The 140683-nt window shown below is 49.0% G+C and overlaps 9 protein-coding genes, 1 long non-coding RNA gene and 1 pseudogene across 15 annotated transcripts; 5 read left to right on the top strand and 6 right to left on the bottom strand.

Annotated features, from left to right (window-relative positions):
• Positions 1–14782: 14782 nt before the first annotated feature.
• On the bottom strand, positions 14783–17349 carry LOC120647801 (alpha-galactosidase 1-like). Its single transcript, XM_039924639.1, has 11 exons — positions 17044–17349; positions 16865–16918; positions 16685–16788; positions 16503–16599; positions 16379–16437; positions 15992–16075; positions 15836–15900; positions 15641–15723; positions 15439–15529; positions 15160–15353; positions 14783–15054 (listed from the first exon to the last, which is right to left on the bottom strand). Exons 1-11 carry the CDS (start codon positions 17347–17349, stop codon positions 14950–14952), a joined length of 1242 nt encoding a protein of 413 aa, XP_039780573.1. The 3' UTR covers positions 14783–14949.
• A 13132-nt stretch (positions 17350–30481) lies between these two features.
• Positions 30482–33325, bottom strand: LOC120650670 (alpha-galactosidase-like). 6 transcript variants are annotated; one of them, XR_005665768.1, is made up of 8 exons: positions 32712–33325; positions 32504–32565; positions 31570–31712; positions 31391–31472; positions 31234–31300; positions 30973–31157; positions 30828–30888; positions 30482–30750 (listed from the first exon to the last, which is right to left on the bottom strand). XR_005665768.1 is itself a non-coding variant. In XM_039927870.1 (3 exons), exons 1-3 carry the CDS (start codon positions 32897–32899, stop codon positions 32226–32228), a joined length of 384 nt encoding a protein of 127 aa, XP_039783804.1. In that variant the 5' UTR covers positions 32900–33325; the 3' UTR covers positions 31952–32225. The 6 variants fall into 6 exon arrangements, 1 of the variants encoding a protein (XP_039783804.1); XR_005665770.1 differs by having other exon boundaries at positions 31417–31472; XR_005665767.1 differs by having other exon boundaries at positions 31391–31712.
• Positions 33326–51200: 17875 nt separating this feature from the next.
• Positions 51201–53345, top strand: LOC120648570 (endo-1,4-beta-xylanase 1-like). Its single transcript, XM_039925314.1, has 3 exons — positions 51201–51292; positions 51431–51973; positions 52052–53345. The coding sequence occupies exons 1-3, from the start codon at positions 51275–51277 to the stop codon at positions 53168–53170; spliced, it is 1680 nt and encodes a 559-aa protein (XP_039781248.1). The 5' UTR covers positions 51201–51274; the 3' UTR covers positions 53171–53345.
• Positions 53346–55473: 2128 nt separating this feature from the next.
• On the bottom strand, positions 55474–57197 carry LOC120650669 (SURP and G-patch domain-containing protein 1-like protein). The gene is made up of 4 exons (XM_039927869.1): positions 57026–57197; positions 56877–56930; positions 56202–56321; positions 55474–55818 (listed from the first exon to the last, which is right to left on the bottom strand). The coding sequence occupies exons 1-4, from the start codon at positions 57059–57061 to the stop codon at positions 55684–55686; spliced, it is 345 nt and encodes a 114-aa protein (XP_039783803.1). The 5' UTR covers positions 57062–57197; the 3' UTR covers positions 55474–55683.
• Positions 57198–57456: 259 nt separating this feature from the next.
• Positions 57457–58139, top strand: LOC120650668 (ubiquitin-40S ribosomal protein S27a-like). Its single transcript, XM_039927868.1, has one exon. The coding sequence runs from the start codon at positions 57533–57535 to the stop codon at positions 58025–58027; it is 495 nt and encodes a 164-aa protein (XP_039783802.1). The 5' UTR covers positions 57457–57532; the 3' UTR covers positions 58028–58139.
• A 733-nt stretch (positions 58140–58872) lies between these two features.
• Positions 58873–68238, bottom strand: LOC120650667 (protein TIC110, chloroplastic-like). The gene is made up of 15 exons (XM_039927867.1): positions 67621–68238; positions 67006–67065; positions 65678–65801; positions 65520–65588; positions 65336–65434; positions 64384–64450; positions 64123–64187; positions 63576–63664; positions 62610–62734; positions 62424–62524; positions 61961–62174; positions 61099–61253; positions 60852–60974; positions 59577–60554; positions 58873–59474 (listed from the first exon to the last, which is right to left on the bottom strand). The coding sequence occupies exons 1-15, from the start codon at positions 68109–68111 to the stop codon at positions 59220–59222; spliced, it is 3015 nt and encodes a 1004-aa protein (XP_039783801.1). The 5' UTR covers positions 68112–68238; the 3' UTR covers positions 58873–59219.
• A 5197-nt stretch (positions 68239–73435) lies between these two features.
• On the top strand, positions 73436–80316 carry LOC120650666 (annotated as a pseudogene).
• Positions 80317–81684: 1368 nt separating this feature from the next.
• On the top strand, positions 81685–82987 carry LOC120650664 (aquaporin TIP3-1). The gene is made up of 2 exons (XM_039927866.1): positions 81685–81994; positions 82076–82987. The coding sequence occupies exons 1-2, from the start codon at positions 81847–81849 to the stop codon at positions 82720–82722; spliced, it is 795 nt and encodes a 264-aa protein (XP_039783800.1). The 5' UTR covers positions 81685–81846; the 3' UTR covers positions 82723–82987.
• A 549-nt stretch (positions 82988–83536) lies between these two features.
• Positions 83537–87451, bottom strand: LOC120650663 (acyl-carrier-protein phosphodiesterase PptH-like). Its single transcript, XM_039927865.1, has 6 exons — positions 86641–87451; positions 85871–85990; positions 85704–85757; positions 85027–85190; positions 84209–84385; positions 83537–84129 (listed from the first exon to the last, which is right to left on the bottom strand). Exons 1-6 carry the CDS (start codon positions 87181–87183, stop codon positions 83913–83915), a joined length of 1275 nt encoding a protein of 424 aa, XP_039783799.1. The 5' UTR covers positions 87184–87451; the 3' UTR covers positions 83537–83912.
• A 10531-nt stretch (positions 87452–97982) lies between these two features.
• Positions 97983–101292, top strand: LOC120650662 (alpha-galactosidase-like). Its single transcript, XM_039927864.1, has 14 exons — positions 97983–98370; positions 98526–98587; positions 98730–98786; positions 98899–98933; positions 99010–99113; positions 99343–99418; positions 99493–99551; positions 99676–99741; positions 99836–99919; positions 100023–100087; positions 100199–100281; positions 100383–100473; positions 100573–100766; positions 100865–101292. The coding sequence occupies exons 1-14, from the start codon at positions 98186–98188 to the stop codon at positions 100967–100969; spliced, it is 1266 nt and encodes a 421-aa protein (XP_039783798.1). The 5' UTR covers positions 97983–98185; the 3' UTR covers positions 100970–101292.
• Positions 101293–110882: 9590 nt separating this feature from the next.
• On the bottom strand, positions 110883–111490 carry LOC120648569. The gene is made up of 3 exons (XR_005664995.1): positions 111233–111490; positions 110987–111134; positions 110883–110901 (listed from the first exon to the last, which is right to left on the bottom strand). It is a non-coding gene; the product is annotated as an uncharacterized LOC120648569 (long non-coding RNA).
• Between the last annotated feature and the right edge of the window lie 29193 nt (positions 111491–140683).

Here is a 140683-nt window from a genome sequence, read left to right as displayed (position 1 = left end):
AGTGCCTGCAGAAGAGCTCGGTCCGGCCATCACGGGTTCGTTGATGGAGATCCACTCAAAGGCGGTGACGATTGGTGCAGAGAGGTCGTTGCCGGCGCGACGGCGTCGAGGACGATGGTGGGGACGACGGGACAGAGCTGGCGGCGGTGAAGGTGATGAAGGTGAGGCTTCCCGCTGCTCCAGCGCTCCCTCTAGATCGGGTAGGGTTAGGGATGTGGGTGAGGGTGCTGGCGGCGCGGCGAACCTTATGTCGAGTGCCCCGGCCCCTCACCCCCTTTTATTTAGCGCCGTACAGCGGGGGCCCACCAACCATTAAGGGTTGGGCGCCCCCGATCAGGGCGCGGATTAAGGGCCTAATAGGCCGTTGGGCCTATTAGGAAAGAGATCATTCCAACATTCTCCCCGTTGGGCCTATTAGGAAAGAGATCATTCCAACATTCTCCCCCTTAATCTCACTTTGTACTTTGAATTTATACTTTAACCTGAAACTTTTCCTTTAGTTGTTCCATCACAGATTAATGAATAGAGCCTGCTTTATCATCACGGTTCAAAGCCGATAGACTTAACAGCTACCACACACATCACTGTTTTCGAAACAAAATCTTTATCTTTTGGGACCTTTTTATTCTCCAGAAATCACAGGATTTCCCTTAAACCCATGCCGGCTATGTGTTCCATGAACACATTGGGTGGTAAGTCTTTAGTGAGCGGATCCGCAAGCATTTTATTTGTACTTATATGCTCGAGTGTAATAGAGTGATTCTGGATTTTCTCCTTCACAACATAAAACTTTATGTCAATGTGTTTGGCAGCACCACTTGACTTATTGTTGTGAGCATAAAACACTGCTGGTTCATTATCGCAGTACATTCTGAGTGGTCTTTGAATGCTGTCTACCACTCTTAAACCGGGTATAAAAAATTTCTTTAACCATTCAACCTGCCCCGAGGCCTCATAACATGCCACAAATTCAGCGTACATCGTCGATGATGCAGTGACGCTTTGTTTGGAGCTTTTCCACGATATAGCTCCCCCTGCGAGTGTGAACACATAACCGGACGTGGACTTTCGGTCATCGATGTCCCCCGCAAAATCCGCATCTGAGTACCCTTCTATCTCTAGGGAATCGGATTTTCTGTATGTTAGCATGAGGCCTTTTGTGCCTTGCACATAACGTAATGCTTTCTTTACCATGATCCAGTGTGCCTGTCCTGGATTACTTTGATATATGCCAAGTATCCCGATAACAAATGCTAAGTCAGGGCGTGTACAAACTTGAAGCATATGGAACAGCTTTCATTTGATCGATCTCATACTGGTTCCTGGGACATTGAAATTTCCCAAATCTATCGCCCTTGACTATTGGAGCAGGTGAAGGCTTGCACATATGCATACTATATTTCTTTAGAACTTTTTCTAAGTATGCCTTTTGTGACAGTCCTAATACCCCCTTTGTTCTATCTCGGTAAATTTCAATTCCCAAAACAAATGAAGTCTCACCGAGATCTTTCATATCAAAGTTTGAGGACAAGAATTTCTTTGTCTCCAGTAGCAGACCAACATCGCTACTAGCAAGTAGAATGTCATCCACATATAGGATCAGGAAAATAAATTTTCCACTTCTGAACTTTGCATAAATGCAATTGTCCTCCTCATTTTCTTTAAACTCAAATTTCCTTATGGTTTCATCAAATTTTAAATACCACTGCCTAGAGGCTTGCTTTAATCCATAAATGGATTTCTTTAAGCGACATCCCATATGTTCTTTTCTTTTCACGACAAAACCTTTTGGTTGTGCCATGTAAATATTTTCATACAAATCCCCGTTAAGGAATGCCGTCTTTACATCCATCTGATGTAACTCTAAGTCATAATGTGCCACCAATGCCATTATAATCCTGAAGGAATCTTTACACGAAACCGGAGAAAATTTTTCGTTATAGTCTATCCCTTCTCTTTGCGTAAAACCTTTTGCCACGAGTCGTGCTTTGAACCTTTCTACATTCCCTTTGGAGTCATGTTTTATCTTGTAAACCCATTTACAGCCTACTGTTTTGGCTCCTTTAGGAATTTCCTCTAAGTCCCAAACACCATTGGAACTCATTGATTTCATCTCATCCTTCATAGCTTCCAGCCATTTAGATGAGTGAATACTTCTCATGGCTTCTTCATATGAAGCAGGATCACCCTCCATATGAACCTCTTCTGTATTATAAACTTCATAGTCGCTAGAAATAGCTGGCCTTCTTTCTCTTTGTGACCTTCTAAGGGCCACTGCTTGTGGCACATTTTGTGCCACAACTTCTGGTACATTTTCCATAGGGGGCTGTTGCTCCTCCTCCTCATGTCCAACCGCGGGTTCCGGCGGTTCCTGGATGACAGGTTCCAAACCTTCGCTCACTGTTGGTATGTGTGGAGTTGCGACAGGTGTTGACACCGAAATATCTGGAATAGTTGGTGCAGCAACAACCGAAGAAGGTACTGACATCACTATTTTAGGAACTTTTGGTGCAGCATCAACAGGTAGTGAGAAAAATGGCTCTTAAATCATAGGAGTAGGCACATACACCCGCTTCTCCTCAAGGTCAATTTCTCTAGGTACCATGCTCCCCCTGATCATTTCACTTTCTAAAAAGACAGCATGTCTCGTTTCTACAAACTTTGTATGTCTGTCTGGGCAATAGAAACGAAAACCTTTCGATTTTTCAGGATAGCCTATAAAATGGCAGCTTACAGTTTTGGGATCCAGTTTTCCAATATTTAGATTAAACACTTTAGCCTCAGCTGGGCTCCCCCAGACCCGTAGGTGAGTCAGTGAGGGTTCTCTTCCTGTCCATAGCTCATACGATGTTTTGGGCACCGATTTGCTTGGCACTCTGTTGAGAATATGGATGGCGGTTTTTAACGCCTCCATTCACAGACTCAATGGCAATTAGTATACGGTTGCGCCTTTCAGCTACTCCATTTTGCTGAGGCTCCCCCGGTGTAGAGTATTGGGCAACTATACCATTTTCCTGTAAAAACCTCGCAAAAGGTCCAGGAACTTGTCCATAAGGGGTATGTCGACCGTAGTACTCCCCTCCACGGTCTGATCTTACTATTTTAATTCTTTTGTCAAGCTGATTTTCAACCTCAGCTTTGAATATTTTAAATTTATCCAATGCCTCAGATCTTTCTTTAATTGAATAAATGTAACCATAGCGAGAGTAATCGTCTGTGAATGTTATGAACGAATCATAGCCATCCATACTTTTCACAGGAAACGGTCCACATATATCAGTGTGGATTATTTCTAATGTTCCTGCACTTCGTGTGGCACCCTTTTTGATTTGCTTTACAAATTTTCCTTTAATGCATTCAACGCATTGTTCAAGATCAGAGAACTCTAACTGTGGAAGAATTTCACTCTTCACTAATCTTTCAATTCTCCCCCTCGAAATATGGCCTAAACGACAGTGCCATAATTTCGATGAAGTATCTTGAGTTCTCTTTCTTTTCTTTGTTTCTTTCTCTGACAAGGATTCATGCACATTCACATTACATACAGAATGCACTTTATCACGCATAGATAATAAATAAAGATCATTGTAAAGGACAGCATCACCAATACAATTATTATCAAACCATAGTTCACATTTGCCATTCGCAAAATGACAACCAAAACCATCTGTGTCTAAGCGTGATACACTTATCAAGTTTCTTTGAAGCGAAGGAACAAATAAAACATCTTTTAATACAAGCATGAAACCATTAACTAGCTCGATGGAGACATCGCCAACAGCTTCAACATCTGCTTGTACTCCGTTCGCGACTTTAATGTGTCTTTCGCTTCTTTGCGTAGTCCTTGTCGAACGGAATCCCTGTAAAGAATTTGCAACATACACAGTTGCACCAGAATCAATCCACCAAGTAGATTTAGAAAACTGTAAATACAGGGATTCATTAACAAATGAAATTACATTCTCACCATGCTTTGCCATTATCATCTTTAAGTAAGCGGGACAATCTGCTTTACGATGCCCCTTATCAAAGCAGTGGAAGCACTCATCTTGTGCTGGAGGGCGCTGTTGCTGACGCTGTTGCTGATACTTCTGTGGCATAGGGGCTTTGTCTTTAGCTTTAGAGGAAGAAGTAGCATGGAAAGGCCTTTTCTTGTTATTATGCACAAAATTGACAGACCCACCATTCTGTTTCTTGAGTCTATCTTCCTCTTGTGCACACATGACAATTGCCTTTTCCATGTTCCACTTCTCTGGCTGTGAGTTATAGTTTACAACGAACGTTGCAAACTCTTTTGGCAGAGAGGCGAACACCAGGTGCACCATAAACTCTTCCTTGAGATCCAAGTTCATTGGTTTGAGCTTGGAGTTCAAGGCGCACATCCCCATGATGTGATCTCTTATAGTACTGGCATTTCCATAGTACCTCTTTGTGACCAACTGCTCTATGATCTGTGTGGCATATGTCTTTGAAGAACCAGTAAACTGGTTCTTTATCTTTTCAAGGTACTCTGCAGCTGAATCACACTCTCTAATTGAACCCAAAATGTTAGGATCAATTGTGTTCTTTATCACTGCCACACATTTCTTGTTGGCATTATTCAACTTTATCTTTTGGAGATCATAAGCCATCTTTATGGGAGCATAGTCCCTTTGCTTTTCCTGCCACTCAGCATTAGTGTCAGATTCCCCTCTCACTGGAGCCGGTGGCTCAGTGGGCTTTGGAGTGGTGATCATCTCATCCACCTCTCCACAGACGAAAGCAAGATCAACCTTCTTGATCCATTCGCCATAGTTGTCTCCTTTTAGAGTCGGGATGTGACTGATGAATCCCATCAAGTTCATCCCCGCTGAAAATTTCAAAAAATAGTGAGAACATAATAACAACAATTGTATGTAATAATTCCAACGTTGGTCAAAAATAGAACATACAAATGTTTATGCAATTAAATCTATATCACCGTTGGGCAGAAATAGAAATAAATGCACAAAAACTATGAAATTACAGTATTGTAATTAACAATGTTGGTCAGAAAATTAACAATACCATAATCCTTGAAATTAACCTTTTAACCATGCTCTTAAACTTTAATTGTCTCGTTGGTTCGAATTAAAGTAAAGAGCAACTGTAAAGACTTTTGCAGCGGAAACATGTAGGAATTTCTATTTCCAGAAGAAAAACTATAAACTTTTATCTCTAAACAATAAACACGTTGGTGCAAAATTGAATAGAGATCAAACTATAATCAAAACCATTCAAAAAAAACTATTGAAATTGCTTCTGGAAAATAGAAAAAACAATAAAATGAAACACTGATCAGGCGGCCTAGAAGCAAAAATGGCCCGCGGCCTGCTCGGCCACCTCTTCTTGGGCCCGAGGCCCGACAGCCAACGGCCGGGCCGCCGAATCGGCCCACCGCGGCGTCCCCTCCCCCGCCCGCATGGGCCGCCAGCCAGCCCAGGAGGCGAGGCGCTATCTCGGCCGCCGATTTTGATCGGACGGTCGTCCGCGCGTTTCGCCGGATCAAAACCCGACGGCGACGCGGCGTCCCCAAACCCTAGTTCATTCTTTCCCTCCCCCTTCTCTCTCCACGCTACGCAGCGGCGACGGCTACTGGCCATGGTGGCCGGGCGGAGCGGGCGGCACGGCGCCGTCGCGGCTTGCTCGCCGGCGTGCGCGTTCGCCAGAGGGTGAGCGCGCCGCCGTCGAGCCGGCCGTGGACGGAGCCACGCTCTCGAGCCCCGCACGCGCGACCCCGGCGTCCCGGAGCAGCGAGCAGGCGGCTCCACTGTGCCGCGAAGTCCGGCGAGCGGAGGCGCAAGCGCGTCACACGCACCGGTGACAGCAGTGGCGCGCGGACCAGGTAGGTCCCGCGCCCTTTGATCTCTAGGGTTAGGGTTAGGGTTTCACTGTTGAGTTCTATTTTGCCATCGATTCGCTCTGTTCTTTCTCTGATTCTATCGATTCGAGTTCGAATGATAGGGTTTGAAACTTTTCTGTCCGATCCGAGATCGAGTTGCTTTTCTTTGACTGTTGTTTCGATTCGCACTCGAAACTCTCTTTCCTGACCTCAATCTACACGTGTGTAGGTGACTGATACCAATGTTAGATTTCTAGGATCACACAGTGTACAAATCGAGTAGGATTTCTCTTATTTTCTTTACATCAAGTACAAGAGTCCCTAGATCTACACAAGAACACACACAGATAGAGAGAGAGAGATAGGACCTTCAGTGCCTGCAGAAGAGCTCGGTCCGGCCATCACGGGTTCGTTGATGGAGATCTGCTCAAAGGCGGCGACGATTGGTGCAGAGAGGTCGTTGCCGGCGCGACGGCGTCGAGGATGATGGTGGGGACGACGGGACAGAGCTGGCGGCAATGAAGGCGATGAAGGTGAGGCTTCCCATTGCTCCAACGCTCCCTCTAGATCGGGTAGGGTTAGGGATGTGGGTGAGGGTGCTGGCGGCGCGGCGAACCTTGTGTCGAGTGCCCCGGCCCCTTACCCCCTTTTATTTAGCGCTGTACAGCGGGGGCCCACCAACCATTAAGGGTTGGGCGCCCCCGATCAGGACGCGGATTAAGGGCCTAATAGGCCGTTGGGCCTATTAGAAAAGAGATCATTCCAACAAGCGGTAGCTGGCGTGCCTGCGTGGCGACCGGACGCATGAAACAATATACCCAAGAATATATCCCCTAAGGCCAGCTCCGATGCTCAATACGACCGATGAGTCCACGCGAGACGAACCAAACTTCGATTCGATAGATACAATGTATGCATCAATTTGTGGATCCTGCAGGTATATTAAAAAAATGACTGTCTTCCTGGCGTCCATCCTCTTCGCGCTACATATACATGCAGTTGGGAGCCGTTCGTGCGCTCCGGGCGATTTTTTTATTCCCTCGAGTCGAAACGAGTTTAGAGTTCGATTTTTAGTGCTGACACGAACAGTTGACTTTCATACTTTGCATGGTTTGGTATCGGAAGCTCACAAGTCGATTTTCAACAACACTGGAGCTGACCTAAGGCTTTTTCGGTAAATCTCCTCCACAAAAGGATTAAGGGGATTGATAGAGATTAAGGGAATTGTGATTTGTTGAAGATTTAAATTTTTTTCTTTTTTTTGGAAAAGGGTGTTGACGCAAAATCTGGTCACACACTCGAACGCGCTAGAACACACAGCAAAATCGTCAAAACAATCAGCACCAGCGGCCTCTCTGCGCAGACCGGTCAGACCGGTTATGCGGACCGGTCAGACCGGTACTCCAGGCAGACTGCGAAATCCTAGAACCAAGAGCTCGAGAGGGACCCCGTCGGAGCTAATGGAGCTAGGGTTGCTCTAAGATCGGCAGGCCACTCAGAATGCCATTGAACGCCGTAGAGACGAGCGAAGAACAGAAGATGGGGTTGGAAAGTAAGGTATGATTTGTTGAATTGATTGGGATTAACCACAATCGGCCGTGGCCCTTCATATATATAGGGTGGGGATGTCTGTACCCATTAAGAGTCGAAACCCTAACAAATCTCGTGTCAAAATACAACTCCTAACTCAGATTGGGCATTTCGGACCGGTCAGACTGGTCAGACCGGGGTGCAGGTCTTCCGGGAGGCATAACTTCCTTATCCGGACTCCAAATTGGACGTTCTATATATGCATTTCGATCGTCTCGACGAGATCTACGCAGCGGTGCAGTCCTATTGACAATTTGATAAACTTTTCCTTACCGGTCTGACCGATTTGTACAAGAGGTCTGACTGGTCTGTCCAGATTGTCCAGAAAACCTGAGTCGTGCCAATTTTGGTTGTCAACATATGCCCCCTGTTTCTTGGTAAAACTTACGTGCCAAGAAACATTTCTCCAAGCCAAAACTGCACTGAAACAATGAGAAGCACTTGCGCACCAGTCACATCTTGTCTCTAATGATGAAGGAATCCGATTAACCACATATCTTGATATGGCTCAAGGCGATGGTTTCACCTTGCTGCTCATACTCCTACATTTCCCGTAAGATACGAACCTGAGTACACACCACTTCGGCTATGATTGTTTGGAATTTGGTCCAAAGTCAATCTCACACTTCAAATGATCATGGATACACAAACCAACCCAATTATAATGAATAGCAATTGGTGTTTTGTCTCCTATAATCACAACTGAGAGCGTATAATGAATATATATAGCATCCACTAGCCTTATCTCCATGAATCATAAACCTCTAGCCGAAATAAAAGAATCATATTCAGCTTGCTTGTTAGTGCAAAATATTCCAATCGGCCTCATAAATGAATATGGCACAATCATGATGCAAATGGCCAAGATTAGATTATTGTCAAGAACTAATCTGTACTGAAACAATACAAAGCACCTACACACCAATCATGTCTTTTGCAAGGTCAATATTGTATATTGGCCATGTCATCTTGTATAAATGAGACAAGCCTGAGTATATATTACCTCGGCTCTAAATCATGCTCTTCAAGGGAACTGCTTCGGTTTACTTAGTAAAATAATATGTAGCAATTAACAAGCAATGCACCTTTGAGTATAGAGGATTAATCTGACCAATGAACTCCAATCCTCAATCTCGGAAAAGCCATAGTTTGACAATAGGATGCATCAACGCAGCGGGCACCAACTGTAAAATCACCAAACCGCCGATATTCTTTACACCCCTTATATTATTTGAAACAATCAGACATCATGGTAGGGTAAACAATCAGCTCTTCTAAACAATCACTTCATTTTGGGAGCCGATTGTCGTATACCACCAATGCCTTCATGATCTTTTCTCATGGCAACTCTGGCCTGATCTGAGTCTAAACACTTAAGAAACAAATATTCGACAATTCAAATATAGAGCTCACTATCGATCAAAACATATTTGAGTTCTATACATCGAATATTCCTCTCTACACCATGACTAGGATCTTTTAGATAAGAGATTATAGGATCCCTTCAAATCCTGATCTTCGGTTTTAGTGATTGCATCATCTTTCATAGCCGAATTGGTGTCTCCAGTAGTCTGGGCGGTCAGACCGGCTGTATTTACCGGTCGGACCGGTTCGTCCAGAACCTGCAACCCGGCTTTTGCTTGCACCGGCTTTCGAATGTGAAAATATTTCTTCACACTTGCGCAGCCAGATGCTTGCTGAGCCAGAGTATTAGCCTGTCCATTCTCCTTCCTCGGCATATGTTTTATAACAAATTCATGAAAGGAAGAAATAATATCGAGGCACTTGTCAAGATATGCATTTAAAGATCCATTGTAACATTAGCATACCTTGGATACTTGCTACACCACCAGAAGTAAATCATCAAAGGCTTCCACATGTTTCACGCCCATAGATTGCAAAAATTCGAAGCCAAATAAAAGGACTTCATACTCAATTTGATTATTTGTGCAATCCTCTTTAACCGGTTTGAGAACTCAAAAATAGCACCACTTGGAGAAATCAAGACAGCACTATATCCTTTACCATTATCACAACCAATCCATCGAAATATAACTTTCATGGTGTGCAAGTAATATAGCCTACATCCAAATCATGCTTATCATTAATCCGATGCTCAACAATGAAATCCGCTATAATTTGGCCTCTCACAGATTTTAAGGATTCACAAGCCAAATTGTATTCAACTAAAGCATATGCTCACTTGCCAATTCTATCACTCAAAATCGGCTTTTGCAGCATATGTTTGATTACACCGGTTTAACATACTACTATGCAAGTACTAGATAGTAGATAATGCCTCAATTTGGTATAAGCATATAATAGAGAGACAAACATAATTTCTCAATAAAAAATATACCTTGTCTCTGCATCAATAAGTCGTCGGCTTATGTAAGTGACAACATACTCCTTGCCTTCGGTTTATCGAGTCAAAACAGCCACATAACTTTGTCTTCCGCTGCCATGAAAAGCCTAAAAGGAACCCTCTCCTATGCGCCTTGAGAACCAGTGGTGAAGATAAATGTTGCTTAATCTTTTCAAATGTTTCTTGCTGTTTTGCCCCCCAAGTAAATTCGGCTCCATTCTTTAACCAAAGAATAGGAGTAAGAGCATCAATATGCTTCCTTACTATCAGTTTGCCAATCTTCTAGCTCGAATTAAAAAACTTCTAATTCGGCTTTATTTACTAATGTTAGATCTTTCAAACAACTCAAGATTTTGAAACAAAGCATAGTCAAAATCTAGCGCCCTTTGCAAACTGATCTATTGAATAAAAGCTTCATGAGATAACTTATCACTTGCCAATATTTTGCCCCCCGAGCATTTAAATGTCGTTGAGCTGCATATTGCTGCATTTTTGGTGCAACCTCATGTCCCACTAGCTCCTCATCGTTCTGTATTGAAAATGCTAATGGTGTTTCTCCATCGCAAGGAACCGAAACGGGTATTGCCGATTCGGCTTTCTACTGAACTGATGGGTCAACCGGTCTCACCGGTTGTTCGGGGCGGTCAGATCGGTCGCATGTACCGGTCAGACCGGTCGCCTGAGGCGGCTTGACCGGTCATGCTGGCTGGTCAGCTGCTTTGACCCTCCATACTTTGCCCTGAGGGACCATGGGTCTGCACTGATTGAATTGTTTGTCCCTCGGCTTCTTGATCTCCTGCTCCTTCTCTTGAAAGCATAGGCGCTGCAACTTCCTCTTTTGAGTACGAATCAACCCTGGAGGACACCACCTTGGTCGAAAGTGCTTCGACGCTGAACTACTGCTGCCGGCCTGATGATCATTAGCCCTGGTCGGCCTCTGAATAGGAGAATTAACCGATTTACCAAACACTATCGATTTTTTACCCACATTATCAACAGCCACTTTAGTATCACCGATCTGAACAACAGCATCGGTTTTAATATTCTCTGGATCAACAGTAGGCTGCACTTCTACTTTTCTTCCCTTGACATGGTACTCTTTGCCCGGCCTCTGATGACCGGTGCAGGCTGTCACCTTTGACCTGATTGCTGGGGTCCCAATCGGTCGTGCATTGGTCGTGTCATCCTGTCGAACACAGGTCTTATGTGATCCTCCTCCCTTCGGTCAGATGGTGGGTGCAGCATCGGATAATAATACTTCCAAAATCCTTCATGCTCCCATGCAGGATAAGAAAAATCCGATGCCGGTGGTGCCCACGGCATAGTAGAATACACCTTATGAGGAGGGAACACTGTAGTGCTATCACTCCTATGCTTGCTGGATTCTCTCCTAGGAGAAGAATGCTTGCCTTGACACGGAGATGAACTTGATTCTTTTTTTAGTGGCCGATCTTTTGGAACGGCCTTCATGTACTTGTTCAGTAATTGATCAAAGGTAAGTTTCTGCTTCTCAACCTTTCTCCGCACCTTTGATTCATTAACCTTCCAAGTACCAACTTCCGGGCTCTTAGGCTTGAAAGTTTTACGTCGGCTTTTTGGCTGACAGGTCTGACCGGTAGAGGCGACCGGTCTAACCGGTTGTGCCTGCACAGCAGGCCGACTCGAGTATTGCGAGAAACTCTCTTGCCCCCCCGGGTCTTTAAGCGTTGACAGTAATTTTTAATGACTCCTTACCATCAGGAGTCTTCTCCAATTTTACTTTCCTAGCCAGAATCTTGTCATTGACATTCTTCGGCCTTGGCTCACCAATGATAACATTTTTTTTCTTTAGCTCCTTTGACTTGTTCTGGACGAATGAGCACCTTGGCATTATCTAGATCAATGGAATGAACCAGGGATGACCCCTTGTCAACTTGCATCTCATGCATTGCCAATCGTCCTTCATTAACGACCGATTGGACTTTTCGACGAAAGACATTGCAGTCATTAGTTGCATGAGAAAAAGAATTATGCCACTTGCAATATGCACATCGCTTTAACTCTTCAAGTGGTGGTACACTTGATGTTTCCGTTCTTAAGTAATTCATCAAATATGCGATCACACTTAGAAATATCAAACGTAAAACAAACTTGTTCTTGCCGATTCTTTGGAATCGGCTTAAGCGATGAACAAGAGTATGGCTTAGCTTCTGATGGCCATATGAACTCAGCAACTTCTTTTCTCTCATCATCCGAATCAGATTTACAATCGACATGTATGGATTGATTAGTCTCGAAAGTTTCTTTTGCATTCTTAAATTTAAATTCTAAACCAATGGCTCTCATTTGCAAATGATTAACAGTAATAAAATCAAAACCATCGAGTTTTTCTTTCAAGTAAGAACGCAAACCATTGCAAGCCAAGTTCGCCAAATCTTTTTAAAAAATTGTCAAATTAAAGCATCGGTTTTTTATAGCTTTGAATCTTTGGAAATAATCCAAGACTGACTCATTTTGGCCTTGTCTAACCGATGATAAATCTGACAATTTAGCTTCATTGTGACCAGCCAGATCTTCTTTTAATTTAGCAAGATCGGCTTCGCATCTACCACTCGTGGATGCTTGTGATGCGGAATTAAGACGATGTGCTATGGAATCATCTTGTTCCATCATCTGAACCGAACTCACCGGTGCACGCCCCAAAGAATTTTCATATACATTATTAAAAATTGGTTCATGTGGAGAACCAGATTTCTGTGAAAGCAAAGGCGGCACAGAATTTGTCAACTCATTTATTCGGCTAGGAGCTGCCGAACAAGGAGTTGACGCAATCGGTAGGCTGACTACCAAAGCATCGGTCAGATCGGTCATCTGACCCGTCTGACCGGTCTGACCGGTCACATGGACCAGTTTGACCGATCTTGCGTGGACCGATGAAGAAGGTGGCATTTGCCCTGCAAAATAGTCTATCGGCATGCCATATTTTGGTTGTTGAGAATATGCTGGCATAACCGATAAGCAAGGAGTTTGAAAAGCACAATTATCATATACAGATTTGCCTTTTTTTCATAATTTCTACTTGACCCTTTAAATCACCAAGCAAATCATTTGTGGGTTTACATATATCGGCAATTTTCTGATTCATAATAGATGATAACTGGCTAAACAAGTCGGAAGATGAAGTGCTTACAGTGTTTATTACCTCAACTTGCTTATTCTTAAGCGTGAAGGAGAGTATCACGGAGTCTTGAACCTTCGTGACCTGGCCTTTTTCATCTTTCTTGAATCCCTTCAAGAATTGTGACATGAGGTGTTCCCTGGCCACCAAGTAATCTTGACGCTCCTCCTCACTGAGATCCTCGATAGATGCGGAGATGTTGCCTTCGTCGAGGTCGATGATGACGCCCATCTTTTTCTAGGGAGTAGATTAGATCGGTTTTGAATAACCAGATTAATCATTCCTCAGCGGAGCCGCCAAAAAGTGTGTTGACGTAAAATCTAGTCACACACTCGAACGCGCTAGAACACACAGCAAGATCGTCAAAACGATCAGCACCAGCGGCCTCTCTGCGCAGACCGGTCAGGCCGGTTATGCGGACCGGTCAGACCGGTGCTCCAGGGAGACGGCGAAATCCTGGAACCAAGAGCTCGAGAGGGACCCGTCGGAGCTAATGGAACTAGGGTTGCTCTGAGGTCGGCAGGCCACTTAGATCGTCATCGAACGCTGTAGAGACGAGCGAAAAACAGAAGATAGGGTTGGAAAAGTTAGGGTTTCGAGGATAAAAGTAAGGTATGATTTGTTTAATCGATTGGGATTAACCACAATCGGCTGTGACCCTTTATATATATAGGGTGGGGAGGTCTGTACCCATTAGGAGTTGAAATCCTAACAAATCTCGTGTCAAAATACAACTCCTAACTCGGTTTGGGCGTTTCGGACCGGTCTGACCGCCCCTGGACCGGTCCGACCGGGGTGCAGGTCTTCCGGGAGGCATAACTTCTTCATCTGGACTCCAAATTGGACGTTCCATATATGCATTTCGATCGTCTCGACGAGATGTACGCAATGGTACAGTCCAATTGACAATTTGACAAACTTTTTCTGACCGGTTTGTACAAGAGGTCTGACCGGTCTGTCCAGATTGTCCAGAAAATCTGAGTTGTGCCAATTTTGGATGTCAACAAAGGAAAACTTTGCAACCTTCTCTAATCCTCTTCAATCCCTTTGCAACCGAACAAGATAAGATTTTTTATTTGTTTAGCCTCGAAATTGAAGCAGTGTGCGAGGATGACGCCACGAAGAAATATGAAAGCAGAGCCGGGGCACTGCTCGCTGGGCGAGGGAGCAGAGCACAAACATTAAGAGCAGAGCACGGATCCCACAAAATATTTATGCTAACTTGGATCCTTCTTTTTTCTCTGAAAACAAAACTCAGAACAGGACAATGTGGCCCGATTGACTGCGTTTGGTAGGAGAGGTGTGGTTGACGGAGCGACGGTTGACGACGACGGCGTTTGGTAGGAGAGGAGCGGCCTTTGTTTTCTCACATGCACAGCAGTGGTTAGCAGGCTGGACACTTGGAGCGAGCTGCAGCCTGCAGTTGTATACTTCCATGCGGTACAATTGGTGCTGACCGCTGGGAAACTGGGTATACGTACTAGCCACTCTGCTTGCTCGCATCGCACACGACGCCGCGCGGTTTAACGATCTAACCACATGGATGCATCTCACTGCTTAATGTGAAATTTTGCAGGGAATCCATGTGAATCAGCGTAACCCCTAAAGTTTTTCTTGCGTCTGAAATGCACGCAGATCAGGTTCTAAGCTGTTGGGAGTTGGGAGGAGACCGGGTCGCCCCGGCCGCCGGCCGGGCCACACAGCGCGGAGCCGAGAGGGAGAGAGAACTCGGCTTTGCTACTACAGCCCATGGGCCGACAAATCGGGAGTTCTCGGCCTGGACTGGGCCGCGCCCTTCGCTTACCGTCGATAGCCTGTGGCAAATTCCCTTAATGGCTGTTAATGCAAAGTAGCAAGTACACACAATTCGCCCAATACCCACCACCACACCGCCGCCGCGGCGTCGCCGCCGCCCGCCGGCCACCAGCGTGCTCCGTCGTCGGTCCGTTCGCGCGGCCCCGGCGCCGCCGCGCAATGCTATGCTTTCATGGGGAGCCTGGGCCTGAGCACGAACATCCTGCACGACCGCGCCGCGACGTCGAACGCCATCCTGTCCGTGAACGCGCCGTCCAGCGTCTTGTGCTGCCATCGACAACAGACAAGCGAGGATGTCAATCCGCGGCCGGGCGGCGGTGGCGTGGCGGCGCGCGGGCGGGGCGGGGCGGGGCGGGGCGTTTTGTTACGTACCTGCCACAGGTCCCTGGCCTCGACGGCCAGGCCGGCGGGGAGGCCGACGTCGTCCCAGTGCGCGGTGATGGTGGCCCCGTCCGTCGCGTGCCGGTTCAGCAGCACCACCGCCGTCCGGTAGTCCGACAGCGGCGCCGCCCAGATCTCGTTGCTCCCCTCCATCCTCACCTTCTTCCCCTGCACGCCGAGTGGATCTGCGTGCCCGGACAGAGACAGCAGCTCCCATCTGTAAACTGAGCGCAACTACGCAACTTGCCATGACCACGGCTCAGCGCTCACCTTGGTTGACGGCGATCACCTCCTTGTTGGCCAGGATGCCGTACGTCTCCTGCGACATGTGCCTCACGTCGCAGCCGATGATGAGCGGCGCCTGCACGCATCGCCCGCGTAGCGATGAGACGAGCAGAGGGGTTCAGATTTTCAGAGAATAAAATGCCTGTTCCCTGCGGCAGAACGCGGAGAGGAAACTGCCGGCTGTCACCTTGGACATGGCCCAGAGGCTGAAGTGCACGACGTACTCGCTGTTGGTCATCGCCCCGTTGCCCACCTCCAGCATGTCCGGATCTGCACCAGCAGTAACGAAGAAGACGACTGATTCATTCATGAAAACTTGTCCTGGGCAAGGAGAAACGTGACTGAATTCTGAAAGCGTGGCTGGACAAGAAGCCGGACCGACCGTTCCAGCCGCCGGGGCGCGCGTACTCCGCCCACACCTCGTTCTGGTCCGCCGTTGCGATCATGCTGCAACGAAACGCAGGCGGCAACAGGAACAGCCTCTCAGCAAACAAAATCTCCGCGGCGGCCGGGGAGGTGAGCACGAACGCTGCCCTACCTTTCCCAGTTGCCGGCGATGTCGTTGGTGGTCCTCCAGCTGTTGCCGTAGGCCGCGCCCCACCGCGCCGGGTGTATGTCGCCCCTGAGCGACGACCGGTCACACGGTCACCGGCAGGAAACTTCAGTAAGTCACTCATCATGGAACCGGTTGCGGTGATCAGAGTTTCAGAGGCAGATTGCCGTACCATTCGTACAGCGAGAAGTAGATCGGCCGGCCCGCCTTCATCAGAGCCTTTGCTCATCTCAGGGTACCTGTTCACGTGCCACAAACCTGTCAGGTAAATTCGCCGGGAACTTTTGTTTCACAAAAAAATTTGCAGGGAAAGGCTCTAGTGGTCAGTAGGAGTCTCAGGACAGGGCGGCATTGTGTGATTGTGCCACGCACCTCTCCAACGGCTTGAGGTCGCCGTTGTTGCAGTTGTCGTACTTGAGGTAATCGACTCCCTGCGAGGAGCAGATTAGCAGAACCAATGGCACATGATCCTCCATTGAAAAGTAGGGCCAGGTACCAGATGGTGGTGTTCACTCACCCATGCCGCGAAGGTCTTGGCGTCCTGCTCCTCGTGGCCGAGGGAGCCGGACTGGGCCTTGGCGCAGGTCTGAAACCTGCGGAGGAATTGTCAGTAGCAGCACGGGAAAAGAGAACAGGGGAGGGCACTTCTCGCTTGACGACCAGAGAACAACTTCTCACCCGGCGTCGGAGTAGATCCCGAGCTTGAGCCCCTTGCTGTGGACGTAGTCCGCCAGCGCCTTGATCCCGTGCGGGAACGTCTTGGTGTTGGCCACCAGATTGCCCTGCGACGCCCGGCACCAATCTCATTCAGTTCAATAAAGCTCAGAATTCAGACATCGGTGAATCGTTTGTGCGTACCGTTGCATCACGTTTTGGCTCCGCCCAGCAGTCATCTGGCAGGGGAAGAACACATAATAATGATGATCCGGGTCAATCAAGTTTTATTTTTACTTTATTTTATTTGAATCCCTTTAGGGTGGTTGGGCATTACCTCTCTAAATTAATTGTTTTTGAGAATTTTAATCCGCCAAAGGTACCGTGGTCATTTGTCCACACCCAAAACCCCACCCCCACCACATTCCCGTGCCGCCCGTGTGTCCTCCGTGCCATAACCACCGCTCGTCTCCCTCTCCCTCGCCCTTGGCAATCGCCTGCGACGACGGGATCCATGCCCTCACCGTCAGCCTCCCCATCTGCGCGCCGCCAGCGGATGTCGCCATCAGTAGCCTGCATATCCGCAAGGCTGCCTCGCTCGCCCTCGCCCTCGCCAGCCGCCGCCAGAGGACGTCGGTAGCCTGCCTGTCCGCAGGGCTGCCTCCCAGCCGTCGCCCTCGCTCCCTCATTGTCGACAGCCCTACACAGAGGACGTCGCCCCACTTCGCCGTGGGTAGCCTGTCCGCGGGGTTGCCCTAGTCGGCGCATCCGTGCTCCGCCGCCACCACCTCCGTGCCAGTTTTGTTCCTGCTTCCCCAAAGGATCCCATTACGACCTCGTCGACCCCTTGCTGCCACCGGCACCAGATTCGTCCATCGCGCGGCAGCCGTGTTTCGTCATCTAGGCACAGGTACGGTTGGACTCCGCCTTCTCCTCATTAGTTTTTTCTTGTTACGTTAGTGTTCATCACATGATAACATAGTACTGGATGATTGGTGCGAATTGTTTTGTTTGTGAACCGCATTCTCAAGCGACCAAAGGTGTGCATTTTTTATCTAATTAGTATAACACTGTTGTAGTACTGAACAATTCGACTTGTTGCATGCTTTTGGTGCAAGTTTTATGTTAGTTCCTGATCTTTTGATGTAATCAGTTCACAGCTCACAGCACTAACATGACCCTGAGTTCATACGAGTAGCATCAATTCAAAGCATTTAGTGCATGTGACTTCGATCCTGATTGGTTACGTTCCAAATTTTGCATTGCCAAAACTCATAACATGACTCAATTTGTTGGATTCCTAAAAATATTAGCCCACCTCAGAACGTACTTTCGCAAATATTTTGCCCTACCCTAGTTTTGGCAAGTCAAAATCTGGAATCAAACCAATCACTCTGTTCGAGGATGGGACCGGTGCGCCATCGGAATAGTTCATCGGATTGATTTACTGAAACCCGATGGCCACTAGCCACACCATGGTTATCCGCATGTGTTTGACCGGTGATCAGAGGTGACTACCACCGGAGCATTATTCTTGAGCCTGTCACTAAAGCTGATGGATTTGTTGTTTGCACGCACTTGTCTGACTGGTGTACATAGGTCAGATGCACCGGTTAAACCCATTTTGTATCCGGTGATCTGAATCACGTGTTGCTCTTTATCTTCACTCACCGTGGTCGTCACCAGACATGTTTCCATGCCCTCGGCCGATTTCCTGGTGTTTCCCTCACATATTCAACCAGTGGTCACCGTTCCATATTACTGGTCAATATTTCAGTCGACCGGTCAACAAAAGGTGTGAATTTGTTATGTTGATATTTAACTGGTATAATGCTGTTGATGGATGCAGGAGGGAATGGCAGATCTTGAGTCTTTGCTGGAGTACAGTCAAATTGTTAGCCGGTTGTTTGCTAGTGAAGATGAAGGATTTCAGTTTTATAATGCATACGGTCTTAAAAGGATTTAGTATGGGGAGGAGCTATGTTGAGTGGGACGCTGGCCACAATCAGATGACCCTTCGGAAGTTTATTTGTAGTCGTGAAGGTTTTCATGAAGAGAAGCACATGAATAGGGAGAATAAGTAGCGGAGGCCACGAGGTATAACTCGTGTTGGATGCCGTGCAAAATTTGTGATTGCATGACAAAGGAACACGGGGGCAGTGGTATGTGAAGGATTTCATCGACGAACACAACCATCCTCTGGCGCCAGAAGATCTTAGTTGTCTGCCGCGTTCACACCAAAGAATCAGTGATGAACAGAAAGCTGATATACTCGAGATGGAGATTAGTGGGATCCGTAAATACCAGATTTTTGAAATTCAGGAAATGCAGTACAGTGGGTATGATAAAGTTGGATGATGCTCAAACGGTCATCAGACACCTTAGGGAACGAGAATGCAGAGACGCTGATTTCTTTTTCAGGAGCTTCACTGATGATCAAGGACATCTGCTGGGTCTATTCTGGTGTGATACTCAGTGTCTGCTTGATTATGCAGCATTTGGTGATGTCATTGTATTTGATAGCACCTACAAAACAAACCGGTACAACCTGCCCCTTGTTCCTTTTGTTGGGGTGAATCATTATAAACGTACTGTTATTTTTTGCTGTGGAATAATTTCTCATGAGAATACAAACTCATTTGAGTGGCTGCTGAGAACATTTTCCGATGCTAATATTCAGAAGCATCCTATTTCAGTGATCATTGATGGAGACCTTGCTATGCAGAGAGCAATAAGGATAGTGTGGCCGAATACATCGCATAGGCTTTGCGGATGGCATATAAAGAAGAACCTTGTGTGTAATATTCTCGATGACAAAGTGAAGGAAGCATTCAAGATCTTTATGTATGACTGTTGCTCCATAGAAGAGATTGAGAGGAAATGGCGGGCATTCCTCGCAGAGAATGAGGTTTCAAAGGAATCTTGGCTTTATCAGATGTATGAGGTGAGGAGAATCTGGTGTGCTGCGTATCATGCGGACAAGTGCTATTTAAGATTGAGGAGCAACCAACGGAGTGAGAGCATCAACGCTAGGCTTTAGATGCAACTGGATGGTAAAATGACAATGTTAGAAATGGTTGAACACTATGAGACCTGCCTTTCAAGGGTGCGCAGAAATGAGGCAGATGATGACATTAAAGCCTTACAATCTGAGCCATTCACAGCTCCAGATGCTTCAATTCTTGAGATAGATGCGAAGAAAAGGTTCACACCTAATGTTTTTGTGTTGGTGCAGTTTAGCATTAAAGCAGCCAGCAAGTGTCATCTGATTGAGATCCTAGATGGCGATGATACAGAAGAGTACATTGTTGGTGTTGACGCAAAAAACAACACACTGGAATCCGAGGGCAGGTGTTCGCCGAGTCACGAAAAAGTCAACCAAGCGTGCCAGTCAATTTGACCTATAATTGACAAGGGAGAAAACAAAATCAAATTCGAGAGCATATCGGCTGGGATTCCGAATATCTCTCAGGTGGGTGCATCGGCAAGCTTTGCCGATACTATAAATGACAAAAATATATTAAATGCGAGTGCGTAGTGGACGAGCATATCGGCAGGATCAGCCGATACACTAGGCGACAAAACCGGCTTTTTAGGCAGCCGATCGCATATGTATGGCAAGATCTAAGCTACGAATGTGTAACTTAGATGATGCGAAGCTAAAAACAGATCTAAACCAGCTTTTGAGATAACAAAAGTGTCACTCCAAAACCTAAAGCTGATATAGTATGTTTTTAGATGTGATAATGGCCAAAAAGCATAGGGAAAACCTACAAATCTAGCTGATATCGAAAATTGGTAAATAAATCTAGACGAGACGACAACGATGCGCCCGGAAGTGAAAGCCTAGATAAACTCGATAATTTTTGAATAGATTTTAACAAAGCCACAGCGATGCGCCCGGTAGCTAAAGCTCAAATATACTCGGTAAAACGAAAACTCACCAGCAAATCAAGTCGCTCGAATGTGAGGCGTCCTTGATCAACTTGAAAGAACTCGTCGAAAAAAGAAGAGAAAAGGCGAAGTCGCTGGAAAAGTGCAAAGGAATTGTAAAGTTTGTTGCATTGGATGTGTATCAAGTTTTTTTGGTCCCTTACAACTCATATTTATAGCCTAGCGCTATCAAGTCCTAGCCGATTACGGCAAACATTACTTGACTTAAAAGAAAAGACTATCTAAAGATAAACTACTTTAAATACTACAACCGAATCATCAAGATTCTCGTAGAGTCCGGATCCTCTCCTCCTCCCTTGACTTCATCGGCAACTCTCCATCGGCCGGATACCAGAGCTGACGGATCAGTATCTTCGCAGAATATTCCTCTGGTCCATCGGACGGACTCCCATCGGCCGATCCCAACCCTTTGCATCTTTTGGTTTCTTTTGAATCGGCCACATTTCCTTCACCGAAATCATCTTCCTTGACACGTGTCAGAAAACGGTGTCAACACATGCCCCACAGTTTCGGAGTAAAAATGTCCTTTTTACTTTGAAATTAGACCTTTGTCATGATTACGCTGCCGAACGGTCTTTTCACTTACTGCAGCTTCGCTTCCCGTGCGGGTGGCATGTGAAAATCTCTTCTTTGCCCTCAACTCTTCATCTTCTCGTCCGCACAATAGGAATCCGCCGATTCACCTTCCGTCTTTTTACCCCCGCATCCCTTGATTAGATCCAAGAGTAAAAACTATGCTGGGGCACGCAACCGATTCACCTTCCCTGCCTTGGGCTATAAATCACCCCATCAGCACTGTATCGGCACTGTATTCTCCTCATCGGCCAAAGCTTTCTTTGCCTTCTTCTTCTTCCAGCCCAAAAAACCCTACCCTCCTCTCCTTCCTCAAGTCAGATGGCGAACAACAAGCGCATCGGTGAGGGCTCCTCCGATGCTCCTCCGCCGCTCTGCCCCCGTCTGGGGTAAGTCATTGTTTTCCTCTTCGTCAATGCTGCATCTCTGATCTGCTTTTGACCATCTGCTCTTCTCTGTAGATACGCCGCCATGGAACTCCCCCCAAACATCCGGATCCTGGACGCAGGCACTCAGGAGTACATCCGTGACCTCCTCCGCTAGCTCAACGAGGCTCGTAGAGACCTCGATCGGGCATGGACAGACCAGGTCATCATCTGCGGCCAACTCACCAGCGCCGACACCAAGGCCGCAAGTATGTTCTAGAACCATGTCTTCTTTAATGACCTTCAGATCTTCCAATCTAATCCCTTCCTTTTTCTTAGAGCTGGAGGCACAAGTTCAGTCCCTGCTGGACGCCGCCCGAGTTGCCATTGATTCGGTGAATGTGAGAGGGGACACCGTCGCTGCGCGCCTCCAGAACATTCCAGCCCGCGTCACCGAGGTCGCCGAGTATGGGGCTCACGAGGGCGCCGCCAGAGCCATCGCCATCATCTCCACCATGTCCGGGGCGGACTACCGGCAATGGGCGCCTGCCTTCCCCGAGCCAGGGCCCCAGCGCGATGCCTTCGAGTAACTTGTTGAGGACCTCTACTACCCTGCTAATGTCATCGCCCGTGACATCAGCTCGGAGGGGGTCATTGGCAACCTCTTCGGGGAAGAGTCAGACTAGGTTGCAGCATGTAACAGCCTATTCTGGCTTTTGTAAATATAATCAATGAATGGTTCCTCTCGTTGGCTCTTGTCTCCTATCTTTACTGTATTTTGCATTAATTTCTGTCTTGCAATCATTCCAAATATACCAATACCTTCTTGCGATCACAATCAAACCAGAAAACTAAATCAAACCTAAACCATGCATCTCTGGATTAGATTTTTTGATCTAAGGGCGATACATGTCATATCGGCCACGAAAACACTTGAACGCATTACGATACGATCAAGTCCTCTCTTATCTTTCGTGCTAAAGGCGATACATTCTCTGCATCGGCTACCTTGAATTCAACCGATCTTTTTACTTAATCGGCTATGCATCTGAGCAAAACTCCATCAATCGTCTGATAATATAAATCTTCCTCCAACAATACATACTTGATTGCCTGGAATCTGATTTTTCTATTCACTTTCTTGGATGGATCTTTCAAATAATCAATAATCTCTTTCCTCCAATTATCGACTGTTAACTCCAAGGCCATTATTTCCTCCATCGGCCGATATCCTGAAGCATGCTGAGCTAGCCGATTTGCGTCACTGTTATGAAATTTGGGAACATGCTCGATGGTTATCTTCTTGAATTCTTTCAGCAGCCGGAGACATTCTTCATGATATAATTGTAAAATATCATCTTTGCATTCATACTCCCCAACCAACTGATTAATCACCAGCATAGAATCTCCAAAAATCTCAACAGCATCGGCTTTTATTTCTCGAAGTAATTGAATTCCCTTGAGAATAGCATGATACTCAGCTTGATTATTGGTTGCAGATGCTTCAATCGGAAACGAGACCTCAAAATTTGCCTCTCGAGGGGAAATCAGCACCACACCATTTCCAGAACCGTTCCCACATGAAGATCCATCAAAGAATAAAGTCCAAGGAACAAGATCTACCATGTCCAGCTCTGGTCCACAATGTTGCACAACAAAATCGGCTACGGCTTGACCCTTAACTAGTTTCAGCATCCAGCAACCTTCTACTCACAAAATAAATAGCTCTTTCTTTTCCCTCAAATTCCTGAATAAGGGCCGATCCGATAGCACGCTCATCAGCCGATAAATACAATTTAAACGGCTTGTGCTTTTGGGGAGGAACTAATACTAGAGGATTTACCAGATAATGTTTGATTTCATCCAATGCCTTCTGATGTTCCTCTCTCCATACAAATTCCTGATCGGCCTTCAACTTCAGTAAAGAACTGAACGGCTGAATTTTTCCCAACAGATTAGATATAAATCTTCGAATAAAATTAATCTTGCCGATCAATGACTAAAGTTCAACCTTCGTTGTAGGGGCTTCAACTTTGTCGATAGCTGATATAGTCTTCTGACTAATTTCAATTCCTCGTTCATGTACCATAAAACCCAAGAATTGGCCAGCTGATACACCAAAAGCACACTTGTTTGTATTCATCTTCAAACCATGTCTCCTGGTGCATTCCAGAGCTCTACGCAGATCGGCCAAATGTTCTTGGTGCCCCTTTGACTTCACAACCACGTCATCAATGTATATTTCCACAATTTTGCCGATGAGTTCATGAAAGATATAATTCATGGCTCTCTGGTATGTAGCACCGGCATTTTTTAATCCGAAGGTCATGACTACCCACTCAAATAAACCGAGATGTCCTGGACATCTGAACGCAGTCTTGTGGATGTCTTCCTCTGCCATAAAAATATGATTGTATCCAGCATTGCCATCCATAAAACTAATCACTTTGTGCCCAGCAGCAGCATCTACCAACATATCAGCTATTGGCATAGGGTAACCATCCATCGGCGTAGCTTTATTGAGATCTCTAAAATCAATGCACACTCGTAGTTTGCCATTCTTCTTGTAAACAGGAACCACATTAGAAATCCATTCGGCATAACGACACTGCCGAATAAAATTAGCTTCAATTAACCGTGTAATTTCAGCCTTTATATCTGGCAAAATCTTAGGATTACATCGCCTCGCTCCTTGTTGATATGGCCGATATCCCGGTTTTATAGGCAAACGATGTTCCACAATAGATCTATCCAAGCCAGGCATCTCATAGTATTCCCAATCAAAACAATATTTGTATTCTTTTAATAAACTCTTCAATTTTTGTTTGTATTTGGGATCCAAATTGGCACTAATAAACGTCGACCTTGGTCTATCACCATCTCCAATATCAATTTCCTCTAGTAAATCGGCCGACGTAAACCCATGCCCCAACATCCCTTCTTCCTCTAGGAACTCATCCATCAGGAACTTTTTGAAGAACCGACTGCTTGGATTGGTGTGGAACTGTTACTGGCCGACTCACCATCGGCCTTAGCCTTGACATGCCAGACTTGTGATTTGACTCTTTTCTTGCTCAGTCTATTCGTGCTCTTCTTCAATGATCTCCAGCTGGCGTAACATCTGAACACGTTGCTTCTGAGATGTGGTCAAACCCCCTGGGCACCATTGAGATTGATCTGTGCGATCAGGTTCACGTTCTGGATCTCTTCGCATCGGCTGATCATCTTGTACTCTGTCATCGGCCATCTATTCTAGCCGATCATGTACAGGCACTCTTCTCCCTGTAGGATCACGTAGCATTGTCCTGCCCCCCCAGTTGATCATACACCGATACCCTTTTTCCTAGCCAATCATGCACAGAGGTGTGCTCACGCCGATAGGGTTCATGACGTGGCCTCTCATATGATCGGCTGCCTTGACCATTGCATTCGTGACAATCATATGCCGATGGCAATGTCAACCCTTCTTCCCAGTAGTAGACAAAGAAAGGACATCTCCAATGATCTTGCTCGCATCGCTCCTCTTCTTCTCTACGCTGCCGCCTTTCACGATCACGCTGAAACTTGTTCAACAGCATACGTCTACATGGTGCCGATGAACGTTCAGCATCCCTCATCGGACCCTTTCCTTTGACCTCATCGGCCGTTATCTGCGCTTTAGGATCAACAGCTCCAGATTTCTTGGCCGATGATGACGTCTGAGAAGAACCTTCATCTCTAGCCACATCAACCATGTTTGTGGCGAAAGGATGTCCGTCGATCTTCATCGTCTTCTTGGGAGCCTCGAATTTCAACCTCCCTTGTTCGAAAGCCATCTGAATATGCTATCGGAAGACCTTGCACTCATTTGTATCATGCGATGTGGCGTTGTGCCACTTGCAGTATTTTATATTCTTGAGCTCATCCTCCGATGGAATCTTGTGATATGGCTTCAACTTGATCAAACCTTCCGACAATAATAAGTCAAAGATCTTGTCGGCTTTGGTGATATCGAACCCATACGACTCAGGCTCTTTCTTCCCAAATGGACACATCACCGGCTTTTTACTGTTCTGTATCTACTCAGCCGATGCGACCGTTTCTTGCTCCTCTTCAGACTCATCATTAGTAGAATACTCCACATAGTTTGATCTTCTTCTGAAAAGGCTTCTTGGACTCATAGGATCGAGTCTCTCCTGTCATCCGACTTGCGATCTGGCTAATACTTTCAAACTCCTGCGATGCATATTTATCTTTAATGTGTGGCAAGAGTCCATTAAATGCTGCATCGGCCAACTGCTGATCGGACAGAATCAAACTGTAACATCGATTCTTGACATCTCTAAACCTCTGGATAAAAGCAGCAACCGATTCATCATTTCTTTGTCTCAAGCCGGTCAAATCGGTCAACTTTAATTCAATAATCCCAGAGAAGAAGAACTGATGAAATTTTCTTTCTAGATCGGCCCAATATAATATGGAGTTTGCTGGCAAAGTGGTGAACCAAGCAAAGGCCGATCCAGACAAAGACAAGGAGAACAAACGGACTCTGAGTGCATCCTGGTTGCCCGCTTCTCCCAACTATAGAAGGAACCTATTAACATGTTCCATCGTAGAAACTTCTCCCTGCCCTGAGAACTTTGTGAAATCAGGCATCTTATACTTGTGTGGGAGAGGAATCTGATCATAAGCCGGAGGATAAGGAGTCTTGTATATAACAGATTGTTGTTTTGGCCTCAAACCAAACTGCTCCCTCATCACCTCAGCTATCTTTGTGCTCCAATCAACTTGTGGCTCAACTATTGGCATCTGCTGAGGAGAAACCACGTTCGCTGCATTGGTCATCATCGCAAGTTGTTGAGCTACATGGTTCATCGGCTGTCCAGCCGATTGCATCTGTTGGGCTTGCTGGGACATCTGATTAGGTATCTGTTGAGTCATCGTCGGCTGTGTAGCTGATGGGTTAGCCGATTGTTGACCAGTGATATCCATGTACGGCACATTCACACACCGTATCTGTCTAGTTGCTTGATTGTGGAATACCCAGTTGATTCCCTTCTGATGCGGAGATTGCGACAATAACACTTCTGAAGGAGACTGGGGTTGGAGCAGGATAGCAAGACGCTGTTGTGGGGTCATCGGCGGTGGCACCGATGCATTAGCTTGTGTCATCTGTTGTGGACTCCATGCGCCTTGTGCATTCAGCTGTGTTGCCAATGTATTCTGCTGTGCACCCATCGGCTGAACAGCTGATGGATCAGGCTGAGAGGCTATCGGCTGAGAAGCCGATGCATTAAACTACATCTTGGGTGGCGTAGAAAAGAAATCCGGATGCATACCATACCCAGTAGTAGGATCCCATCCTTTAGGAAATACTTACGCAGATTCACCTTGCACATTTGTAGCAATCAGCGATGTGGTTGAGTAGATAGAATCTGTTGTACCCGCCGATGTTGCAGTAGTCATCTGAGGTGGATTTTGATTGTTGCTTGTTCCTGCCTGGCTATCTTGAGCCGATAGGGCTACTGCCATAGACACCTCCAAGGGAGTATATTGCATTTGATCTGGTTGTCTATAGCAAGGACCCATGCACCCTGGTAATGTGCCTTCAGCAAAAGTCTTGACCACTGCATAGTGCACCGTGTTGCCCATGATTGTTGCACTCTTGATGAAGGCTTGTGCCACAGTTTGGCCAATTGCGTCTATCATCTTGTTTTCACGTTGAGCCTCTGTCAATGGCTAGAAGGATGGAAGATTAAACTTCTTGATTACCTCACCAGATCTGTTGGTGTTGTACGACTTGAAGCATTCACGCTTGAATTTCTCCACCAGATCATCAAATTCCTTCTTTTGTTCTTCTTTGAGCTTGTCTTCAGGAACAGGAATCTGGTTTTCTTCTCTAACTGCAGATTTATCTGTGAGTTCCTCCATGTTGAAGCTTTCGTGTCCCACCGAGCGTGCCAAAAGATGTGTTGACGCAAAAATCAACACACTGGAATCCGAGGGCAAGTGTTCGCCGAGTCACGGAAAAGTCAACCAAGCGTGCCAGTCAATTTGACCTGTAATTGACAAGGGAGAAAACAAAATCAAATTCGAGAGCGTATCGGCTAGGATTCCCAATATCTCTCAGGTGGGTGCATCGGCAAGCTTTGCCGATACTATAGACGACAAAAAGATATTAAATGCGAGCGCATAGTGGATGAGCGTATCGGCAGGATCAGCCAATACACTAGGCGACAAAACCGGCTTTTTATGCAGTCGATCGCGTATGTATGGCAAGATCTAAGCTACGAATGTGTACCTTAGATGATGCGAAGCTAAAAACAGATCTAAACTGGCTCTTGAGATAACAAAAGTGTCACTCCAAAACCTAAAGCCAATCTAGTATGTTTTTAGATGTGATAATGGTCAAAAGCATAGGGAAAACCTACAAATCTAGCCAATATCGATAATTGGTGAATAAATCTAGACGAGACGACAGCGATGCGCCCGGAAGTCAAAGCCTAGATAAACTCGATAACTTTTGAATAGATTTGAACGAAGTCACAGCGATGCGCCCGGTAGCTAAAGCTCAAATATACTCGGTAAAACGAAAACTCACCAGCAAATCAAGTCGCTCGAATGTGAGGCGTCCTTGATCAACTTGAAAGAACTCGTCGAAAAAAGAAGAGAAAAAGCAAAGTCACCGAAAAAGTGCAAAGGAATTGTAAAGTTTGTTGTATTGGATGTGTATCAAGTTTTTTCGGTCCCTTACAACTCATATTTATAGCCTAGCGCTATCAAGTCCTAGCCGATTACGGCAAACATTACTTGACTTAAAAGAAAAGACTATCTAAAGATAAACTATTTTAAATACTACAACCGAATCATCAAGATTCTCGTAGAGTCCGGATCCTCTCCTCCTCCCTTGACTTCATCGGCAACTCTCTATCGGCCGGATACCAGAGCTGACGGATCACCATCTTCGCAGAATATTCCTCTGGTCCATCGGACGGACTCCCATCGGCTGATCCCAACCCTGTGCATCTTTTGGTTTCTTTTGAATCGGCCACCTTTCCTTCACCGAAATCATCTTCCTTGACACGTGTCAGAAAACGGTGTCAACAGTTGGCAGGAAGGACAAAGGAGACATCATGATCTATGTGAAATGTGAATTTACTCTAGAGGGCAATCTGAAGGGGGTTTCTTGCTTTTGTCTTCAGTTGAAATCCGTTGGAACCCCCTGCTCACACATCTTCTTTGTATTGGGCCATCGGGGAGAACGCAAGCTACCAGACTGCTGTGTTTTGGAAAGGTGGACAAAGGGGGCCAAGAGTGCTTTTCCACCAATAAGGAAGATCACCATGTATGAGTTTTCCACAACCCTTTTGAGGTACCGTGACCTATGCAATATCAGTCGGGCTGCATCCTTCTCAGCATCTCGTTCAACTGAAGGATATGAGCGGCTCAAAGGTGCCCTTCTTCAGGAAGCAGGTATGATCCTGCCAAATGTAGGAGCGAATGAAGGCAAGATGTATGGACCAGTGCTGCCACAAGCCCCGGAGGCTAATTGTGAAGACATCAGAGATGTATTGGATCCCTTGCATGTGCCTGACAGAGGGGCTCCCAAGAAAAAGCTAAAGTCAACTTCCAGTAAATCTGTTACTAAATGTAGCCTTTGTAAGCGCGAGGGTCACAATCGGCGTACATGCTTCATGAGAGCAGAAGTATTCCTTAGTTCGTCAATACAATGCTACGTGATGATGCCTGAAGATGTTATGACTAAATGCTAGTTATGACTAATGTTCCTCTTAATTTGTAGGAAACAAAGCTCCCTGAAGATGTGCTAGATGACTGATTTGTAGGTAAGGCGATGCAGCAGAACTGTACATTTCTCATCATACAATTTTTCCTTTTCTTCGCTGAGAAAGTCCTCTTTACGATGGGCAAATGATCCTTTCTTTTCCTGCTTGAACAGAACAAAGATGTCGGTCTACATCTTCTTCGTGCGCGACTTGTGATATCATGGACTTTTAATCAAGAGTTGGTTTGATGGTACCTATGGAGATCAGTGGAGCTGGGTTTCATTGTACTATACTCATTTTACCATGGATGTATCTGTAGACGTACACCTTTCTCGCTACACTTGTAACCAAAGTATTAACTCAATATGGAAATGCCTATTTTCCATTAAGAGTTAAGTACAATCTTTGTGGTATATAGAATCCCCAAGAAATCTTGATGTTGTGGAATGTGTGGATCGGAGAAGATTGGATGTCCGCCCAATGCGAAGCGGAGGTATCGTGTCCAAATCATCACGACGGTAGGTTGTCCAATGCATTGCTGGGGTTGCGTGTCCAAACAGTCGCCGAGGTAGAGTGCCCTAACAGCCTGGACGAAGTAGCATTTCATAGTGTCCAAACCATCGCGGCGATAGGGTATCCCCATCACGGCGATGGTAGGGTGTCCAATGTGCCGCGTAGGTAGGTGTCCAGTGTGTCGCGTAGGTAGGTGTCCAATCCGTCGCATAGGTAGCATGTCCAAAACAGCATGAGTTACAAAATTCTATCTGGTAGATCTTTCCATGTACTCCACCGGTCGGACCGGTGAGTGCATAGAATGGAGAACTCATCCCACAAATGTAGGAGTTGGCTAGTTCCTCCCCTACCCCACTCACCAGTCAGACCGGTGGTACTACCGTGGTGTCACCAGTTATCACTGGATATTTTCACCGGATACAATCACCGGTTAGTATCAAGCAATACGACATTTCTGAATGGTGAGTGGAGAACCAACGGCTTTTAGTTCTTCAAAGCCGTCCGTTGATGTCCACCGGTGATCATGGGTCCGTCTTTAGGGGCGACACATGCTACTGCAACTTGGAATACTTGTGTTGTTGACACGAAATCAAATTAATTTCATCACCGATAGATGGTAACTAGATTTACATACATAATAGAATAACAAAGCATACATCTAACAAGCTCCATTCATTAATATTTGTAATCCCCCGTGCAGGGCTGGTTACAATTAAACTAGCACTCCCTGAAGATCACTATATACACGTTTAATCAGAAGTCAATGGTACGCTCCCTTAAACAACAAGTTGTGAATAGAAGTCCCAATGCGGATCACTGTCAGTAATGAAGGGCTGGCCGAATGGATTGTTGCGAACATAAGTTTGAACATCATCCGCATCAGCTAGTTTCTGCAGATAGACGCGAAGGTCTCCACCGGGCCCTGCTTGTTAGGAATAAATTTGGCTGTATTAATAAGCTAGATAATTGTAAAGAACATTAATGTTTCTTGACACCTACCCACTGAATCATCTGTCCAGTTCTGATAACTGTAGGAGTGAGGAAAAATTCCAGTGTGTGGCTGCACAAGATGAAAATAGTGTGTCATTTCATTATAGGTGATCAATTTAGAAAGATTGACATAGGGAGATGTTTCGACAAATACAGGATTGTGAAGAGCTTTGTAAGGAGAGTCATCCACAAGAAATGTATTTGAAGGCGAGTAGTCCCCCTGTTCCTATGGAAGATCAGGGTCTTCCTTCTGCCACAGTTTTCTCAACTCCTTGAGCACTAAAGGTTTTTCCCTATTATCTTGTGTATTATGCCCAGTTTCTGTGCATTTAGATGCGTCTTGCAAATAGTTAAACCATAAAATTAGTATTAATACGATCACAAATTGGAATATACATGTGTATAGATGACTAACCCAACAAAATAACAGGCACGGTTTGAAATCTTTCATGACAATATCAACCACCAATTCCACATTATTTCTGGACAAATTAGAAAGCTAAAATTAGAACAACGTAAAACAAAATTGGAAACATCGAGACTAGAAGTCCAGAAACGTTAAGATATCGTACTTGTTTCTTGAGGACCATATAGCCACCTCAAAGTTCTGGGCGCAAAAGTCGAGAAACTCATCACTGTAAGGCCTTCGAAATACTGGTAAAAGGTGCATCAATGTATATTAACATCTTTCATTACAGGCTAGATTCATGAGCATCTGTGCAAATAGTAGCAATGGGATAAATATATTTACCTAACTTCCCTTCAGCACGGCCATCAGCCATGATACCGCTTTGTTGGTCATTGTTAATATCCGCAAGCACACCATTAAGATCTAAAATAAGAAGCTTCTTCTTCTTTGACGCTCTCTAAAGGAGTGTCTCAGTGAAACGGCACCTGGCACACAATTATCCTTGTCATCAAGGTCTCATAAGCATCATTGTATCTAAATTGAGATCTTAATGATACAAAAAAAGACAACTCAAGAAAGTATCGGAAACCATTACTTGGAACCAAACCTATATGGGAAGAAGTGGACCCACTAATATAGTTCGAGCCCACTAAGGTTGATCCCTAGGTCCGCCACGAACCTTAAGGCCGACCTAGGGATCAACCTTAGTGGGCTCGAACTATATTAGATCAAACATTCAATCAAAACTATACTACCAAAACATTATCCCAGTCAATATAGATTTACTACTTTACCCCGGATACAAAAAATTAATCCCGGAATGACAATTACCCCTCTTATTATTTTTCGCATGGGCCCCACAAGAAAAGGAGGTACCTGGTGCATACTAGCCCACCATTTAGTATGCACGTGGTGCATAGTAGGTACCTCTCTTTTGGGTACCTCTAGGTACCTCCTCACTTATCAGCCGTTAGATCGAGCGACGTGAGCCATCCATTTTATCCCCAACCATTGGAAATTGATTGCATTTTATTTGCCAAAAAGAAGAGACTAGAGAGCGGGTGAGGTGGCGCATTGATGTTGATGTATTTGTAGCCGAGAGCAGCGAGCCCGGTGGACACGAGCGCGTCAGCTGATGATGGGGGACACAGGAGGCAATCAAAGCGAGAAAGAAACAGGGAGCAAGTTCATCAGCTGCTGAATTTAGCAGACAGGCTCGGGTGGCCGCTATTGAAACACACGAGCCGGGGTAGAGTGAGACTGAAGAATTACTGACCGGTCTCCCTGATGACCACCTCGCCGTTGCCGTCGCACTGGAAGTGGTTCCAGCTGTTCCACCTGAGGTTCAGGGATCATACTGCTGGGATCAACACCTTGGGGGCAAAGATGGTGCTCACACAACGCACCAAAGATCACGCGAGGAACAAAAGTGGGGAAAAATGAAAGATTGTGCTCGGTGCTTTGAATCAAAGCTCAATACCCACCCCATGGGAGGGGCGGAGTCGAGGCCATTGGCCAGCATGCTCCGCCAGTGCGGCTCCTCCACGCGCACCGCCTTGCCCTCCGCCATGATGCCAGCCATGGTGGTGGCCACCGCCGCGGCCGCCACCAGCAGCGCCAGCCTTGCCGTCGCCGGCGGCGACTCGGGACGACTTCTGCCAACACCCGCCATGGCCCGCCCTCCTATCGCTCGCTCGCTCGCTCGCGCCCCTGTCACTCCTGCCTCGGTGGATAGACACTAGCTGTTTGTTTCCGATTATAAGCCGATTCTGGATGGAAATAAGCAAAAATCTCACCCAAACGTCTAGAAAAATTTGAGCCGCCGCTTACCAGGGAATCTCGAATACAACATGAAACTGGATTCAATCTTGAATCTAAGAAACAGAAAACAAAGAAACCCTTATTCGATCTCGGATCGATCAAGAACACCACGAACTCTAACCCTAGAAGAATCAGAAACCCTAACCCCAAGAGAAACCCCGAATCGAGTCAAGCAAGAACACCCTGAGGGGGCTGGCGGCGCCGCCGCCGCTCGCTCTCCCTCCGGCCAGCCATGGCCGCCGTCTCCACTCGAGCTCAGAAAGGGGAGAGAAGATGAATGGCGCTAGGGTTTGGGGTCCTCCCGATCGCCGGCCGTTTTGATCGACTGAGAGAGCCGGGCAGCCGTCGGATCGGGTCCGACGGTCTGCGACGGCCGGCAGATGACAGGCCAGATTTGGCCCAGGCAGGGGGGTGATGCCAGGCCGCTTTCCCGGCCCAGGCCCAGGTTGCGGCCTGGGCGCGGGGGGGGGGGGGGGCGCCGCCGCGCGGGTTGGGCCGCGGGCCAAAGTTGGCTTTTGGGCCGAATAGTCAGAAAGAATTTTGGTTTTCTCTTTTAATTTTCTGAAGCATTTAGAATATGAATTTGTTTAGAATTTATTTTCTATAAATAAATACACCAACATATATTATTTTAAGAGCATAAAATTAGAAGAATTGTACTTCTGAATATTTGGAATTTTACATGTTTCCGCTGCAAGAATTATTTTTTGTCTCTATGTTAATTTGAACCAACAAGATAATTGATATAGAGGCATATAGAATTTATTTTCTCAGAATCTTTGGAATTTTATGATATTGTAATTTTTGAACAAAGTTGATATTACAATATTATAATATTGATCAGAAATTTCTATGCATTTTCTCTATCTCTGCCAAAAGGTGATTTAGACTTAATGCACAGAATATTGTATGTTTGAATTTTGACCAAAGTTAAATTTAAACATGCCATTATTGTTATCTTGAATTTGTACTCAAATTTCTGAATTTTGGGATCCAACGATATGTCATATGTGAATGCCATTCCAGAATTAAATGGCCAAAACTATGGGAAATGTGTTTCAGAAATCACAAACTGCTCTGGGGATGGCTATTATAGATTTGGCCATCATAATGCCAACACCAGAAAAACCAGAAAATCCCGTGAGGGCTCAGAACGAAGCAGATGATGCATGGGCTATTCGAGAGAAAGCCCATGACATTAGTTGGACCAAATGGGACATTCAGCAGACACGATGGAATATTTCAAGCCGCAAGTGCCTGATGATTATCAGATGTTCCATTTCAGATGGTATAAGAATGGCAATCCCAGAATGTGCCAACGCTACTGAGAAATCAGCTAGTGTTCAAGTCATTTCCCAAGGACTCTTCGACTTTTCATGTCAATTAGAACACTCAGCTAGATAATTGGAACGTTGAGAAGCTGTTGACCCTATGCATTCAATCAAGGCCGCCAATGGAGGTGAGCCCGTCTTCCATGTTCAACAGAAAAACAAGAACTATCAGAACAATAAGAAACTTTTTGTAACACCCCTTGTGTTAATCTTGTACATTAGACGCTAAGCATCGCTTAATCATGATCATTAGTTTAAGCTTTGTCATTAGTGGTAATTGTGCATGCATAATTATATTTTGAATTCATGTCATCACATGCGTTCAAGTTTAATTATGTTTGCGCAATTTCTGATAATTACAAACCAGCAGTCAAAATCCAGTCCAATCTCTGTCTGAACCCCTCTTTGCGCTGAGTCTAAAATTAGCTTTGGTCTTCTTTTGACCCAATTTTATCTCTCAAGTCGTTGATCAAAACAACTTTTATCCAATACCAATGTTGTTGATCTTTTCTTCCTCTACAACTTCTATTTTGGCCAAATTTCAAGTTGCTGTGCGAAAATTTTAGTTTTGGGCGCTCCAAAATTGAATCTGTTTTGCCCCCAAACCCGGAGTTTCCGGGTTTGGAAACCGGAAGTTCCGGGTTTGGAAACCGGTAGTTCCGGGTTTGGAAACCGGAAGCTCCGGTTTTGCTCTGTTTCACCTACTCCGTCGCCCATACCGGCGACTGTGCCGCCGGCGACGCCACGCGTCGGCCGTCGCGGCGAACTTCGCCCTCCATGCGCGTCGCCCTTATCCTTCGTGAGCACGGGAACCTTCTCCTCCCTTCTATCCCTTTCTCCTTCCTCACTCTCACGCCAAGCCCGACACGGGCAGAGCTCGTCACCGGCGCCCCTCCGGCCAAACCCCGCCGCCCTGCTTCGTTTCTTCGCGCCCCAAGCCGCGCAGCCTCACCCCGCACCTCCTCCGCCCCATCCTGAGCTCGACCGAGCCCTATCCCGGCCGAATCGGCCTCTCCTCCGTCGACCCGCCATTGCCGTCCCCATCGAAGCTCCACCCCTCACGCCGATGACCCTTGCCGTCCTCCGCCCGATTCTAGCCCGTGGTGAGCTTTTCCGCGAGACCCTCATCCTCCCCGACCCTTTTCCTCTTCGATCCGGGCGCCGTCGGCGTCCGAACGCCGCCGCGCCACCGTGGCCGCCGAGCTGTGCCGCCAGCGCACGCCGCGGGCTGCTCCTGCGCAGGCCCGGCCGCCCCCGCCGCAAGCCCCGGGACCGCAGGGCTCCCCTAGCCGTGGGCCAGCCCTGCCCGCCGCTGGCCGGCCACGCCGCCGGCGGGGAACGCAGAGCGCCGCCGCCCCTGCCCTTGCACGCCACGGGCCGGCCATGGCCTTGGCCTGGCTGTCCCCTGTTTTTGCCCCAAAACCGGAACTTCTGGTTTTGGAACCCGGAGGTTCCGGTTTCCAGTTTTGTGTACTGATCTTGTAAAATGCGTAGTAAATAGCAGAAAAATGCAAACTAAATTTTGTTGAGTTGTTTAGATCAAGATCTTCAAAGGAAAAATACTCATGCATATGAAATGTCAATTTTGCCCCAGCTAATTTTTGGTTTGTGCTTAAGCTAGTTTATTTTGTATCTGTTTTTCTGTTGGTCTAATAATCATGAAATTTTTGTAGTAGACTACTCCTTGCATGTGTAGTTCACTGAAAAAAAAAATTCATGAGCATAGCCTATGTACAAGTTTGTAGATCTAATATTGCTTGATTTTCATTCTAAGGCTAAATAAATGTTTTCGGTCATCAATAAATGTTGTTAAATTTTTTGTTGCATGTTCTTTCAATATCTTGTCTTACTGGTAACTTTTGGGTGGCTCGATTAAGTCTGTAAGCCAGGTTTTGCTTTTATTTCATTCCTAGCTGCAGCTTTTCTTTTTGTGGTTAAGTGAATCCTTTTATGCGTTGGGGCTTTCAGTATTTTGTGATCAGTAGTTTGATGCTAGTCATGTCTTCCTTTTTAGTTACCTCGCATTGCATCGTGAGTACCTTGTAGCATTTTCTTGCATTCTTTTAATTGTTGCATGGCATCTTTCTTTACGTATAGACATCACGAGCGAAGCCGTCTACGAGTTGGTCGCTGAACCGATCCAGGAGCCGCAAGCCGGGGAACCACAAACCGACGAAGCAGCTGAGCAAGCTACGGAGGAAATTGCTAACCCCACTGACCTGCAAGGCAAGCCCCAGAGCATAACCCCTACTTTAAAACTTATACAATGTATTATTTAAGTACTTGTGCATTAAGTTCTATGAGTTACTTGGAACCTTAAATGCATTATCTTTAGGAGACCCCGGTCTTTTACTAGCATGATAGGTCGATAGCACTGCCATGCTTAAGTAAGATACGGTAGAAGACGGGTGATTTCCTGTCACCCGCGAGATATAGGTTTGGTACATCAGTATGAAAGTAAGAAATAATGCTGTGAGAATGGAAATGGAGACCGGGCGGAGGGAAAGTTAGACATAACTATGGAATAAAGGAAAGTTGGGTCTTCGCCTGTGTTAATTGAGGACCGGACTGTTGCTGGCCGTGCTGACCAAGATTGAATAGTACTAACCACATGCCGGAAGTAGGAGGTAGTCGAAATCGGTAAGCTAATTACCTAAATTGCGTCGAAATCTGATTCTCAACCCGTGGTGCTGGGCAAGGGTTGACGGATGGTGAAGTCATCCACGGGATCACCGGGTGTTCGCACGTGCGGGGCTCATCATCCGGGTGTTTGCGGGCTTGACTCAGGCTTCGGGGTAATCATGGGAACAGTTGCTCGGTGTGACTCGCCGGGGTCACACTTGGCTTGTGGGTTAGGTCCACCTTGCAAGGTTAAATCGGATCGATTCGCCGTGACTCGCGGTTATGAGAACCTTGGTCACTTCGTCGCATCGTAGTAAAGAAGTGGAATGAGACTGGAGTGGAAATGTTGAGTTTTATGTTACTAAAGATTAATATGATCAACCATGTATGCTATAGAGAAATAGGCGAACATAGTTTATAGCTGTCAACTCAATTGGAGCTAAAATATTGAAAGTAAGGATCCAGTATCAGTAGCTTTTCCGCAAAACAACTCCAGAGCCAAAAAAGCCTTGCATGTCTAGATAATGGGGTAAATATTCCCATAAACGGGTAAGTCTTGCTGAGTATTAGAGTACTCAGAGTTTGGTTGTACCCCCCTTCTGAGCAGGCTGTGTTCCGGAAGACTTTGAGGAGATCTGCGCATCTTGGGTGGGTCAACCTCTTCCTCCGGGTTGGACTGTCGAGTGGGTTCCGTCTTCTCCATGAAGTACGGGCAGATTGGCCTCACATCAGTGGGAAAGATGTGAAGCTCGTCTTTTGTCGGCGATAACAGTTATCGTATTGTATTTTGGGTCTCTGTTTTAAACTCTGTTTTACTTCCGCTGTGTTGAACTCTGAGATTTGGATTGTAAACCCTGGATTGTAAAACTTTGTTGTAAATTATTTCTGAAGCTTGTGTTAAACTATGTTTGTAAATTAACTTGAACTTTGCTTGTGCTTGTAATCACCTGTGCTCGTCTTTTGTCGAGAGTTCCCGTGTAATCGATCCTGGTTACAGCAGGCAGTCTGGGTGTACTGGTTGAGTGTAGAAGCTGTGGTGTAAGCATAAGTTGTTAATTATTGCACTTGATCAGTATTATTTGGACTGTTCTGTGACACTTTTCCCACCGAGTACAAATCAGAAGAAATTTGATAAGTGTGTCCCGATTAGATGATGACTCTATTGATTGTCATTTTGGTGATGGCAAGTGTGAAATACAGTTTAATAAAGAATGTGATGGTCTTGCTTTTCGACAAGACAAGTTATATTTGCTATCACTGCCTGAGAAAGTGAATGCTGAATTCCATGAGAATAAGAATGCCTCATCATCTATGAATGTTAATAAGAAACTAGAGAATTGATGCAATCTCATCGAAATTATGGCAATGTCTTTTAGGCAATATTTCGAGGGGGAGAATAGAGTGCTCAGTGAAAGCATCAATTCTTCCACCATTAGAAATTTCAGATTTAGAACAATGTATCGATTATATTACAGGAAAATATGTTAAGAACATAAAGAAAGGTGCCAAACGAAGTGCGGAAATTTTAGAAATAATTCACATAGACATGTGTGGACCGTTCCCTGTCACTACTATGGATGGTTATGATTCTTTCATAACATTTACAGACGATTACTCGCGTTATGGCTATATTTATCCAATCAAAGAGAGATCAGAAGCGTTGGATAAATTCAAGATATTTAAAGCAGAAGTAGAAAATCAAAATGATTTAAAGATAAAGATAGTCAGATCAGACCGTGAGGGAGAGTACTGCGGTCGGCACACCCCGTATGGCCAAGTTCCTGGACTTTTTGCGAGGTTCTTACAGGAAAATAGCATAGTTGCCCAGTATTCTACACCGGGCGAGCCTCAGCAGAACGGAGTGGCTGAAAGAAGGAACCGCACCCTGATGGATATGGTAAGAAGCATGATGAGCTACTCCACGCTACCGATTAACTTGTGGATGGAGGCGTTAAAAACCGCTGTCCACACTCTAAATCGTGTGCCAAGTAAATCGGTGCCGAAAACACCGTATGAATTATGGATAGGAAGAGAACCCTCGCTTAATCATTTTTTGCGTATGGGGCTGTCCAGCTGAGGCCAAAGTGTTTAATCCAAACATTGGAAAGTTAGATCCCAAAACAGTCAGTTGCCATTTTATTGGCTATCCAGAAAAATCGAAAGGGTATCATTTCTACTGCCCTAACAGACACACGAAGTTTGTAGAAACAAGACACGCGGCCTTCTTAGGAGATCAGATGATCAGGGGGAGCATGGCAGCCAGAAAAATTGATCTTGAAGAGAAGCGGGTATTTGTTCCCACTCCGATGACTCAAGAGCCATATTTCTCATTGCATGTGGTCGCGACACTAATAGAGCAGGAAACTGCAGTGCCAATACCTGTTGTCAGTTCTCCCGACGTGGCAGAAAATGAAAATGAGGAGCCCGTTCCTCATGATCAAATAGAACCCGCTGCCATGGACGAGGGGAGCCGCAGCAGCCTGTGCAAGAAATACCAGTCCCAGCGGCCTTGGGTAGGCCACAAAGAATTAGAAAGCCAACTATTTTTGACGATTACGAAGTCTTTAATAGCGAAAAAATACAGAATGAGGATTATCCCACCTCTTTTGAAGAAGTCATGAAAAGCGCAAATTCATCCAAATGGTTTGCAGCCATGGAAGATGAATTGAAATCCATGAGTACCAATAAAGTTTGGGACTTAGAAGAAATTTCTAGAGGAGCCAAAATAGTAGGCTGCAAGTGGGTCTACAAAATGAAATATAACTCCAAAAGAAACATAGAAAGATATAAGGCGCGACTCATAGAAAGATATAAGGCGCGACTCGTGGCAAAAGGCTTCACGCAAAGAGAAGGAGTTGACTACAATGAGACCTTTTCTCCGGTCTCATGTAAAGATTTTTTCAGAATAATAATGGCCTTAGTGACACATTATGATTTAGAATTACATCAAATGGATGTAAAGACGGCATTTCTAAATGGGGATCTATATGAAAACGTCAACATGGCACAGCCGAAAGGTTTTGTCGTGGAAGGCAAAGAAAATTTAGGGTGTCGCCGGAAGAAATCAATTTATGGCTTAAAGCAAGTTTCAAGGCAGTGGTACTTGAAATTTGATGAAACAATCAGAAAGTTTGGATTTAAAGAAAATGAAGAGGACAATTGCATTTATGCGAAGTTTAAGAATGGAAAATATATTTTTCTCGTCCTGTATGTGGATGACATTCTGCTAGCTAGCAGTGATGTTAATCTACTACTAGAGACAAAGAAATTCTTGCCCTCGAATTTTGACATGAAAGATCTTGGTGAAGCTTCATTCGTTTTACGAATCGAAATTCACCGAGATAGAAGAAAAGGGGTTTTAGAATTATTGCAGAAGACATACTTAGAAATGGTATTAAAGAAATACGGTATGCATGCGAGCAAGCCCACACCTGCTCCAATAGTCAAGGGTGATAGTTTTGCAAAACATCAGTGTCCTAATAACCAGTACGAGCTCGAACAAATGAAGGCAGTGCCTTATGCTTCAGCTGTTGGAAGCTTACAGTATGCACAAGTGTGCACGCGCCCTGACTTAAGTTTTGTTACCGGGGTACTTGGTAGATACCAGAGTAATCCAGGCATAGAGAACTAAAAGATGGTAAAGAAAACTTTGCGCTATGTGAGGGGCACAACCGGCCTCATGCTAACATAAAAAAAATCAGACACTTTAGAAATAGAAGGTTATTCAGATTCAGACTTTGCAGGAGATGTAGATCATAGAAAATCCACGTCTGGATACATCTTCACTCTTGCAAAAGGAGTGATATCGTGGAAAAGCTCCAAATAGTCAGTAACAGCATCCTCCACGATGTATGCTGAATTTGTGGCATGTTATGAGGCCTCCGTGCAGGTCACATGGATAAAGAAATTTGTACCCAGATTGAGAGTGGTCAACAGCATAGAAAGACCACTGAAATTATACTGTGACAATGAGCCTGTAGTGTTTTATGCTCATAACAACAAGTCGAGTGGTACTGCCAAACACATCGACATTAAGTTTTATGGTGTTAAAGAGCAAGTCCAGGATCAAACAATTTGTCTAGAACATATTAGAACGAACCAGATGTTAGCGGATCCGCTTACAAAAGGCCTACCACCCAAAGTGTTCAGAGAACACTTAGCCAGCATGGGTTTAAGGGAAAGCCTATGATTCCTGGACAAAGAAGGCCCTAGAATAAGACTCCGTTTCAGACCAGAAAGGTGATTGTGGCTGTTAATCTAACGGTAATAACTGTCATGATGAGGCACGCCCTATACACTGATCTGCAATGAGATGGACCAAACTCAGATACAGAACAAGAATAAGAACAACGAGAGATTAAGGGGGAGAATGTTGGAGTTGATCTCCAGGGCCTGATCCAAAGATCGGGCCGTGCCTCTTGAACGCACCCTGATCGGGGGTGTCCAGCCCATATGGCTGGTGGGCCCCCGTTGCCCACGCTGTATATATGAAACAGGACGGGGGCTGGGGCACGCGACACGAGATTCACCGCCGCCACAACCCCCTCCGATAACCCTACCGATCGAGGGAGCGCGAGGCCGACGGGAAGCTCCGCCAGCGCCGTGATGTCCACCACGACGGCCAGATCCTCTACTCTCCGACCCGACTTCCTCGCCGCCATCGGAGCCATGGCGAACTAGAGCTCCAATTCGTCCGCGCCGCCACCGGCCGATGGTCTGCGCACCTCTGCTCACCTTCCTCTCATTCTTGTACTAGATTAGGGATGAACCAGTGGCGGAGCTAGCCAAAAAATTTAGGTGGGGCAGGCCGGCAGGGGGCCGCAGGCGGGTGCGGGCCAGCCGCCTGCGGGGTGCCGGCGGGCGGGGGCCGGCACCCAGCAGGGTGCGGCACTGTAGCGGCACGGCGGTCTGTGCCAGCGGGCGGAGGCCGGCAGGGAGCTGCGGTGCGCCGTGCGCGGTGGTGGGTGCCGACGGGCGGGGGGCGACGGCGCACGGCGATAGCCGGCGGGGCGGGGGTCTGCTCTGGCCTCTGGCCGTCTGGCAGCTGGGCGAGCGAGCGGCGCCCGTGGCCTCTGCCCTATGACCTAGCCGCAAAAACAGGAGCACCGCCGCCCGGGGATTGGGGACCGGGCTGCGGACTTGCCGGAGGAGGAGGAGGTGGGGGTCGGGGTTCCCGGCGGCTAGCTGGGGCATATGCCACATTGCGTGATGGGTGGCTCCGCCACTGGGATGAACAATTTGTATCTCTACTCAGAATGTTTCCCCATACCCGATTTGTATGCCTAGACTTGATCTTGTACAAAAACTAAGAGTTCATGATTCTAACAAGCGGCGGTGAGCACAGAAGCGGCGGGCGCAAGCGAGCGGTGAGCTGCAGCCTGCAGGGGAGAGAGAGAGAGAGCTCACGTGCTGCCCCAGCCGTGAATGGATACGAGTAGGAGTGGGAAAAAATAGAAAGAAAAAAGAAACATTGGGAAAAAAGCCTTTAAATATTATTATTTCGTGATTTAGTTCTACCCATCATTTATGTACTAGTAGTTTACAAATTTATACTAGTACATCTTTTGGTATGTTTGTGATATTAATTTATTTTATCTAATAGTAATATAATTATATAGTCAAGATATTAAAAAATATAAGAATTATTGAATCCTGCTCGTATTCAAGAAAAAAATGAGATATCATCAATCTTAAAGGCATTTCAAACATTTTACCATTCAACTCAGAGAATCGACTCAAAATAATCAGAATTGCCAAACATTCAGCTTATTCAGACAGCCGATTCTCCAGCCAGCTGACTTATCTCAGAATTTTGATTCTCAGGTAAGCCGAGATCCGTAAAAGCGGAAACAGGGCCAACCCCGGAACGCAGAGCACATCGCGGTAGGCAAGTAGCCCTCCACTCGCGAATTTCCCAACCGAGCTAGTGCTCGACTCAGGGCCCGAGTCAACCAAAATGGCTCACGCCACCCAACAAAATCTTGGTGACGCCTGTTATCTTTTTGCTCGCACGAACGTACCTTACTTACGATCTCCTCTACACAGAACTTGTGAGTGGGTAAAAGATACTTTTCTTTTAAAGTAATTCGTGAAGGACCATTTAGTACGAGATTAAGACACCGACCGACACTAAATGTCACCCTTTAGCACTGGGTGGTGTCATTGACCGGTATTAAATGGCCGTGTATGTTTGGTCTGGTACAAAAATAGCTTCGGGAGCTTTCAAATTTGAACCCGATACTAAAATGGCTCCCAAACTCATTTAGTATTGATTTTAAATGTGATCGGTACTAATGTCCACCAACTAAATGCTCAGATTCTAGTAGTCAACAGTGACTTGGCGGGAGACATTGATGGGCGGCGAAGCACCACAGGAGTGCTCTTCAAGCTTGGAGCTTACCTGATCACTTGGCAGTCGCAGATGTAGAAGGTTGTTGCTCTATCTACATGCGAGCCGGAGTACATTGCAGCGGCAACAGGGAGCTGTCAAGGGAGGCTACATTGGTTGTTACAGAAGATCACCAAAGAAGAACTTGGAACACTGGTACTCAAGGTGGACAACAAGTCTGCCATTGCATTGGCAAAGAATCCCGTCCTTCACGATCGCAGTAAGCATATTGGCACTCGTTTTCACTTCATTCGTGAGTGTGACGACAGAGGACATATCATCCTCGAGCACGTCCAGACCAACTGATAGCTCACGAATATTCTTACCAAGGCCCTTGGGCACAGTGGCGGAGCTCGAATAAAAATTTAGGTGGGGCACATTGCCACTGCTCCATTGCTCACCACCTCGCCAGAAGGTAGGAAGACGGAGTCTTAGTGGTGCGACTCCGGCAGTAGGTGGGGCAGCTGCCCCAGCCTGCCGTCTGGGGAGCTCCGCCATTGCTTGGGCAACTTCAGTTCCAAGAGCTGAGGACTTTAGTTGGGATGGAGGAGATCAAGCAAGAGCTTGCAAATTAGGGGAAGACTTGTTAGAATAATTAGCTAGCTCTTGCATTTTTGTATTAGTCTGATAGAAGGGTCAAAAAAGGTACAGAAGAGAGCAGTACCAATGCCAACTTGCAACCTGCAGCAGTAGCAACTTGCAGCCTGGTAGCAGTAGTAAGGGGTGTGTTTGGTTGAGCTGTGACTTTTAGAAAAGCTGCTGTGAGCTGTAGGCTGTGGAAAAGCAGCTGTGAACATGTAACTGTGGGAAAAGCAGAAGACTGTTTGGTGAATTGGCTGTGGCTTTTAGAAAACTGTTTTGCGGACCCCACGTGTCATACACATTACTGACCACTCAACAATCCCCCCTCTCTTTGAGAGGCAGACCCCACGCGTCAACCCTTCTTCTTCCTCCATCTCACCAATCTTCTTCCTCTTCCTCTCTCTCTCTCTCTCACCGAGGTTGATAGGGGCTTGCTGTAGATGCCACCCATGTCGCCCGTACCGGGCCGGCTGTGCCACCTGGGCCGGGGATGGCCGTGCCGGGGCTGCCAGGAGGAGCTCGCCCTTGGAGTGGTGGCACCGCGGGGATGGCCACGCGGAGCTTGAGCTTGCCCGCGAGCTTGCCCACCTGGGCGTCCAGGAACGCGACGAGTGCAACGGTCGCCGTGCATCACCGGATTAGGAGGGGGTGCCACAGGAGGGAAGCCAGGGAGCAGGTGAAGGGACGCCGACGAGGAAGGGTCGCGAGAGGAGAGAGCGACAGAGAAAAAAGAAGCGAACCGGTATCAACATAACCAGTGGCAAACGGATAATTTTTATGCTCAAAAGCCAGTAAAAGCAGGAGGAAGGTGCTTCTAGATTTGTATTAGGCAAAAACTGGCTTGGAGCAAATGTAGCTGTGGCTTTTGAGCCCTTTGGTTTGCTTTTAACTTTTGTAAAAGCAAAAGCATGTTGAAAACCCAACTAATGGCGCTCTAAAATTAGTAAATAGTAGAAGAGTGTAGAAGCTAGTAACAGTACAAGGCCATATCTTGGCCATACCTTTCCGGAGTCTTCTCTATTGTAGTGTATATATATAATGGAAGGGATAGAGTAGAGCAACATCAGTTCAGTTTTAGAACAGCACAACCAGTCTAGCAGCCCTCTCTGTTTTCTTCCTTCTTTCACCTCCCAACTCAAATGCAGGGGCAGAGCTAGGTAGAGTGCAGCGAGTGCGGCTGCACCCAGAAATAATTCATAATCACTTACAATTTCTAGATTTTCACCATGTTAGCGTCAAGGCATACACATACTATGAAGCGTCGCACCCCCTCTATCTTTCTGCAGCTCTACCCCTTCTCAAATGTGTGTATGTGGGTGAGATTGTGAGGGACCAGATCAATGAGTAGTGCCAACACTAGGCACCGAAGGTCCAGTCGTGCACTGTGAATAGAAATGTTTAGTTCAACAATTAAACCATGTAAACACAAAACCATAAAAGAAAGAAAATATAAAGAAAATTATTTTCGATGCACTCTAGGTTTCAGTAATTCATGTTATGCAATTTTTGAAGCACAAGTGTACATCATGTTTAATCTACCAAGCTGACTTTAATATTCTCCTAGATGCAATATAGACTATACAGGTAGCAAACTTTAATAAGTGGAAGCCAAAATATAAATGTAGGTGAAAAAAAGTGAGTAAAGTAAAAGGCAAATCCGTGCATATTGTGCAGTTTTACACAATATGCAAAGTCACAAAAAAGTAACTGAAGAATTAATGGACCTACTCTCAATTGGAATGCCGTGGATCCATTTTCTATCAAATGACTAAATCAAAGATATATATATCTATTGGTTCAAACTTATCATCTAGCTCCAAAAGGAAGTAGCAGGAAATCTTTTTTGAGCAAACATACACATAAAAACTTAGAAGTGCTAAAATGTGACCCAAAGGCCGAATCTACAACAAAGGGGTAGTCCCAAACTAAGCACAACAAAACTGTTTGTAGGTAAGCTGAATTCGATAGCAGCAAACACCTTAAAAGCCATCTAATTGCAAACAAGTAGGAGAATATGCACAACTAGCTAAGGAAAAGCTATTATATGGCAAAGACATGTCAATCTTGAACAAGCATGAGAGATAATGGGAGAATATGTACAATTAAATAAACTTATGATGACCGGTTCAGCTAGATCACGCTTCACACAAATCAGTATGCATGCAACCACAAACGCATCTGATGCAAAAGCAAAATTGAAAGGAAGGGAGGAACAAAGATCAGGAACAACTTCTATTCCATTTCCATTATAACATGATCAAATTGAGAGAACTGGAACATATTTGTTTTTATTGCTATTGATGCTCAATAATAATCATTTCGAAGCGTCAACTTGATTAGAAAATCATGCGAGTTTATATTTCTTACACGCATCTGTCTGCAAATGATGGCTAAAACCCACTTTACCCCTAGAAAATATGCAAGACTTGTTTTTGAGCTAGAATGCAGGTTGCAAGCACACTTTGATCCAATGTAGAAATCTTCGATCAATCAAAGCGCAAGTATCAGGCTCAAATGGATTGAAAGAGGCCCACCTGTAGGACGAACACGTTAAGACAAGAGGCCTAGCACGTTGTTTGGACATGAGGGACATCAAGACAGCCCACAGGAGAAAGTTGGGGCAGTTGGCGCCAATGGGTCATCGGTCGACTGGCCTAGTCGGCCAACCAGCACAAGGCAAACCGACCTACATCCCTTGACGTGGTGCCTCCTAATTGGTTCCCCATGGCGGTTTGGCAAGGCTTTGCTGCTGAAGGTCGTCGTGCTACCCATAACTCCCGCCTATATATATGAGAGGGGGGGTTGAGATTATGAACACATCTCAAGTTGAAACTCGAGCTCATTCTCTTGTTTAGCTTTATAGGTTAGTGAAGTTTAGGCTGAAGTAGTAGTCATCGGGTCCCCGGAGTTCTCAGGAGTTCCGGTATGAGTTCGTCTCTAGCTCTCCTTTGTAATTATCGGTCATTTGTAATAGACTTATCTTATAGTTACCGATATCTTCATGAGTTATGTTCCGAGATGTCAGACATATACTTCATGATCTGTGTGCATTATTGCCCAATGCCTGAGACAATTAGCATATTAGCTTTAGAACTCTAGTGCCTGTTCCAGTATTCTTATGGGGGCGGCGCGCGGAGGCGAGGAGGAGGAGCAACGGCGGCGGCGGTGGGAGGGGGTGGAGGATGGATGAGGAGCAGTGACGGCGGGGGCGATGAGGAGGAGCGGTAGCGGGCGGGGCGAGGAGGAGGAGCGGCGGAGGTTCGAGCTCACAAAAAATTTTGGCAGCAACCTTTCGGCGTCTCTCTCGGGCGCACCTCGAATGAAATTTTTTTAAGTCCCGAGCCTCCATATATACTAGCATCGATTTGTAGGGGCGGGGCGGCGCCTCACGCTCCCCTACAAATAGATTTGTAGGGGCGGGCAACCCGCCCCTAAAAATTCATTTGTAGGGGCAGGTGAGGCCCCGGCCTGCCTCTAAAAATCATTTTTCAAATTCCATCAAAAATTTGTTTAATGCAAAAAAGTAAAACACATCAAAAAAATTGTGAAATTTTTACCATAGGAATATTGTGATATGTATAACATAAAAAAATATCAAAATCACATTTCAGTGTATATAATGAATAAAAGTGTTGAAACCACAATGTATATCTATGTCACACTACTATCTCATACCACTTATGCTAACCTTTTGTTTTGCACAATCTTAAACACTAAAAGTGTTAACAATGCCAACATTGCCGAACAGCTCTGCCTACTTCGCGAAAGAAAGGAGCCGAGGGGCGACGCCGCCGCCGCCACCGTTTGCACCCCCGTTCCCTCGCCACCGGCTTCGCTGCCGGTGGTGATGAGGAGCGGGGGTCCGTCTCTTCAACAGATCGCCTGTCTTTGTAGGGTCTTAGTCGAGTCCACCTAGGTCTAGGGTTTGCTCATCGTCGATGTTCGGCGGTGGAGTTAGGTTTTGCCGGAGGAGTGTGGCTCCTCTGCGGCTTGCTTTTCCTGGCGACGCCGGCGATGCGGCAGCGACGGCGGCGCAGCGGAATAATTTCTCCCAGCCTCTTCCGTTCTCCAATGGCGATCTACTCCGACGTCAACGGAGAGGCTGGGGAGACCTGTCCAGGAGTCGAGGGCCGGCGCATCGTCGTCTTCTTCAGGTGATGATGTTGTTGATCCTATTAATCTCGAGGAAGATGATCTTTGGTGAAAATCTGAGCTTTGCTCGGGTTGCCGGCGGTGGAATCGAAGGATGCGTCGTGGGTACGGGAGTTGGCCGATGCGCCTGGGAGGCAGTGTACTCGACTGATTCGCCTAGAAGTAAGCCCTCCTCTGCCCAACGACGATTGGGAAGCGGCTTCGGCGGCGGTGACGAACGGATCTCTGAAGGCTTCGAGGAAGAAGAACAGGAGGTTTGGACTTTTTTGTAATTTTCCTTTTCTTTGAGATCCTGTTTGTGAAAGGGCCGGTGTAATGCAATAAGATCAATATATTTTCCTTCTAAAAAAACACTAAAAGTGTTAACTTATGTCTTCCATTCAAACAAGAAGCTCTTTCGGGTAGCGAGAGAGATCTAGCTCTGTATCTTCTTCGCTTACTTTTCATTTGGACAAGAAGCTATTTTGCAACAGGGGAAACATTGCCAGTTTCGAAACGGGAGGTGAACAGTCCAAATCATCACCATCGGGTCTGGCAATGATGGCCCCCTCCATTACTGTCGACTTAAATCCAACGTCCCTTGAAACCGATGATGATGGCTATTTTGAACTAGCGGTGATGGGGCGCTAGAGAGGTGATTTTCAGGGGCGGATGACGCCCCAACCGCCCCTACAAATATTTTTTTTAATTCTAATATTTTTCTTAAATGAAAACATATAGCAACCTACATAAAAAAAGTGACGTTGCTATATGTTTTTATTTAAGCAAAATTTTATGGTTGCTATAATGGTTAAGAGTAACGAAATCATAATGTATAACAACTCATTATTTTTGCAACATACAACCTATTGTGACATTTAGAATTTTAAAAAATAACAACTCATATTTCGGCGTATATAATGGTTAAGTGTAATGAAATCATAATGTATAGCCCACTCACTCTACTATCTCATACAACTCAAGGCTCAAATTATGGTTTCCACTCATAATCACTGTATACACTGAAATATTCTTTTTTTCTAGTTCTATAGATCACAATAGATTTATGGTACAAAAATTACTTTTTATGTGTTTTGCTATTATTTTTAATTAAATGATTTTTTGGACGAAATTTGAAAATCATTTGTAGGGGTGGGTGAGGGGTGACCCGCCCCTAAAAATGCATTTTCAGGGGTGGGTCGGTTGCTACAGTAAACTCTACTCCATTTGTAGCAACGGGTCACATTTTGATCCGCCACTCGAAATAAAATCGAGACGTTCCTACAAATCATTTTTACACTAACGGGGGGTTGTGGTGGCCAGCACCGTAAAAAAGGATGGCCGGGATAAGAAAGAGGGGATGTGAGAAAGCAGCAGTCGGTAATAAATAGCCGCTGGCCGTTACGCACCAGCGTTAATGGCGCACTTTAGTGCCGGCTGGTAGCTCCATCCGGTAATAAACGGCTCTCAGGAGCTCTGTTGCTTAGGTCTGGTACTTGTACCGACCGAAATCGAACCCGGCCACGGACGAATGTGGAGTTTTTCTAGCAGTGGTAGGGCGTTAGCTAAAAATCCATGTATGGCTTCAAGGAAGGGATAACGGCTAAAAGCAAAAGCTAGCTAGTGGTGGCGACATACTCCTGCTGCACGCCTATGTGCCGCCGGTCATATTATTCTTGAATCAATTTGGCTGCATACTGGCGATGCCGCTAGGGTTTCTCACTGTAGCTAGGCTGTGCGGGGGAGTAAGACTAGGAGAGGCCGGAGACACGTACACCCAAAGGGAGGCGAGGCAACACAAATACTCGGAGAAACTAGAGGATTGGGGCTTCACAAACGGCCGGTTAGCCACAAAAACAACACGAGTAAGGGCTTTGCAATTGCAACTGATACGGTGCCCTTATTCGTAAGCGGCCCTGGTGTCTAACCACGGCCTATATAATTAAGAAAAAATTGCAATATTAGAACTTCAATTCAAACATTGACTACTCGTGATTTTACCACTTCCAGTGAATAATTTGCAGTTCCATTTTTACAAATTTCTCTATAATCAGTAGCCAATATTGCACGTCGATCAGCACGATGAAAGCGACGTCCCGGTTCATCTCCATGTATAGGTATATATAGATACGCACCACATACACGGCTTTTGCTTTTAGCCGCTATCCGTGGCTTGAAGCCATGCATCGAGTGCCGGGGCGGCTGCAACTTGCAATATATATGTCGTCCCAGCGCCAATCGAAGCCAAGTACTTTGTACGTACTCGATCTGCATTCTCGATCCATTGCCTGATATTGATATGTGTATCCAGGACCAAAGCTTTACTGCTACTACTACTTACCTAGTTCATAGCAGTTGTTATTTTTTTTCCCATCCAATTCTTGATTGTATGCATGTGCACTTTTTTTTTGAGATTATACAGTACAACTAAGACACTCATAACGCACGCACACTCACACCCCTATGAATACACGTACGCAAACTCTATCCCGATGAGCATCTTCGAAGACTGAGCCGGCAAATCCTCGAGATTGACGAAGTCACCACAGGTGCCTCACTGTCGACGGGAACGTCGCCTACCACTGAATGCACAACGCCGTTAAATTCCAGAATATTCGCTCCCATGGGGAGTCGAACTCAGAACCTCATGTGCGACCGAGGCTCTTGTAACCACTAGGCTACAGGCTCTTTCGCGTATGCATGTGCACTTGCTAGTTGCTACAGTCAAAATAAAGAAAATTAAACTTGATTTGTTATAAACGGTTAGTTGTGCTATCCATCAATTAATATAATTTGTAGCCGAATATACATATAGTACTTGCTTCACCGTAACTCAAAAAATTGTGGAAAGGAACGAAGAGGGAGAGAGGATGAGAGGTAGAGACATGCATGCATGTTCATATCATCATAACATAACTCACTGCTAGCCAGTTGCTTCCAGTTTGTTATTGAGGTACGTCAGTTCCTGGCGGCTACGCATTCTTGCAAGCAACTAGCTAGCACTATTTTTTTTTCTGCCACAACATGACGGCGCCGGCCGATCGAATGCCTATAAATAAGGCAGCTGCCTCGATCCCTCTCCTCAACCTCACCACATCGTCACCACCAGGCAAAATAATCACGAGCAAACAAGCTCCCTCCAAGCTGCCTCTTGGTCATCGCCAACGTAGCCATGGCCAGCACTCACCAGGCACGTATATATGTACCCTCCATGGCACTGTGTACTGTCACTTCTTTCTCGATCCTGTACACTGAGACTGCGATCATACTATACCTATTTGTCTCACACGTACTGTTGCTTCGTTCATTATTATATTCGACCATGCAGGACAATGATGTCGTGTTTGAGGTGAATGCCAACGGCTGGGCTCCCTCCGGTGCGGCCACGGCGCTTTCTCTACACGACGAGGACCCGGCGAGGCTCCCCACGGCGGGTGTTGGGCACGGCCGCAAGCCCAGCGGCCGGTACGTCCTCGCCGCGGGCCGCGCCGGCGAGGAGGACGGCCTGCGCCAGGCGATCACCCCGCCGGGCGCGCTCAAGCCCCGCGTCACGTACCGCGTCGTCGGCTGGATCAGCGTGGCTGCTGCTGGCGAAGAAGTAGCCGAGGAGGATGGAAGAGGCCACCCCGTTCGCGTCAGCATCCGCGTCGACGGCGGGAGCTGCGGCGTCGTCGACGGCGGCGCGGTCTGCGGCCAGCCGGACAGGTGGGCGGAGATCAAGGGCGCGTTCCGGCTCAGGGAGAAGCCCGGCAGCGCGGCGGTTCACGTGCATGGAGCGCCTGCCGGCGTCGACGTCAAGGTCATGGACCTTCGGATCATTGCCACGGACCGCAAAGCGCGCTTCAGGCACCTCAAGGACAAGACGGACAAGGTGTTGTTTCCATAGACATGGTTAAATCCTATATATTCCTGGCCAAAACATAATTGATGACATGGCGGTTGGTTGCAGGTGCGCATGCGTGACGTGGTTCTCAAGCTGGGGCTGGGCGGGGCGCCGGGGGCGTCCGTGCGCGTGGTGCAGCTGGACAACGGCTTCCCGCTGGGCAGCTGCATCAACGGCGAGGTGATCCAGAACCCCGCCTTCGTGGACTTCTTCACCAACCACATGGACTGGGCCGTCTTCGAGAACGAGCTCAAGTGGTACTGGACGGAGGCGCAGCGCGGCCAGCTCAACTACGGCGACGCCGACCGCCTGCTCGACTTCTGCGACCGCACCGGCAAGCCCGCGCGGGGCCACTGCATCTTCTGGGCCGTCGACGACGACGTGCAGCAGTGGGTCAAGGACATCGGCGGCGACCGCGACCAGCTCATGGCGGCCGTGCAGGCGCGCATCCAGAGCCTGCTCACCCGCTACGCCGGCCGCTTCCCGCACTACGACGTCAACAACGAGATGCTGCACGGGCGCTTCTTCCGCGACCGCCTCGGGGACGACGTCGCGGCGCTCATGTTCCGCGAGGCCGCGTGGCTCGACCCGGGCGCCGCGCTCTTCGTCAACGACTTCAACGTCGAGTGCGGCAACGACCCCAACGCCACGCCCGACAAGTACATCGACCTCATCCGCGGCCTGCAGCGCGGCGGCGCGCAGGTGGGCGGCATCGGCCTTCAGGGCCACGTCACCAACCCGGTCGGGGAGGTCATCTGCGACGCGCTCGACAGGCTCTCCGCCGCCACCGGCCTGCCCGTCTGGATCACCGAGCTCGACGTCGGCGAGCCCGACGAGGCCCTCCGCGCCGACGACCTCGAGGTGGTGCTCCGCGAGGCGTACGCGCACCCGGCCGTGCAGGGCGTCGTGCTCTGGGGCTTCATGCAGGGGCACATGTGGCGCCAGGACGCCGCCCTCGTCAACGCCGACGGCACCGTTAACGACGCCGGCCAGAGGTTCATTGAGCTCCGGAGGGAGTGGACCTCCGATGCGCGCGGCCGCCTCGACGGCGATGGGTACTTCAAGTTCAGGGGCTTCCACGGCACCTACGTGGCGCAGGTCACCACGGCGGCGGGGAAGATGCTCAAGGCGTTCACCGTCGACAAAGGGGACGCGCCTCTTGTGCTGGACATGATGGATATGTGACTATACTCTACTGCTTATACTGGCATGGATCCAGTGATTTGGATAGTGGGATTTGGATACAAACCCCCACAATAATATTCTGTAATGCGTATTGTACGAGTAATGTGTTGTATTGCCTGAGCCTATAATTACTAAAATAAATAAAGTAAACGAGCTATTCGCCGTTTTCTACATATACACATGAGGATTACCACTTGCTTTAATTTCTTCCAATTTCATTGTAAGCTTCTAAAACGTCGTGTAAATTCATACAAACTGAAGGATCGGAACAGACAATCAGACGTCGAGCCATCAACTCCTGACCATCATTTGTACCATGCAACTCGACATTAAATTCACGCTCAAATTTGCGATTTGTATTTCCAAACATGAAGCAACGAAATGCTTTCTTTCGACATTAAATTCACGCTCAAATTTGCGATTTGTATTTCCAAACATGAAGCAACGAAATGCTTTCTTAATCCAACGACGAGACCACTAACAAGTTCAAGGCGCTCTATCGATGCCCGAGAGTAGGGATGAAAACGGTCGGGAAAACCCCTCAACCGTTCCCGCAACTGTATTTTTTGGTCGGGAACGGAAACGGGAACGGGAAAATCGGACGGGAAAATGAAATCGGTATTACGGGATATCGGGAACGGAATCAATCGGTCGGGAGCATGCCGATTACGATCGGGAATCGATAACTCAAAACGGGAAAATACATACAACCACTTCAAACATTTAACTCGATAAAATAATTACAACTATGCATAAATAACATGGAAACAAGACTCGTATAACTAAGAAACACAGGTAAAGTGAATCACGAATTCACAATTCACGTTGGAACACATGCAAACAACAATTCACGTTTCCAACACAGGTAACACAGCCGACTACGACAAATACGGGAATTCCCGCGGGAATTTTCCCGGCTGAAAACGGGAACCGTGAAAACAGTCGGGAAAACACCCCAACCGTTTCCGTTCCCGTTCCCGCCCGTTTTCCCGTTTTGTTTTCCCATTTTTTTCGCGGAAACGGTTTACGGTCGGTTTTAAACGGTAAACGGAGCCTGTCGGGACGGGATTTTCCCGTCCCATTTTCAACCCTACCCGAGAGGATGCATGGCTCCAATGCATCATGTCGCAAAGCCATTCTACGGATTAAACATTAATTACTCATCATGTTAGGTGAAGCACTGAACTACTATATTTTCAAAAAAAATAAAAATAGATCTAATTTCACTTCGCTTATCAAATAAATGTACAAAATTGACTATTGCATTCTTGCCCCTACTTTGAACCCCAACTGTGATTTTACCTCCACTTTTTCAACTTTGCATTTTTACCATTACTTTTTACACATGAAGCCTCCGTTTACACCTATTTCTAACACTGTTAGCTGCATCCCAAATAAAACACCTAAAAAAACAACAAAAGCCCTACAAAAAGACAAACATACCTCTTATCCCTTATCTCTTCTCTTCGAAGCAGATTGTGCCAGACCGGCGGTGGCAGTGATGGGACTAGGCTAGCACCGCCTGGAGGAGGGCGACGGTTGGAGGGTGGCTCGGCCAGGGCGTGTGTTCAGGGTGGGCTTGGGCGGCTAAGTAGTTGCTTGAGGCCGGGCTTGGAAGGCCCATGGAGCCGAAGTCCATAGCCATGGTGTTGGTGCCCATGGGCTCAACCAGGGCACTTAAGTGGTTGGATAAGAATCATCCATATGTTTGGGTACGTATAATTGGGCTGTTATCTATCTATATGTATGCATATGATTTGAACTTACTTTTGTGTGTCATGCTGTTGTCCAAAATCTGTTAAATTCTTGTTCATATTCTTATTGAAATGTTATTGAAATATAATGGCAAACAAGAGTATAATTACAAAGTTCTAAAAAATTATGTTCTCCGTATTTAATTTTTTGTTCGTAAAAAATAATCATTTGTTCATGTTGTTAAAATATTTGTTCTTGTAGCCGAAAATAATTATTTAGGATTAAAAAATGTTTTTTTTAATATCGTGCAAACATAGGTGCAAGTGTGGTCATTTTTTGAAACCATCCTGTTTACCTTAATTATATTCTTGGTACTAAGGTACCACTCGTGAAGTTGCAGCCGCACCAAATCAATGGAACTGGTTTTTTTTTTTGGAAAGTGGAACTAGTAAAATTTTATTGACCGGAAACATCGATCACGCGACGCAGCTACCTTAAACCCGCGATCTGAACGAATGGCTAAACTGTAAAAATGCAGACAGTCGGGTAGGGGTCCAATGGATACGATTTCAGATATAAGTTCAAATGGCGTAAAATAACACCAAGGATATCGAAACTGGATATTACAAACAACCCAAATCATATTTTCCAAGAACCATCAGATGTAATACAGCAGCACATATTAGTGAGAATTGAATGACAATTGGATACTGGCTCACATTTAATGGGCTGAAAAACAGAATGGCGGTCACAAAACGTACTATGCGTTTAAATAACCTGTACATTCGCCTTATCAGTCAAGGTCAGTAGCTCTGCTTTTACACATTATCAGGCCAAAATTCCCTAAAGAAAGCCATCTCGAATTCCTTCTCTTGCAATCGCTTCTCCTCTTCCTGCATCTTCCTTATCCTCTTTGCAGCTAGCTTTGCTCTCTTCTTTGATTGCATATCCGGCTGCAATAGTGACATGTTTGAAACAGTTAAGTTAGAATCCCCATTTGGCAATGTGACAAATAAAAGTAGACAAGTCTTCTGTTTGGCAATGTGACAAATAAAAGTAGACAATTTAAGACTTTCAGGAAGGACGCAACAATACTATCTATTGTCTACTGAATCAAAATAATATTCCACAAAAGCAATGCATGGAACCATGTTAATCTGTCTATAAGAAAAGTGACTTGTCTCAGCTACACAACAGAAGTCATTAAGTAAAAGAAATGGCCAAGCCAACCATACTGTGGACTTACAAACTACAGATCAAAATTTACAAGAAATGAGAAACTGCGATGATACAATAATGAAACTGATGCACTAGAAGAATCTCATTACGGGATTACCTTGGACTTTTGGGGATCATTTTCAACATCATCCTCCGCTTTTGGCTTTGGTTTTGGTTCTTTAGAACCTAGGCCACGCTTGTTGTTCTTAACACGAGTCTCTACAGGCTCCAACCTTCCCTGTTCCACAAACAATAAGGGCTAGTGAGTAGGCAGAGAGAAACAACAGAGCAACTGGGCAAATCGACACTGCACACTGGCTAAATCAAATCCCAAGTAAATCACAGTTTCTTACACAAGATCACCAAACAGCTGCAACCATACAACTACCTAGCTAGAGACCCTTCTGAACTTCTGGAGTTACCAGATATGGGAACGAACTAGGCTACAAAATCGAAGCAATCAGCTCAAGTCCTACTACACCCAGAAGAAAAGGGTTGATTTTGCCATGCCTTTTCACCTGATCTTCCAAAAGCCAAAGCAATTCGGACCGCCCATTTCACAACTAATCACATAATTCAACCGTAAATAAATGTAACGAAAAGGCAATAGCACTTCCAAAGGACACGGATTCAGGCATCAACGCGACGTTCCAGTGCTATAGCTACAACTGCTACCACTAGAATCTGCCGAAATCAACTTTTGTGGGGGGGGGGGGGGGGGGGGTGGATCCTTGTGGGGGAATGGAAATATGAAACCATGACGCGGGGGGAAGCTAGAATCGAGACGACGGACCTGCTCCTGCGCTCCGAGGCCGGTGCCCTCCTTCCAACCTGACTTCTTCAGCAGCTGCAGCAAGTTCGAGCAACGAATCAAACCCTATCCAACAGCGGTGGGGAACCAAGGAAATACCGGCCACGCGGGAGATGAGGCGCCGCACGGACCTGGAATCCGACGTTGGAGGAGCCGATGGCCGCCATCTCCTCTCCTCCTCCCCTCCCCTCCCCTCCGGCGCCCGGGCCGCCGCCGCCGCTCTCCGCTCCCTCTCCCCTTCTCCCTTTTTTTTGTTGGTGCCTCGGTGTCGGGTGTCCCGTTTGCCGTTTGACCGCGCGACCCGCCGGCGCGTGTGGTTTGGTCAGGCCTTCGTCTTCCCGTGTCGGGCTTTGGGCGGTTGGGCCCTTGCCGTGCCGTGCCGTGCGCCGACCTGGGCTCTCGAGTCGGTTCCGACCCAGACTCCACCACGACCGCCCGTTCCCGATCGGACGCCGCACACGGGGCCCAGGAGAGCGAGCCAGGCCTTCGTACATATATTCCCCGCACGGGCCACGGCCGCAACAAACCACAACAATTCCGCACCACCACCCGCCGCCGAGATCTCTCCACCGACTCCGGCAGCCGCCGCCGGCAGCAGCAGCAGCCAGGAGGGGATCGCGATCCAAGGTTTGTTCAGGATGCAGATCTTCGTGAAGACGCTGACGGGCAAGACGATCACGCTGGAGGTGGAGTCGTCGGACACGGTGGCGAACGTGAAGGCCAAGGTGCAGGACAAGGAGGGCGTCCCGCCGGACCAGCAGCGGCTCATCTTCGCGGGGAAGCAGCTGGAGGACGGGCGCACGCTGGCCGACTACAGCGTCCAGAAGGAGTCGACGCTGCACCTGGTCCTCCGCCTCCGCGGCGGCGGCGGCGGCAAGAAGCGCAAGAAGAAGACGTTCACCGCGCCCAAGAAGGCCGGCCACGAGCACAGGAGCGTCGGGCTCGCCGGCGTGCTCGGGAGGTACCGGGTCGACGAGGCGGCGGGGAAGGTGGAGAGGCTGCGCAGGGAGTGCCCCAACCTGGAGTGCGGGCCCGGGACGTTCATGGCGGCGCACGCCGACCGCCACGCCTGCGGCAGGTGCGGCCTCACCTACGCCGTCGAGAGCCGGAGCAAGGCGGAGCTGGCCGATTAGCTAGGTTGCCACGTGTGTTTTGGGAGTCGGGTAATTGGTTCAAGCGATCGTGGTGTTTTGCATGGTTTAGGGTGCCAGTGTTGTTCTTTGGCCTTGTTTAAATGCATAAAGTTTTGGGTGTAAAGCAATGTATCACTTTCATTTGTATTTGATAATTATTGTCCTGCCATGAGTTAATTAGGTTCAAAAAATTCGTCTTGCAAATTATAGACAAATTGTGTAATTAGTTATTTTATTTAACTATATTTAATATTTCATGCATGCGTTAAAGATTCGATGTGATGGGAAATCTTGTAAAATTTTGGAATTTTGAAGGGAACTAAATAAGACCTTTATTTCTGTGATATGGATCAAGATTTTTTCTATAAACACAGATATTAACTGCAGTCGATTATATCGAGGAGTGCTTACTTTTGAATGTCTTGTTCGATCCGGCAGCGTTTTAGCTCGCAACCACATTTTTGTGCTGCTACCGAGAACAAGCAAATTGTGAAATCGTCTTGCCCGTCAGCGTGAAATCTGTGGTAATTTCACTAGCCGCTACACCATGCAATTTGCTTTGACTGCTTTATACGATGCATTCTGAAATCCTAATGACAAGCCGCTTACAATGATTTGGACCGCCTTTTAAGTAGTGGCCAATTGGCTGCAGGCTTGTTGCTACCTCAACTGCAAACGCAGAGGTACTGTCCCACACTTTACTATATAGGAAAGATGCGTGTGGTGGCTTATATGGGCCAAAGAAACATGGATATTTTTTTTGATTGATAAACAACATGTATAGGTTCCTGCAGCATCTTGCAAACAGATTGCCGAGGATAAGCAACACAGGCTTCAAACTGCCGTTGGCACTTATGATGGGTTAACAAAACCAGATTATAAGCAAGGGTTGCAGTCATATCTGTTATTGTAATACATGTTGAACGAAGAGAGGAAATCATTAAATAAAACAAAAATGCTTTCAGTGTGGTCTGGAAAAAATGCAACAGCAGAAGAGCGTCACCAAATTTGGTGTCACAAACTTGTCTATACAGATAGTCATATGTCAGGATGTGGCATCGCTTTCCTTCTCCAAAAACATGTATGCCCTAGCTACAATGGCAGCTGTTGGCCACATCACCAAGTTCGTTCGTTGGTTGGTTGGCAAGGGACCTCAGTTCGGCTGGCTACCCTAACAAAATTGCGCCCCTTCCTAGAACGTCAACTCCTCTTTCTCTTCAGCTGCAGCAATCGGCAGTGTTCCCTCCGAGGCCGCGTCCCGGATCTTGTTAGCCTTCTCGTTGCTTATGCCGAGCAGGTACTGCAACCTTGATAGCTTCTCTGGCTTTGGTATGCTCTTCAGGTAGATGGCATACAAGTCATCTAGCTCTCCCGGTGTGGGCCATGACAGAGGTTGTGATGCAGGGACAGCAGCGTCACACGCCAGCAAGTCATTCAGAGAAGAAACCTGCATGGGGAAATTTATAGTTAGAAGGTATACACTCATTAGATCAAGTTTCCAGATAATCGAATTTTTCAAGGACCAAATAAAGGGGGAATTAGTACATACCACATTGTCTCTCTTCTTCTGCCGAAGCAAGGCAATAGCCTGAACAAGGGAGTTCTCCAACCTAACCTTTGCAATATCCTGAACAATTGACTTGGCCTTCTCAGCACTAATGATGAGATCAGCAGGGACCTTTACATACACTTCCTCTTCATCAAAATCTCCTGTGCCTGAAGAAAAGATCTCCTCAACAGTTTTTCTGTAAATGCTTTCCCGTAGTGGTTCCGAAATCAAGCTATCTAGTTGGAAGTTTGCTTCTTTCAATCCTCGGACCTGCTGTATACCAATCTGACCCCGAGCAACAGAAGCTTCAATTGCAGAAGACAATTTTGTTGTTGTGATACCCTTAATGATTTTCTGTGCATTTTCAGTAGGCAAACCAAACTGCTTTTGAATCTTTGCAAGCTGGTCGGCCTTTGCCTCGGTTAATTTCCCATCAGCAAGAATTACTTCTGCCTGTTGCACAAAAGCTTTTTCTGTAAACTTAATGTGAACAGCTTGAGCTTCTTTGCGAGTTAAACCAAGTATGTCACCCAACTGTTTCAGCATTAAAAACTCTGAATCATCTTTCTTTGTGGAGATTGCTGTTCCAAATGACACATTCGTTGTCTCCCCAGTGATGCAGAACATCAAGTATGTCTCATAGAGCTCAGTCCTGTCTCTCAAAGGAATGTCATCCTTGAGGGTTATCTCTTTCTGGACTGACTTTCTCAGCTTTTCTTTAAGCTCTTTATCAGGTCTAGTCTTTCTTATTGTCTCCAATGATTCCCATTCATATTCATCATCCTCTCCCTCAGATTCCGAAGTCACGCTTGATGCCTCAGTTTCAGCAGTTGGAGACAGCTCTCCTTTAATGTCAGCTAAAAGCTCACTAACAACAACTGTGTTGAAGGAAATAAGCTTCTTCAGTTCTTTTGCAGTTTCAATGCGGTTCCCAGCTTCTTTTGCTCTCTGAATGTAGCTCAGGAACAACTTTCGTACCTGACCATTTGAATGTGACTACTTAGAATAGTGAACTGAATTTGCTTAAGCAATATAATAAAAGAATATAAATAGATTATCAGAGAAGATCATGAAAAAATAAGCTAGTACATAATAATTTATCATATGTAAAGGGAAAATACATACTGCTTTGCTAAACAATGTGACTACTTGGAATATTGAAACTGAATTTGCTTAAGGAATATAATAAAAGAATATAAATAGATTGTCAGAGAAAATCACGAGAAAATAAGCTAGTACATAATACTTTATCATATTTAAAGCGAAAATACATACTGCTTTACTAAAGATCGCCATGACAGCCTCCTTTTTCAAGTTTAGACTTTGTGCTGCCTTCTTAACAGCCTCTCGTCTGTCAGCATCATATCCATCAACAGATGCAATGGCTTCCTTGACAACCTGTAATAGGTCCAAACAAATGTAAGAACACTGATACAAAACAAGCCATCAACATTGCTACAAGATATGGAATGAAAGTCAAACAAATGCAAAGAAAGGCGCCGCAAAAACTATTTAGTATCACCTTTTCGAACAATTGGCCACAGATCTCAGTATGAGCAGCATCCACAGTTTCTTGAGGGATGCAGAGACGCACTTGGAATGCCATCAGAGCTTCCACTTCCTCCTTGCTCAGCTCTCCGTCAGCTACAAACTGCTGAAGCTTCTGTCTGTAAATTTCTGTTCAAAGTAGAGTTAATACATATTTGATATTCTGAATATAAAGTGATATGGCAAGACCAGCGTTCTCTGAATTAAAATATGTGAAGCCATAACTCAGAATAGCTTAGTTTGCATGGTGTATACAAACAATTATTAGTGCTGTGAAAGGCTGAAAGCAGATGACAGGCTTCTTTTGTTCAAAACATATTCGGCTTGTTTTTTGCCAGTTAAATTAAATACATCCCAGATCATAAGCAATACAAACCAGGTGAACCAAGCACGCAGTTATCTTTCCAAAAAAAATATACTTCCTACAGTCAAGGTATAGCTCTGACAACAGCATTGTAAAATAACAATGAAGCAGTATTGCCTATGCCATGGGTAGTTGTCTGGACCCATTGGGCTGGCTAGACATTGTGGTAGGCTGGATCCCTAGGGGTTACATTTAGTTAGAATAAGATTAGAGATTGCACCCTTAGGAGTCAAGTAAACATCTGGCATCTTTCTATAAAATCAAGGCAAGCAAGATGTAAACCAATCTATTGCCCCAGTCCCCTTCTACCCCAGCCCTTATAATGCGGCCGCCACCTATCAGCGATGTCGCGCTGCTTGGGTTCAGGGCCATTTAGATCAAGGTTCATAACCCCAGTGAGCAAAAACACTTATTCACCACATCTATGCTGTAAAATCAATGCTGCAAGAAGGAAAATGAGTCAAGATTGTACCTTCATGCATCTTACTAGCAAGTTCAGGATCAAATTGCAACTTTTCACAGAGAATTTGGAGGTATGCTGCTTTGCTAGGGACTGAAGCCAGTTCAGTGTTAAATGCTTTAGCAAGTGTCCTTCTGTATATGTTAGATTTGACATCAGACAATATTCCTTCTGCTTCACGCTTCCCCAGTCCAAATATATTTCTCAGTTCATTCAAAGGAGCAAGCTGCATTTTTTAAGCATAGAAAAACTTCTGTTCAGATAATACCCAATAATTCACATCGATATGATCACAATACATGTGCAGAAACAATACAAAATGATGGTAATCTATTACCAGCATTGCAATCAAGCTAATTTACTGGTTGGGCTTATTTCAATTTGCCATTGCATCAGAACTATAACAGGATTATATCAACTTGTCATTACACAAGCAACATCAGTAAACTAGAAATGAAAGTATATATGAAATCACCTTCTCATCATCAACAATTCCATCTGAAAGTACTTCTGTAGCATAGGCCTTGTAGAGTATCTTGAGATCATCAGCCCTCCTATCATGATCATACTCTCCACCTATCCATGCCAAGCACCAAAAAACCAATCTTAAACAAGGTCCAGCTCAATAAAAATGTGATTACAAAAGGCTTCACCATTTTACCTAATGAAATAGGGCCAAGTCCACGAGCAAATCGATCAGCCTGGGGGTGCTTGCTTAATGTTGTAAGCAAACTATTAAATTTAATAACAATATTCACTTCCTCCACAGCCTGAGATAGACTGTCCCTGTAATCACATGGTTCAGTAAGGTAAATCTACCGATGCTCTGAAATGGTGCATTTTGAATCTGTAAGCTAATTAAATTCAGAGAATTGGTCACTTGTCTACAAGGATTCATACTTTTGCTAATTAAATGTCAACCTCAAATGTCATGCAAATTCTGTATGTATCATCATGGTCTTCTCACGTTCCATCAGGACACCTTGGCTGCTCCTAGTAGTAGCTAAATACTCCATCTACTAGTAAAAGCGGGCGTATATGTACAAAATAACCTAAGCACCTAAGCAGCTTTTCTTGGCAACATGTCTACTTGATAGTTTATATCAGCAGTCCTCAAGTTAAAATCCTAAATAGAGATTCAAAGTTAGTTTATATGAGCAATCTTCATGTTCAAGTCTTAAATAGAGATTTCAAGGATGCTATGCGGTTGCCCATGATAAACAAGAAAATCCTGGAACCATGCATTCATACCAATATGAAAGGGCCATGTAGAGAAAAGGCTGCACATAAATACTTGATGGGTCATCTCTTGTTTTGAACAAGGTGGCACATAAATACTTTATGGATCATCTCTTGTTTTAAACAAGGGGCAAAAGACAGATTATTACTGATCACCATTTACAAAGTCAAAGTGTTTTCTCCATTATATATACCCAGAATTGCCAAAACATATACCAATTGCAAAATGCAAACCGATATATCAAGTTTCAGAAAAATGGCTATGCCATCTCCTTCCAACCATAACTATTTAGTTAAGAACATAACTCGGGTTTTCATGCACAACATCTAATGAAGTAATAATGGAATCTGGTAACATGCTTTTGCAATAGATAAGTAGGTTCCATACGGGATACGTGACTTCAAGATGTCTAACGCTGATGAAACGTTTTCTTCAACTAGCTTCTTCGCATGCTCCCGGAACATCTCAGTAGCAATCTGCAAGAAATGTAACAAATTTAGGATGTTGATGTTACTCAGCAACAAAACATGCATACATTGATTCCATTGTCCTTTTTCCCAGCATACTTAGACGAACACCAATTACAAATGAGCAAATTCCCTCAGTGCCATGAAAAATAAGATGTCTTCCCTGTGTGCCATAAAATTTTTTGAATTGCCCTCAGTGCCATTGAATGTAAGATTTATCACCTCACTGCCACAACCGTTAGGGGTCCGTTTATTATCAATGTAACCAAGCTGGGAGAGGCATTGGCATCACATGAAATTACGTTTATACCACTGTCACACTGACCTTTTTTATTTTTGTCTAGCCTGTGCGTGTGTGTGCATGGATATAAATGGTGATGTGCTATAACCATTGTTGAAGATTTAAGCCCAGATGAATTTAAAGCAAATAACCAGCACTAGATATTTAGAGAGAAAAAAAAGGTTACCTCATCAGAAAGTTTATATGCAAGTTGTGCTCTCCTTACATCAATGAGCGTGCCTATGTCAAGACCTGAAAAGAGAAAACACTTTAGTTCAGAATGTTCACGAGATTGCATTGAGAGATTATCGAGCAATGAATGTAATAAAAGAAAATGGCATTGCTATCGTACAGTGTACTACTAATCTCTTGGCAAAGCAAATCTTAAGAACAGTATGACTTCAGAACTGTACTAAAGCCCAAACAAAATTACATATTACAATAGTACCTCTCCCAATAGACTTGAGCTGCGACAAGTATAAACTCTTGGCATTTTCCCTCATAGCAATGTCAATCTGGAAACAAACATAATGTCAAATTAGACATATAGAAACATAGAAGCCATCACCGGATTAATGTAGAACGGACAGACAATTCAAAATAGTGCGTGCTCTGAAATATGAACAAAAAACATCCATCTAGTACAAGTGCCAAACACCCTATATTCTCAAATTACCGATAGAAAGGTTCTTCCCATTTGTATATATTAGTAGATATAAATAGTTGTAACTGCAGCATATTAGGCTACCTCTTGTAACTGCAGCTACAACTATTTATATCTAATAGTATCCATGCAAGTCAAATACGATTTTGATGCTACTTAAAAAGGAATGGCATTTTTTATATTGCATGCACAAACTGTATTCTCCTGAAGGGTGGATTTTCAAATGCCATTTATGTGGGTAACATCACATGAGCTGTGTTCATCATTTTTTTTCCTTTTTCTGGGCTGGGAGGGAGGTGGGGATTTTTTTGTGCTTCTCATAAAATGGGAGATGTCCAAACACCCCAACCAAATATACAGTACCAATATATATGTACCTATTAAAATCGGCCACAAGTTGTATTTTCTATTAAAATACCTCAATACCCTTACAAGTTACATTTTGGTCTTAACAAACAATGATATTAAAGGCTATGACAAGTAAAAAAAATACATTCTTATTTGGACCGACTGAATAGTGGCATTAACCCTCTCAACCATCCAATGCATCAAGAGCAGCATGACACTATGTAAAAAGCAAGCTCATCATACTTAAAAGAGATTTTTCATGACAACTGAAGCAATATTGTCAGAAATTGGACGAAACTAGACTTCAAAATTCAGAACAAAAAAATTACTCTAAGAGATCAAAGCATAAAATGGGGGAAACTAGACTTCAAAATTCATAATAAAGTACCTGAGAATCAGTCACCCCGAAAAGACGTTTCCATGGAAGTAGGAACGCAGATTGATCACCAAAGACAAGATTTGACACATAAATTAACTTTTGAAATGCCTGCAAAGAATTTGACATGGTTATAATCTGGGTCAACAGGAAGTTTAAGTATCTTATTGATGTATCAAAGCATAAACAAACTTACCCGCCTTTGTTCCATGTCAGCATCACGGTCACTAGTTTCTAGCCTCTCTCTGTATATGCGTCTACCAATCTAGTACAAGCAAAGAGGAAAAGGTGTATTGGCATAAAACAGGAACATGGAAAGTGGAAGGAAAAGAATAACATTTGAGGAGTCCATACCTCCATGTGCATGTTAGCAGCATCTACATCATCAAGCCCAAGAGCTCTTTTAAATTTTATAATAGCTTGAACCTCGCTACCTTTGAGATCTTCATCTCCTGGAGGAAGTACTGAGTAAACATACCTGCATAAAAGCACAGCCACGACAAGGATGAGCAAATAACCGATGTTCAGAAGGATCAGACCCCTTGGGGAATAAAATGTTGTGACCAAAATGCTGATACATGAGTACTGGATATTATATATGTAGCGGGTTTTTATTTCTGTATTCACTCTATAAAAGGATGAGTTCAGGTGCATCTGACTTCCATCCATGAAATCAGAAGGCTGCAACAGATACAAACATCACTAGCAACACCAACAAATGACTAATGAGCTTAGCATTTGGTTGTGTTGTGGAAGCTAGCTCTGGTCACAGTAAGAATTTTCGAGGAAAAATGTTGGATCAATGATTACACTGCAGCAGGATGAGGCACGACAGTGTTTCAGCATCGGCATTGCAAAACTGGGACGGCCAGGGCAACAAGCCAACAAGTACAGCAGCATCTGGCAACTTAATATGCTCATCCAGCAAGGATTCTAGGAGATTGGTGTACACGTTGAAAAAATTAGAGCAGAATAGGCATATTGCGTAGTTGGTCAGAGAGCATGATTTGAAGCAAATAATAGTGAGAATATGGAAGTTAAATCAAAGTTAACAGAGCTAGGACAGGAGGCAAGACCACGCACTGTAAAAGGAGGTATGCTCAATATCAGTATCAGGAAAGTAAGATAGTACTCTATTAGTCTATTTGCTTCCCTTGACCACTCTACTTTCCTCATCTCAATCCATGGTCTAATCTCCCTTGCAATACCTCTTCATCCCTTTCAAGCCATGTTATCAACCTTCCTATGTGCGGCAGTTATCGCAATATACACCAGCGTCCACATCAACTAGGGATGATGATGATGATGATAATGGTCTTTGTTGGGTTTCAACTCTAGCCTACCCCAACTTGCTTGGGATTAAAAGGCTTTGTTGTTGATGATGATGATGTCCACATCAACTAGGGCAGCTGATAATTGCATATCTGTTTCCATAGCTGAAATTTATTTAGTTGCCTGAATTCCCTAGTGTAGAAATAATGCTCTAGATAATCCCCTCTAGGGGCAACATAGTAGCGATAATAACCGAGTGTTGCTCCAACCAATTCAGCACCTGATCACAACAGAATTAATGCATATACAACTATACCAGGCCTAGAAAGCATACTTTATGGCGGCTATGTGCTTGCCCACATTCACAAGCATAGGTGCCGGCTGAAAAACAAGAGCATCAAGAAGCTGACCTGGCATACAAGTCACAGAGCTCTGCTTTGAAGGCTGCATCCTGTGTGCTAACTCCATATCTAAAACAAAAAATTGTGCATCATAAGAGCATGGAGAAAGGAGTAACAGCAGTAGCATTAATTAGCTTCCAAAAGAATTAAAAGAAACAATAGCAGTTAATTATTAGGTTTAAATTCCCAAAAGAAAATTTTAGCTCCCACACATGGAAATTACACATAGCTTCTTTTAGCATCACAAATAACTAGCTAAATCAAAATTTATTGGCATTCCAACGATAAATGGTACTATGGGAACATCAAAAGAAAGTGCCCAAATGAACATGCATGCCAGACTTCATGGCAATAGGGGAAAAAACAAAAGTGTGTATCACAATAAAAGGTTGAGCGAATCAAAATGCTGGTATCTATCTGTGAATACTAGTATACTACTATTTAGTACACGAACAGAATGAAAACATCAACTAAATATTAGAATAACAAACATTCATTCAGAACCAAATCTAGCATGGCTGACAAAAATACCAAAACTAGCCCCGTAATTTTAGTGGTACAGCAGCAGTACGAACCGTTGGAGCAATAAACCCAATGCTGCAACAGCAAACAAGACCAACTCACTTCTTGGCGATGGCCTCCACCTGGCCGCTCTCCATGTTGATGGGGTCGTCGTGGCCGGCGACGTAGTTGTGGAGCCCGACGGCGGCGACCTCGGGCACCACAGAGTTCACCGCGGCCGCGCCCGCCAGGCTGGCCGCCCCGAGCACGGCCGCCCCCGCCACCGCCGCGGCGCGCGACCCGCCGCCCGCGCGGAGCCCGATGCCGTACCCGGCCGCGATGGCCGCCGCGGCGACCGCCAGCTCCGCGGCCGTCCGCGCGGCGGGCGGGAGCGCCTCCACCAGCGGCTGCACGCCCGCCAGCTCCCTCGGCCCGCCGAACACCTCCTCGCCGGCGGCGGCCGCGCGGGCGCGGAGGCGGAGCCGCGCCGCGGCGGGCCTCCGCGGCGGGAAGCGGAGGGGCGGGAAGGGTTTAAGCGGCGAGAAGAGGAGCGGCGGGCGGGCGGCCCCCGCCGCCAGCGGCGAGGGCCTCGCGGACGCGAGCGGGAGCTCCATGCTCGCGCGCGCGGGAGGGAAGGGAGGTAGGGAGGGATCCCTGCTGCCTGGTGGACGCGGGTGTGGGGACGCGCCTTCCTCTCCTCGGCGGCGGCGGCGGCGGGGCGGGTGGGGTAGGATGGATGCGAGGGAGGAGGGTGGCGGATGAGGGGGGAGGAGGAGGAGGGGGCGCGGCGCGGGCGAGCCTGAGGGCAGCGGATAGCGTTGGGATGGGGTGGGGTTGGTGCGGCGCGGCGGGGCGGGGCGGCTGGACCGAGGGTTTGCTCTGCCTGCCTCGCCGGTTGCGTGGGCGCGGGCGCGGGGGGCCCCGCCGTGATCTTCCTCGCCTATTTCAGGCGGTCTCCCGTGGTTCCGTGGTACACGGCCGGCTGCTCGCTGCGGTCGCCCGGCACGGTTGGGCCGTTGGGCCTGGATACTACTGCGACTTGGCTTCGTTTGGCGTAGGAATTGGGATCTTTTTCATTTTTATATTTAAAAAAAATTAAAATTTCAAAAATATATGACCGTTTCGAAAATTTTCAAAACTATACCCCTGTCGCCCCCTGCCTGGGCGACAGGGGGCCTGTCGCCCACTGGCTGGGCGACAGGACCTAAACGTAAAAAAAAATTACATTTAGGTCCTGGCGCCCAGGATGCATTAAACAACAAACTTGTAAAATCGATATAAAATCGTAGAAAAATCAGAAAAATACAAACTCAACTTTTCTGGATTCTATGAAACAAGATCTACAACTTTTGTTATATAAAGTTTTTTATTTGATCAATGTATCTTGCTCTATTTTAAATATCAATTTAATGCACTTTTATTTAAATCTCAAGATCCATCCTTTGGATGCATGTCATCTTTGGCCATAGTGTTGCATATGGTGAGCATAGGCTTGTAAAAAATTGGTAGGCCCAGAAAACATTTCTAGAATAAGCTTTTAAATTAAATCTTGCAATATGTCTAGTTTAAATAGGTTATTTATCCATGCTGCTATACTGAGTTTTAGAAGCCATAACTTTTACAGTACTATTATTTTATTTCCTAAGAGCTATAAAAAAAGTTTGGTAAATTTTAAATAAGCACAACTAGACCAAATGAATTATTTCAAATTTTTCTAGGTACAAGAACTATTTTTCTTGATTTAATGCATTTACCTTAGTCATAATTCATTTGGTCTAGCTGTGCTTATCTAAAATTTACCAAACTTTTTTTATAGCTCTTAGGAAATAAAATAATAGTACTGTAAAAGTTATGGCTTCTAAAACTCAGTATAACAGCATGGATAAATAACCTATTTAAACTAGACATATTGCAAGATTTAATTTAAAAGCTTATTCTAGAAATGTTTTCTGGGCCTACCAATTTTTTACAAGCCTATGCTCACCATATGCAACACTATGGCCAAAGATGACATTCATCCAAAGGATGAATCTTGAGATTTAAATAAAAGTGCATTAAATTGATATTTAAAATAGAGCAAGATACATTGATCAAATAAAAAACTTTATATAACAAAAGTTGTAGATCTTGTTTCATAGAATCCAGAACAGTTGAGTTTGTATTTTTACGATTTTTCTACGATTTTATATCGATTTTACAAGTTTGTTGTTTAATGCGTCCTGGGCGCCAGGACGTAAATGTAATTTTTTTTTTACGTTTAGGTCCTGTCGCCCAGCCAGTGGGCGACAGGCCCCCTGTCGCCCAGGCAGGGGGCGATAGGGGTATAGTTTTGAAAATTTTCGAAACGGGCATATATTTTTGAAATTTTAATTTTTTTTAAATATAAAAATGAAAAAAATTCTAGGAATTGGCTTCCCGGATGCAGCAATAGATTTGGCTGGGTGGAGAGCGTGGCTGCGTCTGTGGTCATCGCGCCTCGCGGTTGCTATCCGTCGGATTGGCAGGTGTTCTTTGCCTCCACTGGCGATCTTGCCTTTTTGGTGTGTTTTTTGCTTCCATTTTCACGTTGAGGATGAGAATGATAATGTAAATACTATCGACGTCCCGTGATCTAGCCGTCCTTTTTCTACGAGATATTGTTCTGTTTGTGACGGTGACAGCGGCCAAAGATCAAGCTATTTGTCGTGTAATGGGTGCGAGAGTAGCGATTCCTAGTAACGTGGCAAGGTGACGATGGCGTGCTAAAACTTTGTAGTGTGTGCGCATTTTACAATATCATTAAGCTATTGTTCGAGTGATTTTGATTAAATGGTGGTGCCATCTTGTCTTTTCTGCACATCTTATCGTGTTATTGTCCATCTTGGGCACCCTGCGGCTTTCATTGTGGTTGGATTTGATCCAACTTTCATCTCTCCTGTACTTTCGCACTTCCCCTCCAACGTGTCCACGGAGCACCAAATTATTGGATTTATCCACTCGTAATTGAGTATTTAGCAAAACTATGGTTAGCAAAATGTTCCTTTTCTCGACAGTTTAATCTTTTAAGTAAACTGTACTTGGTTCCAATGTTGTTTCTGAAGAAACTTAAGCTTAAAACTGAATTGATGTCACTGATATTATTTTAGGAAAGAAATATTTTCCAACATTGACCACTCACGTGTCAAGTGACAATGAGAGCAAGATATTAGAGGGGTGTTTGGATCCAAATGCTAATGCTCAAAGTGCTAAAGTTTAGCACTAATCTATTGAAATAGGAGTGCTAATAAGGTGGACTAAACTTTAGACAAGACTCAAAATTTTTAACAAAGATATGAAAAATAATACGTGCTAAAATTTAGCACTCAACTTTAGCTCATCCTAACGGATCCAAGGGGGGTATCTAGTTCACCTAGGGCTTATTTTAAGTCCTGTCATATTGTATGTTTGTGTGCTAATTAGAAGTACTAGCCATAAGCTAATGACAAAACAAATCCCATAACTCCAAGACTTTTTCGTAAGACGAATCTATTAAACCTAATTAGTTCATATGATGCTACAATAAATGTGAGCTGATCATAAGTTAATTTGGTTTAATAGATTCGTCTGGTGAATAAACCCTAGACTTATGCAATTAGTTTTGTAATTAGCTTATGTTTATTTTTTAATTTAGTATCGAAATATTTGAGGTGATATGGATTAAAATAATTAAGCTCCAGTAAACCAAATATCAAGTCTTTGGTTTCCTCGGGCCCGGCGGCGCCCCACGGGCCACAGCTGCATATCATGCAAACCCCAGCTGTTTCCAACATGATCTCTAGCTTTCCAAACCAAAGACGTGCAGGTACATACATATCAGTGTCACTGCCTCATTTTTCCGGTGCCCATTTCACAAGGATCAGACAGTGATTTACAGCCTGATAATCTTCTGACAGAATGGCTTTAGCCTTTAAGCACAAGATCCTCGCAATCACTGAGCTTGATGCTTCTTTGAAGCTCCAAAGGAAAAGATTGCAAAAAACAAAAGGAAAGGAAAGGAAAAGATAAAGATGAGGACGGTTTCTGTCTTTCTGATTCCCTGCACCTCCTTCGGTCTTCATCTCCTTTGTTTATCCAGCCAGCTACCAAAAAGTGTATAGGCTGGATTTTCACACTGGTGGCTTGTAAGAACAGTAAAGGTCAGCCTCCTAGTGCGTCTCATCAGTCGAGCGCCGCAGATCGTCTCAGATCCCAGCCTTCCAATTTTGACGGTCCACCATCCATCGTTTGGTGGAACTGCCCGGAATTGAGTAGGTTAACTTTTTCCAATTTTTTTCTCAAGGAATATCTCTGCATGTTTTTTTTTTACCAAATGTAGAAAGAACATCATAATCCTATGCATGCCTTAATATAAGTTGTCAGATAAGCTACTATGAATATGGTAATTATGAGCACGCACGTCCATATGCTCAAGTTTAGGTGGATAGATTCCATCATAATAAATCTATAATTGATCGTTTGCCTGGGGTAAAAAAAATGGTGCTTTTTTGGTCGGCCCGAACCTGGCCCGACCCAACTATCGGGTTGGATTTGGGTCGGGTCAGGTCAAACCTAATTTTTTGTGTACAAATTTTAGGTCGGATCGAGTTGGGCCGGGTTTCTAGTAAAAAAATTCAACTCATACCCGTCTGAGTTTTGCGTCAAGTTGAAGCCCAGACCACATATTGATCGGATCGGGTTAGGTCAGACTTTCTCGATCGGTCGGGTTGGATTTATTCGGTCGGACAGCCCATGATCAGGTCTAACATCAACACAAGAACTGTATTATCATCTATCTATAAATAATATGACCGTAGGCTCGGAGATAATTGTGTCTCCAGTGGTCCTCATTTTAGGCTCGCCGTCATAAGCAGATATTTGCTCTTTTGTACCATGTGAAATGCTTTAACCTGTTTTTTGCCAATGATGAAGGAATACCTAGTTGTACTGATTTTTCTAACTTGATTTAACTAGTTCATTAAATAAACATTGTTGTTCAAAGTTTGAGTAAAAAATTAACAATGTCGTATATTTAATATTTAAGAACATAGCTAGTATAATATAGACATTCCTTCTGTTATACAGGGCTTAGACAAACTAACCAATTAGCTTGTTCTAAACTAAACTCGAGCGTCACAGCTCTTGTGATCTTTTTGTTGTTTCATCAAAGAAAAAAAAAGAATAACTAAATAGCACTTTCCGAGGGCACAGTTATGATTATGGAGCGTGGGCTAGTGCAACTAGTATTTCTACGGGAATTTCAGTTCACTCCTGTTGCCTACGGCTAGGGTAGGGATCCGGTGCCAGTCGCAACTGCGGCGGCACGTATTTTTTGTTCTTCCCACGGTTTTCTGGAAGAACCGCCTAGTAGATTAAAAGCTAATCTTAACGACTGCACGTATTCTTCCTTCCGTTTTCTGCATGGTCTTGCAGTGTTTTTGCCGATTTCATAGCCGCTCAGCTGGGATCTAGCGATTCACACTGCTTCTGCTTAAGTTACAGTCGGTATTGTGACAATCTTGTAAGAAAAATAAACAAAAACATTGCAGTATAAAGATTTACTTCCTCTATCCTGAAATGTAAGATATTTTGGTTTGTCCTAAATCAAATTGTTCTAAGTTTGATCAAATTTATAGACAAGAGTGATAATATTTTGAATATCAAGTGAAAATAATTATAATTAGATCCATTATGAAATACATATTTATTTATTTGATGTGTTAGGTGCTAATTTTTTTTCTATAAATTTTGTCAAATTTAGAATATTTTTGACTTAGGATAAAGTAAAAATGTCTTATATTTCAGGACGGATAGAATATATATAAATTAAATATAAATTAAAAGAACATCGTATCTACACATCTTGCTGTGGACTTGTGGCGGACGAAAGATGTAAAGACTAACCATCAGGATGCGTCTCCATGTCTCCAGTCTCAACCAATTCAGCACGAGGCCACTTGGGCTTGTCAGCTTCAGCTCAGCTCTTTCTCCCACACCCAGCTGCGTCCATCCGGATCGGTTGGCCCGTCGTTGCAGCCGCCACCACATTGCCGAGATGTTCACGTCGAATCCACCAAAAATCCGGCTCCATCCCTCCCGCTACCACCAGCACGCACCACCGCCGCCTACCACCACCCGGCCGGCGCCCCTCCGTCTCCACGTATCTTATCATGGTTCTCTCCCCCGCCCGCTGCCTCCCTTGCCTTGCACACCTCGGCAAAGCATCCGGGTCGATTTGTTTACCACCACCCTCATCGGGTGAGAAGGAAGCTGCCGCCATGCACGTTGCTTGACGCGAGCTCATCGGGGGACGACGACGCCATGAGCGGGAGCAAGCGCGACCAGCGCCGGTGGCGGCTGTGGCGCTGGGCCGTGGTCTCTTGCGTGCTCGCGACGGCGGCGGCGGTGGAGGCGGGAGGCGGGGAGGCGACGGAGCTGGACTTCGAGGAGCGCCGGGGCGAGCGGCGCGACCTGCTGGTGCTGCGCGACACGCTGAGGTCGGCGCTGGACCTGCACTCCAACTGGACGGGCCCGCCCTGCCACGGCGGGCGCAGCCGGTGGCGCGGCGCGGCGTGTCGTGCGACGGCGACGGGCGCGTGGTGGGCGTGGCGCTCGACGGCGCGCAGCTCACGGGCGCGCTCCCGCGGGGCGCGCTCCGCGGCGTGTCGCGGCTCGAGGCGCTGTCCCTGCGCGGGAACGCGCTCCACGGCGCGCTGCCGGGGCTCGACGGCCTGCCGCGCCTCCGCGCCCTCGACCTCTCCAGCAACCGGTTCTCGGGTCCCATCCCGCGCGGGTACGCCACGGCGCTCCGGGACCTCGCGCGGCTCGAGCTCCAGGACAACCTGCTCAACGGCACCCTCCCGGCGTTCCGGCAGCGCGGTCTCGTCGTCTTCAACGTGTCCTACAACTTCCTCCAGGGCGAGGTCCCGGCCACCCGCGCGCTGCGCCGGTTCCCCGCGAGCGCGTTCGACCACAACCTCAAGCTCTGCGGCGAGGCCGTGAACGCCGAGTGCCGGGAGGGCACGCCGTCGTCGTCAGGCGGCGCTCCGGGCGCTGGAGGAGGCGGCGGCGGCGGTCCTGTCGCGAGGCCGGCAGGCGACGGCGATCGGGCGGCACGGAAGCACATGCGGTTCAGGCTGGCAACGTGGAGCGTCGTGGCCATGTCCCTCATCGCCGCGCTGGTGCCGTTCGCGGCCGTGCTTATCTTCCTGCACCACAAGAAGAAGGGCCGGGACGCGGGAGGTCCGTCTCGGCGGCCGTGCCGCAGGTGACAATTCAGTTCGCTTCCTAGCATTTATTTTGGATCCCTCTGCGTCTGCGACGACGTTCTTGTTCCTGTCTTCCTGACACTGACAGAGATTCGTGTCTGGTTTCGTACAATGCAGGAGGAGCGACTGTGACGGGAGCAGGGGGCATCAAGGACAAGGCGGAGCAGGGCCGAGGGAGCGGCAGCCGGAGCACGGACTCCGGCAAGGGAGCCGAGCTGCAGTTCTTCCTCGACGACAGGGCCAGGTTCGACGTCGACGAGCTGTTCCGGTCCACGGCGGAGATGCTTGGCAAGGGCCGGCTGGGGATCACGTACCGGGTGACCCTCGAGGGCGGCCTCGTCGTCGTCGTGAAGCGGCTGCGCAACATGGCGCACGTGCCGCGCAGGGACTTCGCCCACACCATGCAGCTCCTGGGCAGGCTCCGGCACGAGAACGTCGTCGACCTCGCCGCGGCCTTCTACTCCAAGGAGGAGAAGCTGGCCGTGTACGAGCACGTCCCCGGCTGCAGCCTCTTCCAGCTCCTGCACGGTACGTCGGAGTCGAGTCCGTACGCGCCTGGCGGCGGCGGCGACGATCGCCATGAAAGCTAAACCGTGCTCTGCTCCGCGCGCGCGCAGGGAACAGGGGCGAGGGGAGGACGCCGCTGCCATGGCCGGCGAGGCTGGCGATCGCGCAGGGCGTGGCGCGCGGGCTGGCGTACCTGCACCAGTCGCTGCCGTACTTCCACCGGCCGCCGCACGGCAACCTCAAGTCGTCCAACGTGCTCGTCTTCTTCTCGGCGCCCGCCGCCAAGGGCAAGCAGCAGCAGCAGCCGAAGCTGGCGGTGGCGAAGCTGACGGACCACGGGTTCCATCCGCTGCTGCCGCACCACGCGCACCGGCTGGCGGCGGCCAAGTGCCCGGAGTTCGCGCGCGGCGGCGGCCGGCGGCTGTCGTCCCGCGCCGACGTGTACTGCCTCGGGGTGGTGCTGCTGGAGCTGGTGACCGGGAAGGTGCCGGTGGAGGAGGACGGCGACCTGGCGGAGTGGGCGCGGCTGGCGCTCAGCCACGAGTGGTCCACGGACATTCTCGACGTGGAGATCGTGACCGACCGGGGCCGCCACGGGGACATGCTGCGGCTCACGGAGGTCGCGCTGCTCTGCGCCGCGCCCGAGCCCGACAGGCGGCCCAAGGTGCAGGACGTCGTCAGGATGATCGACGAGATCGCCGCCGCCGACGGGCCGGAGCTTGCCGGACGTTGAGCTCCACGGCGGTGGCTGGGCGCGGGCTGATCGAAAATGCACGATCTTCTTCTTGGTTTGGAATCTCTATCTCTAAACACGATTCTTGCACCAAATCCAATCATTTTGTTGAGCCACGTCACCTACTATTACCTCATGCGTCGGATTAGAATCTAGGGTAAAATCCATTTTTGGCCATCCAACTCTTGCCCGAGTTTGATTTTGGCCATCCAACTCCAAAACCGGATAGTCTTGACCATCCAACTCTCAAAACCGGTCACATTTGGCCATCCCGGTGGTTTTGAGTGTGGTTTTGCTGACGTGGACGCCACATGGCTATGGGGCCCACCTGTCAGCCCTCATCTCCCCCTTCTTTCTCTTTCTTCTCTCCTCTCCCTCACCCTCCCCTGTTATGTGCCGCGGCAGAGGCCGCCGGCACAGGTGGCCGGCGATGCCTGACGGCCAAGCCACGCCAAGGACGACGCCCCGACCAGCCTGCGCCCGCCACCGCCCCGTCCCATCGCCTCGGCCACGTCTCGGCCATGCGCGAGCCCTCCCGGCGCGCCGCACGCGGCCTTGCCGGCCCCCACGACGAGCGTTGCGCCCTTCACCCCGCACCCTCTCCTACCCAGCTCTCCCCTCCCTCACTTGCTTCGCGTCGACGCCTCCCGCTTCCCTCTCCACTCCTCTTCCCTCCCAGAGCCAAGCCGAGCTCCTCTCGGAGCCCAGCGAGCGAGCGCGTCCCGTGGCGCACGCAGCGCCCACACTCGCGGCGCACGCGCGGCGCAACGCCGCGACGGCTTGGCGCGGCGGCCGGCGGGGGTAGGCGGCCAGGAGGCTAGTGGAGCTAGCCAAGGGCACGGTGAAGCTCACCGGCCAAGCTCAGCGCGGGGAGCGGCGGCGAGGAGGCGGGTCGACGACGTCCGGCGGCGGTGGCGATGGAGCTCCGCTGAGGACGACCTACGGTAGGGGAATCGACCGGGTGAGGACTGGAATCGGGTGAGGAGAGGACGGGGAAGCTCCCTGCGCAAGAAATTGAAGGGAACCTCACCGGAGACAACGAATTGAGGGCAGCCGGCGGTGGGGGAGAAGGTTGCGCCGCCACCGCCCCCTGCTCTCCCGGGATCGACGGCGGCATAGAGGAACAGGGGCAGGGACGCATGGACGGCACCCCGAGGTCCTCGAGGAACGCGTGGGAAGGCGAGCGGGCGGCCCCTCCGAGTGGTGGCGGCGAGTGCGGGCGGCGGCGACGGGGCAGCCTCGAGCTCAGACCATGGCTAGGGCTCGGCGCGTGGCGGCGGCCTGCCCTGCCTGCCCTGCCAGCACCGCTCGAGCTCCGCCGCAGGCCTGCACCGCCGGCCTGGCGAGCTGGAGAGGCGCGGGGGCAGGGTGGCGGCTGATGCAGGGTGAAAGGAGGGGGAGAGGAGAGAAGAAAGAGAGAAAGGGGAGAGAAGGGCTGACAGGTGGGCCCCATAGCCATGTGGCATCCACGTCAGCAAAACCACACTCAAAACCACCAGGATGGCCAAATGTGACCGGTTTTGAGAGTTGGATGGTCAAGGCTACCCGGTTTTGGAGTTGGATGGCCAAAATCAAACTCGAGCAAGAGTTGGATGGTCAAAAATGGACTTTACCCTAGAATCTAACATCACCAAGCAGCTAAACGTGGAATGATGAACGAGCACTTCCAAAGCCTTCGGGAACTGTCGGGATGTCCCGGCTAGAAGAAACGTCTCTTCTCTTACCTGTGCTGTTCTTCCCATCCACAGCAGCGCTGCTTGTCACAATCGCAATGAAATCTCCGTCAAAGAAAAGGTGCGTGATCCTCTTCTCGTAGGAATCTTGCATTATCCATCACTTGCATCCGCCTAAACGAGACATCCTCGATCTCCTTCCACACAGAAGGTGCCGCCAGCCCGCAGTTGGCGCTCCGCCGGCCGACGGTGCCGCGGCATTCCACCTGGCCGCTCCGGCGCTCGCGCCGCCCTGCCCCTCGCGGGAGCGCCGCCTCCGGCCCACACTCTCCCTGCCAAATCCCTGCTGATGTCCAACGCTGCCGCCTCGCCACCCCCATCGGCGCGCCCCCCCTGCCGATGCGCCGTGCTGGTCAGCGACTGCCTCGCGCGCTTGCGCTGCCCTGCCCCCATGCGGAAGCGCCGCCGCAGGCCGACGCGCTCCCTGCTTAATCCCCGCTGCTCACCTGCCATCACGCCCTGGTCCTGCCACCGCGAAGCGTCTAAATCTCTGATGCACAACCCTGCACTTGCAAAATTTAGCCTGTATCAACTAGCTTGCAATTCCACTGCTTGTTCTGTTTCAGATTCTTCACAACCGGAGATGCTACAGCTGTGTTGTTCCTCATGGAATATCCAACCTCTTTCTCTCTTGCCAATGCCAGACTGACCGTTTGATTACTTTGGAACAGCATTCACACTAGTACTATTCCGTCATTGCTCTTCTAAGGAGTACACCTGCTCTTCAGCTCTTTGCCGTAATAGAACTTCCAGCTGATTTATGGTTTGCATCACCACTTCCACTCCCTGGATGAGCACCTGAACCATTATTTGAACTAGCCTTCAGATCTGCGCTCATTGCCGGACTGGAGCTTCCAGTTGATTTACCACTCGACTGTTTTTCCCCCTGATACATCGACAGACTGCAGCCTCAATTTTTAACACTTTCAGAATACTTGGCTGATGTAACAATGTGATAATTCATGTGTCCCACTTTTCCAATATTTGATACAGCCACGCTATATTTGCCTTATGAATTGACTTTTACCTCTATTAATCATATTAGAAGACCAAATAATATACTTTATCATTGCTGCATTTAGCTGCATTCTCATTTCAGTTTCATGTTACTTACATATAAGTACCATACATCGAATGAAAATTTTTCTAACTACGGTCACACTGATATCTATACCAGAAAAAGAGTAATGGTGCTACAGAGCTTGCAAAGTTTGCAACTCCAGAATAATATCAGGTGATGATGGACATTAGTGCACAACTCACGCAAGCAATATGATTGGAAGTAAGAAAATTCCTCCATAACCAAGCTGTAACATAGATTCAGTTATTGATCATTAAATGGTTCTTTAACTATATTTTCTATATGCTTCAGGTACAAAGTTTGTTTCATAGGATCAGATGAGACTTATAAGTTCATGTTTTCTAGAAAAAAGGGGTAGAGCTCATTGGGGAAAAAAACACAGAGACCCTAAAGAAACAGTATGATCCAAGCACTATTCCACCTGAGATATCACAATAGATTACCCATAAATTCACTTTCGTAGTCAAAGTGCTACTAAAAAAAGTATCAAAAACATGGAGCCTTCTTTTGAGGTTGTGATGATCAAAGAAATCTAATGATGATCTGCCACCACTGGTAACAATATCATCAAAGAAAAAGATCGAGCAGGTGTAGCAAAGAAAAATTTATTGTTTAGTCCATATTTTATTAGTTTCTCTAATGCCAAGGTTGTAATCAATATGATATGTTGACAATTTCTCAGTGCCCAGTGTTTCCATATTTCTTAAGTTAATCAATAATATGATAACTCACACCTAATGGCAGGGTTCACGGAAAAAAAATCAGTACGCATGCAAGAGATCCGAGATCTCAAAATCAGAGCTATGAAGCTGAAGTACCCATCCCAATTCCCAACCTACATCTACCTCGCTTCACCCGATGAGACAGAAAAGGAGGGGCCACCTGCACTGCAACCAGCCCATATACTGGCCATACGTGGTAACGCAACGACCATTTCTAGTTTGTATGATTTGAGTCTCGTTATCGGTTCCGCCTTAATTTTTTGTAACATTGTAATCGAGCAGGAAGTAGTACGCCAATGCTCCCTGATCGATTGCTTTGGTGCGTATCTGAAGCTCATTTGTTAGTACTGAATCTTGTGTCCCCTCCCGGCGGTTTGGTGGCGTGCACACTACCAGGTACAAACTTATGAGCCGTCGGATTGCCATGCACGGAGGTAAAGCAGGTGCGCACAAATGCTCAGCGATGTCGCCAACTCCAAACCCAGCTTCTCTTACATGAGACAGAGGACGACGCTAAATGAGTATAAAGTGGTCTATTGGCTTTACAAAACATCAGTTGGTCAACCGTACTATATCTTCATCGAGGACGTGTAGGCAAGCATTTCATTAAGGTCTCCACAGTATGTGTCTAGATTGATGCCTAAAGTGGAGAGGTACATGCCTAGAGAATTTAGGCATCGCTTCAACGTCTACATTCAACGGTCACAAGAATTTTATCCTTAGCTCATATAGGCCAAAGTTTACAAATATATCATATACATGAGCATACAAATCAGACAAATTTATTGCTCTCCAATTGTAGTCATGGAGAACACTTCCTCTTCTTTTTCAAATATGTTGAACTCTGCAATCAAGCTACCCAAAACCACAACGCGCCTCATTAACAAACATTTCTGATAATGCTTGATGCAGCCAGTATCTGACCTTTAAATCTGCCACAACCAAATCTTCCATATACTACGTCTACGAGCTTGATGCGCCTCATTAATCTGTGACGAGCATGACCACTAGGGTTAGGGTAACGACACCCTTGCGGGCAGCTTTAGCGACCCAGCCAACCAAAGGTAACGTCACCGAACAAATGAGCTATTTTCTTGATACAGTTGAGTTGTTGGATCAATATACACGCGTGAACACATTACACAGACCAACTGACTAGACATCAAACGTGTAAAATCCCTACTTATACAGGGTTCTCATGCTTGCACCCATGAGCAAGCGGCGGTGCGGTGGCGTGTGGAAGAAGGGAGAGGGCAGGGGCGGCGGCATATTGCGTGTACAAGGGAGAGGGGAAAGGGCAAAGGAAAGGGTGGTTGGATGGGGGAGATTAAGAAGTGGATGAGGTGGTGAGGAAACTCTAATGTGCACAATATGTGTTTATATACTTAGTGTATAGAGGTCCTACGTATTAGATTTGTAGAGCGGGTCCAGTAGGTTTGCGGATGGCAATATCGATTATTCTCGTACCTCTTAATAAATATCCATTGGACACAAAGTTGCACATAAATCCTTTCCCCAGATACTTCTTACCTGCGGACACGCCGGCATTCTGCGCCTGTTGCCATTTCTACGACTGACCAAGTAGTGCACGGCCATGCACACACTAGCATCATGGCACTTGACAATGCAAGCAGACTGCATCGCACAGGCCACAACGGTGTAGCGCGGACAGGTCACAGGAGCAACCAAACGGTGAAGAAATAACCTCACACGGGCCGAGACGGCGAGACCTGCCCGTCGTTCAGAAGCAAGGAAGCACCGAGGCACAAACTAGTGAAAACTAGACTGAAACGAAAGTGGTTTATTTCCGGCACCGTCGAAACAGATACCGATCGGCGTCGCGCATGGCGACAAGCGATCGCCATGGCGACGGATCGGATACAGAGCGGCATCAGCTTGCATGTACGTACATATCCGTGGGGAAAACGTACACCTACTCGGTCGCCATGATATGCCCGTGACCTGGCCGGCCGGCGGACCCAGCGGATAGGGATCAGCACGAGCGCGAGCGCGCGTACGCATGGACGGCCGCCCGCTGAGACGTGCCGCCCAGCTGGCCCGCCGCGCCCACACGTGGCGCGGCCGCGCGCCCGACCCGGCCACGTTATAAGCCGCGCGCGCCGGCCGTCGCCGCACCTCCTGACCGGGCGCCCCGCCTCTTAACGCTAGCGCGGCAAGGCCAAGGCGGCGATAGCCAGCACACCTGGTCTCTTGGCGAGTGGCAGAGGGAGGAGGAGGAGGAGGAAGAAGAAGAAGAAGCTGAGGAGATCGAGGTCGCAAGCAAGGTAGTGGCTGCTAGGTCGGCGCGGAGATGAGCACGGGCGCGCGGCCGGGGCGGCGGTTCACGGTGGGGCGGAGCGAGGACGCGACGCACCCGGACACCATCCGCGCCGCCATCTCCGAGTTCATCGCCACCGCCATCTTCGTCTTCGCCGCCGAGGGCTCCGTCCTCTCGCTCGGTACGTATACCACGCTGTAGCACACACAAGCGCGTGGCCGCTTGGGAAGCCGCCCGGGAGTGACGGTTGAGATGCACGCAGGGAAGATGTACCACGACATGAGCACGGCGGGCGGGCTGGTGGCCGTGGCGCTGGCGCACGCGCTGGCCCTGGCGGTGGCCGTGGCCGTGGCCGTCAACATCTCCGGCGGGCACGTGAACCCGGCCGTCACCTTCGGCGCCCTCATCGGCGGCCGCGTCTCCCTCATCCGCGCCGTCTTCTACTGGGTGGCGCAGCTGCTGGGCGCCGTCGCCGCGACGCTGCTCCTGAGGCTGGCCACGGGCGGGGCGCGCCCGCCGGGGTTCGCGCTGGCGTCCGGCGTGGGCGAGTGGCACGCCGTGCTCCTGGAGGCCGCCATGACGTTCGGGCTCATGTACGCCTACTACGCCACGGTGATCGACCCGAAGCGCGGCGCCGTGGGCACCATCGCGCCGCTGGCCGTGGGGTTCCTGCTGGGCGCCAACGTGCTGGCGGGCGGGCCGTTCGACGGCGCCGGGATGAACCCGGCGCGGGTGTTCGGGCCGGCGCTCGTCGGGTGGCGGTGGAGGCACCACTGGGTGTACTGGCTGGGCCCCTTCCTCGGCGCCGGGCTCGCCGGGCTCGTCTACGAGTACCTCGTCATCCCGTCCGCCGACGCCGCGCCGCTCGCGCACGGCCACCACCAGCCGCTCGCGCCGGAGGACTACTAAGCCGCGCCGGCGTGCGGTGGCGTCTCCTTGGGTCCGATCGGGGTCGTGTTTGTTCGTGGTTTTTCATTACGCATGTGTCTGAACAGTATGTGTTTGCATTTGTCTTTTGTGTCGTGTCAAGTGGTTAATAAGGGGCCCCCATACCGTACGTGCCCTGTTGATACCCAAGAGTTGGAGACGGTGAATTAGGCGGTGTACATTTCACGGTGCCAGTAGCAAAGCATGTAATAAGTCTGAGGTGAAAAGAGCAACACTACTTGTATTTCATCGTGTCTGTTCTCTGCTGGCTGCTCTTTTGACACATTCCAGGCCCGTGTGTGCACCGTACTCTCCCACTAGTAAGTCGAAACTCGTGCTAGGCTTCTTTAGGCTGGGCGTTCCATTTCGTGACAGTACAGTCCTGTACTTGGATCCTCCAGTACATCATCTGAAAAGTGGTAAAAGAGTAAAGTCATAAACAACGCGATCATCAAAAGGGTTAGTAGGAGAAGCTGAAGCAAAGACGCACCAAGAACAGAGGAGCCGGCTAAAACCCGTCGCTCATCCACGCCACTGTACCGCTTTCCTGAACAAATAACCCACGTGCCCACGCCACGGGATCAGATGGATCACTCCTGGCGCCGGCCGGGCACTGGTTGCCGCATCACAGATTCACGAGGACCGACTACCGAGCAAGCCAGCAAGGGGTGTCTGAACGGTAGCAGACACGAACAGTCCCCTTTCACTCAGGCAAGCGTTTCCAGTACATCACATTCAACGTTTCAAACACCATCGAACGGAAAATCAAATTCAAAAAAAAAGAAGAAAAGGTTCCAAACCATCAGAATACGGGGACTCGAAGCAGATTTCTCAGTGATTTCGCCTATTACAACTTCACGAGTGGAGTAAAATGGGGGCATGGGGCTGGTTAGATGACCGGAATAAAACTTATACTACTCGTATGTCACTATCTCTGCGGCACGGCTTTGAAGAATCTTATACACATTATTCTGATTTCTGCAACATACATTCAACACAGGCAGGCGCTTACTTGCCCAAAAGTCTATGGTAAGAGTGGAAACAAAAAAGAAATCATGTACAGGTGAAACGTCAACATCTCCTTTTCTTCTCCAGGTAAATGCAGGTTCCAACACCGTCCTGATCGGACCAGGTAAATGCAGGTAAATGCAAAACATGAACTCCAGTAGCGGTCAGTGGAATTTGTGGTACTTCGCGAAATGTCTGGCGACCCACGGCGCGAGCTGAGTGTTCTCAGGCTCCCTTTTGTTCTTGTTGTAATAGTCCGACCACAAGGCTGGATATATTTCGGGGTTGAAGCCGTCACGGTATACACAAAATGGTAGCCAACCTTCGCTATTCATTCTTCTCTTTCTTTCTCGGGGATACGCCAAAGGTGCCTGTATGTACCTAAATCGGAGGAAATTTATGTCATTAGAGTTAGGATAGGCATTTTGCATCTTGATCATAAACATGGATGGATCAGTACCTGATCTCATCAACCACAGAATCCCAACAGAAATGTGTGTGCCCAAAAACATGGCAAGCTGCTCCATCTTTTCTGTTGCTGTGTATATCTCTCAGCCTCCTCTCCAGGAAATCAGAGCCAATGACCTTTGGAAGGTATGGGTAATAAAGCATCCGTTTTTCAGGACACAACTCTTGCCTGTAGAATCGTAGACAAGACATCAGTCTGGGATCATGAGCATGCAGGATGTACGTTAAGAAATGCAAAATTCTAGTGCTGAATTTTTGAAGTAGCACAGGAAAACAAAATATTATGGGGTAAGAACGGCCAGTTAGAAGACTAAGGATATGCTTCACATAGCAGCTGGTTGTGCAATTGAATGTATTTAGGCATAGAAAAAAAAATATTTTCCTCTATGTTACAGAGCATAACCCGCCAAATGGCTAGTTCAGGAAAAACTGGTCAAATTGGAAATCACTGTTGCAGATCAAATGTAGGTTATCGGCTGGCTGTTCAACAAGAGAGAGCATTTGCTAAGAATGATTAAACAGTTTGAGCTGTTTTCGTCATAATTAAAAAATACGACTAGAAAGAGAGTGCATTTGCTAGGAATGATGACAAAGAAAGAGATGCACAGCGAATAGTTTAATAGGAATGTTATCCCTAAATTAAGCTCTAATGTGTAAGTGTCATCAGTTTATAATATTAAAGAGTTTACATAGAACAGATCAATTGACGCACACCAAGCAATGCAATCAAGCATACTCTCAGAAATAGGGACCAAACAAACTACAAGGGGCTTAAACTGCAAGGCTAAGCTAAGATGAAAAGAAACTCACCTTGGTACGAAGTGTGAAAATGTTAGTATCTGCTTGCTGCTATTTTTTACTTCTTCAATAGCATCATGGTTCTTGTCATTCAATTTGTCGAAGTAAAGAGCAATAGACTCATCATCGTTTGCAAGGTCTGAAGGCCATTTACAAGCATGAAAGTCTTTACAAGCCTGCTCAAAGAAAACCAGAAAATATCAGTTCATAGATATAAGGAGTTTTAGGGTTAATTGTGCCAATTTTTTCTAAGAAGAAACTAAGAAAGAGGGCAATCATGGCCTGCCTAATCATAACATATTTGTGCTTCAGTGTATGTGAATGCAATCTTTCCCATTGTGCATCTCAGTAAGGGTACTCAGTGAGTTTGTTAGTACAAGACCAGGTTTTTGAGATACCCAATTTTGCAACATAAACCAAGTGATCCTTTTGCTAATATGGAATCCACGTAACGTAACATTGTAAAAAAACAAATCTAATTATGGTTGGCCATCCAGGTCAAAGAATAGGTTGTGGGTCATGTCAAGCTGTAAAACATGTGATGCAAATTATAGGAGACACCTCATTATCTATACTCGGAAAGAAACAAAATTCAAGAGATCTTAAACTGCACTGATTGACTATACTTGGTAATACTGTAACAGTTATTTGCAAATGAGGAATATGTATTGAGGGAAAGGCCAGCCTACCATCTCTAGAGAAGGGACGCGCACACTGTTAACATCCTTCTCCTTGTCAAAGCTCTGGAGACAAATTAAGCAAGCAAGGTGAGAAAGCAGGATATCCTTGGAATGTAGTGCATTATAATAGATGGCTGCAATGTCCAGTGTTACTGAAGCAAGGAAAATTAAACGACCTTGTGATACCATGAGAACAATGGTATGATTCCCAAGTCACCTATCATTCTTGGGCCTGTATCCACACCCAGCTCACTACACGCATCAAGCAATGCAGTCAGTTTCTCCAGCGAATCCATCTGGAAGGAATAATTTGAGTAACTGAGAGAGCCTCAAAAATGATACATCAATGCTGTATTGATTCAGTAAAAAATGCTAAATGCTATAACTTAATTTATGCTTTAGCTAAGAATGCAACCCCATTTCATCCTTTTCAGCTGTACACATGCTTTGAAGCATGACTTCACGAGTGGTAGCTAAGTAGCTAACAATTTGCATCATAAGATGCTTAAGAGCTCCCTCCCAAGGCAGCAGCAAGTGATCTCTTAGTGTCAACTATCCAAGTGTGATGGTAAACCTTGCTGTCAACATGTAACTACATTCACAAATGAAACGTAGTTCAGATAGACAGGAATGCTAGAAACCAGTGAATAAAATACCCCCCCATCGGTAAACTTCCCCCATCTAAAATTAGTACTCTAAGCTGGCAGCTCACTAAACAGGGGCAAGCACCAACCAGGCCGCCGCAGCCAAACAGTTACAATGTACCGTTGGATCAAATTCAGCTACGGCTAGCTTTATTTCTAGCTGTATCGTTGAAGGTGGACTAAGTACCTCTGACGGAACAAATGCGAGAAGGCATTTCGTCAAACACCTTGCTTGCGGGGCAAGGAAGGCGGAGAGGAGGAGCGGAGGGTGGGGGCAAGGGAGGGGATGAGCATCGACTCACGTAGCGGCCGCCCTCGCGTCGCAGCCAGAGGTCGTGGTTCCCGGGGACGTAGAAGACGGCCCCGAACCGGCCCCTGAGCACCTCCATGGTGCGCGCAAAGTTGTCCCTGGTCTCCGCGACGTCCCCCGCGACGACGAGCGCGTCGAGGCCGGCGCCCTCCCCGGCGCCGACCTCGGCGGGGAGGCGGCGCACCCACTCCATGTTATCCGGGTAGTCCGTGTGGAGGTCGGACACCACGAAGACGCGCGTGGTGGCCCCCGGCGCGGCCCCGGCCCGGGCCCGCGCCGGCACCGCGGCCTGCGGCGCGGGCACCGCGGCCGCGCAGCAGCGGACGGGCGCGCCGCGCAGGCGGAGGCCGCAGCCGGGGACCCGGCGCCGCCACCGCCGGCGGTGGTGCGGCGAGGACGGCGCGGCCGCGGCGGCGTCGAGCAGGTGGTTGTGCGCCGCGGCAGCGCCGAGCAGGTGGTGGTGCGCCGCGGCGGCGGCGGCGGCGCGGGAGGTGGTGGCGGAGGAGGAGGAGGCGGCGGGCAGATGCGGCGTCATGTCGGGGGAAGGTGGCTCGCTGCAGCTCGGGGGGGCCCCGGTCTCGGTCGGTGGCGGCCGCAAAATCTGAAAAAAAATCCTTTGCCCTTTCCCCTCCCGTTTTGCTCTCGCCTTACTTTTTCAACGAACGACGAAGGGGCAGTTTGGTGATTTGCGATGGGGGCGGGCGGGCGGTGGTGGAGGGGAGGCGGCTCAGCCTGGAGCTCGGCGCGCGGATATATACGGCATCGCGGCGCTGGCGAGATGCGCTGGGCCTCGCCTCGCCGGTGAGTTGGTGGGGAGAAAGGCGCGGGCCGCGCGGGGCGACGACGTGGCAGCGGCGCGGGCGGTGGGTAGGGGGCGAGGGCGAGGGCGAGGGCGAGACGGACAACGAGCTGGGGGGATTGGATTGGGTAATAGTAAAATAATCACGGGTCATTAGGGGCGCGCGCGCGATGGTTATCGCCGTGGGGGCTAATACTAATCATTTGCCGCAGCCCCGGCGCGACCGCTGCCTGACCAGGGTTTTATTTCCTGACCCGTAACCGATAACCGCCGGGCTCCGGTTCCGGTTTACCGGAACGATTTGACCGGTTACCGGTCGGAACCGGTGGAATTCAAATTTGAATTTAAAAGGCGCAGTTCAACCGGTTCCTATCAGTATACCGGCCGGTTAGACCGGTTTATCGGCCGGTTTGCCTGGTAACCGGTCAAATTCAATTTTTTTTCTTTTTTGGTTTAAATTCAAATGACCGCAAAAGTATACTAAATAAATATTTGTATAATATATTTTAGTCTAAATGAACCCTCCAACCCTCTTTTGTACTACTTTTACATTGTATTTGTATACTTTTCTATACACATTTTTTTGTTTAACTTCAAATCCCCGCAAACTATACTAAATGAATGAATTTTTGAGAAAATTTAACACCATTAGATTCGTCGCACCTTGAAGTATTTTTAGGAATTTTTCATTTTTTGAATTTAAATTTAAATTTTGAATTTCGACCGGTTTCATACCGGACCATACCGGAACCGGTCCGGTTACCGACGGTTTGGTTAACCCTGTGGCTGACACGGCGGAATCATTGCGCGTTCTAGCAGATGCTGGAGAGGGCCCCGCCCCGGATTGGCGGTGGATGGCAGGTGGGTCCTTCTCTTGTGGGGCCACGGCGCGTAGGATGATGGGGCAGTAGTGCTGCGTCGTCAAGCCCGGCTGGAGGACTCGAGCGTCCGGCGCGGAACATCCGAACGGCGTGCTGCACAACTCACAGGTGCCGTCGGTCCCAGGTCGTTGACTCTTTTTGACAGAAACAGATAGGTACCTCCGTGTTAGCTCAGTATAGAACCCGGGAGCTCCCTCAACTTAGATTGGGCTTACGGTACCGGCCTGGGGTGCTCCCAGGCGAAGCAGAGTCCTCGACGCTCACTCGCATAATCAATGTTAAGCCTCTTACCTTTTTGTCTCTAAAAAAAGCTATAAGCAGCTATAGCCTATAGCAAGTTATAACCCCAGCTAAATCATTTAGCGGAACTATATAAAAAATTCAAAGATATGATCACATGACATAACAATTGAAACACATTAACATGTCATCAACTCATCAGTCATCAATTTATCACACCTACACATGACCATCATAAGGGTAGTTTGTGTGTGTCACACTACACCCTATCATGTTATGTATCTTACTCCTGTTTATGCATGAGAATATCCAATCTAGATAAAGTTCATCAACTAGTCTATATCTCTTCACTCACCGCCTTCCCTGCGAAAATATAAATGACACCCTGGTATATTCCCGGGTAAAATGCTACAGCGGTATTCCGTGCGCTTGCGGATTTATTTGTGGTTCATGAAATACTGCCAACAAGCATTTTTGGCGCCGTTGCCGGGGAAGGCACGGATTGACAAATATAGACAAAGTTGTGAACAAAATCGAAATTGGTATTCGCTTGCTAAACAGACTAACTTGGCTTTGTTTTTTTGTCTTTGTTGATATGAAAACAGGGTAGTGTATGACCGGTTTCGACTTGCCACAAAACTTTCATTCCGATCCAGAGTCACTTTTGAGGAGGACGCGAGCTCGTCTCGTATCACCTCAGAGATCACTATCGGCAGCTTAACCAGTCATCGCATCGTCGTCAGCTTCTCAAACTATGGCCCAGAAGTCACTCCGTGATTACTCTACTCCGTCTGCCAACCAGGTCCCAACCTGGCCCGAGGTTAACACCGGAGGGGAAAATTTTGAGATCAAGACGGGTCTTATTACGATGGTGCAGGCTAGCCCTTTCTATGGCAAGCCCAATGAGGATGCCAGCGCTCATCTCCAGCAGTTTCTGGAGCTCTGCAGTACTTTTGTTATTAAGGGTGTATCGCAAGATGCAATCCAGTGCCGTCTGTTTTCGTTCTCTCTCTTGGGGAGAGCGAAGCAGTGATTTTATGCTAACAAGGCTGTTGTGGACACTTGGGACAAATGTGCTAAGGCGTTCCTCTCGAAGTTCTTCCCGACGGGCAAAACCAATGCTCTTTGTGGTCGGATTTCGAACTTCTAGCAGGCATCAAATGAGTCAATTCCTGAAGGTTGGGAGAGGATTCGGGAGTACATTCTAATGTGTCCGCACCATGGAATGGATAATTGGCTTATTCTACAGAACTTCTACAACGGATTAACACAGTCATCCCGTGATCATGTGGATGCCACTGCGGGTGGAGCTTTCTTCTCGCTGACCATTGAAAGAGCTACATCATTGATCGAGAAGATGATTTCCAACCAAGATTGGAGCGATGATCGCCTCCAACCGCGCTAGCGAGGCATGCACTCCGTCAAGGAGGCCGACATGCTCGCTATGAAGATTGATCTCCTCCTCAAGAAATTTGAGGATTATTCCCAAGATAAGGCTCAAATGCAAACACTTCAAGTCTTGAAAACTCGCATAACGTGCGAGGTCTGCGGGAATGTTGGACATTCGGGCGACAACTGCCCAGAAACCCAAGAGGAAGCTCTATTCCTCAATGGCAACAATGGGTTTCGTCCACAAGGAGGTCAGGGGTGGAATCAACCACACCTATACTACCAAGGAGGTAATGGAAACTCAAATTCTTTCAATCCTAACTAGGGCTGGATATCAAGCCAGCTCGGCTCGTTAGTGACTCGGCTCGTTATAGCTCGGCTCGTTATGGCTCGACTCATTATAGCTCGTTATACAAACGAGCCAGAAAGCTAACTCGGCTCGGCTCGTTAGTGGCTCGAGCTAGCTCATTTGGCTCACGAGCCAGAGTATAAAAATATTTACATAGAGATGATAGCCATAAATATGTAAAAAACACATTACATGCATATTTAAAGCGAAATAAATAAAATAATGTGAATTTTACAATGAAAAATATAAGTATGTTATCATCCATGACTATGATCAATCATTATTCGTTGATCGTTTCCACTAATTCATACAATATTTGTTATTTATCTTGGCTCGTTATGGCTCGCGAGCAGCTCGCGAGCCAGCTCGAGCTGGCTCATTATAAAGCGAGCTGGCTTGTTATAAAACGAGCTGGCTCATTATAAAATGAGTCGAGCTCGAGCCGAGCTACTAACAAGCGAGTCGAGCGAGCTAGCGAGTTACGAGTTTTTCGTCCAGCCTTAATCCTAACCAGTCTACTTTGAGAGATCTTGTCTACGGCCAAGCAAAGATCAACGAATCCATTCAGAAGAAATTGGCCGCTATAGACAAATCTATGGAGTCCATCCATGCCAAGATGGACGGATTCTCCACCGCTATGAAGAACCAGCTGAGTTTCAATAAGGCGCTAGAAATTCAATTGGCTCAACTAGCTGCTGCTGCACCTACTGCTGAACTAGGGAAGATTTCGGGAAAGAGCCACTTAGCAGGACACCCCTAAGCTATGCTGAGAAACACACATGCCCAAGAAGAAGTGCGTGGGGCGAGTTAGCAGCCACAATAAGAAAAGATCCCGAAACCCTAGTGATCAGCTGCTCAATCTTTGATTATGAATTTGATCACGCCCTGTGTGACTTTGGAGCCAGAATCAACATCATGCCCAAGGTAACATTCGAAAAGTTAGGCTATCCATCAATTTCCCCTTCTACTATGTGTGTTCAACTGGCGGATTCCACGATAAGATATCTGGAAGAAGTTGTGGAAAGGTTAATGGTGAAAGTCAAGAATACCTATATATTGGTAGACTTCGTAGTCTTAGATATGGAAGGAGATCGTGGGATCCTGCTCATACTTGGGCGACCATTCCTCAAGGATACAAATGTCAGAATTGATGCAGGGACAGGAAGAATCAGCCTTTGTATCAAGGGAAAGACCATGAAATTCAAGTTTCAAAACAAGAGGGAGGTATTCCTGATTCATGAGAATAGTGAGAAATAGGGGTTATGGGCACAACCCGGTTGGGATGATCAAGATTATCACTCCCTTTCCAAGCTAGCTTGGGAGGATTGGGAGATTCATACTCCACCAACCGAGCCAGTGGAAGATGACCAGAAGATCCCTGACTTCATCATTAATACAGTATGAGAAGATCTAGAAATCGTCTATCCAACATCCGAGAATTATATTCCTGCGCCGTCTACGCCATCAAAGAAGACCAAGAAGGTATGGCGCAAGAAGAACAAGATGTTATTGACCGCTACTACTTCTTCAGGTACGGACGAAACGACCTCAACTTGATCAGATATGGAGAAAGGTTCTGCTTTTCGGACCCTAAACCAAGTACTAGCTTGGGGGAGGTTCCCTCCTCTAAGTCAACCATATCCCTTTATTTGCTTTCAATAAAATTTGATAAAAACTTTCAAAAAAATAAAAATTTACTACTTTATTTCCCTTTTTAATCATACGCGGTAAAAATATTTTAACTCTTTATGATAAGTTGAAAGGATGAGTTTTGCTTTGCTCTATCACGTCTATTGTGCCTAGTTTGAAAATGAGAATTCTCTTAAGTTTAAATCTGTTGGTTCTACAAATATCTTGCCTATAAACCTGAAAGTTCTGTGGGTTGCATACGCTTGATCCAAGTCTAAGTTGTTGTGAGTTCAGATATGGTAAATAAGATTGTGTAAGTTTGTTCTATTTATACTTGAAGTATGGAGTTGTTTTCGAAAAAAATCTAAAAAGGCAAGTTCCCAAGTGATATGCAATGTCCTACCAGAGCCATATGTCATATTTCATGAAAAACCTTACACATATGATGCTTGATGTTTTATTGAGTTTTGTCAAATTATGTGACCTTAGTGAGATGCTTTTCATGCTTTTTCGAATGTAAGCACGTACACGTTCCATCCATTTGCAGCATTCCTACACTGGGAATTAGCACCACCATCCATCCATTCCACATTAATAAATGCTCCATGTCTTGGTGATCTCTCTCGTAGAACATCCTTGCAATAAAATAAAATCAGATTATGGTTGCCCCAAAAAGAAAAAAAATGGCATGCCAAAGAAGCATGACCAAAAAAAAGAGAGAGAAAAAAAATAACCATGTCCCAAAAAAACAAAAAAAAGAGAGAAAGAGACAAGGGATGATTCGAGAGAGACAACCATTGCATCAAGGAGTAAGCCATATCCATTCATCCATCCACCCACCCATTTACTCATACACTTGCATCTTTTGATTGAGATTGCATGACTTGTTTCTCCATGGATCATCTCGTTGACTTTACAATATATAGAATACAAGTGTGCCTTGTTCTTATCCTACCTTGAGCTCCACAAAGGCTTGTAGTAGTAGAAAAGGTCAAAGACAGATACTGCCCTGGTAAGGAAATACAAGTTGAGTGCCTCGAGAGAGTTATCCTGGGAACTTTGCCATGTTTTCAAAAATCTTTCAAAAAGTATCTCCAGATGGATTGCGGATCTACGAGCAAGTAAGTACTACTCTATACACCGTTCTAACTCTCAACAGCCCAAGACAAGAAGACAGCTAAAAAGCCCAATGAAAGAGTAAGGTAATTGTGCAAAGGTATGATAGCCAACCTATTTAAGTTTATAGAAGAATCTCTTTGCTTCAGACTATGACATGATAGGTAGGGTACGAGTCAAAGTGATTTTCTGATCAACAACTTGATTTGTCCTACTTTGCTCGAGACGAGTAAAGGACTGCTTGGGAGATCTTGTTGACGCTCACTAACGATCATTTTCAGGCGTCAACTTGATCAGAAAATCATGAAAGTTTGCATTTCTTACACGCATCTTTATCTAATAAAATTCCTAAACCACATTTTACCTTTTAAAAAATGCAAGTTGTATTTTAGAGCTAATATGCAGGTTGCAAGCACACTTTGGCCTGACATAAAATCGCAGAAAATATCAGAGCAACAATTCAGGCTCAGATGGACCAAGTGTAGCCCAAAAACAAACCCAAATGAAGTTAAGACATGCCAACCCCAACGTAGATTAGACAAAGAGGCCCAGAACAGCCTGCCAAAAGAAGTTGGGGGCGGTTGGTGGCCCGGGCAGGCCGACCGACCTACCAAGTCGGCTAAGCTGGCCCGTGGGCCCCACCACCTCAACCAGGGCACGTGGCGCCTCCCCATTGGTCCTTTAGGTCGGTTGCAGAGATTCTTACTCGTGGCTCTCTGCTATAAATACAAGGGGGATAGAGAATGAGAACACTCACCACACCTCACTCATCTCTTGCATAGTCTTTAGGTTTAGTGGAGTTTAGGAGAAATATAGGAGTCATCGAGTCACCGGAGTTGCTCGAGAGTCTGGTATGAGTTCATCTCTAACTCTCTCTTATAATATTCGGTTGTTTGTAATATAATTAAACTATGGTTATTGATATCTGCTTGAAATATGTTCTGAGTTATCGGATATATGCTTCTTAATATGGTTGTGTTATTATTCAATGCTTGCATTGTATGATCGCCCTGTGCTGGAGATGGTTAGTCTTTTTTTTAGAACCCTATCAACTGCTCCAGTATTCGTATAATTGCTCTAGTGTGATGTCTGTCCATCCGGAGGGTAAGGGCTTGTTGGTATTTTGTAACGTCACGAATAAAATCCGCAAGCGCACGGATATCGCTGTAGCTTTCACCCAAGAATATTCTAGGGTATCATATCCACTGGGGAACGTGAGTACACTATCTACGGGTTCAGACAGTCCAAGGACACACACTAGTGTAGGAGGATAGGAAAGAGAGGACTTCTAAGATCTAGAATCTATGCCTAGAAGAAGAGATCACGTCGCCGTTATACTTCGAGCTAAAGGTATCGACCGGCTTGTACAAGCCGGTAGCTCCAATATGTGCTTTATCCAATATCCGAACTTGGAGGATTACTAAAAAGCTCGAATAGAGCTGTCACCACCTGCCGGGTATCTCTACAAACCGTGGGACTATCGGACAACTGAGTAGTATAGTCCAGCCTAGACACCACGTTTATGCCTTTCCCTACTAACTCTAGAGGCGTACGGGGTTATCATTTTCTATCCGGAGCCCACTCTAGAGTCAAATGCTACTCGCTAGCGTACACATCAACTAATATAAGGCAGAGATGATAACTTGCGATCTAGACTCTAATTCTAAATAAACAAAAAAAGTCTCGAACACTTATAACCGAATAAACATCCGTCGAGGCACAAGCGGAGAAGAGCGTCAACAAGCCCGGCACATCCCCTGACTATCTCCCTCACTCTCGTAGAGGTACAATTTGGAGAAAATAGTTGTTACCTGTACATCACAACTTCACAGGAGCAATACACTACAAAATAACACATCATTGGACCATCACCACCAACAGCACAGTTCATAGTCTCGCCGGCTGATTTAGCGGCCGCTAAAAGTAGGCCCGTTTAGCGGATATAGCCGGCTAATTGCGGCTATTAGTCCTCACGCCAACTGGCTAAAAGTGTGATCTCCTAGCGTGCTCCCTTTGCCAACTTGTGGTAGCTAGCCTGCAATTGCATCCTTAGTCACTACTTCTGGCCGTAAGTAACTGGAGATTTTGGGCGTGCGTCCATTTGTAGATGTGTTTGCAACTCGTAATGAATTCATAACAGGCTTACAAATTGAGAAGAGGAGAGCAAATGAACAGACATAATTGGCAAGCTGAGGAGGCGGTGCTTTGGTTTTGGAGACTGAGCAGATTAGACCCTCTCAGCTCCTTTAATAATAAGTTCTCTAAAGCTCGGTTAGCTCATGAGTTGGCTGGAGCTAGCTCAAGCTCATTAATGAAATGAGCAAAAATAGCTGCTCAGCTCGCTAAAAAATCTATCGAACCAAGCCGAGTTGAGACAAGCAATAGAATAGTCGAGCCAACTCGCGAGTTTCCAGTTGGCTACGAGCCTTTGCAACGAAGTCACGTGTCTGCGTTGGCCCCTCTCGAGCACGCACAGGCACGGCAACGGAGCAATAAAAGGGAAGCTCCAAGCGACCCGGACCGAACGGTCAAATTTTTCTTAAAAAAAAAGAGCGGCCACGATATCGACCTCATAAAGTAATCACGCGAGATTTGAACTTGCCCCGCCGCTGTCAACTGTGTAGATACACGTGGAGGGATGATCCGCGTGCGTGAACCCGACCGAGCACGAAACGCATCAAGATTCTAGAGGACGACTGATGCCCGGAGCGGGGAGGTGCCCGCGTTGTTGCGGCCACACGCGTGCGTTGAATCTTCTTCTTCTATACAATAACAGAAAACAAGGAGCATTAGCGTTTACCGAGCTGGAGTGTACAGTTTTATAGCGAAATTATGAAAATTGAGAACTACTAGTAGGTAGCTGTGGCAGCAGAGTTTTATGTGATAAAACTACTCTCGTATCTCATGAAACTTCTCTTTTCTCTCTTCGCTGTGTAACAAAATTGATGATATGTTATAAAATTTAATATTATAAAACTCTTCATAAAGCTTTCATTAAAAATGGTGAAACTGGTCTATCATAAAGCTTTCATTAAAAATGGTGAAACTGGTCTAACGATAGTCGCCTTAACTAGACTAGTAGACTACACACCTGATAAGTGATAATACATTGGAGCCACTCGCTGAATACTTTATCCTATCTTATCCGGAAAAGGCTGACGATTGAGAGACTTGAGACTTGTAACTAGTCAAACATTGCTCTGTGAGAGCAGTGGCGGATGCAGGATTGGAGGGAAGGGGGCTGAAACAATAGAGATGTTGATTTGTGTGAAAATTTAATAGTGATTTAGGGGTCTTGCTACAGTAATTTGAGTGTAGTTAACCCCTCTTGGGGGGTTGGAGCCCCCCAGCCCCCCCTTAGATCCGCCGCTGTGTGAGAGCATGTATTAGGTCAGTCTCAGTGGGGTTTTATAGAGAGTTTTATGACATTAAATATCATCAATTTTGATGATGTGGCAAGAAAAAAGAAGGATGAAGTTTCATGGGATGTGAGGAAAATTTCATTACCATGAAACTCATCTGGCATGGTTACCTAGTTCTCAGGCTAGATAGCAGGCTGATCTTATAGCAGGCTGCAAGAAGACTAAATACTGAGGTGGAGAAGAGAGAGGAGAGGTGGGTTGTAATTTTGTAGTTAGCTTGGACACAATAATTAAGAAACTTTGTGACAACGATATGTGGCTCTTATATTAATGATGAAGGACTAAACTATTATACTAGTTAGAGCAAGTATTATAAATGGTGAAAAGCCAGCTGAGAGTCTACGTGGATAAGGATGTGCATCACCGCCCGCCCTCGGCGCTCTCATTAGCCATGTTCTTAGCTAAAAGATAGGCTATAAGAATCCTTACGTCAACAGATGATTGTATTATTAGCTTTTGCTCGATAACATCGTTGCGGCATCTCGTTGTGATGCAGCGCGTGTGATCGCGCGCGTTTCGGAGAGAGAGAGGTGGTTGGATGTGACGAGTCCTGGAGCCGGCGTCCCGATCCGGCGGCGTATGAGAGCGTATCCAGCTGCTTGGGCAGGCGTAAGCCGGTGCGTAACCGAATGCTTATCCTGTTCCCAGCCCCTCTTATCGCCAAAAGCATAAAGATTCCGTACGAGATAGTGATGTCATGATCTTCCATACGTGTACAGTATACTACGGACAGGCCAGCTAGCCCTTCCGAGTATCTCTCGGCAGAAAGGTTATTATTCTAAAGTCAATCTCAGTGTTTGTGAAGAATTTCATGACATTAAATATTATTAATTTTACTGATGTAGTAAGTAAAGAGAATGATGAAGTTTTATAATATGTGAGGAGAGTCTCATCACCGTAAAACTCATCTGATACGATTATTTAGTTCTCAGTTTAGATATCTATGTCCATAAAACTTCCATTAAAATTGGTCTACGTCCAATCTCAGTGGGAGTGTTGAGTGTCATAAACATTAAATTTGCTAATATGTATTAATAATATGAAATATAAGAGGAGCGTTATCACCATGACATTCTATTAGCATAGTTCTTAAAATTATAATTTAGATAACTACGTAGATAACACTCCATTCATGATCAACGGAAGGACCCACACGTGCTACCCCCTCACGCCCTCCGGATAACGTTGGATGCGGATAACGTTGGCTGGGTTCCTGGGAATAATCCCCGGTCGATTTGATTCCGATTCGTCCCTTGTACTGGGCTGCTTCTCTTACTGCTCGTGGGCCCGGATTCCTCGCCTGCCGTGGGAGGACCGGCGGCGCTGGCACGCTGCGGGGCTGCTCGCCTGCTCTCCCTCACCTCGTGCGCGCTCTCGTGCGGACCGCGCCCACGCCGCGTGGGCCCGGGCGGCTTAAATGGCCCACGTGGATCCACTGGCCGCCGCTCACGTGTGCGGCGTCTGGGCGCTTCTGCGCGCCGGTGCCATTTCCGACGAGCCGATGGCGACGCCTCGGTCGCGGGCTCGCGGCGTCAGCGCCGGAAAAGAAAAGAAAAAGATGGAATAAAGCGCCTCCTCTCTTCTCCTCTCCTCTCCTCTGCAATCATCAGTCGCGGGGGGCTTCAAATACCGGGGAAGCGCACAAGTGTCGATCCACCGAGCCAGGGGAGTGACGGGAGCGCGAGCGAGCGATAGCCGATAGGAGGCGGGCCATGGCGGGTGCGGGCAGAAGTCGCCGCCGTCGTCGCGAGTCGCCGCCGGCGACGGTGAGGCTGGCGCTGCTGGTGGCGGTGGCCACCATGGCCGGCGTCGCGGCGGAGGGCAAGGCGGTGCGCGTGGGGGAGCCGCACCGGCGGAGCATGCTGGCCAACGGCCTCGGCTCCGCCCCTCCCATGGGGTGGGTACTGTACTGAGCTTTGATTCGGAGCGCCGAGCACCATCTTTCTTATTTCTTCTCCCCCTGATGTTCCTCGCGTGATCGATCTTCGGTGCGTTGCGCGAGCACCAATCTTTGCCCCAAGGTGTTGATCCGAGTCTGATCCCTGGCCTCAGGTGGAACAGCTGGAACCACTTCCAGTGCGGCGGCAACGGCGAGGTGGTCATCAGGGAGACCGGTAAGTAATTCTTCAGTCTCGCTCTACCCCGGCGCGTGTGTTTCAGTAGCGTAGCGGCCACCCGAGCCTGTCTGCTGAATTCAGCAGCTGATGAACTTGCTCCTTCTTTCTGTCTCGCTTCGATTACCTCTCCCATGCCCAGCTGACGCGCTCGTGTCCACCGGGCTCGCTGCTCTCGGCTACAAATACGTCAACATCGGTGCGCCACCTCACCCGCTCTATAGCCTCTTCTTTTCGGCAAATAAAATAATAAAAGTAAATAAAACTTGATTGAATCGGATCATTATTATGTGTTCTTCTTCCCCTGCCAGATGACTGCTGGGCGGAGCCAAAACGTGATGCAACGGTACGCACAAACGATTCACCGATGTCTGAATTCTGAGCTTTACTGAACCGAATGAGATTGGTGCCGGTCGTCGCAGGGCAATCTGGTGGCCAACACCAAGACGTTCCCGCACGGGATCAAGGCGCTGGCGGACTACGTCCACAGCAAGGCGCTCAAGCTCGGGATCTACTCCGATGCCGGGTAAGAAGTTGTTACTCTGTCTTTTAAAAAAAAAAAAAACTACTATGTTACTCTGTGGCCCAACACTTTGCTGTGAACCACTGTTCCACTGTTCTATTCTCCTGTATTCGGTTGCAACCAGTCAATAGTATTTTCTCACACCAAACCAACAACAGTCCAACAACAGTAACAAATCAGCACCAGTACAGCCAGCCACAACAAATCTCTGCTACTGACGATTCCTCTGCAGGTTCCAGACCTGCGCCAAGGCCCAGCCCGGCTCCCTCGGCCACGAGGAGCAGGACGCCAAAACCTTCGCGGCATGGGTGAGTGAACACCACCATCTGGTACTCCTGCTTTTCAATGGAGGATCATGTGGCGTTGGTTCTGCTCCTCGCAGGGAGTCGATTACCTCAAGTATGACAACTGCAACAACGGCGACATCAAGCCGCTGGAGAGGTGCGTCACACAATGCCTTCCCCTTTTTCAAAAAAAAAAACAATGCCTTGCCCTGCGAATTTTTTTTTGTCAACTAAAGTTCCCTGCGAATTTACCAGCTGACAGGTCTGTGATACGTGAACAGGTACCCTGAGATGAGCAAGGCCCTGATGAAGACCGGCCGGCCGATCTACTTCTCGCTGTGCGAATGGTACGGCAATCTGGCTCTGAAACTCTGATCACCGCAACCGGTTTCTTGACGAGTGACTTGCTGAAGTTTCCTGCCGGTGACCGATCTCGTCCAGGGGCGACATGCACCCGGCGCGGTGGGGCGCGGCCTACGGCAACAGCTGGAGGACCACCAACGACATCGCCGACACCTGGGAAAGGTAGGGCAGCGTTCGTGTTCATCTCCCTGGCCGTTGGCGGCGTCGCCGCGCAGATTTAGTTTGCTGAGAGGCTGTTCTTGTTGCCGCCTGCGTTTCGTTGCAGCATGATCGCAACGGCGGACCAGAACGAGGTGTGGGCGGAGTACGCGCGCCCCGGCGGCTGGAACGGTCGGTCGGTCTGATTTCCCCAGGCCACGCACTACTCGCTGCCTCTGCCACGCTTTCCCATACTAACACGTGTTTAATTTCCGATACTCGTCTTCTTCGTTAACGGTGCAGATCCCGACATGCTGGAGGTGGGCAACGGGGGGATGACGAACAGCGAGTACGTCGTGCACTTCAGCCTCTGGGCGATTTCTAAGGTGACAGGTGGTTCCTCTCCGCGTTCTGTTGCAGAACAGAGCATTCCGATTCTACTATGAACCTGTTCGTCCCATCGAACCCGTCCAATGCATGCGTGCAGGCGCCGCTCATCATCGGCTGCGACGTGAGGCACATGTCGCAGGAGACGTACGACATCCTGGCCAACAAGGAGGTGATCGCCGTCAACCAAGGTGAGCGCCGAGCCGTGGTCGTGGCATTCCCAGCTTCCATGGTTGCGTAGTTGCGGTCGGTTTACTGATGGGAGCTGCCGTCTCTGTCTGGGCACGCAGATCCGCTCGGCGTGCAGGGGAAGAAGGTGAGGATGGAGGGGAGCAACGAGATCTGGGCGGCGCCGCTGTCCGACTACCGGACGGCGGTGGTGCTGCTGAACCGGCACGCGACGGACGGGGCCACCATCACCGCGCACTGGGACGACGTCGGCCTCCCCGCCGGCCTGGACGTCGAGGCCAGGGACCTGTGGCAGGTACGTAATAAAACGCCCCGCCCGCCCGCCCGCGCGCCGCCACGCCACCGCAGCCCGGCCGCGGATTGACATCCTCGCTTGTCTGGTGTCGATGGCAGCACAAGACGCTGGACGGCGCGTTCACGGACAGGATGGCGTTCGACGTCGCGGCGCGGTCGTGCAGGATGTTCGTGCTCAGGCCCAGGCTCCCCATGAAAGCATAGCATTGCGCGGCGGCGCCGGGGCCGCGCGGACGGACCGACGACGGAGCACGCTGGTGGCCGGCGGGCGGCGGCGACGCCGCGTTGGCGGTGTGGTGGTGGGTATTGGGCGAATTGTGTGTACTTGCTACTTTGCATTAACAGCCATTAAGGGAATTTGCCACAGGCTATCGACGGTAAGCGAAGGGCGCGGCCCAGTCCAGGCCGAGAACTCCCGATTTGTCGGCCCATGGGCTGTAGTAGCAAAGCCGAGTTCTCTAGTGGAATCTATATATCTTCCGGAAGTTTTTTTCTATTTATTTTTCACTGTTTGAGATTCGTGCAAAGCAACCACAGTCTTTGGATCCACTCTAACCCTAGCTTCTCTCTCCCAACTGCTCTTCTCGCCCCGATCGCCGTGCCGCTCAGTGCGCCCGCCCGCCCCACGCGCCTGCACCGCCGCCGCCGTGGCCTGCTCCGCGCGCTGCGCGCCGCTGCTCACCTGTAGGGCGCTGCCGCCTACTCCGAGCGCCGCCGCCGCCCCACGTCTCCTGCGCTGCCGCCGCTGCCACAAGCTCCGCTGAGAGGAAGAGGGCGGGCGGCGATTTTTGTTGAATCAGATTGATAAATGTTGAATCTATTATGTTTAAATGTTGAAATAGTTTGTAGAAGATGTTGAATCTATTATGATAAAATATTGAATATTTTTTAGAAAATATTGAATTTAATGGGCTTTATAGATAGTATCCATCTTTGGGAAGGTATATAGGGACCCCGTTCTCTCTCCCTCTCGGCTCCGCGCTGCGTGGCCCGGCCGGCGCCCGGGGCGACCCGGTCTCCTCAACAGCTTAGAACCTGATCTGCGTGCATTTCAGTCGCAAGAAAAACTTTAGGGATTACGCTGATTCACGTGGATTTCCTGCAAAATTTCACATTAAGCAGTGAGATCCATCCATGTGGTTAGATCGTTAAACCGCGTGGCGTCGTGTGCGATGCGAGCAAGCAGAGTGGTGAGTGGCTAGCACGTAGAGTATGCCCAGTTTCTCAGCGTCCGCACCAATCATACCGCATGGAAGTATACAACTGCAGGCTGCAGCTCGCTCCAAGGGTCCAGCCTGCCAACCACTGCTTGCTTGTGAGAAAACAAAGGTCGCTCCTACCAAACGCCGTCGTCGTCAGCCGTCGCTCCGTCAACCACCGCTCGACTCGATCGAGTATCGACGACGGATAACACGCAGGCAATCGGGCCACATCCTGTTCTGAGTTTTGCTTTCAGAGAAAAAAAGAAGGATCCCAGACTCCCAGTTAGCATAAATATTTTGTGGGATCCGTGCTCTGCTCTTAATGTTTGTGCTCTGCTTTCATATTTCTTGGTGGCGTCATCCTCGCACACTGCTTCAATTTCGAGGCTCAACAAATCAAAGATTTTATCTTGTTCGGTTGCAAAGGGATCGAAGAGGATTGGAGAAGGTTGCAAAGTTTCCCTTTTCCAAAAAGAAGAAAAAGAAATTAAATATCCAACAAATCTCAAATTCCCTTAATCTCTATGAATCCCCTTAATCCTTTTGTGGAGGACATTTACCGAACAAGCCTTAGGCCAGCTCCAGTGTTGTTCAAAATTGACTTGTGAGCTTCCGATACCGAACCATGCATAGTGTGAAAGTCGACCGTTCGTGTCAGCACTAAAAATCGAACTCTAAACTCGTTTCGACTCGAGGGAATAAAAAAATCGCCCGGAGCGCACGAACGGCTCCCAACTGCATGTATATGTAGCGCGAAGAGGACGGACGCCAGGAAGACAGACATTTTTTTAATATACCTGCAGGATCCACAAATCGATGCATACATTGTATCTATCGAATCGAAGGGCCTGTTTAGTTCCCAAAAATTTTCACCTCCTCTTTAAACACATATATGAAACACTAAATGTAATTAAATAACAAAACTAATTACACAATTTGGATGTACATGACGAGACGAATCTTTTGAGCCTAATTAGGGCATCATTAGACATAAGTGCTACAGTAACCCACATGTGCTAATGATGCGGTCAAAGGCCTCAAAAGATTCGTCTTGCGATTTCCAAGTGAGTTCTGAAATTAGTTTTTTAATTAGTGTTCGAAAATCCCTCCCGACATCTGGTCAAACGCTGATGTGACACCCAAAATTTTTTTGTTTTGGGAACTAAACGCCCCCGAAGTTTGGTTCGTCTCGCGTGGACTCATCGGTCGGATTGAGCACCGGAGCTGGCCTGGGAGGATATATTCTTGGGTATATTCTTTCATGCGTCCGGTCGCCACGAAGGCACGCCAGCTACCGCTATCATGCTCCTCGGAGCATCAAAGGGGAGGTACGGTATAGTCGCAGGCTTGCAGCAACCAGTTCGATAGACAATAAATCCTCCGGGGTCGAGTAGAAACATCCGTTCACGGATAAAGCAGCCCATCCACATCCAGTCCATCGCTATTCGCTAATCGACTACCAACTGTTCGATCACTACCTGCTCACTGTCTCCAACCACTGCCGGCACGGCGCTGGAAACATCGTCCCGTGCACATAGGCATGCATGCATACGATGATTGGAGCAGAGAGGCGGCGAGACGACGTTCCACACTTCCACTGACCCTGGCAGGGCTAGAAGAGCTAAAATGACATTCTACCGTTTCAAATGATAGTTGGTTTAATTTTTTTACTCTAAATTTGATCACTCGTCTTATTTAAATAATTTATGCAAATATTGTTAAATTTAAGTCATTCTGAGATTCTTGTATTGATAAAGCAATCCACAACAAAAAAAGTAATATTTTGCATAGATTTTTTTAATAAGACGAGTTGTCAAATTTGAGATCAGAAAAGTCAAACGACCTATAATTTGAAACAGAGGGTTGTAGTTTGGAACTGAACGAGGAGTGATAGAATGTTGCACGTCACAAAGTTTCAGTGTTAATTTTTCATTTTCCCTTTTTACGCTCAACCCCATTTTCCCTTCTCTCGCACTCTCCGGCCGACGCTACCCAGCCAGCGCTGCCTCGTCACGTCACCGATCCGCATCGTTGCTGACCGTACCATCGCGTGGAGCGAGCGCAGGCGAACGAACAACGTGTGTGTCATCCTCCGTTCGTTTGGCCGTGGAGCGCAGCCGTACTGACTACTGCGTGCTTGAAAAAAAAAGAAAACAAGAAGATGCAGCTCCTACTACCTACCAACCGGCGTCATCGTCACTTGCCAACCACTCTCCATGACGGAAGGCACGCATGCAATCAGGAGAAGTTGATGTTCCCTTGTTTATAAGAAAATAAACGCAGGAGATGTGAAGATTCCACTGAGTACAGAGCATTTCGGCCACAGGTCGATACAGGACCCAGCAGCAGAGCTGGAGAGGTCAGAGAGCGTGTTGCTCAGGAACTCTGCTTCCCCTTGGCTTCCAAGCGAACAATGCCGAGCAAATGCAAAGGTGGTTAGCGCCTTGAATGGATAAGAGTTCCAGGATGAATGGATGGTTCCAACAACTTGAACCACAATTGATTGCCGGTCACAAGCAAATCAAGAACTGTTACGTGGCCTCTGAAGCAGAGCGACAGAGACGCATCAACCATGAAGAAGGCCGGTGGTGATCACCCTCCCCCCCCCCCCCCCCCCCCCCCCGACTTTTTTGTGTGCCGGGAGCCCGGGACATACAGGTGTGCAGCTTCCATGCCAAAAAGCAGCACGCAAACGATGGCATCGATGGTCTCGAACGAATCCGGCCACTAGGCACTAGTAGCTACCAGGGTTTTATTTCCCAACCGGTTTCCGGTAACCGCCGGGCTCCGGTTCCGGTTTAACGGACCGGTTTGACCGGTTACCGGTGGAAACCGGTTGAATTCAAATCCAAATTCAAATAAATTCAAATTTTCCCGTGCAACCGGTTCCGACCGGTTTACCGGCCGGTTTGACCGGTTTACCGGCCGGTTTTACCGGTTTACCGGTCGGTTTGACCGGTTTGAAATTCAAAAGCTCCCATGCAACCGGTTTACCGGCCGGTTTTACCGGTTTACCGACCGGTTTGACCGGTTTACCGGCCGGTTTGACCGGTTTGATCGGTGGGCCTTCATGGGCCGGCCCATTTTTTTTCTTTTTCTTTTTTTGATTTAACTTTAAATTCCCACAAACTATACTAAATGAATGAATTTTTGAGAAAATTTGACACCATTAGATTCATCACACCTTGAAGTATTTTTAGGAATTTTTTGGGAATTTTTCATTTTTTGAATTCAAATTTAAAATTTGAATTTTGACCGGTTGGGTACCGGCCGGAACCGGAACCGGACCGGACCGGTTTGACCGGTAACCGGTCAAACCGGACCGGTTCCCACCGGTTAGGTTAACCATGGTAGCTACTAGTACTACACCCTCGCCATCTCGCCGACACGAGCCAGCGCCACGTATCCGCGTGCCCTTCGTTCCTCCTCGGCCATGAAGGCCCGGTCGGCAAGATGATCAACTGTTCATGGTCCCTTTGATGGAATCATGATGCCAAGGCACCCAAGTGCCGCGCGCGCAGCGTTGCGACACTGTCGAGCGGTCGAGTCACTCTACATGTAATGATCTGCCCTGCTCACTGTTTGTTCGGAGGTCGGTCGGTCGGCGAGACGGCGACGGTCGGTGGTCCAACACCAAGATGGCAAGATCTACAGGATACACACACACACGTCGTCGACGCGTTCATGGTTCATCCACGCGGCTGATTGGTGGCCGGCTGGCAGGCGGCTAGGGAGTAGGGACCAGAGAGCGGCGGCGTTCTCTGTTCACCGAAGAAAGTCCATGCGGATCCCGCAGGTAGTATGGTCTCGGCGGGCCCGGCCGGCGGAGGCGACTCGCCACGTAGGCGCGATGTAGTAGGATGCACACGGGCGACGAGTGTCTGGTCTGGATAAGAAGACCGATGTGGCGTCAGGCTCAGCAAGCGTTCGTCGAGCTAGCTAGAAGTATAAGGACCGAGATGGATTCTTTTTTTTTTTTTGATTTTGAGTCCGCTTCGTTTCGGCGGGTAACGAGGCGCACGGGGCGCGTACGTGCAGGCAAGGCCACAGCCGGCGACGGCGAGCAGAGGATGCCGGCGCCGCGCTCGAAACCGCGCGCGCCATCGGCGCGCCTCCCGGCAGGTTCAGCCGTGATCCCAGTACGCGGCAAGCAGCTCCCGTCTGCCTGGCTACTACCACTGCGGCACTGCCTAGCTTTTTTTTTGAGGGCTACTACCACTGCCTAGCTGGGCTGCAGCCGCACCACCCACCACGGCGGGCAGGCGCGTCTCGTTCCTTTTCGACCGCTGGCTTCTCCGCTTCGCGCGCCGCGGCACGCGCCGACGACGCGCGCGAGTGCGGAAACCCTGGCAGCTACGGCCCCGGCTGCGGCTCTGCTGCCCTGCCCTGTCAGCGGCGCCGGCCCCCCCGTACGGGCAGCGGGATGGCCGCGCCGCCGCCAGAAGGCAAGTGGCGCGCGCGCATGTGTTGGTTGGGCTTGGGCGGGGCCGGCGCGCGCGGGGGCGCAGGTGCGCCCATGCCCTGGCGACGGCGTGCCGTCCGTCGAATCCGTTCCCGGGCCACTGGTGTCCTATGTCGTCCCGTGCAAGCAAGCAAGCGAGTCCTAAACAACAAAGCTTGCCCAATTTTCTACGTTGCTGACGTGCATATTGCATTAGCATATTGCCATAATACAATAGGGGCATGGCCATTACTTTGATGGATCTGCCGCCTCAGCTGCATTAGCGGATGAATTTGTTGGAGCAGGAAAAAGAACGCCCCCTACGTACAAATTTGAAATCCTTGACCGCTATGTCTGATCACAAATACAAGTCCTACCATAATTATTTGGAAACTATATAGATTGAAAACATAAAATTAGCATCTTTTTTGCTGAATATAGCACATGCGTACTCACCCTACACTACCGGAAATTGGTAATTCGCCGTGTGCCTAAACGTTCGCCGTGCGCAAACCATCGGGCACACGGCGAAGAGATCCTTTGTCGTGGGCCAAACACAAAACACACGGCCAAAAATAAAGCCCACGGCGGAAGAGGGCTTCGCCGTGTGCCCTAACCACGGCACACGGCAAAATAATTCTTTGCCGTGTGCCTCAGACCGGCACACGGCAAAGATAGGGCCACGTGGCCAGAGCATCACGGTCGGGCAACGCCGTCAAATTTTGCCGTGTGCCTCCGTCAGGCACACGGCGAATTTACATCTATACCGTGTGCCACATGGAGGCACACGGCAAACATAGCGCCACGTGGCCCGTCGATCACGGCCAGTCGACGTCGTCATATTTTTGTCGTATGGCCAGGTTTGGGCACACGACGAAATTTATCTGTTTGCCGTGTGCCAAGATCTGTGGCACTTAGCAAAGTATCTTTGCCGTGTGTCCTAGATCGGACACACGGTGAACTCCTGCGCCCTTATTAACTCTCTGGCTCACTCGCTCGCTCACTCGCACACCCTCCTATCGATCTCCCCCCAATTCGTGAGTGCCGCTCGCCCGCCGCTCCCATCCCAACCCTAGTGGCGGCAGGCCCCTGAGTGGCTGAGTGGCGGCGGTGGCGGCCAGGACTGGCGGCCGCGCAGCACACCGCACACCTGCACACACTGGCAGAGGCAAGGGCAGGGGTGCAGGGCGCGCAGGAGCCGAGTGGAGCAACCGCGCAGGTAGGGCGCGCAAGGAGCGAGAGCGACCGCCTGCTCCCTGCCTCCCTTCTGCCCTGCTTGGCGAGCGGCGCCCGGCTAGGCACAGCGCAGCTCCGTAGCAGCGCAGGCAGGCGGGCAGCCAGCGGGCGTCCAGGTCCGGCGACCAGGGAGCGGCGCTGCGTATCGATTGCAGAATTGCTAGGTATGTAGGTGATGGTTCTAGTTGTAGAAAAGGTTGTAGCAATGCTGCGTATCAATTTATGAAATTTGATTGCTTGTATTGTAATAATCTTATAATTTGTAAGCATCCTTATCAATGCTATTAGTTGTTTTACAATTTTATCCTCTATTTATTTCATGCATTCCTAATTTGATATATTGATCATTTAGTACACTATTATATATATGTCAAACCATTTCAGATTATGAACAATTCGTGTTATCGGTACTCGATTATGTGCAACTAGTTTGTGATTTGAGGTGTCAAAAATATTCAGTACTGCCGCCGCCCCTGCGCATCAGCCCGGCCCCGCCCCGCTGCTGCTGCGTGGCACGCAGCGCCGTCGACCTGCAGGAGCCGCCCTGCTGGAGGTCCCGCGCCTCCTGCCGTCGCTGCTGGAGCCCGCACGAGGAGGTCCCGCGTCGCCCGTCCCTGCTGGAGAGCCGCCTGCCGCCGTCTCCTACGCCTGACCTCCGGTGCCATCCGCAGCCCCTCCTGCCACGCCATCCCGCGAGGAGGTCTAGTGCCGCCAGGCCCAGGCTCTCGTACTGCCGCGCCACCGTCCGCGGTACACATCAATCTCTCTCCCCATTGTTTTCTGAACTAAATTTGTTTTATGATTTCAATTACTGAATAATTTGTGCCAGTTATTCTCCCAACTCAGTTATTTTGTTCTTGGGACTCAGTTATCCTTGTTTGACCACTCAGTTATTCTGGTATGCGGCCTCAGCTATCCCCCCTCCCAGGCGCCTCCTCCAAATCCAAGACCGCGGGGAGGCCACCTCCACCACCTCCTCCACATCGGGCGAATCTGGTACCCCAGATCTGTACATGCATTTCTAATCATCGCATTCTACCTACAACAACATCAGCAAACCCAGATCCACTGGTGAAATTTGTCTGTGTTTGCTTTGGTGGAGCCATTCAAATATCAAAGTTCTCACCAAATCCTATGACATTACGGAAGAAGTTCTCCAAGATGATTAGCTGGTTAGGTGGGTGTCTGCCCTGTAGCAACTGTGCGACCCATGTCAGCTGCTTCTCCAGCACCAACCACGAAACCCCGTCGTCACCATCAACTACTATGGCAATACTCCAAGGGAAGGAGAAAGTAGTGGTCACGGTAGCCAGCTGGAAGGAGGAAGCCAAGGTCGCGATAGCCAGCAAGATGCTTTGCTGGATCTTATATCGATGTAATTGCTGGAAAGGTCTTGTGAGATGGATTTGTGTTGCCTGATCTGTATGCATGTACATCTAGAGTATCGGTTTGCATGCTACAGATTATGTGATTTGTTATGGACTTGTTTGGTGATACTTGTGAGCTTGGTGGTGGACTTGGTTTGAGTTGTGGACTTGTGATGATATCTGTGTACTATATGTGTGATATGTGGACTTGTTTGGTGATATATGTGATATTTGAGACATTTGTGTGATATATGTGATATTTGAGCGATATGTGTGATATGTGAGGTGTTTGATTTGCAGGAGCTGAAACTAAAAACAAAAATAAAATTGAATTTTAGACAGCTTTGCCGAGTGTTTTGGCTAAAACACTCGGCAAATAGGCCCTTTGCCGAGTGCCATCACTTTGAATATTTTTTTTATTTTAATCCTTTTTAATCTAATATTTTATAAATAACTCGTACCGATCTAAATTTGCGAAAACCAGCCCTTTTGGTCGACGGGTGTGAGTGGCGCGACTCTTTGATGAGTCCCGCCAAGCCTCGTGGCGTGACCATTCAGTTGGTCCCGCCAAATTTGTTGGCGCGGCTCTTGATATAGTCACGCCGTAGAATTTGGCGTGACTAGTTGGTGCCATTTTGGCCCACAGCAAACCTGATCGATGTCTGTGCGTGGCGCGACTCTTTAATGAGTCACGCCACACCATGTGGCGCGACTCTTAACGCAGTCACGCCGTGGTATTTGGCGTGACTAGTTGGTGTCATTTTGGCCCACGGAAAAACTGATCGATGGGTGTGCGTGGCGCGACTATTTACTGAGTCACACCACCCCACGTGGCGCGACTCTTCACTCAGTCACGCCGTGGAACTTGGCGTGACTAGTTGGTGCCATTTTGGCCTAAGGCAAAACTGGTCGATGGCTGTGTGTGGCGCGACTCTTTACTGAGTCCCGCCACACTACTCGGCGCGACTCAGTGAAGAGTCACGCCACACGCAACCACTGACCAGATCTGCCGTGGGCATATTTTGTGCCAACTTGTCACGCCAATTAAAATGGCGCGACTCCTCGATGAACGTATTTAGTGAAATATTTCACATTCATTAACACAGAAATAACATAAACACATACTCCAATTCATTGTCACTTTTTTTTTCAAAATAAACCACCAAAGTGACTATCCAGAATAAACAGCCACGCTACCAAATGGCTGAACATGTCCAGAATAAAATCTGCTGATAATCTTACAACATTCCACAATAGAAGTTGCAACTAAAATGGCGCGACTCCTCGATGACCCAAGCATCCAGCCGCAATAGCAAAATAGAAGCATCCTCACCAAAGTTGTTCATATCGGAGGTCACAAGCAAAAGATATCAACCACACTAATACAAGAGGTCCAGTGACAAACTAAATTTAGGCAACATTTGATTCAACAGTACATCGATGTTAGCCAACATGTTTCCATCTAAGTTACATAGTTCCACCTACATCTACTCATACTTCACTCGTACCCAACATGCTTGTGGAGGCTACCAAGCCTTGTTCAAACATACCTAGTACCATGCTAGTCATGGGACGCATGTGGGGTGAAAGGTTTCTTGGGACGACGAGGGCGGCCCATCTTAGTTGCTAGGATGTTAGCGCTCCCGACATCAGTGTGATCCCGTGCCCGTGCCCTTGTCCGCCTCTTTGGTCGTGGAGTATCTTGCGTGGGCTCTGGAGCGTCCGGAATCTGTGAGAAACCAATCTCATCGTGGCCGTAGTCAGGATCTTCACCATCTGAGCTTGATGTCTCCTCAGACTCCTCACTGGCGATGTCTTGAGGGGGTCTCTCCTTGCCCCTCCTATGAGGGGTTCCAATACTGAGAGCACCAGATCGGCTGCGACGTCCTCCTATTAGAGAGAATTGTTTAACATATATGTAAGTAAAAACAAGCATAAAGTAGTAGAAATGGAAATAACATTGCTAATGTCCCACCTGTAGATGAGGTGCCCAATGAAGTACTCGTGCTTCTTGTACCGCGATGGCGTGACCCGGAAGGTTCACCATCATCGGCCGCTGGTTGTCCTTGTCCCGCTATGCAGTTCAGTTTGAATGCCATTTTTCGGCAACCCCGTCTAAACCTCTACATTGCATTTCAGCACAGAATTCGAAAGACACTAATCATTGAGAACTGAAAACTAAATTCATTAGACATATTAGAGGGAATTGTACATATTCTACCTGTAAGAATCCCCTCAGCACAGTGGCCTCATCCGGAGATCCTATTGGCACCCTCAACGCTTGTCCCGCCTCGTTATCAAAACGACTAAGTTGCTGCCCCTGCAAATGCATAGGTCGCACAAGTTATTATGCCATAAAAATTCTACAAACTACTTAACAAGTTAGGTCATAAAGATGTAGGACATTGCAATATTTTCAGGTGTTGTGCACTACAACTTACAATGTAGTCTTCAAAGGGTCCTCGCTCGCGCTGCGTACCCATTCTTGTGTGAGCATCATATTCGGCAAAGACATCTTCGGGGTCCGAAGGTAGATCCTCGATGTGGGTATCGTCCTATGCAGCCTTGAGCTTTAGCCATGTGTTTTGCTTCAACCAATCCAAATATATATTGAACTGGGCCTCACGGTGAACAGGGCCACCATAAACTATGTTGTTGCCTCGACCATTCCAAGCATTCACATATGCAAGGTGCTTATCCCCCCAGTTTTTGGCACCCCACTGCTTCTGTCGATCAGTTCTACATATAATGTATGCAAGAATTAATGTAATTGCAAAACATGCAAATATTTTCCATAGAATGAGATTGCAGAAAATAAATAACCATACCCGTGCAACTCATGGCTAGTATTAATATACTCAGGCGGACAAGACTGAAGTATTCCAAATTGGCGCATCACCCGATTTGGAAGGTGGTACTCAACAATGTAATAGCAAATAAGAGGGCAAACTGAGCGCCAGTATTCATTATCCCTCATGCATTGCGGACTAAGATTCATGTTTTGCACCTCCATGCGATTGTATGGTTGCCATTCAACCTAACACGACATGTTCAATATGATTATAACAAATTGAGGACGATATATTACACGAATTGTGGTAGACAAGGTGGTTATAGACTTACGTGTGCAGCATTTAGGCAATCAAGGGCATTGCTGTAGTCTATATACCGCCTTCCTGGATTACCCTGCACGGTACCAATATTGTTCCATAACCAACCCACTGTAGCCACAACCTCTCCCTCGTATAATGGCGTAACCTTAGATATAACAATAAATAATGACATTAGTGAATTTTGAAGATTACCCAAACCTAACAACAACAATGCAAAAGTAATGAACAAATAAAATACTTACTCCATGAGCACAACGCTTCGGCCGGCCAACAGGAAGGCGCTCCCACATCCACAGTTGCAATAGGTAAGCACAACCACCAAGATTTGCACTATCTTTGCTCCGCCTACAAGCATCACACAGCTGACAGTACAACCACCCAAGTGTTGCGTTCCCCCAGCTGAAAGTGGCAATATTGTCCCAGTCTTGACCAATTAGTTCTAACCACATCCATGAGATTGTGTTCCCGCTCGAATCAGGAAATAGAAACCCGGCGATCAAATGCCATAGCCATGCCCGAGCGAACCTAGCAACCGTCCCGCCATTAGCATCCGCTCCAGGTGGTGTACCAAAATGTTGCGTCAACCAAGCTGAGGTCACTCCCGTAGGCCTCTTATCCTTCGTGTCTTCCGGTGGTTCGGGTGGGTGCACTCCAAACAAAAGCTCCACTCTTTTTCTCCATCCATTTGGACAGATGCTACCAGTTACGGCTCTACCATCTATAGGAAGCCCAAATAGCATTGCCACATCTTGGAGTGTAATTGACATCTCACCGCTGGGAAGGTGGAATGTGTTTGTCTCAGGCCTCCACCGGTCCACCAGAGCTGTTAAAGCTGCATTGTCCATACCGGGGAGGCCCTCCTTGACTAGCCACGCCAACGGGAGGAATCCAGCCCGTTTTAGGTACGGTGCGTACCTATCATCCCACCGCAGAGGCTTGTGAAGGCGGGGGCGTAGAGGCTTCAAAACCTACAAAAATATCAATGAACTTTATAATCAACTAAAATCAAATTAATGACTTCACAAAAATAAAAACGAACACAAATTCACCTGCGTACACTCTTCTTGTATCTTGCCACGGTGTCGCTCATCGTAATGCATCTCCATGAGAGGGTAGCGCGGGTGGTGTGCCATCTACATACAAAAAGTAATATATAATAAGCAATCCCTTTGTTTCGTCAGACTTGTACTATGAACATTGGTTCATGAATGTAGCTGCATATTGGTGGTCATGGTTCATGAATGTTTCAAAGGGATCCGGATGAGCTAGCAGGATATTCTAATTTTGAGTTCCCAGGATGGAAAGAAGATTATGAAAACTTCCTCAAGTTCCCAGGCATAGTAGGCTAGACTCACCTCTATAATCGAGGGAACCAGGGGCGGATCTGGATCCGGCGACACGAATGGCCCTGGCGGAGGCGGCAATGGCAGAGGAAAGTATGCTCTGCCAATATTCCACCAAGTAACTTTTGCGCTACAATAAGCCCAGCAAGAACCACGGAAGCAGTTCCCTGCAATTTATAAACAATATAAATTGAAGATGGTACTTTAGAATAATCCAGCTTGCATTTAATCATATTGTGCCGACATTACACAGTAAAATACATTGCAAGCATCAAATAACAACCTGAATATCATCAATGAATACAAGGTGAGTTGTGCCATATCTTGCAAGGCACTCAAAGGCATTATGATTGGCAAAATCCTCAAACTATGTGATAGAAAAAAAAACATGTAATAGGTTTCAGCTTTCAAACTTTAGGCCATTTGCCAAATGATTTAGATACAAATGTACATGTAAAGTGTACACAAAAAGGCTTAGTTTTACACTAAAACTGGGTACACGCAATGATCTATGAGGTGCATTATCTCTCCTTCAAATATCCTCATAAAATCAAATAGAGACTCTAGATGGCCAGGCAAATGGCGAAAGCAAAAAAAAAATCCTCTTTAAAAAATCAGGAGAGCTTTCTTCTACAAGTGTGCATTGTGTTCCTTTTGCAGCAACCTTATCTTTACCTGGTTAGCTAGCAAAACTACTGCACTCAAAATCCTATTTCATAAGTTAAAAGCCAAGAGAATGTCCTCTGTAATCGAGGCATAGTAGGCTAGACTCACCTCTGTAATCAAGGGAACCAGGGGTGGATCTGGATCTGGCGGCACGAATGGCCCTGGCGGAGGCAGCAATGGCGGCGGCCGGTGGCGGCTGGTGCTCCGCAATGGCAGCGCTAGGGTGCGGGCCGTGCATGGCCCCGGCGGCTGGTCCGCAGGGGGCGCGCAGGTGCAGGGTGCCGGGGGCCGGTCGCCAGGCCGCGGGTGGGGGCGGCTGCAGGGCGGGCGGCAACGCCGGCCGCGGGGGAGCTTCCTGCAGTGCTCCAGCGGCCACAGGTGGCGAGCGGCTGGGTGGGTCGCGGGCGGCGGTCGGCCGGGTCTCCTGGACACAAGATAGAAGATAGGGAACTGAGGAATTGGACTAGGGTTTGTCGGTGGGCCGAGTCAAAATCGGCTGAGTCGCGCCACGGAGCATGGCGCGACTGAGTCGCGCCATGCTCCGTGGTGCGACTCTGCCTTGCCACGTCATCCGCCGCATCGCGCATGCCAAAGCATGCATCTGGGTGGAGTCTTTGCCGTGTGGCCAGGTTTGGGCACACGGCGAAATATGAATGTGAAAACAAAAAAAAGGAAAAAATATGAATGTGAAAACAAAAAAAGGAAAAATATTTGACGTGTGTCCTAGATCGGACACACGGCGAACTCCCGCGCACTTAACAACTAATCTCTGGCTCACACGCTCTCTCTCTGGTCTCTCTCACTCTCTCGCTCACCGCCGCGCCGGACGCCCCGCCTAACTCCTCCCCCACTCTGACTCCCACCTCCCCTCAGCCCAGGCGTCTAGCCCGGCAGCCCGACACCCTATTCCGCTATAGCACCAGGCCACCAGCTCCCGTCCCCCAGTCCTGCAGCGGCGGTGCGGCACTCCGGCCGGCAGGGGCAGCGGCGGCCGGCAGCGGCTTAGCACGCGCGGCAGCCCGGCATAGCTGCCTGGTAGGGGGCCAGGGCAGGGGCAAGCGGCGGACCCCCGCGGCCGGGCAGGCCGGCAGGCAGGGGCCAGCGTGGCGTCGGCGGTGGCCTGGCTGCGCGGCCCTTTTCTCCTCGCCATCCCCTTGCTATGCGAAACTGAAGCTAGCCTTTGTTGCACAGGAACATGTGAGAGTGCTATCCTCCCGGCGGCTTTGTTTGTTTTGTTTGTTCTTGAGTTGCCTGATCCGATCTTTCGAAAGCTAATGATTATGTCACCGGGTATGATTGGATCTAGAGGCAGAGGCGCAGAGCACTGGAGTTGGAGTAGGACACCTTCGTCAACAAGAAGCTAAGAAGCATCCAGGGGTAGAAATTTTTGAATAGTTGCTTGGTCACATTCATTGAAAGGGAATTCTTCTTGCAAGCTAAGGATCAGGACATCATTTTGCAAGAAGCTAAGAAGTTAAACTGTAGGCTGAAATTTGTAAGCTTTCTTATCATTTTGTTATTTTATCCTCTATATATTTGACATGTTGCAATTTGGATATGTTGATCATTTAGTATATCTATTATCTTCATATCGAAAAATTTCAAGTTATGCCATGATAAATGTTATGATTTTGATGCTTAATTATGTGCTATGAATATATACTTTAATCTGCCAAAAAAAATTCACCCTTTGAAAATTATGTGCTTTACCTAATAGGATTGCTTAGAAATTCGGCTTCTACATGCAGTTCCATTTTTTTTAAAACTGTCATGCAGTTCCATTTCTTTTAAAACTGTCATGCAGTTCCATTATACACAACTCCAATAATTAATTTGTGCCAGAGCAGGATTGCTCCAGGGAAATTTAGGATGTTCAAATTTGATATAAGTTACAGGTGAATCCTAGTCATCAATTCCAATTCGAAACAATAGTTCCTGCTCTTACTTCTACTTCTAAGAGAGCCTACCATAATTTAATCCCTTGCAAAAACTAAATAGAAGAGCTTAAAAACTAAAAAAGTAGATTAATGTGGTAAGGCATGTAAAATTAATTGAATGTTGCAAGGAAACATGGAATTCAGCCTCAACTCGGTCGGAGCATAGCATGCCATGAAAAGAAAATGGGCGCATTAGAACAAAGTAATAAAAACTTGAAAATATTAATTTACCTTGAGATCCAACTGTTTGTGAATCCAGTAGGGGGCAGGCATGCAAACTCAATAAGCAGATTTTTTTGAGTCATGACATTGAAAATTTGACCTATACTTATGTTGTAATTGATGGAATTAGATTGGAACGAGGAGGAGAGAGGAGGACAAGAAAAAGGAGGCCACACCGCGCACGTCGTCAAGCCCATAGGTGAGCGGCATAAGCAACCTCTCTTTCTGTGTTATGCATAAGCCCATATATAGGTGAGCGCATAAGCCCATAGATCACATAACTTAGTCGTCTCCCGTTCGAAAGAGATACGGTTCGAAATATGCAGCTCTTTGCATTCATGGAACCGTATGTGTTTCAAATTGTCCACGTCATTTGGACAGCCCAAGGGTGCGTAGATATGGTTAGTTTTCATGGTCAACTCCGATCCGTGCCAGAGTTTCGGCACCACCTCCGTGTTGTTCTCCGGATACACAATCTTCTTGACAGGACGTGTATTTGGAGAGCAGTGGGGAGGTGCTACCGAAATTTTGTCTCGGCTAGGAGTGGATCATGGAAACCAACCATATCTACGCATCCTCAGGTGGGATTAGGACCTATCTTCACCTATTAGAGTTTGTTAGATATCGTGTATATGAAATCGATTTTTAAATTTCTCGCTCGTATGTTAAAGGATGGATGACCGTGAGTGGATGTACAAGGGATGGCAGAGCGAACAAGAGTATATTGAGTTTGCTCTAAAGGTCAATGACTTTTTGGAAAAGGCATTTGATAGAGGACAGAGTAGAATGCCGTGTCCATGCACCAAGTGTCAAAATAGGATACATCAATCACAACTCACTATGGGTAAACATATTATCACAAATGGATTTGTGGAAAACTATACCCGGTGGATCTGCCATGGTGAAGCCCATCGTGCGAGTGAAGAGGTAGTCAGACAACGCATCGATGATTATGATGCTGATGCCGGTTGCGCAGACATATTAGCTGACTTTCATGAAGCACACTTCGAAGAAGGACCTAGAGAGGAACCGCCAGAGCCTACGGCAAAGCAGTATTATGGCATGTTGTCTGCGGCACAGAAACCACTTCACCAGCATACCAATGTTTCTCAGTTCGATGCTATTGCACGCGTACTGGCCCTAAAGTCTGAGTGTTGCATTAGTCGAGATGGCTTCGACAAAATGTTGACAGTTTTTGGTAGTCTGCTTCCGGAAGGACACATTCTTCCAAAGAGCATGTACGAGGCACAAAAACTTCTTCGTAGTCTTAAGATGCCATATGATAAGATACATGTTTGTCCGAAGGGATGCATGTTTTTTAGGAAAGAACATGTAGACGCAAATTACTATACAAAATGTAAATCATCTCGGTGGCTGGAGGTGGATTCTGGTGATGGTCAAAAGAAACAGCTCAAAATCCCCGTGAAAATCGTACGGTACCTTCCATTCATACCGAGAATCCAACGTCTGTTCATGACCGAGGATTCAGCACAACAGATGAGATGGCACAAAAACGGCAAACGCTACCGACCTGAGAAGATGATACATCCATCTGATGGTGAAGCATGGAAACATTTTGACAGGCGTCACATAATGAAAGCTCTGGAGGCTCGAAATGTACGTGTTGCGTTGGCAACAGATGGATTCAATCCTTATGGAATGACGGCTGCCCCGTACAGTTGTTGGCCCATGTTTGTTATCCCTCTCAACCTCCCCCCTGGAGTTATCTTTCAACGGCAGAACATATTCTTGTCGTTGATAATTCCTGGATATCCGGGGGATAATATGAGTGTGTATATGGAGCCTCTTATTGATGATTTGCTCCATGCTTGGGAGGAAGGTGTATGGACATATGACCGAGCTACAAAGACAAACTTCAAAATGCGAGTGTGGTACATGTACTCCCTACATGACTTGCCAGCGTATGCGATATTCTGCAGATGGTGTGTGCACGGGAAGTTCTCTTGCCCAGTATGCAAGGCAGCTATGAGGTTCATCTGGTTGGCGAAGGGTGGCAAGTATTCTTCATTCGACAAATACCGACAATTCCTCCCTATTGACCATCCATTCCGACGTGACATCAAGAACTTTACGAAAGTTGTCGTGGTTGATGAACCTCCACCGCAGATGATGTCAGGTGTCGCGGTCCGTGAGTGGTTACAGTCGCTGATGGTTAAAGAAGGTGGTGGTTTTGTGGGTTATGGCGAAGAACATGCCTGGACTCAGAAGTCGGGCCTGTGGAGGCTTTCCTACATGGATGATCTTCTTCTTCCTTATAACATTGATATGATGCACTCGGAAGAAAATATTGCTGAGGCACTCTGGGGTACAATCATGGACATTCTTGATAAAACAAAGGACAATGTTAAGGCCTGAGTGGATCAAGCTACTTTATGCGATAGACCAAAATTGAATATTCCGCCACCCAAAGATGGTAAGAAATGGAAAAAGCTTGCAGCTGAATTCGTCCTGAAGAAGCACCAAAGGAAAGAAGTACTAGAATGGTTCCAGACTTTAATGTTCCCCGATGGGTATGCAGCGAATCTAAGGAGAGGGGTCAACTTATCTACTATGCGAATCAATGGGCTGAAGAGTCATGACTACCACATATGGATTGAGCGGCTCCTTCCGGTGATGGTTCGAGGCTATCTCGCTGACCATGTCTAGCAAGTGCTGGCGGAGTTAAGCAATTTCTTCCGCTAGCTATGTGCTAAGGAGTTGTTTCGGGCTGTGGTTGAGCAAATGGAAAAATTGGCCTCTGTGTTGCTTTGTAAGATGGAGAAAATCTTTCCACCCGGCTTCTTCAATCCGATGCAGCATATGATTTTGCACCTCCCGTATGAGGCACGGATGGGAGGGGGGCTGTTCAGGGACGTTGGTGCTACTCGATTGAGAGACAACAAAAGATCCTTCGAATCAAATGCAAAAATAAATGCAAAATAGAAGCTTCCATTGCAGAAGCATACATTCTGGATGAAGTCTCCAACTACACAACAAAATACTATGGTGAAACCCTTCCAAGCGTGCACAATCCACCCACTCGTTACAATGAAGCTGAAAATGAAACGAACCTCAGCCTATTCAAAGGGCAACTTGGAAGTGCAAGTGGTGCGACTCCTAAGACCTTGCTCAATGAAGAGTTGCGCACTATCATGATGTATGTGTGGACCAACCTAGTGGAAGTCGAGCCGTACATACAGTAAGTTCTCAACAAACTATTTGCTCGAGTATTAACTATTCTGCATCCAACCCCCTTTACCTCTCGTTTATATAGGGAATTTACTCAACAATTCTGGTGTCGCCGAAGAGTTCCAACCCCGCACGAAGTTGACACCCTTCTTAAGTCCGGTGCGGGACAAAGAGCCCCCGATTTCATTTCTTGGTTCAAGCACAAGGTATAACAAATCCTCATACTTGTTAGACATTTGAAACTTCTTGTCCGTGCGAATAGTATAACAAACCATCATACTTCTACCTGCAGGCCCAAAATGATGCGTCTATGTGTCCCGAGTTGAGACAAGATGCCAATGGTTGTGCCTATAGGGTCTTGTCATACTCCGGTTATGATGTCAATGGATATCGCTTTCACACAAAAAGCCACGAGCAGAGTCGGCCCAATCGAAGAACCACAAATTCCGGCGTTTGTACGACAGCCCTTGATGGGGTCGTGTATTATGGCATAATTGAGGGAATCTATGAACTCACATTTTATGGTTGCAAAACTCTTAAGCCTGTCATATTCAAATGCCATTGATTTGATCTTAACGAAGTGCGACGGACTCCTCATCTCGGCCTAGTCGAAATTCGCCAGTCATCAGTGTATCCAGGAGACGATGTCTATATTGTGGCTCAACAAGCCACGCAAGTTTATTATCTCTCATATCCGTGCAAAACCGACGATCGCCTTACGGGTTGGGACGTGGTGTACAAGGTATCACCACACGGTAAAGTAACTATTCCAAATAATGAGGATTACAACATAGACCCAAACACATATGACGGGGAGTTCTTTCGAGAAGATGGGCTTGAAGGGCATTTTGATATAGACTTAACCGGAGTTATCGAAATGGAAGTACACGATGATGAAATGGTTGATGACGAGGACGACGTTGATGAGGAGGTTCGTAATGCGAAGGACCTAGAATTACTTGAGCGATTACAATTAGGCGATGACAATGAGAATGAAATTCCACCTTTAGAGCACGTGCTTGAACTTCTCGACTTGCGTGATAGTGATGATGAGACATATGATCCAGCTAATCCCGATGAAGATGATTATTTCTAATACATGTATGATCCATACTATTTGATTTATTAATGTTACTTTTTAATTATGTCGTATTTTTTTCTTTCTCTTTATAAGATCGTTTTGTATATATGTGCTGATTGGTTTACTATTTTTAATTGTAGGTGATTGAAGAAAGATGCCGGGCGGCGGACTTCAACGACAGGCCGCCTCACTGTACAGAAGAATGATGCCACACTCGGATGCTGGTGAGGGCTCCGATAGGAATTCCGGGTTGGGGCGAGGCTATGGTCGAGGGAAGCGTGGAGCCAAGAGGGGTCGAGGGAAGGGTGGAGGCAGGAGGCGTCGGGAGCCTTCGCCTGTACCGCCGTTTGAGGAGGAGGAGGAGGAGGTGGAGGTGGAGCCTGCCCAGGACCAGGAGCAGGAGCGGGAGGAGGAGTGGCAGGCGGACGCGCAGGAGGGGGGGGGGGGAGTCGTCTAGTGCTGAGGAGGACACGGCCGAGGATACCTCTACGCCAGCTGTCTGGTTGCGAGGTCCCTCACGACTCCCAGATAGGCCGATACCTGTTGCCTTGCGCCCGCTGATTCGACCGTCCGGGGATATGTAAGTAATTTGACATTTTATTACTACCTTTTTCATTTCCTAACTCGAAAATTACATTACAAACTAATATTTTCTCTTAATCAATGGTTGCAGGAGTTGGACTGTCCTCAGTGGCGGTGCTCACAAACGCAAGGTCAACGGAATCCTGGGTCTTTTGTGCAGGGAGCACTTCCCAGGCCTGGTCCACTATCAAGGACGATACGAGCCGGCCTGGACGTGGGACCACTACATCGCCGCCAACAATGATCAGTTGGATCGGAGCGGCAGAGCCTTTGAGAACAAGGCGGAGCGGGTAAAGGGCGAGCTCTGGGTAAGTGTTTTCCGTCAAAAAATGGTGAATACATCACATTCATTCAATATTTTTTCAATGATGACATGATCCATTGTCTTTATATGCAGGATTTTTACAGATGTGATGAGGGATACGAGGAGAGGGCGGCGATTGTGGCTGACAATCGATGCGATAAACTCGCCAAGGACATGCATTATGAGGCGCAAGTCCAGTGCGTCATCAACTTTTGTGCACTTTTCCTAAAGCAGAAGATCGGGAAGCCTGAGGCGAGAGAGTTGAAGCTGACCCGAGAGCAATATTTACAGGTAAGTTTAAGTTTATTTTGAGATTAAAAACATCGTCAAATGTTTCTCTTCTTACTTGCCATGCATTTGATCACGTGTAGGTTCCTGCGTGGTGGTGTCGTAATGATATCGTGTGCTGGGAGCGCATAGTGGACAAGTGGTTCGACCCGGAGTGGCAGGAGAAGCACGATGCTGGCCGTCAGCGGCGATTGCTGATGCCAGGTCCAGCGCACCACCAAAGTAGCCTCAACAACGACGAGTACAGGGCTAGATGGGTACACACTACATAGACTGATTTCTCTAATCTAACGTTCAATTCAGCATAATTGGTAATCAACTTTTTCCTTTTTCGTAGTCGTCCTCACATCAAGGCAAGGAGTGCCCCCCATTCATGGGATGGGCTCTGGCCCGCAAGGGCAAGACGACATCCAACGTCACCTACAACCCTGAGGATCCGCCCTCGGCATACAGCAACCCGTCCGTCCACAGTCGTATCCAGGCGTACATAGAGATGGGAAGACAGGTCCATGGGCCAGACTGGGTGTCGGTGTCCCGACCCGGGGGCCTGGATCCCAACTAGTAAATGCTGCGTGTTTCCTCGTCCCAGATGATGGTGCAAGAGGCAATCACAATAACGCACAGTTTATCCTGGTTCCGGCCGTGGGGCCGTACGTCCAGCAAAAGGGGTGTGCGAGGGCACTGTATTATCTTGCACCCGGGGTGCTTGCAGTAGGGGATACAAGCGGGGCGAGAGTGGGAGGAAAGCTCCCAAGTCTCTGCTAGAAGTGGAGTTAGTTGAGATGAGTACTCAATCGTGCTGAAAGTTCTGAAAGGGGAAGTTCAGGGAGCCTGCTTCCACCCTTCGATTGGAGAGATCCCTCCTCCTTAAAGGGGAGCCCATCCTCTCCTTTTATAGTTGTAAGGAGAGGCGGTGTACATGAGTGTAGGGGCGCGGAAGTCGTCGTTCTCCCTTGAATCGCGGGGTACAGTGGTCGAACACTGTAGAAAGTGTACTGTGGGAAGGCGGCGCGCGGCGCTGTCGTCCTGGGCTCCGTCCTTGGCCCTGCGAAGATTGTGCCGGTCGTCCCGCAGTGTCCCAGTGGTAGTAATGGCGTGGGACGGTCCCGGACCCCCTGGTCGGGGTGCGAGCGTGCGCACTAGAAGGTCCGGGGGCGCGTGGAAGTCCCGGACCCCACAAGAGAGAGGTCCGGGGCCCTGCCCACGCACGCAGAGCGCCCCTCTCGGGAGGACACGTGCCATCGCCAGACCCCTTCCCCTGCGGGAGGTGAGTTCGGATGGTTGATGTCGGCGGAACAGTAACGGGGGCGGCGCCAACTTGTCTTGTACCGTGTTGAATGCTCCACAGTGCTGCTACAGCGGCTGGGGTAGCAGAGCGGTGACCGGGGTTAGTGGACGGGACGCCGGTCACATCCACTGCGGGAGTGGCAGTCTGACGCCGCCCGTCCTTTGAGCCGTGGCGGAGTCGCTGGCCTTTAATGCCTTCGTACGGCGGTCGGTTGGGCGGCGGGGCCATTTGTCCCTTGTGTCGAGAGATGGCTTCGAGCGAGGCGGAGATTGGCCACCCGCTCGAGGGCAGGTCCGCTGTCCTCGATCGAGGCGGAGACTGGCCACCCGCTCGAGGGCAGGTCCGCTGTCCTCGAGCGAGGCGGAGACTGGCCACCCGCTCGAGGGCAGGTCCGCTGTCCTCGAGCGAGGCGGAAATGCGATTGCGCGGTCGAGGGTCCCGAGGGGAGCCCTCGAGCGAGACGGAGATGAGTGACCCGCTCGAGGGTAGATCCGCTACCCTCGAGCGAGGCGGAGATTGTTCAGTGGGTCTGAGAGGGGCCCTCGAGCGAGGCGGAGATTGGCCACCTGTCCGAGGGGGATGTTGCTGGGCCACATGCTGGACTTCTTTGAGTCCTTTCCTTTCCTCTGAGGGAGAAATAGGCCGTGGGCCTTCGTGGGCCCAGTTGCCTTAACATGTGTTTGTGTTTTTGAAAGTGGTTTTAGTACCTCAATTAGGGTGTCCCTAATTGTGGCACCCGACAGTAGCCCCCGAGGCTTTGGTCGAGTCATGGGATTCGTCCAAAGGGTAATTCGGCAGTTTCTCCCTTGACGTGTCTAGTCAAAGTCGTGCACCCACTGGGCGTGCCTGAGCGCGGGCCCGGTAGGTGTGACAACACGTCGGTCGGGATAGTACACCCGTGGGGGGTGTGCTTCGAGGCACGCGCCTCTTTGTTTGTTTGTTTGTTTGAAGGACAAGACGTGTCTGCGCGCTGAGGGGGGCCAGGGCGACGATGGCGCCTGCTGCTCGGCAGCTGGTGCTTTTGTCATGCTGTCCGCGCTTCAGGGCATAGGCCCTGGCTTCCCTGGCTGCTTTGTGGCGCGCCGTTCGAGGGCGGTCGGCCTGAGCCGATGCTGCGCCGCTCAGCGTCCAGGGGCTCAGCTCCGCTTTATTTCGTTTGGTCGTGTCTCGGCGCGGGGGCCGAGGATATCTTTTGCTTGTGGTGTGCTGTGTCGTCACGGGCGATACAAGCCACCGCTCTTCGACAGGCTTGAAGATTTACGCCCGGCGCAGCTATAAATAGGGATCGTGGGGTTCCCTTTCCTCTCCAACCTCCCAGCTCTTTCTTCCAGCATTGCCCAATTCTTGTAATATTTCCTTTGCCTTTTTGTGACCGCCCCCCAGATGGGCTGGCCTGGCTTTTTTAGGCTTTTGGCGCTAGAAGAATGCTTGCGAGCGGTTGGGGAAGACCGGAGTGGGCGTGCGCACCATCCCTCAGCTTCAGTGGGATCAGCAGAAGTGCATTGGGCCCATGGGGTCCTGCTCCTGCGATGTCCCCTAGCCTGAAGGGGGATGGAGACGCCTGACCGGGGCGCTGGCGCCAGGTCCGGCGGCTGTTTTTCTCATCGTCCCCCCCGGTGACAAGGTTGCTCTCGGGGAGACGGTGCGGAGGGCGCTGTCCGCCAGCTTGACCCCCCGCGTGGTCTTCGGTGGAGGAGACGCTAGAAGAAGGCTTGCGAGGAGAGCGTCCCGCTGGACCCGTGTGGTCTGGGGGCCGCTTCTCACATCCCTAGCAGCCTCGCCGCTGCGTCAACTAGGGGCTTGGTGCCTTTCTTCGTCGCTCGCTCCTCCCCGAGACAGGGAAAATTGCCACGTAGGTGGCAACGTGTTTGTATCTTTCGATGGCTCCGCGCCGGTGACCCTTTGTAACCTTTATCGGCATTGAGCAATAAAGTTCCCTTTCTTCTCTGCGGGGAGGATCCCCGAGGGTATAGGGGTGTACATAGGGTCTCGACCCTCGAATATTTGTGAAGTCATCTTCGCGGGGGCGCGTCAGCGCACCCGCGGGTGTAGCCCCCGAGGCCTTGGAGGAGAGATTGTGATCGTCCAAGGGCTATAAACGTTGTCCCGCTGGGTAGCTTAACTGGGATGGCCGTCCAGCGTCTTTTTCAGCCGGCGTCGGCATTTTTTTTCAGCCGGCATCGGCATTCTTAGTGCTGGTATAGTGATCCGGCGTTCAGCTTAGCCGTTCAAGGGAACGTACGCTAATAGCAGTGGGTTCGGCTTACACGTGGATCTTTGTAAGTGACGGTTGTCGATTTATTCGAGGGTGTGGTTTTGAACCATGGTGTGCGAGGAGCCCCCGAGCCCAGGCCCGTGTGAAGGCGTTCGGGGGAACCCTCGACTTTAATTACGACCCTCGTCGCCCTTTCGCAGGGAGGAGGGGTGAAGCGCACCATGCTACCCATGCCCGGGCCGCGAGCTATGGCTGCTTCAGTGAGCTATTAGCGGGTTGTTCAAGCGGACGTCCGTGCCCCGTTCGATAGGGGTCGGCTCGTGGTCCGTAGACACGTCTCATAAAGCGCTCGCGAGGGTTCGCTAGGCGGGGCTCGAACCCATTCGGTAGGGTTCGAGGGCTCGATGCTCTCCCTCGATGGGATCCCCCTTCTAGGCACCCTCGACTGGCCTTGAACACTGTGTAGGATGTCTCGAACTCCGTGTTCGAGGGTAGCTTGTACGGCACATCCCAGCAGTCCCTGACTCTGGTGATCTGGGGCGCCTGTCGAACCCCCTGTAGGGCCAGGCTTCGACCCCCTGATCAGTAAGGCCTCGAAATGCGATTCCTTCGAGGGTAAAGAGACCTCATGGAGGAATATTCCGTCGTGATCTGAAAACGTTGCAGAGTCCTGAGCCACGCGTGTGCGCGGGTTTTCCGCCGGTAGCGGGCGGCGTGGCCCGATTTGTGCGGCACGGTGTGGGCGCGCCCTTTCAGGCGACAGCCTCGGGCAAACGAAGCGGCGGGGGCAGCGGCTGACGGATGGGATAGCGCAACAGTCGCGCCGCGCCCGTCGGTTACCGTGCCGCATTTATTGCTGCGTGCGCGCGTGGGAGACTCCGCGGCCGTGGGGCCCACCCGTCAGTGATAGCAAAATCTACCGCACTGAATGCGGTAGATTTAGGCCGTGGCGGTGGGTGCGCCCCCCGTGGTAAATAAATATGAAGAGAAAGGGGGCGTTTTGGGTTCACCTGTCCGTTTGCCTCCATCCAGCTTCACCTTCGCCTTCGCCTTCTCCGCCTCCGTTGCTTCCTGAACCCGTAGCCAAGAGCGAGAAGGAGAAAGGAGAAAGAGGGAGGGAGAGACTTAGCCACTTCGGAGCCTTCCTTTTCCCATCCCCCCTTGACTTTTGGAGATGTCGGACATCCAGGAGCCCTTGCCATGGGGGAAGTCCTCCGCCACCGTGGCCGTGTTGGAGCAGCTGGTCGCCGACAGGCTATTGCCACGGAACCCGGACTTGGCGGCGCCGGCGTGGATTTCCCCGCGCCCGGACGAGACCGAGCCGAAGCCCCCGCAAGGCTATGTCGTGAGCTTCGTGCGCCTCCACGAGCGAGGCTTCGGCGTTCCCGCCAGCAGGTTCATGCGGGCCTTATGCGACTACTACGAGGTGGAGCTGCATAATTTCAGCCCGAATGCGATCTCGCAGGCGGCGGTCTTCATCGCCGTCTGCGAGGGGTACCTCGGCATCGAGGTCCACTGGGACCTCTGGATTCATCTGTTCCGCGGCGAGCTCTTCGTCGAGAACGCGCGGAACCAGCCGAGGCGGTACGCGCGCGCCGGCGGCCTGACGTTCCACATCCGCCCGACCCGGAGGAACTTTTATATCACAAGCAAGATGACGACGAACAACTCCGGGTGGAGCCGAGGGTGGTTCTACCTCCGGAACCACAAGGGCGCGCTTTCGGAGTTCACCAACAAAGTTCTCCGGGAGCGACCGCCGAAGTGGGACTGGGGGGTGTCGCCTCCAGCGCAACAAGCCAGGCTCGAGGTCCTTACCGACGCGCTGGCGCGCTTGGCGAGGAAGGGGCTGATAGCGGCGGCCGTCATCGCGAATTTTCACCGGCAGAGGGTGATCCCCCTCGTGGAGAGGGCCCTGCCGATTTACGAGCTCACCCCCGGGAGCAAGGTCGAAGGCTCAAGGACGTCGAGCAAGCTTCTCTCCCACACCAACGCCGCCCGGAGGGCTAAGTACGCGGTGGCGGAGTTTCCCCAAGATCCCGCGGATCTTTGGAGGATCAAGATGCGCCCTGAGCCGGGGTATATTTCCTTGGTAAGTTTTGGCTTCGAACTCGTCGTGCGTCGTGTAGTTCCCTTTTTCCTGACCCCCTCTTCGGGTGTGTTTTACAGGGTTTGAGGTGCGGCGCCTCGAGGCCCCCGGTCCCAGAGCAGCGCCTGATCAATCGCCTCCACGCGGAGAAGATGAAGAGGCGGAAGGACGCGGCGGAGGCGAAGGTCGAAAGGAAAAGGAAGTGAAAGGCGGGGCACGACAAGGCGTGCAAGCTTGCTCGCGGGGGACCACGTTCCGAGGGGGGACGGGGAGGGCGCGAGCCCCCCACCGTTCTACCTGTGGGACGAAGAAGAGGAAGCGACCGTGGCGCCAGAGGAGCCGAGGGCTGCAGGGGGGTCGTTGGCGAACCTCTCCCTCGAGGGTGTGGCGCGGGAGTCATCCTTGCCGGCGGCCGGCGAGGAGTCGCCTGCGCCCCAAGTGCCAATCCATGGCCACGAGGTTGCGGCGGGAGAGGAGTCGTCCGTGCTGGCGGCCTCGAGGGACCGGGCTGACACGAGGGGGGCGGCTTCGGGGCAGCCTTCGAGGGACAGCTCGATGCCCCGAGTCCGGAAGACCGCCACGAGGAAGCGGAGTATGAGTGCTCGATCTGGGTAAGCATTTTAGATTCCGTTTTTTGTTATGCATTTGGTAGACTTCTCGATCCTGCTTAACTTGCGCCTCTTGACTTCCAGCCCCGGGGCCGTTCCCAAGGATGCAGTGCGGCTTGCCCCGGCCAAGGCTCTCAAGACCGGGGCTCGCAGCACTCCGCCCACGGCGCCGCAGCCCCCGCCCGCCTTGGATCTCGAGGCGGCGGCCGCTAGGCTACGGGAGGCAGTGGCCCGAGGGGCTCAGGCGGCTCAGCGAGCCCGGGAGGAGGAGGGTAACGCCGGTCAGAGCGACGCCGGCCAGCGTGGTGCCAGGGCGGCCGCTCCGGCGGCCGTCGCTAAGGAGACAGGCCCGGGCGGTGCCGGTGGCGCCGCCCAATCGGCTATTGGACTTGAAGCCGGTCAGGGCGACTCGGACAGCGCTGCCCGCCCGGCCACAGAAGGAGAAACTGGCGGGGGCGCACAGGAGCGCCCTGCCGGTCAAGCAGCCGAGGAGACCCTCGTCTTCGAGCCCTCGAGGGCCGAGGACGAGGGCCTCACGGAGGACATGGCGCAAGATGCGCCAGGGGTAGAAGGAGCCCCCATCTCGGAGCCCACCGAGGCCCGGGACGAGGGTACCGTCGCAATAGTGCCCGTGCCAACGGCGCAGGAGGGCGCGACGGCGGTGGTGGAGCTGCCGGACAGCAGCGGGGAGTATGGGGACTCAATGGATATCGACCCCGCTGCTGCGGCGAGCGCCGCCGCCCACATCGTCGAGTTCGCGTCGGCCAGTGCGGGCGTGTTCGAAGCGGGGGCGTCTGAGGGGAGCCACCTCGGGGTGATCATCCCGTCCGGTGTCCCCTCAGAGTTCCTTCGCAAGGAGCAGGAGGAGGAGGAGGCCTGGAACAAGCAGATGGGCGTCGGGCGTGAGATCTTGCAGGCCCTCGGCCGCGCCTATCAGCTTCATCAGGATGCAGATTACCAGGTCAGCCAGGTAAGTATTTCCCCCGGAAATTGCTTCGGATTGGTTTTAAATTTTCGCGCGTCTTCACCCACGCCGTCCCCCTTTGCAGCAGCTGAGGGAATTCTCGCGCGAGAAGAGCGCCGAGATGAACCGGCTGTACACCCAGATAGGCCAGCTCGGGCAACACAACGCCGAGCTGGTGCTCAAAAACATCGATGCCAACACAAAAATGTCTGATCTGGGAGCGCGTCAGCGGGCGCTGGAGGAGGAGCTGGCTCGGGTGGCTGGTGAGCGGGACGTCCAGAGGGCGGCAGCGGAGGAGAAGGCCCAAGAGGCCGAGGCACAAGCTGCCGAACTGCAGCGCCTTCGGACGGCGCTCGAGGATAGGGCTCGTGAGGCGGAGGGGCAGAGCGCTGAGCTGCAGCGCCTCAGTGCCACGCTCGAGCAACAGAAGGCCGAGCTCCTCCACAAAGAGGTGGCCATGGTTGCGCTCGCCGGGACCCTCCATGAACAGGGTGTGGCCCTCGAAGAGAGGGAGGTGGCCCTCCAGAACATGGGGGCTAGTCTTAAGGAAAAAGAAGCCTTCTTGTCCTCGCTCGAAGAGGCCGCCCGTACCCAGAGGGAGGAGGCACAGAAGAACATAGCGGGTGAGTACCTTTGATTTTCCGTTGATTTGTTACTTTTCGTAACTGACGTTGATTTCCTTTGCTCAGAGCTGAGGCAAAAGGTGGTGGATGAGACCGCGGCGAAGGAAGCGGTCCACACCGCGCTCACGGCGGCACAGATGGAGTTTGCTGAGCTGGAGCAGACCGCCGTGAGCGTGTGTCAAGAGCTCGAGGGGGAGGGCGCCGTCTCGGGCAGTTCGGTGATCAGCCGCCTGCGCGCGCTAGGCGGCCGGATTGCCGAACACGCCAAGAGTACCTTCCGCCTCGGTGTCCTGCGGGCTCTCGCCGTGGCCTCGACGCATTACCTCATGGATCTCCAGAGGGTGTCGTTGGGGTACGTCGTCCCGGATGATGCTGACGCGGATGCCGCATCGGCCATCATGGATGAAGCCGACGCAGCCTCAGAGGAGTTCGCCACCGTCCTCGCCGAGAAGCTCGAGGCGGACATCCCTCCCATCGCCGAATTCGACACTCCTGAAGACCCGCAAGGGGGGGATGGTAGCCTGTAGGACAATTGGGCCTCGATGCCCATGTAAATAGATTAGTGTTTATCATGGTCATGCCTTGTAATCGCACTTTATGAATATAAAGGATTTTGTTTCGTAATTTGAATGTGTGGCCCGTCGAGGCCTTGTGTGATCGAGCCTGTGTTCCTTTACTTTATTTCCGTGTTCTTCGTACGCAACTTAGATAAACATCTGCGAGGAAGTTCGCGTTCATAAGCGACGTAGGCGTAGGGTGGTGAGGGGGGTGCCGTATCCCGGAGGCGTAGGCGGCCCCACGACTCGGCCAGCCCCGTACCGTGGTTGCTTACGCCTCACGTCCGTTTTTTCCAAGGATACGAGAAGCTCAGGATCGAGACGGAAATATTTCGAAAAAACAATGGCGACTTTTTGGGGACGTTCGGGGGTTCCCCCCGTAGTAGCCCCCGAGGGAGGCTCGGCTTTGCCGAGGGTAAAGCCGAGCGTACCTTTGTGTTCGTGTGCGCCCGAGCCCTCGAGGGTCGGGAAGGTTCCCAAAAAACGATAAGTGAAGGGTGCTTCCTTATTATTTCGGGAAATCGAAAATGCGATTACGAACAATATAGAAATTGCTTGAAATGCTTAAGAATAGAAACGACGTAGCTGTTGTATATTCCAAGCGTTGGTGAGGACTTCGCCTTTTTCGTTGGCCAGCTTGTACGTGCCGGGCTTGAGTACCTCGGCGATTATGTACGGTCCTTCCCATGGAGGTGAGAGCTTGTGGCGGCCCTTGTTGTCCTGCCGAAGCCTTAGCACCAAGTCCCCTTTGTTGAGGTCTCGGCGCCGGACCTTCTGCGCTTGGTACCTTCGTAGGGACTGTTGGTAGCGCGCGGAATGCAGAAGTGCCATGTCTCGAGCCTCGTCCACTTGGTCCAGCGAGTCTTCGCGAGCTCGCTGGTTTCGTTGCTCTTGATATGCCATGAGCCTTGGCGATCCGTATTCCAAGTCGGTGGGGAGGATGGCCTCGGCGCCATAGACGAGGAAGAACGGAGAGAAACCCGTAGCTCTGCTCGGGGTCGTCCTCAGACTCCAGATGACCGAGGGTAGCTCTGTGAGCCACCTTCGGCCGAACTTGTTCAGCTTGTTGAAGATCCTCGGCTTTAGTCCTTGGAGGATCATGCCATTGGCACGCTCCACTTGCCCGTTCGTCTGTGGGTGAGCCACAGCTGACCAGTCCACACGTATGTGGAAGCTGTCGCAGAACGCCAAGAACTTCTTGCCTGTGAACTGGGTGCCGTTGTCGGTGATAATCGAGTTCGGGACCCCGAACCTGAAGACGATGTCGGTGAAGAATTGGACTGCTTGCTCGGATTTGATCTTGCCGATGGGTCGAGCCTCGATCCATTTGGAGAACTTGTCGACCGCCACCAGCAAGTGGGTGAAGCCCCCGGGCGCCCTCTTCAACGGACCGACGAGGTCCAGTCCCCACACGGCGAACGGCCACGTGACGGGGATGGTCTGCAGGGCATGGGCCGGGAGGTGTGTTTTTCGGGCATAGAACTGGCATCCCTCGCAAGTCCGCACGACGTCAGTGGCGTCGGCGACCGCGGTGGGCCAGTAAAAGCCTTGCCGAAACGCGTTACCCACGAGGGTGCGTGGCGCGGCGTGGTGGCCGCAGACGCCAGCATGGATGTCGCGGATCAGCTCCTTGCCCTCGGGGATGGGGATGCAACGTTGCAGGACACCCGAGGGGCTACGCTTGTATAGCCCGTTGTCGATTAGAACGAAGGACTTGGCCCGCCTGGCAAGGCGTCGCGCCTGAGCGCGGTCCGAGGGTAGGAGCCCTCGAACCATCCATTCGAGGTACTGAACGCGCCAGTCTCGCGAAGCGGGGGCCTCGTCAACTTCCATTGCTTCGGCCTCGTCCGCGGAGGTTGTCCCGAAGTTAGTATCCATGGGCCCGACCCCGTCCGCCGGGGGGTTCCCGTCAGAGGGTCCGGCGGACGAGGGGCCTGCCTCCGTCGGTTGCTTGAACTCGACGGTGGGCCTGGAGATGTCGTGAGCGAAGATGTTCGGGGGGACGGTGGTCCGCCCCGAAGCTATCTTGGCCAGTTCGTCCGCGTCTTCATTGTACTTGCGTGGGACGTGATTGAGCTCGAGGCCGTCGAATTTGTCCTCGAGGCGGCGCACCGCGTTGCAGTATGCCTCCATCTTCGGGTCGTGACAGCTGGACTCTTTCATTACTTGGTCGACGACAAGCTGAGAGTCACCGCGCGCGTCGAGGCGTTTGACGCCGAGCTCGATGGCGATGCGGAGGCCACCGAGGAGGGCCTCATACTCCGCCATATTGTTCGAAGCAGGGAAATGCAAGCGGATCACATACCGCATGTGTTCTCCGAGAGGTGAGATGAAGAGGAGGCCGGCTCCGGCTCCAGTTTTCATCACCGACCCGTCGAAGTACATAGTCCAGCATTCGCCCCGAATTTGTGATGGGGGTAGCTGAATGTCCGTCCATTCAGCCACGAAGTCAGCCAAGATTTGGGACTTGATTGCCTTGCGAGGGGCGTAAGTGAGTGTCTCTCCCATTAGCTCCACAGACCATTTGGCGATTCTGCCCTCGGCTTCCCGGTTGCGGGCTATCTCTCCCAAGGGGAAAGACGAGACCACGGTGACGGGGTGAGCCTCGAAGTAGTGGCGCAGCTTGCGTCGAGCTAGCACTACTGCGTAGAGCAGCTTCTGAATCTGAGGATAGCGCGTCTTGGTCTCAGACAACACCTCGCTGATATAGTACACCGGCCGCTGGATGGGCAGAGCTTGACCCTCCTCTTGTCTTTCCACAACGATCACCGCGCTGACCACTTGGGTCGTCGCGGCCACGTATAGATAGAGGGGCTCGCCGTCCGTAGGTGGTGTAAGAATGGGAGCACGGGTGAGCGATGCCTTCAGCCTTTCGAGGGCCTCTTGAGCTTCGGGGGTCCACGTGAAGCGCTCGGTTTTCCTCAAGAGTCGATACAGGGGCAAGCCTTTCTCGCCGAGACGCGAGATAAAACGGCTAAGGGACGCTAGGCATCCCATGACCCTCTGTACCCCCTTTAGGTCTCGGATCGGTCCCATCCGAGTGATGGCCGAGACTTTGTCAGGGTTGGGTTCGATGCCCCGCTGGGAGACAATGAAGCCCAAGAGCATGCCTCGAGGGACCCCGAACACGCACTTCTCGGGGTTAAGTTTTACCCCTTTGGCTCGTAGGCAATCGAATGCGATCCTGAGATCAGCAACCAGGTCGTCCGCCTTCCTGGTTTTGACAACGATGTCGTCGACATATGCCTCTACGCTCCGCCCGAGCTGGTCTCCGAAAACGTGGAGCATACACCGTTGATAGGTGGCTCCGGCGTTTCTGAGGCCAAAGGGCATCATAACGTAGCAGTACATGCCGAAAGGTGTGATAAAAGAAGTCGCGAGCTGGTCGGACTCTTTCATCTTGATTTGATGGTAACCGGAGTAAGCATCAAGAAAGGATAAGAGCTCACATCCCGCAGTAGTATCTACAATCTGATCGATTCGTGGCAAAGGAAAGGGAACCTTCGGACATGCCTTATTTAGACTAGTGTAATCTACGCACATCCTCCAATTTCCACTCTTTTTCTTTACTAATACTGGATTAGCGAGCCACTCGGGATGGAATACCTCTTTGATGAACCCGGCCGCCAGAAGTTTCTGCAACTCCTCGCCGATCGCCCGGCGCTTGAGCTCGTCGAAGCGTCGCAGGCGTTGCTTCACCGGCTTGGAGTTGGGTCGGACATCAAGAGAGTGCTCGGCGACCTCCCTCGGTATGCCAGGCATGTCCGAGGGGCTCCACGCAAAGATATCAGCGTTGGCGCGGAGGAAATCGATGAGCACCACTTCCTATTTGTCGTCGAGGGTGGCGCTGATCTGCAACGCCTTGTTGTCGGAGTGGCTCGGGTCGAGGGGCACCTTCTTGATACCCTCGGTGGGTTCGAAGCTCCCGGCATGTCGGTGTGTGGAATCCAAGGCCTCGCTTGCCATTTTGTCGAGGGTGGCTGCGAGGGCCTCGTCTTCCGCTTGAGCTTCCGCGCGCTCAACGCACTCGACGTCGCACTCGTAGGCGTGCTCGAACGAAGAGCCGATGGTGATGACGCCCTTTGGTCCCGGCATTTTGAGCTTGAGGTAGGTGTAGTTGGGGACGGCCATGAACTTGGCGTAGCAAGGACGACCGAGGATGGCATGGTAGGATCCTCGAAACCCCACCACCTCAAAGGTGAGTACCTCCTTGCGGAAGTTGGCTGCCGTGCCGAAGCAGACCGGCAGATCGATCTGGCCGAGGGGTTGGACCCGCTTCCCCGGCGCGACGCCGTGGAATGGCGACTTGCTGGGGCGTAGCTTGTCCAATCCGATCCCCATGAGCTCCAAGGTGGGGGCGTACATGATGTTGAGGCTGCTGCCTCCGTCCATGAGCACTTTGGAGAAGCGAGTGTTGCCGATGATGGGGTCGACAACGAGCGGGTAACGTCCCGGATGCGGGACGTAGTCGGGGTGGTCCTCGCGGCCAAAGGCAATGGTGTCCTTCGACCAGGCGAGGTAGGATGGCGTGGCCTTGGTGACGGAAAAGACTTCGCGGCGCTCACGCTTGCGCTGCCGAGAAGTCATATTCGTCGTCGTCCCTCCAAAGATGAAGAAGGCGTTCTCCACTGGGGGGAACTCGTCATCTCCACCTTTGTCGCCAGCATCCTTCTTCTTGTCCTCATCGCGATGCGCGACGCGGTTGTAGTATTTCTTGAGCATCTCGCACTGCTCGAGAGTATGGTTGACCGGGCCCTTGTGGTAAGGGCACGGTTTCTTAAGCATGTCGTCGAACTGGCCACCACCGCCTCGAGGGGGGCCTCGAGGCCCTTTGCGGTCCGGGGCGGCTGCGAAGGCCTCCTCGGAGTCTTCTGCCTGCCCCGTCCCGTGCTGGTCCGGCGGGACCGGCTTCCTTCCCTTCCTCCCTCGCTTTTGTTTCTTGGCGGGGGCGTTGGGCTTGACGTTGCTGCCCTCCGCGGGCGCATCGTCCTTGCGCTTGCTTGATTTGTCGTCGAAGATGGCACCAACAGCCTCCTCGCCGGCGGCGAAGTTGGTGGCAGCGTCGAACAACTCGTTGGTATTAACGGGTCGGCTTCTCGCGAGCTCATGCACCAGATTCCTGCACGTCGTACCCTCGAGGAAAGCGTTAATGACCTCGACGTGGGTGACGCTGGGGAGCTCGGTGCACTGCTTGGAGAAGCGCCGCACGTAGTCACGCAGGGATTCGTGGGGCTTCTGGCGACACCCTTTGAGGTCCCAGGAGTTCCCAGGGCGCACGTACGTGCCCTGGAAATTGCCTACGAAGACATGGACCAAGTCGGCCCAGCTGTAGATCTGATCCGCAGGCAAGTGCTCGAGCCACGTTCGTGTGGCGTCAGCAAGATGAAGGGGGAGGTTTCGGATGATGACCGCGTCTTCCGTCGCGCCGCCTAGCTGGCACGCTAGGCGGTAGTCGTTGAGCCAGACTGCAGGATCAGTCTCGCCCGAGTATTTGACGAGGGTGTTGGGTTGTCGGAAGCGCGGGGGAAAAGGCGCGGTCCGGATCTCCCGACTGAACACCCGGATGCCCGGAGGCTCCGGTGACTCACCCCTGTCATGCTCAGGGTCGAAGCGTCCACCCCGTCGAGGGGTGTACCTCCTGCCGTTGATGACGTTGCGGGCGTCGCCGTCGCCAGCGTGCCCGCGAGTGTCGCGGATTCGCTCCCTTACGGGAACTCTTCCGATGCGCTCGTGTACCGGGGGTGCCCTCGCACCGGGTGCTACGGCTGCCTTGCCCTTCCCTGCTGGGGGTGTGTGCACAGAAACCTCACGGTCCTGGTGCGCAGTCCCAGCGCACTGCTCCGGGGCCTTCGAGCGCATGCGAGACGCAGAACTCTCGGCCTGCTGCACGGCAGCTTGCTCGATGAGTTCCTGTGCCTCGCGGCGCAGGTTGCGGCCCGAAGGTGTCGATGGCTCAGGCATAGCTTGAAGTAGATAAGCCGCAGCGACGAGTTTCTCGCCGGCCGTTTGCAGTTCCGGAGATTTGTCGACGTTGTCGTCAGCCAGGATGCGCTCCCGGGCCACACGTCCCGCCGTCCGGGCGTGCGCACCAGGCACGGTATGCTGCTGCTCGAGTGCGGCGCGTAGCTCCTGGGTTTGCCGACGCTGCTCGTCGAGCTTGGCTTGAAGCTCGTTGAGCTGCGCCAGCTGGGCTTGACGCGCCACTGAACTTGACGAGGAAGGGGCTGCGGGCGGGACCACCGGTTGCTTTGCCCGTACGTCCGCCCCGCCGTCCTCGTCGTTGGCTGGAGTATTGTCGTCTTGCTCGTTCGCGAGGTCCGCCATGAAGCATTCCCTGGAAGGATCGAAATCCCCCTCGCTGGAGTCTTCGGAGCAGGTGAGGCAGTAGGCCGTCGCCAGCTGGAACGCGCGGAGAGCGTCGGGGTCGCGGACCCCGGAGTAGTCCTCGGCCTCCTCGGCCGTGAAGTTGTTCATGAAGAAGTCGACGTCGTCGGCGATCGAGCTCGCCGTCTCGGGGTAGGGTTCGTCAGGGGACGACGCGCTGAGGCTGCGGATCGGCAGAAGATGATGACCCGGCGTATCCTCATGCTCGATGAAGTCAGCGACGGTTGACAAGGCGCGGGTGGCGGCGTTGCGCATCCCGAAGGGGAAAGAAGACACCGAAGTCGGGTCCCCCCTGGGAGGCACTAGTGCTGCCGCAGGCGATGGTGCCAGCGCGGATGACGCCGAGGCACGCGATGATGAGACGGTTGCCCCACTGGCCGCGATGTTGAGTTGCGACACGCCAGCCTCGACCCACGTGGGGGAGCTGTGGCGGGCCGCTCGACGCCGCTCCGTGCGTGCTTGTCGTGAACGCTGACCCGAGCGCCTGTTGCGTCGGGCTGGCGGAGTCGGAGCGATGAGGTTGCGTTCGGAGGAGAGGAGCTGCATGAGGTAACCGTTGCCGGTTGCTCTGAACTCAAGACTCCCGAACGAGACCGCGCGTCCCGCTAGAAACGGATCCGAAACGCCCATAGGGTATGGGTTGGATCTGCTCGCCATTCCGGGAGATCAAATGGGAGAAAGAGAGAAAATGTCACGCAGCTCCCCTACCTGGCGCACCAACTGTCGGTGTCCCGACCCGGGGGCCTGGATCCCAACTAGTAAATGCTGCGTGTTTCCTCGTCCCAGATGATGGTGCAAGAGACAATCACAATAACGCACAGTTTATCCTGGTTCCGGCCGTGGGGCCGTACGTCCAGCAAAAGGGGTGTGCGAGGGCACTGTATTATCTTGCACCCGGGGTGCTTGCAGTAGGGGATACAAGCGGGGCGAGAGTGGGAGGAAAGCTCCCAAGTCTCTGCTAGAAGTGGAGTTAGTTGAGATGAGTACTCAATCGTGCTGAAAGTCCTGAAAGGGGAAGTTCAGGGAGCCTGCTTCCACCCTTCGATTGGAGAGATCCCTCCTCCTTAAAGGGGAGCCCATCCTCTCCTTTTATAGTTGTAAGGAGAGGCGGTGTACATGAGTGTAGGGGCGCGGAAGTCGTCGTTCTCCCTTCAATCGCGGGGTACAGTGGTCGAACACTGTAGAAAGTGTACTGTGGGAAGGCGGCGCGCGGTGCTGTCGTCCTGGGCTCCGTCCTTGGCCCTGCGAAGATTGTGCCGGTCGTCCCGCAGTGTCCTAGCGGTAGTAATGGCGTGGGACGGTCCCGGACCCCCTGGTCGGGGTGCGAGCGTGCGCACTAGAAGGTCCGGGGGCGCGTGGAAGTCCCGGACCCCACAAGAGAGAGGTCCGGGGGCGCGTGGAAGTCCCGGACCCCACAAGAGAGAGGTCCGGGGCCCTGCCCACGCACGCAGAGCGCCCCTCTCGGGAGGACACGTGCCATCGCCAGACCCCTTCCCCTGCGAGAGGTGAGTTCGGATAGTTGATGTCGGCGGAACAGTAACGGGGGCGGCGCCAACTTGTCTTGTACCGTGTTGAATGCTCCACAGTGCTGCTACAGCGACTGGGGTAGCAGAGCGGTGACCGGGGTCAGTGGACGGGACGCCGGTCACATCCACTGCGGGAGTGGCAGTCTGACGCCGCCCGTCCTTTGAGCCGTGGCGGAGTCGCTGGCCTTTAATGCCTTCGTACGGCGGTCGGTTGGGCGGCGGGGCCATTTGTCCCTTGTGTCGAGAGATGGCCTCGAGCGAGGCGGAGATTGGCCACCCGCTCGAGGGCAGGTCCGCTGTCCTCGATCGAGGCGGAGACTGGCCACCCGCTCGAGGGCAGGTCCGCTGTCCTCGAGCGAGGCGGAGACTGGCCACCCGCTCGAGGGCAGGTCCGCTGTCCTCGAGCGAGGCGGAAATGCGATTGCGCGGTCGAGGGTCCCGAGGGGAGCCCTCGAGCGAGACGGAGATGAGTGACCCGCTCGAGGGTAGATCCGCTACCCTCGAGCGAGGCGGAGATTGTTCGGTGGGTCTGAGAGGGGCCCTCGAGCGAGGCGGAGATTGGCCACCTGTCCGAGGGGGATGTGGCTGGGCCACATACTGGACTTCTTTGAGTCCTTTCCTTTCCTCTGAGGGAGAAATAGGCCGTGGGACTTCGTGGGCCCAGTTGGCTTAACATGTGTTTGTGTTTTTGAAAGTGGTTTTAGTACCTCAATTAGGGTGTCCCTAATTGTGGCACCCGACACTGGGATCCGAGGACCCAGCCCCTTGATGGAGAAGTCATTATGAGGGCGGGAGAAGGCAAGAAACATGGGCGCTACTATTTTGGCGACGGCCTTGTAGACACGGCCAGCACTCCCACCCTCTCCCAGATTCGAGCGAGGAGCACGGCCAATAGCCCGGCCATACGCCCACGGCTGTCCGCGTCGCAGCTCCAAGTGCAGGAAATTCAGGTTATTTCTTATTTATTCATAGTTCGTTCGTTTTGTACATATATTTGATTTGCATTGTAACATTGTCATGAAATATTGTAGAACCAAATGATAGCGCAAAAGGCGGCATACGAGGCGGCGTTGGCCGAAGAAAGGAGATTATGACAAGAGAACGAGCAGAAGCAGGCGGCATTTTTGTCTCACCTGCAATTTAGTGTCTTACATTTTTTGCAGAATCTATCGTCGGCATCGAATACGCCAAAATTGTCGCCGGGCGTACAAAACATGTTGCCACCTCAGCTCAACGCCCCACCGCCGTTCGACGACCCACCTAAGCCATGAACTTGTTAATTTGTGCCTCTATGGATGTAAACTTGATGATGCTAGGAGGATTTTCAATAAGGATTTGTGGATTTGTAAACTTGTGAACTTAATTTATGCATTGACTTGTGAATTTGTGGTTTGTCATGATATATATATATATATATATATATATATATATATATATATATATATATATATATTGCATGTGCTTGTTATGATATATGATCTATGATATATGGTTTGAGTGGGTACTTTTAACATGAAAAAATAAAAAAAAACATGTTGTTTCTGGTCACTTTGCCATGTGCCATGGGCTTGGCACACGGCAAAGTGATGACAGTTCGTCGTGTGTTAGGCGGCAGCACACGGCGAACTGACCAGCCTTTGCCGTGTGCCGCTGGCCCTGGCACACGGCGAAGTATGCTGCCACCTGGTCCCCCACCAGAACTTCGCCGTGTGTCACACGGTAGGCACACGGCAAACTTCTCCCTTCGCCGTGTGCCCAGGGCCTGCGGCACACGACGAAGTATCTAATGCCGCCGTCAACTCCGACCGACGCCATTTATTATCTTTATTTTACCGTGTGCCATGAATAACACACGGCGAACACCCTCTTCGCCGTGCCAGTGGCTGGCGTCGGCGCTTCGCCGTCGGCCGCCCACGGCGAAGTGTTCGCCGTGTGCTAAATGTGCTTCGGCGTGTGCCCCTGACACACGGCGAAATTAGGAAATCCGGTAGTGCTACCCTGTAAATGTACGCATGCACACTCTTAAAATTTTACGCCCACACTTTATGAGGACCTAAGACTCTCCAAAAGATAGGATATATATTCTGAGATTAACGAACTCACGTTATCGAGTCGAGAACTCAAATTTACATGGAAATAAATTAGAAATGTACAGCCCCTCTCTATATATATATATATATTTCTAGCGAACATTTTATATTGGAGAACAAGTCTATATCTATGCGTACCACATACGGTGTACTCAAGTTTGAGCTCCGAAAGACGGCAAGGACACATGGGCGTGTTTAGTTCCCAAAGCAAAATTTTTTTTATTGTCAAATCAATAGTTTGATCAGATGTCGGGAGGATTTTTCGGATATTAATTAAAAAACTAATTTCAGTACTCACCTGGAAACCGCGAGACGAATCTTTTGAGGCCTTTGACCATATCATTAGCACAAGTGGGTTATTGTAGCACTTATGGCTAATCATGCACTAATTAGGCTCAAAAGATTCATCTTGCTGTGTACATTCAAACTGTGCAATTAGTTTTATTGTCTAAATACATTTAGTACTCTATACACGTCTAAAAAAAAGATGCACAAATTTCGAGGTGAAAATTTTTTGTAACGAGAGCAAAAGATTTTGCGTGTGCCATGGCCCCGCGGTCACTGCTACTACTGACGGCTGGGGCCCGGTACTCGTGAAGCGACCGA

This window comes from Panicum virgatum, chromosome 9K (assembly GCF_016808335.1).
Source record: "Panicum virgatum strain AP13 chromosome 9K, P.virgatum_v5, whole genome shotgun sequence".
Classification (NCBI taxonomy): Eukaryota; Viridiplantae; Streptophyta; class Magnoliopsida; order Poales; family Poaceae; genus Panicum; species Panicum virgatum.
This window is presented reverse-complemented; position numbering and strand designations above follow the sequence as displayed.

Coding starts and splice junctions, on each gene's coding strand:
- LOC120650664 (XM_039927866.1), top strand. CDS start 81,847: ATGAGCACGGGCGCGCGGCCGGGGCGGCGGTTCACGGTGGGGCGGAGC. Junction 81,995..82,075: donor GGGCTCCGTCCTCTCGCTCG/GTACGTATACCA, acceptor AGATGCACGCAG/GGAAGATGTACCACGACATG.
- LOC120650668 (XM_039927868.1), top strand. CDS start 57,533: ATGCAGATCTTCGTGAAGACGCTGACGGGCAAGACGATCACGCTGGAG.
- LOC120647801 (XM_039924639.1), bottom strand. CDS start 17,349: ATGAGGGAGCGAGGGCGACGGCTGGGAGGCAGCCCTGCGGACAGGCAG. Junction 16,438..16,502: donor TGAGTGAACACCACCATCTG/GTACCTGGCCCT, acceptor TGCTCCTCGCAG/GGAGTCGATTACCTCAAGTA. Junction 15,055..15,159: donor AGGCCAGGGACCTGTGGCAG/GTACGTAACAAA, acceptor TGTCGATGGCAG/CACAAGACGCTGGACGGCGC.
- LOC120650669 (XM_039927869.1), bottom strand. CDS start 57,061: ATGGCGGCCATCGGCTCCTCCAACGTCGGATTCCAG. Junction 56,931..57,025: donor CCTCCAACGTCGGATTCCAG/GTCCGTGCGGCG, acceptor AACTTGCTGCAG/CTGCTGAAGAAGTCAGGTTG. Junction 56,322..56,876: donor GCCTCGGAGCGCAGGAGCAG/GTCCGTCGTCTC, acceptor TTTGTGGAACAG/GGAAGGTTGGAGCCTGTAGA.
- LOC120650667 (XM_039927867.1), bottom strand. CDS start 68,111: ATGGAGCTCCCGCTCGCGTCCGCGAGGCCCTCGCCGCTGGCGGCGGGG. Junction 65,435..65,519: donor CTGACATGGAACAAAGGCGG/GTAAGTTTGTTT, acceptor AATTCTTTGCAG/GCATTTCAAAAGTTAATTTA. Junction 61,254..61,960: donor TGCTAGTAAGATGCATGAAG/GTACAATCTTGA, acceptor TACTTTGAACAG/AAATTTACAGACAGAAGCTT.
- LOC120650670 (XM_039927870.1), bottom strand. CDS start 32,899: ATGGCGGGTGTTGGCAGAAGTCGTCCCGAGTCGCCGCCGGCGACGGCA. Junction 32,566..32,711: donor GACTCCGCCCCTCCCATGGG/GTGGGTATTGAG, acceptor CCTGAACCTCAG/GTGGAACAGCTGGAACCACT. Junction 32,360..32,503: donor GGTGGTCATCAGGGAGACCG/GTCAGTAATTCT, acceptor CCCCATCATCAG/CTGACGCGCTCGTGTCCACC.
- LOC120650662 (XM_039927864.1), top strand. CDS start 98,186: ATGGCGGGTGCGGGCAGAAGTCGCCGCCGTCGTCGCGAGTCGCCGCCG. Junction 99,920..100,022: donor ATCGCCGACACCTGGGAAAG/GTAGGGCAGCGT, acceptor GTTTCGTTGCAG/CATGATCGCAACGGCGGACC. Junction 100,767..100,864: donor AGGCCAGGGACCTGTGGCAG/GTACGTAATAAA, acceptor TGTCGATGGCAG/CACAAGACGCTGGACGGCGC.
- LOC120648570 (XM_039925314.1), top strand. Junction 51,974..52,051: donor TCAAGGACAAGACGGACAAG/GTGTTGTTTCCA, acceptor GGTTGGTTGCAG/GTGCGCATGCGTGACGTGGT.
- LOC120650663 (XM_039927865.1), bottom strand. CDS start 87,183: ATGACGCCGCATCTGCCCGCCGCCTCCTCCTCCTCCGCCACCACCTCC. Junction 85,191..85,703: donor GCGTCCCTTCTCTAGAGATG/GTAGGCTGGCCT, acceptor TTCTTTGAGCAG/GCTTGTAAAGACTTTCATGC. Junction 84,386..85,026: donor TTTTCACACTTCGTACCAAG/GTGAGTTTCTTT, acceptor ACGATTCTACAG/GCAAGAGTTGTGTCCTGAAA.